This window comes from Phalacrocorax carbo, unplaced genomic scaffold (genome assembly GCF_963921805.1).
Source record: "Phalacrocorax carbo unplaced genomic scaffold, bPhaCar2.1 SCAFFOLD_36, whole genome shotgun sequence".
Taxonomy (NCBI): domain Eukaryota; kingdom Metazoa; phylum Chordata; class Aves; order Suliformes; family Phalacrocoracidae; genus Phalacrocorax; species Phalacrocorax carbo.
Genome location: NW_026990495.1, coordinates 1,807,469 through 1,947,859, shown reverse-complemented (window position 1 = coordinate 1,947,859; position 140,391 = coordinate 1,807,469). Strand labels below are relative to the sequence as shown.

The window sequence follows — 140,391 nt, the reverse complement described above, 5'->3', positions numbered from 1 at the left end:
CAATCCTGCTGGAGTCTCTGTAGGTCTCAAAGTAGTTGGCTGACGCTGTAGTAATTTGTGATCCTAAACGCATTGCCCATGTGCATCCCACGTTCGCCGTGCCGTTTTGCTGTTGGCTGCGCTTGGTGAAGGAGCGGAGGGATATTTCACCCCTGAGTCTCTGACAAGATGAGAGCAGGAGCTGGTAGGAGCTTACGCGGTTTCCCTGGAGGTATTTAAAAGACATGAGACGTGGTACTTTGGGACGTGGTTTAATGGTGGACTTGGCAGTATTAGGTTCACAGTTGGGCTCGATGATCTTAAGGGTCTTTTCCAACCTAAATGATTCTATGAGTCTTTGATCTGCCTGTCCATTTTGTCCTCTCTGTAGCTACTAGGTTCCTACACCTGCAAGGTCTCAAGGCAATAACTTTATCTTTCCTTGTCCGTATACACAGTTCAAACTCCTACGGTGTCTTTCATGATCTTGCAAGAATTAGATATGCGTCTCTGGCTTTACAGATTCGGTTATGCTCTGACCATATCTTTGAGCCTGCGGCAGTGATAATTTTCATAGCCTTTTGTTTGGGTGCGTCATTCACCTTCCCTCTCTTCTTGCTGGCCTTAACTTAGGTCTGGCGTTACAAAGAAGACACTTGCGTCACCTTTCTAGGCTCTTTCTGTTTATTAGCTTGACTTAGTCCTGAAGAGGCAACTTCCCCCTCTTTTGTGGTGCCATCCTCTATCAACAGCGTGTCAAAATCTAATAAGAGCACCTTTGGATTTTCTCCACTTGTGTCATGTTTCTGGAGAGCGTGCCTTCTAAAAACTTGTTAAAAACAAACAAACAATACCCTCCCCACCCCCCCAAAAAATAACCACCCAAAACCAAATTCCAAAAACAACAGCAAAAAAGCCCCTTTCTGTCTCCTTTTCATGAAGTGCGAGGCATGGAGAAATACCTGTCATTTTTCTGATGGTTTCTAATTAGCCTTTATTCAGAAACTATTCAAGTGCAAGGCACACGTGAGCTTCTGTTGGATGTGGACTGAGGTTAGCGATGAAGCCGGCTTCAGAATTATGACAAGAATTGATACCCTCAAAGGCAGCTTCAGTGGCTGACACAACCAAAAGGGCACAGACGTTCACAATGAAACATCCTAAAGCGTGGGAGGGTCCCTAAGCAGTAATGAAGAATTCAACAGAGAACAGAGAAACAGTTTGCCACATGAACTGTCTTCTTGTTCCTTCCTCTGTCAGGGTGAATGATGTGCCACGTACTTTGCTTACGTCTGGAGAAGGCATCCTCCTCAGAGAGACAGACCGTCCCCACTTCTTGAGAGAACTCGCGTATAACACTGCCAATGGTTTATGTTAACATCTTTATTCCGATTCCCCTGATGTAGACTCCTACATTCAAATTGGATGACCTGATGTCAGCTTCAGTTTTCTGGCAGCTGTTACAGTTCAGTAGCTGAATTTTGACTCTACCGTTCAGAGGCTTGTTAGGCATTTGAGCAGGGTTTTCTTTTGAATGTTAGTAAGACAAATTTGAGAATTAGGGACAAGAAGCTTCATTTGGAGTTTGGTTTGCCGATGCTTTTAGCCTCGCAGTACAGCTTTTGTAGCTGCTGGGTGCTCCCACTCCATCAGCATCCTTCTGCGCTTGTAGTCCTGTGGATTCTAGCATTGCTGTAAGCAGAAAGCTTCGCTCCCGTGCAGGAGTGCCTTCAGTCTACAAAAATACCACCCTGATGGCTGAAGGCTGCTTGTGATTTACTCCCGTGATCCTTCCCTTCAGAAAGAGCACTTTGTTTTCCCTAACCAGCCTCCCCAGCTCCGTGCCACCACAAGCCATGCAGGGATGCCACCTGCAAACAGGTTTCTGTTTGCCTTTGACATCAGCCACTGTGCGCCCCTGGAATAAACACAACAGTGAAAACGCATTCCTTCCCATCTCGCTCGCCGTATCAACATGGAAATGCAAAGCCCTCTTTGAAGCCAAGTCACTCCTGTTACAGACAGTTCTTGTTGCTTGGACAGGGGAAAAAATCACAGCATAGACTCATGGGATCAGAATGGTTTGGGTTGGAAGGGTCCTTGAGAGGGCATCTAGTGCACCCCCCCTGCAATGAGCAGGGACATCTTTAACTACTCATATCCTGGCTCTTTGCTTTCACTTTTCATTCTTAACCATAGGCTTACTCTAACAGAATAGGTTTCTTTTTGAAGTTAGTGTCCTCTCTGCCGCTCTCTCCCCCACTCCAGGAGCGGGGCTGGGCAGACCCGGGGAGGCGGCCGTGGGGCCTGCGGCGGGCGGCTGGCTGGGGCTGGGGGTACGTTGCCCGCGCAGGGTCAGGCAGCAGGAAGGCGCGGCCCGGGCCATGCTGGGAGCTGGAGCCCTGGGGCAGGGGCTGCCGGGCGGCCACGTCGGCTCCCAGGGCACGTTGGCGGGAGCTGCCATTCCCCACACTCCGCTTCCTGACAGCCACGCGGCGGTGAGGAGGCGCAGTCTCTGCTCCAGCTGCGGCCCCGCTGAGGTGAGGGCTGGGGCTGCCCGGGGGAGGTGGCCTTCTCTGGGGCCGGTGGAGGGCTCTTGGGCACAGTCCAACCGCGGGACTCCTCCCTTTGCCCTGCAGCTGTGTGAGGATTGCGCTAGCCCATTCAGGACCCCTCCTGAGGCCTTCCTTAAGACCCCAGACACCTCTGAGGACCTCTAGCACCCTAAGAAACCCCATGAGCCTGGGGCCTGGCCCCCGAGACTCTACAGTACCGCTTCAGTCCCCTCAGCACTCCTCCATAGGTGTTTGTTATGGCCAGGGCCTCCTATTGCTCGTCCAGCCTTCTTAGGAGCCCTCTGGTCCCCTGAGGACCCCTTTCTTTCTGAGGCCTTCATGGTGACCAAGGACCGCTCTTTCTCCTCTAGCCCCTCCAGGACCCCTGCAGTTGCCCTCTCGCCCCCTTAGCACCTCTGTGCTCTGCTTGGAAACCCTCCGGAGTCCATTGCGGTGCAGGGAAGTGGCGATGCAGCAACAGCAGATGCTGGGGCCTCGCTGGGATGGCTGGAGACCTGCAGGGAGGCTGGAGCTGACCACCCTTGAAAGGGGGAAGGGGCTTTTAGGATGCAAAACCAAAAGTTAACTGGTCTGTTGTTGAACGCTTATCTGGCTGCTGTGTAAAATGATTAGCAAGGAGGCCCGGAATCCCCCAGTGAAGGACAAGGTCTTGATAAGGACAGAAACTTGTCTCAAGAACCAGCTAAAACCGACTTTGCAGTTTGGACAAGAGACAAGAGTAACTGAGTCTGCATCAAAACAAGGGGTTACTAGCGGTGACGAGGAATCGTCAGCCTTCATCCCCAAGACCCCTAGCGACCACCAGTAGGAGGCACTGCGCAAGTGCCGTTGGGAAAGATTTATGGAAATAACTCTTTCAGGCTAATTTTAATGCAAAGCGGGGAAAGGTCATGCATATCTATAGGCGTGTTGGGAAATCTTATGTGTATGTAATGCTTTACTGTATCAATCCAAGACAAACTATCACGCGGGCACGCACAGCTTTGGTGGGACTATCCCCCGTGCTGCCCAGCACTGAATAAACATACCTACTTGACAATCTTATAGACTGTGGAGTCTGTTTTCCGCACGTCACCCTTCCTGTGCCCTACCCTCGCTGTGTGTCAGTTACGCACGTGAAAGGCACCAGGGGTTTGGGGTTTGTTGCTCCAGCTTTATTGAAACAAAGCCATTTTCCTGAGGAAGGTTGCGTCTCTGCCTGGCTTAGCAGCACCAGCAGCAGAGCGCTAGCAGGGTGCATCCTGCTCTCGGCTGCACCCTTGGAGCGCTCAGGATGAAGATGGTTTGAGTTGCCAGGGAACAGATGGAGAGTTTGCTGTCTTCCTTCAAGGACTGAAGGGCTGTGACAGAAACAGAGCCGAGATGAAGGGCTGTGTCTGCAGAGACTTTCAGGCATGCCCTCCAGACCATGGCAGCCCCACCCGCCACTTTCCCTGGCCAGGAGAAAGTTGCCGCTGCTGCACAGGAATGGCCCAAAAGCCCCTGCCACGCTCCCCTGGCCCTGAAGTGTTTCCCTGGAGCGGGTCAAGGCATGGCAGCACCCTGCCCAGGCTCTGTCCCCTGCCGCTCCAGCCCCGGCCAACACAGCACTGCCCCTACTCACCGCTGCACATCTCGGCCAGCTTATTGCTTCGGTCCCTCAGGTGCCGCGCGGCAAGCCCTAGACACAGAGCTTTGTCAGTCCCCCCTGCTCCCCAGTACGCTCCCAGCAGCACAGCCCCCCGCCCTGCCGGCTGGGCCGCACGCCCTCCTCCCCCTCATCAGGGCTGAGCCCAGGGAAGAGCAGCAGCTCAGCGGGGTTGGACTGAGCAAGGTGGCCACCAAGGCCACCTGCATGGGCAGGGGAGGGAGAGGGAGGCCAAGGCCCTGCGTGGGGGCAGCTGGGGCTCGGGCAGCCGCAGGGCTGTTCCTTGGCACCAGTGCAGCGGCGGGGACTGGGGCCAGGCTGCCCGAAGAGGGACTGTGGGGGCTGTGGCTCACCGATGAATCTCACGGCTGCCTCGCGCAAGGGGGCCTGAGCATTCTTCAGGTATGGCAGGCTCTGATGACAGTATTCTTCGGCCTTGCTCCTGTCCTGCTCCAGCTGGAGAGAGCAGAAGAGTATGGGCATGCCACAGTCCCTCCCCAGTGGGCTGGAGCCGTCCCTCCTGCTAGCACCTCCCTGCTCCCCCTCCCCCCACCCCGGCAATTCCTGTCTCCCAGCCAGGAGCCCTGTGGGACGGAGGCTGAGAGAGAGCCACAGGCAGAGGGGTCCCAGCGGCGCTGAGACCCTTCCCTCCTGCAGGGCACGGGGAGGGGGAAGGGGCGTGGAGAAGAGCCCTTGGGCGCTCTGTTCTTGAGGACAGGGAAGAAGGCTGCGGCTCACAGCTGTGGGCTCTGGGCTGCAGCAGGGCAGGTGAGGCACATGTGCAGAGCCCACAGCCCAGACACGGCGGGCAGCCCTCATCCGGCCTGGGCCCTGGGGCTCAGGGCTTGTCCTCACCAAACACTCTCCAATCCTCCACGTCTGCTCTGTCTGCATCAGGTGTTTGAGCCATTTCCACTTGAGGAGTTCTGCTCCAGCAAGGAGGGCTTCCCTGGAGGCCTGCAGAAAAGCAGAAGCTGGGAGATGGCACTACGGCCTGGGGAAGGAGAGCTGGCATCCCCTTTCCTTGTGGCTTTGTTCCTGGGGTGATCCTGGCCTTGGGAAGCTGGGACATGCTCTGTCCCAAACTCTTGGCACAGTCTCTTGGTCTCTTGGGCACAGTGCTGTGGGAGAGGGACTGAGGCTCAAAGCCCTGGCCTTCCACACCTGTGGGGGCAGCAGGGAAGACCATAGGGACGCACGTATTCATGCCTTGGGCCATGGGCTGCTGCTGAGCCCTGCTGGAGCAAGCAAGGCTCCATGCCTTGGAAATGTCCGTGCCAGCTTCTCTGCCCCTGCTTGCACTGGGTGTGCAGGGACCCTCCCTATGGGCTGTGCTGGAGGAGGGCTGAGCGGTGGGAGCGTGGGTGGGAGGGGATCCCACCTCCCCTTCCAGCTCTGCAGCAAGAGGCACTGGGGGACGAGGAAGATAGTGGTGGGACCAGTGCAGGGACAGATGGGAGCTCTGCCCTGCCTGCAGTGCCTCAGGCAGCTGGACCCCAAGGTGACACACGCTCCCCAGAGTCCAACTGCCAGCAACTCTTGCCCCTGCGCCCAAGGGCTCATCACACCCTTCCCTGTGTCATGGGCCAGCTTTGAAATCTCTACCCTGGCCACGGTGTCTGCCTCATCATGCGTGTGAAAGAAGAGCAGGAGCAGGCATCCTTGCACTTCCTTCTTCATCCTCCGCTTGCCATTCCCCACCACAGTCTGCACCACGTCTCTGAAGAGGCTGATGGAGAGCTCTCTCATCTGGCTGGACTCCTGTTAGGGAGTAGGAGAGGGGGACTTGAGAAAGAGCCACTCCCAGCTTCCTGTGAGCATTAGCCCAAGGGCATGAGCATGGCAGGTGTGATGGGAGATGCTCTGGGGTCAGGCTCTGCACACAAGAGCTATAGGAATCTCTGGTCCTGCCTGGCGGCGCAGCTGGGGAGCCCTCGGGGCTCTGAGAGCAGCTCTTGGCCTGCAGGTGCTTTGCACAGGGGCCGGGCTGGGCCCTAGCACAGAGTGCTCGGGCTGCCCGGCGGCACCAAGCTCTCAGGGGAAGCTGTGCTGGGCTGCAATGCCCAGAAGCCATCCCACGAGAGCCCAGGGGAGCGAGGAGGGCAGAAGGCTCTGCCCGCGGGGCTGCCCGCAGGTCTGGGCTGAAGGGCAGCTCTCATTGCCCAGTGCCCCTCTGCGGGGCTCAGTCTCCCACATCAGCCTTACATTGTCAAAGAGGGGTGGGAGCTTCTCCGCCAACTCCAGAGCGAAGGTGCTGGCCTGCCTCCTCTTCAGGTGAGGCATCATGTTTCTGAAGACCAGCAGGGCCTTCATCTTGATTTCCGTGTTGCCATCACTGAGCATCTTCATGAGGTGTGGCATGAGGGCCTGCATTTTTCTTGCCTGTATGAAAGACAGAGTGCCCTTTTTGTGAAACGGTCAAAGAGCACCCTGGCAAAAACGCTCTGGTCACTGAGCAGCAGCCTCCTGCCCGGCTTGCAGGCAGGTGGTGGCACAGGCATCTCTGCGGCAGCCCCCTGGTACGCTGGCACGCTGACCCCCGGGGACGTGGGAGAGCAGGGGTAGGGCAGGAAAGCAAAGACTCCTTGTTCCCTGCTGAGCCCCCCCTTTTTGCACAGGCCCGCAGGGGCAGATGGCTCAGTAGCCCTGCGTGCCTGGAAAGCTCCCCAGGCAGCCACCAGGCCCCACTGTGGCAGGGAGGGCATTTGGAGCACTCACCCCACCGCCTGACTCCCAGGCAAGGCCAAGCCACCACCCTACCCAGCGCCCCAGCCCCCGGCTGCCAGCACGGCTCCCCTCGATGACGTCCTGCTCACCATGTCAGGTCCTTGTGACAGCATGATGAGGCCTCCGAGAAACAGGGAGACCGTCACCAGGCTTGGGTGCCTCTGATAGGTCTCGTCATGGGACTGGTCACCAAAATCCTCTGACTGAAACTCGCTGGAGGCCTTTGGCTGAAGGAAACACAGCAGTGAGATACTGGCAGAATCTGCAGGGCTCGCTGGAGGGGATCAAGGCCTTCTCTGGTAACTCACAAGCAGGGTGGAGCTGTAGGCATCCTCTGTGGCCGAGGTGGACAGGCTGTGTAATGTCATGCTCCGGAGATTGCTGAGGAGCTCCTTTAAGATGGTCTCCAAAGCCTGGGGGATGGAATGCATCACCTCCCACAGGGCCATGCCCGTGCTGCAAGCGAGAGCGCTGGGTGAGCAGGGCTGCCGCAGCCTCAGCAGCGTGGCCTGGGAGGGTCCCGCAGGAGGCAGAGCCTGCCCCTTGCTTGGGATGCCCCGGGCAGCAGGAGAGGGCTGAGGGGGTGCTCCCCGCGGGGCTGGGAGGAGCGTGGTGGCAGGGCTCGGGGCTGCCTGGGCCAGCTTTGGCTGCTGCAGGCCTGGCGGAGCCAGCAGGGCTGGAAAGCGTGCTGGGGTGGAGGGCCCTGCTCCTCGGGGGTGTCCCTGCAGCATTCCTTGGGTCTGGCAGCCAGAGGGGCTCCGTGTCCCTCCCCCCTCAGGGAACCAGCCCTCATGGCTGTTGGGGCCGGTACCTGTGTCCTGGTGGAGAGAATGTCACCAGGCTGATGGCCACTTGTGCGGGGTAGCGGTTGGTCAGCAGGAGAAGCAGTGACTTCATGCTCTGCTGCTCTGACTCCCGGTTGATGCCTTCCAGGTTTTCCTGGAGGCACTTCATGATCTTTGGCACCTGGAGGGGACACAGGGGAGGATGGTGCTGCCACTGGAGCACAGCCAGTTCCTCAGCTGCCCTTCCCATCCCTCCCTGCTGGCTTAAGGTGGCTTCAGGTGCTGGAGACACCTACACCTGGGTTTGGGAGGGAGGGATGGAGGGAGGAGCAAGGCCTGACAGGGCTGAAGGGCAGGGCAATCTAGCCATGGGCCACCTACATCTGCCAGCCAGAAGTCAGGGTTTCTCATGATGACATTCAGTATGTTTCTTGCCTCCCCCTTGTCAAAGATGCTGGAGTCTCTCATCGCCTCGATGGCCACAAGGACAATATCTGTCCTTTCAGAAGGTAGGAGGTATTTTGCAAAGGTCTGTGGGAGGAAGGAAGGGAGGGAAGCCGTGTCACACCGAGTGCCCTGGGGGTGCTGCTTCGCGGGGCAGTGCGAGCAGCCCTGGCCAGAGATGCCCGGCAGTGGTGGCGGCAGCGCCTGCAGGAGAGCTGGCAGCAGGGGTTGCAGTCACTGCACGGGGGAGGATGAGAAGCGAGGGTCCTCAGGGTGAGGGAGGAGGGCTGGGCTCATGGGCAGAGTGTGCTGTCCCTACAGAGAAGCGGGGCTCGCTGGTGGCCAGGAGGGCTGGAGCTGCTGCTGGGACGCTGGAGAGCAGCCCTCGCATCGTCCCTGCATGGGGACAGCAGGAACCCTCTCACCAGGGAGGGTGAGGCCGCACCAGCCCCACTGATTCTGGATGCCTTTTGCTTACACAAGTCCCCTGCTGATGCCACGGGCAAGGGTCCCAGCAAGGGGGGAGCTCATTACCATGGTAAATTCTTCAGCCGATCGAGGTGAGAAAGGTATCTTAGTTCCCCTGAGGAGCTGTTCTGCTTCATCCTTGAGCATTGCCCTGCCTAAGCAGCGGGGGAAACACGAAAGGGTCAATAAGACACAATAGCTTTGCCAGCAAGCTTAACCAAACGGCCCTGAGATCTGCTTGTGAGATGGCAGGACACAAGCAGTCCGGGAGGTTTGTGGAGGGCATCAGGAATAGCTTCTTGCTGCAAGCACTGGAGGGACCATCCAGGGTGATGCACAGATGGATCTGCTCTTCACTAACTGGGAAGACATGGCAGTGGTAGCTTTGGCTGTGGGCTCCACAAAAGAGCGCGGTTCAAGGTTCTGAAAGGAGGGTGGAAGGAGAGCAGCAGAGAACAGATCCTGGACTTCAGGAAAGCATTCAGCTTCTGCAGCAAAATGACAGCATGGGTGCTATGGGAAGCAGCTGTGAGGGGCAAAGGAGGTCAGGGAGAGAAGTAGACCTATCAGGAGATGTGTGTTTGCGGAGCGATGAAGCCCACCACAACTTCTCTTACCTTCTTGCTTCTTGATGAACTGAAGGAGGCAATAAAGAACACCGAAAGCTGTCTCTTGCTTGGAATATTGGAAAAGCAAGACACGTCCCAGCAGCTGTCCCAGGATTGGGATCTGGATGTCTCCATAGTTGTCAGGGGCGTACATGCCTCTTCCAAAGCGGCTCCAGCCCTGGGCGAGGGAGGCAGACCAGCAGAAGGGTAGAGGGCAGGCAGCAGGCGCCAAAGCCCTGAACCCAAGAGTGCGTCCAGGGCTGGATCCCTGGTGCGTCAGGGCTTTGCAGGGCCGTGCCGGCCGTGGCTCCCAGAGCAGCTGTGTGGGCAGCAGCCCCGCGCGGGGAGAGCTGCAGGCTGCTCTGGTGCACAGGGAGGGGGACATGGCCTGGCTGGAGGGTGCCTGGCTCCTTACCTTCAGTGTGTGATGTTTGGCCAGCACACCGCTCAGCACCTTAATCCTCCCCAGGGCTCTCTCCCGCACAACTGCTCTCTCAGACGTGGTGTAGTTGAGCAGCACCTGGGAAGAGAGAAGCTGCTGGTGTGCCCTGGGAGCAGACACCTGCTCCAGCAGAAGCAGCACTGCTGACCTCCGGGGCAGGACTCTGCCCTCGTGCAGTCCATTGAGGCTTCCTGTGATGTCGAGCAAAGCCTGCAGTGGGGTTCCTGCCCTAGGAGTCTCGCAGGCTTGCAGGCTTGGGACAAACACCGCTGGCCAACCTTGTGGCCAGGCAGGAGGGCAAATGCCACCCTCTGCCGCCACTGTGCTCTGGAAGAGCCTGGTGGACAGCCCCTGGTTACCCTGGGGAGGTGGGCAGCCTCCCTGCAGCGTGCTGTCTCTGCATGGCACTGGGGTGGGGGCCATGCACTCAAGAGTGGACAGTCCCTTCCCCCCAGCGGGAGGAACAGCCCCTGTGAAGCCCCTTCTTTGCACATGCCAGACCTGAAAGATGTTCTGCAGCTCCTCACTGACTCGGGAGGCAGCAAAGCTGAGCACCACCCTCTCTAGCATCTTGTCCATGGCTCTCAGGGTCTGCAATGAGGACAAAGAGTTGTGGCAGTGTTTCCTGCTGTCCCCCTCACCCCCAGGAGCTTGGTCTGAACTCCTGGAGTCAAGGGAGGACTCCCGTGCTGCCTCGTGGTTCCCAGGAGAGACCCCAGGGGCAGACAATGTGCTGCGGGCAGAGCAGCCTGCGCCACTGGATGTGGCCAGGCCCACGGGAAGGGCGCGAAGGGATAAAGGTGGGAGAGCAAAGCTGAGATGCTTCACTGCCTTGGAACTCTGGACATAGCGCAGCACAGGGTGGCCCGGGAGCAGCCCAGAGGGACTGGGGGCTCCTGTAGCTCACCCAGCACTTACCAGAAGATAGTAGTAAAGGTCGTGGAGGGTGCTCCTTTCCTCTTTTGGAGGAAGCAGGAAGACACTTGAAAAGCAGGCTTCTAGAAGGCTTTTCTCTTTGCCTTCCAGCACAGTCTGTACTGAGCTGCAGAGAGAGAGCGCAGGGCCCATCAGAGACTGATGCTGGGAGCAGAGCCTTGCGGCCTCATGCAGGTGGACATGGACCTCTGGGGCAGAGGTCCCCAGGAGGGATGGGCAGGTACCTCAACTCGGCGATGGCACGCATGGCTTGCAGCTGCACTTCTGTTTGCAGTTGGTCCCTGGGCTCCTCTTGCAGCAGGTCCTGCAGAGCAGAAGCAGGATGGGACCTGGCAGCTGCCAGCACCCAGTGCCACCAGACCCTCGCCCTGCCCAAGACCCTCTTCTCACAGGGAGCCCAGGGAGCCATTGCCGGGCAGACTTGCCCCCTTCCCCAGAGCTGCCAGGTGTCCCCTCACCTTGATATTCTCTACCAGCTCGTAGCTGTGGCAGAAGACATCCAGTCCCTCTGGCAAGCCACGGCATCTGGCAGTTCTGCACAGGATGCAGATGCTCTCAAGAAACTTCAGCTTCTGGCCCTTCTCCTGGTAGCCGGGGGAACAGAGAGACAGACAGGGAGCGTGAGAGGGGGACACAAAGCCAGTGGGACTGGACCACTGCGGGTGCAGTGCCGTGCGGGCAACCTGGGAGCAGCACCTCTGCTCAGCCAGCACGCCTCCGGCAGCCCGGCAGCAGAGCTCCTGTCAGCAGACGCCGGCACAGCCGCGTTCAAAATGGTGACAGGTACCTTTTTTGTGCTGCTGACAAACGCCTGGATGAAGTCCACGGTTTCCTTTTTGTCTTGGTACAGAGGTAACCGTGAGGCATCTAATAGAGGAGGAGAGCAGGGAAGGCTGTAGGGGGGGTCCGGTGGCAGGAGAGAGCAGAAGAAGGAGCTCTGTCCTCTGTCCAGCCCTGTGCCTGCTCCCCTGGCGCGTTCGTCCCATGCACGGCAGGGCTGGAGGGTGCCCGGCAGACGGGCTGCCATGCTGGAGCACAGCACAGTGGACAAAGCCCCCAGTGCGTGGGCTGAGGAACTTGCTTGCAGATGGGTGGGAAAGGTCCCCGTCCCACAGCATCGCTGCCTCCTGCCAGCCCAGCTGCCCCTCGCTGCCCGTGCCCCGGAGCAGGAGCTGGGTCCCCTCTGCTCTCTCCCTCCTTGGGGGAGGCTGTGCCGGGGCCAGCTCCCAGCCCTGAGCATGCCCTGCATTCAGGCAGCATCATGGCCACCACCCATGGGCACCCCGCTGCCAGCGTGCCAGGGAAACGTGAGCCTGGCGTCGAGCAGGGTGCGCTGGCTGGCCCCAGCCGTGCCCAGACCAACAGGACCCCCCACTCACCAATCTGCAGTGGCTGCACCGTGCACACCTCGTAGGGTTCCGGTGGAGAGCTCCTCTCCTGGGGAGCCCTGTCCTCCTGCCAGGCCACCCTGGGGCGGCTGGGGGGTCTCTCTGCCATCCTGCGGGACGGAGGAAAGGGGTAGGAGTGGGGAAGGGGGAGGCTTTGGCAAAATGCCTTGGTGCCACGGGGCTGCCGGGGGTGGCAGGGAAAGATGTGGGCTGCGCTCGGGGGCTCCTCGCCGGCTCCGTGCTCCTGCCCTGTCCCGTCACTGTCCTGCTGGACACTGCGGGCTGGGGGCCGCAGCCGCATTTATCACATGCAGCGCAGTGGGGTGTCACAAAGGGCCCCACTGTGACCCGCCACCTGGGCGGGCAGGGGGGGGCAGGGCGTCCCCTGGGGAGGCACGGGACCGGCTCATCCCTGGGCACGGGGGTGCTCTCATGGTGCCTCCAGGCCCCACTTTGCCCTCATGTCTGCGTGGGACCTCGCTGTCACCCTCCGGTGTGTGCCCATGTTCAGACACCCCGGCACGCCCCCAGGACTTCCCTGTCCTTTTGGCACACTGCAGAGCGCTGCCCCTGCCCCTCCATGACATTAAATGTGTAAGATTCACCCAAGCTTTACAGAAAGTCACCTCAACTCTTGTCTACCTCCCAGCAAAGAGGAAGACCTCGTGCAGAAAAGAGGAAAAAGGAAATGAAACGTCTTCCACCCAGATTGCCCTGTTAGGATTTGGAAGCTCCCAGAAATGAAGATTCCGGTCTCCCTGGTTTTCTTCTTCGTCTATTTTGTGACCGTGATGGAGAAGACCTTCTTACACTTACAGCCTTTCCCCCACTCTGAAAATCTCTTCCAGCACTGGCCCACTCGGGACTCCCTGGGAGCCCTTCCTTGCACCACAGACCCCTCCGCGGGACCTTGAGCTGCCCCCAGGGGATGGCTGTGTGGTATCGCCGGGGCACAGGAGCCCTGGGCTGGTGCGGCAGGGCTGGTATAGTGCTCTGTATGGTGCTGTGCTTTGGACTTGGTATGAATATAATGCTGATAACACACCGATGTTTTGGTTGTTGCTGGGTAGTGCTTGTACTAGTCAAGGGCTTGTCTAGCTTCCCATGCTCTGCCGGGTGCACAAGCGGCCGGGAGGGGAGGGGGCACAGCCAAGAGAGCGGATTCAAACTGGCTAAAGGGATATTCCATATCATGTGACGTCATGCCGAGTATATTAACTGGGGGAGCTGGCCGGGGGAGGGAAGGGGCAATCGCGGCTCGGAGACCAATGGCACTGGTTGGCAGGTGGTGAGCGGTTGCATCACCTGTTGTTTGGCTTTTTGTTTTTTCCTCCTCCCGAGGGTTCATCTCTCTCTTTCTCTCTCTTTCTCTCTGTGTCGTTAGTTTCATTTTCATGCTATTACTACTATTATTATTATTGTTATTACTGTTTTATTGTAATTATTAAACTGTTCTTATCTCAACCCACAAGTTTTCTTACTTTGGCCCTTCTGATTCTCTCCCCCATCTCACAGGGGTGGGGGGAGTGAGCGAGTGGCTGTGTGGTATTTAGTGCTGACAGGGCTAAACCACAAGAGCACCTCTCAAGAGTCCACTTGCTGCTTTCAGTACCAGGGAGATAAAAGCCTGACTATCTCTCCGTAGTCTGTCTAAATCTGTCTTTAGTCAAATCTTTAATTCTGTTTACTTTATCAGCTCCTTTCTGTTTAAAAGATTTCCTGCATGATTATGCCTTGTAGAAGGTGAACCTCATCGGTGGCAGCTTGTACTTGGCATACAGTGGAGGAGAGTGTTTTATTTTAATGGTGAACCTTATCGGTTTTATTTTGTTTGTTCAAAAAAAAAAGAAAAATCCCTCTTTGTGTGTGTGCAGCCAGTTCTCAAGGGAAAGCAGGTGGGAGCTGGTACAAAGGAGCTGTAACATCCAGCTGCAGACTGCAGAGGAGAAGTCTCCTCTGATGTAAGGAAGAGGGATGCAAGGGATGAGAGACGTGATGGCTCTGGGGAGGTGCGGTGGGAGGTTGTCCATACTGTGTCAGACCTCAAGGGACACCTTCTCTGACCAGTCCAGATCACCTTAGGAGAGACCCTGGATCAATACCTATTGGAGAATGCTGCCATCACCTCTTCTTTAAAATGAAAAACAATAAAATGCACCCTTGAAAATAAAACCTCATATTTATTAGGAGCTCTTTCAATCTTTTCTCCATAAGTGTAGTAGGAAACTTCTCTAATTAACTCTACACGACTAGAAGAAAATTAGAGGAAGAGACAGAGCTCATTAGGGCTTGCTTTATTTTCATGAGACCCATGGTGTATTTGGCACCGGTTCCTTGAACCTCACGTACTGAGAGGAGATTGAACAAACCTTTCCATAAATCAAAGTCAGAAGAAGAAAACTGACGTACCTTGAAGCATTAGTGTGTCCCACTGAGGAGGGCCGTTACTGAGAAAGGCTCCCCAGGGACTCGTTAGGGCAGATAATTGGAAGCTGTGATTGCAGGGAGGCCAAGGTAATGTGCCGGCAGCTCAGATGCTAAGAAAAGCCTGCGTTTGATTCATGAAGCAGAAGGGCCAAGCCCTGAGCCCCAGCCCGGGGAAGGCAGATCCTGTCCCTCACACAGCGCTCAGGGCCCTTCCTGGGGCAGGGGGCTGTGGGGTGTGTGATGGTGAGTGACAGTGCCCAGCCTTACTGGGGTGTGCAAGGGGACAGGAGGCCCCAGTGCCTCAGGACAGCACGTCTCCTCATAGGCAGAGACGATTGCCAGAGCCACGGGGATAAAGCTTGGGTTCTCTTGGCGACTTCCAGCCTTGCCAGAGCTCTTTGCCAACTCTGCCGTAGGTTGTCCTATGCTGTCCCACAGCTGCTTCTTTTTCCCTGCAAGCTGGAGACACCCACCTCGCTTCCCCACCTTGCTCTCACCTGCCATTGCCATACGGTCACTGACGTCTGCCCATCCTCACGCTCCGTCCCTTGAAACAGAAAGAGACGGGCTGATCTCATCCTCCTTCGGGAGGACTTCATGTACCACAGCGCAAGCCTCTGAGGGACATTTCTTCCTCCTCGTGGCAACTCTCCACCTCCCAAGCTGCACTGCGTGGCAGTGCTTCTCTCTCCAGCTGTTTCCTCCCTCCAAGGAAAGCTCCACCACCTGGGGAATAACCCTTCAAGCAGGCGTCCCAGCGCGGCAGCCTTCCTGTGGCCTTTCACCTGAGCACACAGAAGCAACCTCACCGTCATCCCCGCAGGCTGCAGCCTTTCAGCTTCTCGCATAGACACGGCCAAGCTGCGTGCCTGCTGCTGCCCCATCAGGCCCCCGCGCAGCAGAGTCGTGTCAACCGCAATAGAAGCCCCCCCCTTCCTGGCGTGAGCCCGGCTCCTTCGGCAGAGGGGATCTCACAGTCGCTGTGCCAGCCAGGTGCCTCCTGCCGGCCTCTCGGAGACGCTGGCAGGTGTCGGCTTAAAAGCCCGTATCCCAGCCATGAGTCAAGGGCTGGCCCATCAGCTCTTTCAGAAAGACGTGACCTCACCGTCCCGTTCCCAGCCACGGTCCTGCTCTTGGCATGTCACCTCCAGAGGCAGAAGTGACCTCGCAGGTGAGTGCAGAGGCAGTGGGATGGGCTCTGTGAGCGCTGACAGGGAAAAGACATGGGACAAACACCTCTGAGGAAGAAAAGGTCCAGGCAGCAAGGGGTGGTCAGGGAATGAGGGGAAATTAAAACCAGAAAAGCTGTGGTAAAGAGGGCAATGCTGATGTCTGGGAGCTGGCGTGCACAGCTGGGGAAGGCTAACACTTTCATGGGTACTCGGTTGTCTCTGCCGTTGCCTCTCTCAGCCAGACCCTCTCTGCATTTGTCCTTGTTTCTCCACTAGCCTGTGATATTGTTCTTGTTCTCTTGTTCTTGCTGTCAGGCTCTCTGGGGATGGGAGTTGCAGCAGCCAAGTCAGGCACTGATCTTGTGATTCCTCCCATGCAAGTGTCTCCATGGGAATGAAGTGTCCGAGCTCTCCCCTAACTGTGGGGCTGTGGGCAAAGCAGTCTGTGTGGCTGGGGAATGAGCTCTGTGTACCTTACCAAGCTGCCCTCCAGCATGCAAAGCTTTCCTATAGCATCCTGGTGTTGTCTGAATCCCCCACGGAGAAGCAGAGAGCTGCTCCAGCTGAAGAAATGCTTTTGGGTTTGTGAAATGAACCATGTGTGTCCTTGGTGAGAAGAGGGGTGCTGAGACCTTGCTCAGATAGGTTAAGAAAGGGTGAGACATTTAGTGATCCCTCTGCTCTCAGCAGTGTCTGGTTTATTTTCAGGCTAACATGGGAGTGTGATTCTCCTCTGATACCCAAAGATGTTAGTGCAGGACACTTGGGAACAAGGTCGTCCAGCGACCCTCACTTTACCCTAAGCCACAGTGAATCCCTTTGCCTCTCGGCAGGTCTCGCAGTCACTAACTCCAAGTGCAGCAGAAATGCAGGGGAGTTCTGACGTCAGAGAAACAGGCAGGGTCTGTGGGAAGGAAAAAAATCTCTAAAACTCCTTCCTGCCACTCTCATTCCTTAGCACTGGGAGTGTAGGTGCAAACAATTCTTCTGCAATAGGAGTGCTGAGACCTCACAAATTCTGCATATCTAGCCTACTCCCCCTGCCACATTCCCATGTCCCCTCTGCAGCAGGGCAGGGATGACTCCTTGAGAGGCCACACACACAGCCTGGCAGTGCACAGAACACTCAGCCAGCACACAATGAAGATCAAGTCCAGGATCTGAATGAAGTTTTCCCCCAGAGAAGAAAAAGGGTGGATTTGTCACAGTGGGAAAGCCTACATGAAATGGTGTAGGTTTGGATCAGAGAAGCCTGTCCTAACTTGTCACTGTCTTTTCCGCTCAGACCCATGCCAAGAGACAGCAGATGCCCAACAACAGCTCCATCACCCACTTCCTCCTCCTGGCGTTCACAGAGATGCGGGAGCTGCAGCTCCTGCACTTCTGGCTCTCCCTGGCCACCTACCTGGCTGCCCTCCTGGGCAACGGGCTCATCATCACCGCCATCGCCTGCAACCACCGCCTCCACACCCCCATGTACTTCTTCCTCCTCAACCTCTCCCTCCTCGACCTGGGCTCCATCTCCACCACTCTCCCCAAATCCATGGCCAGTTCCCTCTGGGACACCAGGGGCATCTCCTACGTGGGATGTGCTGCGCAAGCCTTTCTGCTTGCCTTTCTCATGTTAGCAGATTTTTACCTCCTCACCATCGTGGCCTACGACCGCTACGTGGCCATCTGCAAACCCCTGCACTACGGGACCCTCCTGGGCAGGGTCCTTGCCAGGCAAACCCAACACTCAGGAAGAAGACACAGGACAGGGAAACACATCCCAGGGTGAAAATCTCCAGGCAGTAGGGGCATGAGAGGAAACCAAACCCCGAAATGTGGTGGGAGGGAGAATTCAGAAAACTCCATATTGTCCCCCGCCAAGGCAGAGACTTTCCTCTGAGAAAGCCCACTTGCCTCCTCTGCCACCCAGCAAAGCCTCTGCCCTCAGGGCTGTGGGGTCCAAGGCACGAACGACCTCATCTGCATCCAGAGCTCCAGCAAAGCATTGGTGCAGCTCTCCAGTCACATGCCCATTGCACTCTGGAGGGCACAGGGGCTGACAGCAACTGCTTGGCTATGTGATGCCTGGGCACTGGCGTGCACAGCTGGGTGAGGCTGTCCCGAGCGCTCGGCTGTCTCTCCGCTTGCCTCTTTCACCTACGCCACCACTGCATTTCTCCTTGTTTGTCCACTAGCCTTCGATATTGTTCTTGATATCTTGTTTTTGCTGTCGGGCTCTCTGCAGATGGGAGTTGCAGCTGCAGAGTCAAATGCTGATCTTGTGGGCCCTTTCATGCAGGTGCGTCCGTAGGAACAAGGTAACCAGTGTCCCAGCTTCCCTCTAAGCTGTGGAGCTGTGGGCAATGTGGTCTGTGTCATTCCCTGGCAAAGGAGCTGACTCTCCCTTACTGAGAGACCATCATTAGGACACTTGGGGATCTCCTTGCTAAGTCCTTCCAAGCTCTGAGCTGCCCCCCATGTTGCAAATCTGTCCCATGGCATCCTGGTGGTACCTGAATGCCCTGTGGAGAAGCGCAGAGATGCTCCAGCCGAGGAAATGCTGTTGGGTGTGTGACATGAACCATGTGTGTCCTTGGTGAGAAGTGGGGTGCTGAGACCTCGGCAGTGGGTCCCTCTGCTCTCAGCAGTGCCCGGTGTCTTTTCAGGGTAACATGTGAGTGTGATTATTCTCTGTGTCAGAAAGGCACGAGCTCAGGGCAATCGGGAAAAAGGCAGAGGGACAGAAAATGTCCCCTCTCTCTGCGCTAAGCCACAGGCAATCCTCTTGCCTTGCAGGACTCGCTCTGTAAAACACCCCCTCTCTCTCACTTTTGTGAGTGTGGTTTCTTAGCACAGGGAGTGCAGGTACTGACAAGCCCGTTTCCATTAGGAGCACTTTTATCTGACATATTTGAACACCAGGACTGAACTCGGCCCCCACAGTTCCCATGAACCCACTGCTGCAGTGCAGGGCTGACTCCTTGGGAGCCAGCGGGCTGAGGTCCCGCTCCTCACGTCACACTGAGCCAGCACCAACCAGAGCTCCAGCCGCAGAGCTGGACAGAGGTCGCATAGAAATAGAGAAGGGGTGGGGAGCGTGTAGTATGAGAAATGGCTTGGATTTCACTCGGAGAATTCTGCCCTAACTTGTCCTGTCCTCCTCGTTCAGTGCTCCACACCCAGAGGCAGCAGATGCCCAATGGCAGCTCCATCACTGAATTCCTCCTCCTGGCACTTGCAGACACGTGGGAGCTGCAGCTCCTGCACTTCTGGCTCTTCCTGGCCATCTACCTGGCTGCCCTCCTAGTTGAAGATGCCCGTGCTCGCTGCAGGGGGGTTGGACTAGATGACCATTAAAGGTCCCTTCCAACCCAAACTATTCTATGATTCTACAATACGCACATCTGGCCAGCGGGCATACGCGCGCGCACACGCACAGAGCGGGCACACACACACAAAACGCACACACAGAGGCAGTGCATGCATGCCCTACAGCACGCCTGCCTGCGGAGTGCACCCACCCCCACACACCGCATGCACGCACGGAGTGTGCACCCACCCGTCTGCCCACACGCACACTCACAGCGTACACCCAGTGATGCAGGCGCACACAGAACGCCCCTCAGATCCGTTCCCTTCTTCCAGCCGCCAGGGGCTTCACCTGACTGCCTTGACTTTTCAGCTATCATGGAGAGTAGCTTGGCAGCTACAGCAGCCAGTTCCTCAGGCCTCTGGGATGCATCTGGCCAGGTCCCTCAGACTTATGGGTGTTCAGGTTCTTCAGGTGGTCGCGAACTCGAGCTTCTCTTCCAGTGGGAGGGACTTTGCTTGCCCAGTCCCTGTCTTGCGGTGCCTGCACTCTAGAGGTGTGGGAAGAGAGGTTGCCAGTGAAGACTGAGGCAACAAAGTGGTTGAGTACCTCAGCCTTCTCCTCGCCTGTTGTTGCCCATTGCCAGCCTTGTTGATCAAGGGGGGTACGCTTTCTTTGACATCCACTGGCTGCAGCGTGTGGCCATCCACAGTGCATGGGGGGCTGCTCTGGGAAAGAAGGGGTCTGATGGTGATTTGGTTAACAAATCATTCAAGGCACACCTTCCCTGAAGGGCCGTACGCTGCTGCCTTCCCCGTTGCTCTTCGCCCACCATTTCTGTGCTTCAGCCCGAGTAACTGCCAAACAGAGGAGGTGGGAAATTTGCTATCTGTGCAGAGCGGCGATGGATGGTGGGAAGAGGGCTGGGTTTAATGGGGAGAGCATAGCTTTAGAGGAATCCAGCAGGTTTTGTGGGGGCCTCTTGATTTTTGCACGAAGCATGCATCACACCGCAAAGTTGCTGACTTAAAGCAAAGTGCTTGATTTCCTCCCTAATAAACTGTGACTCCCGGTTAGGAGAAAGAAGTGTGGCATCCGTCTCTCAGGTCTAACACTTGCTTCCTGATCGTGTTTGGTAGAATGATGGGAAATGTAGGGGCTTAATTCTGCGGGGACGGCTGAACCCTGTTTGGGGCGTATGGCTGAACGCGGTGGTTCAAGTGCCGGCTTATGCCCGCCAGTCTGGGTGATTGTATCGGCCTTGGCTGGCAGCTGTCACCTGCGTTTGGGCACACAGTGCTGTGTCCTGCTCTGCTGAGGGCGGCTCCTCGTTCGCTTCCTGCATCAACTCGTTTTCCTGCATCCATTTGCCTGGGGTTTGCTCTTTTAAGACAGTGAAATGAACTTAATCAGGCTTCCCCTGACTTTGTGTCTTCTACCTAGTGAGCTGTCGGACAGAGCTTTGGAGAAAGAAAGGTGACAAGCTTTTGCTGGTGTGGTATTGTTATACTTGTGTGGTGGAGAGAATACTTAAATTGGTAGGAGAGAGTCAGCAAAAGCCCGGGCCTGTTGCATGTGCTGCCAACGTTTCTGCAGTTCCCCTTGTCAGGCGGCTCTTTAAAAAGTGTGTTTGAGCGCTAGATGTTCAGCAGCCGCCGGGCCCTGGCCCCAGGGCCAGTCAGCCTGCTCTGGGTGACAGTGCCTGAGCAGGGGGTTGGCCCAGATGCCTCCAGTGATTCCAGACGGCCTTTCTCTCCCTTGTGGCTCTGGAACTGGTGCTGCGAGGGGCCAGCGCTGTGGGTGCGCCGGGAACGTTGTCTTAACTAGGGTCTGCCTCTGTCAGGAAGGCTGCGTGTGTGCTCTGCACTGAGACACTCAGCGCCTGCGCCCCTCTGTCCAGGTACGCCAAGCAAGTGTAAAAAAGAGCGTAATTTCAGACAGAACGGACTTGAGGAACTTTTGCTAGCTTAACCACGTTAGACAGGGACTGCAACTCCTGAATGCAAGAATAGTCGTGTTGGAGAATAACCCTAGGAGGTAGCTGGGTAAAGCGGCTCTAGTGTCAAATGCTGATGCGTGTTGGTTTTGTCTGTTTTTCATGTAAAGGGTAATGAAATCTATGGTGTGCATCAGATACTACATTTAATATCTTCCTTCTGAGACTCCGTGAAGAAAGCGGTGCTATTTGAACAAGGTAATTAAATCTGCCCTGATGAGTGCTCTTGAGTACAAGCATGCTTGGTCTGTTGCTTTCATGTTGCTTCCTATCATTTTGCTGTTCTGAGATGAGTTAGAGCAGCACAGACAGGGCACAGGTATTGCTCGTTGGGCTGTTAACTTCCAAGTGGTGAGTGGGAGTAAGGGTAAGCAAACTCAGGTAGATAAATCTGGCACTTGGCCACTGCCCATATGTTTTGAATTTATTCTGTAACTCCTCCTTCCACATTTATACATTACCTAATATAGGTTTTTAATCTGCCTGAGCGTTTCTCTGATTTTCACACTGATTCTTTTTAAAAGTAAAATGCAGATCGAATCTTAACCCCACTCTGCAGTTTTTGTCACTCCTGTTTTAAGGCTTTAATGAGCACCTTAATTTCTGGACTGTTTTCCATGTGGGTCTGTTGTCTGTGGGCAACTAAGTTGTACAGGTGTCGTGGTTTAGCCGGCAGCTCAACCCCACACAGTCGCTCGCTCCCTCCCCCACCGGTAGATGGGGGAGAGAATCAGAGGGGTAACGCTCGTGGGGCGGGATAAGAACAGTTTAATAATTAAAATTAAAAGAAACAACAACAGAAATGCAATGTAAAGGAGAACAACGAGAGGCACAAAGCCCCGGGGGAGGGGGGAAGGGAGGGGAGAGGGGGAACGAACCGCCGAAATGAACCGCACGCGCTGCAGCCGCCCGCCGACCCGACGCCGCGCTGCTCCCGCGCTGCCGCTGCCCCCCCTCAATATACTGGTCATGGTGTCACGTGGTATGGAATGAACCTGCCATTGGCCAGTCGGGGTCAGCCGCCCCCACCACGGCCCCGACCCTCCCAGCCCCCCCACACACGTGGCAGAGCGCGGGAAGCTGGAAAGGTAGGCGACCCCCACAGTGAGGAGAATTAACCCCTTCTCAGCCAAAACCAGCACAACAGGTTAGGACTACTTAGAGGAACTCTGGTGCAAGGTGTCAAGCCGTTGGTGGATTAATACAGGGTATTTATCATGGCTGTCTGACTGCCTTTTAGTGTACAAGTAGATGCGTAGTCATTCAGAGAGTAAAGGAATGAGATTAAAAATGCCAAATTCAGGCTTAGAAAGAATTGGGGGGCGGGGATTGTGTTGTTCTTCTTGGTTTGTGGGGTTTTTTTTGGTGGAAGCATCTCTGATTGCCCTCTGGATATGCATGTGACACGCAGCAGGAAACTGTTAATGGAGTATCATTTGTAATGGATTCTTGTAAAAGCAAATCTGAATTGAAAACATTAATGGTATTAAATTGGTTTATAATGGATGGTTGCATGTTTCAGAACTCTGGAACGGTATTTTCACGGACCTTCCTGGTTTGTATGAGGCAGAAGGGTAGCATCCCGATTCAGTGAGCTGAGACAGGTTTCCTGTGTTCATTCCCAGAATGAGTGGGCAGTGGCCTAGGAGAATATGCAAAGCCAGTGCCGAGCGTCGTGGGAAAATAGGCGGTTTCAGGAGCTTCTACAGGGAAAACTGAAGCATGAAAACCAGGAAACCTTTTTGGAAGATGGTATGCAAAAATGGAAAAGGTTGATTTGGAGCCAGTTGTACAACAAAAAGTAAATCTTAAAAGGAAGTTTGAGCAACACTTGAACTGTGGCTAATTCTGCAGCACGGTATGGGCAGTATTTCTGCTTTGCTCGTAAGGGTCATCCAGACTTGGAGCAGCAAGAATTTGAATAATCAAAACGCTTTTGGTAGCACTTTGAGTAGCAGAGAAGGTTGGAAATTTAATTTGATTTCCAGGCAGTCGGAAACAATATAAAGTTGTCTAGGTTACTGTGGGCACTTCTAAGATGAGAGCTCTTGTAGCCAAGAGGAAAGGTAAATTCTGTAGTAGACTGCCAGGCAGCGCAGTCACAGCAAGTGCTTGATATGGGAGAGGAGAAAACTTTGGGGCTTAGGGGTTTGGTTATTTTCCCCACCTCTGGGGGGAAAAAAACAATGTAGGAAAAAAGGGATACCTTGTGATGCTCCCTTCTCTGTTTTATTGTTGTGTAAAACTTTGTTGTTGCTGTAAAGCTCCCTGTTGTCCCTGTGTTGCATTTTGCACGGAGGCTGAAGGACAGCCTGTGTTCTTTTGTTGTAGAGCTTTAGTACAGGCGTCCCCATGTGCCTGTACCTCTGCCCTCGCAGTCGGGGTTGTCCTGGGAGGGGTTGCAGGTGCTGAAAGGTCTGTCTTGCTAAAGACCTTGTAATAAAGCTGCACGCAGACGGCTTTGCGTGTTCCAGAGCAGCGTGCGCTTCTCCTCAGCAGGAGTTAGTTTTTTGTCGAACAGGCTGCTGTTGTTTTTGGGTGGCTTTTAAAATTTGTGTTCGCATTCACGGAAGTGCTGGTGTGCATTTAAAACTTTTTTGCTCTCCCTGGTTGCTATTTTGATTCTAAATGAGGACTGGTGACTTTTACTTTTACTTTTACTAAGCTAGTATCTCCCTTCAACACTTTCTAAAAGCCTGTCCCACTGCTGATGGGCTGTGAGCAGTGGGAGGACAAGACTGAGTTTTGTCTTTTGTACGTAAGTCCAGGAAGTTTCTTGCATATAACTGATTTTCTATGTTTTCTTTGAGTTAATGGCTTCTACATAGGAAATGGCAATTGGTACGCTGGAATATTAGAATGCACCATTGCAGTTGAAGTGAACTCAGGTCAATAACTGTAGGAAATACAATAAACGCAGTGGCTACAGATGTTGGTCATCTACTTCTGGTGGACCTTTGTTTGGATGACCTACCTTGCAACCAGAGGGAAAATGAAGCATGGGGTAAGCTTGCAGGTTTTAAACTTGAATTGAAAAGTAAAAAAACTTGTGTCTTTTAAACAAACAATATGCATCCCACTTTGAAGATACTAGTGTGCAGAGATTTATGACTAGTGATTACAGATGGTGGTTTGACATCGTATAGTCCTGAAGAGATTAAAAATGGGAGTGGTTTAATACTCCTTCTAATGTCACAAATACCCCCCTCCCACCAGGATCCCTCTGTCACTGTGATTCTTGCTGGGGAGGTGTGGGAATTTTACCCTCTGGGTCAGTGCAGCAGCCTGAAAGGGAGATGTGATCGATGTGCCCTATTTCTTGGGAATGATCTCCTGGTTCCGTCAATTCTCTTGGGGCAAAGTTTAGGCTTGCCTTTTAAAGGAAATCTGACTTATCAATCCCCACATTTTTCCTAATCATTTTTGAGACATCTCTGTTAGCTCATGGCGAGACGCTAGTTAGAAATGTAACACAGACATGCCAGGGAACACGCGAGGCTAAAAGAGTGTTAACTTTATTGATGAACATGCGATTTGTGTTTATACAGATGCGAGTAAACAAAGAGAACAATAGCCATGCAATTGCCCGTATTCCAGAAATGGCTCTAACTTGGCTGATAAGGCACTCCCCTTCTATCCTCCCAACTAGCAACTACTCGCTGCAGGACAGCATCAAAACACCCTCATCCTTTCAAGAGGAAGGTGTTTTAACACTGCCTGACTTTGGCTAGTCCTCCTTTGCCTTTTTCGCAGGAGGTTCCAGTTGAGGAGATTTGTCACGACCCGTGTCCACCTTCTCGTTGGAACCTTCAGCTGGTTTTACTGTATTGTCCGTCTTAGGAGGAAGAGCCACTTCTACTTTCCGCTTGGCCTTGTCAGTCTTTGCTTTTGGCTTATCCTTCTCTTCTTCCTCCTTTTCAGACCCCAGTCTGAAAGCACTAGACTCTGTTTCCATAGGCTCATTTCTCACAGGGGTGGCATCGTCTCTGCTTGGGAGCCTGAAGACAGACTCCGCTGTAACACCTTCTGCTGCAGCTGCCTCTCTTGGTTTTCTCGCACCTTCCAACAACTCAGCATTTGGAAATCCTTCATTCCGGTGCTTTTTATCTTTATTGCCTTTCTTGTCTCCCAGTGGTTTTTCCACCTCTTTCTTTTTTGATGTTTCAGGATCTTTGATGCCACGGCTCTCCCTTCCACATGGTTTTTCAGGGTAATTTCCAGCTGTATGATGGTTTCTGTGCCTCTGCCCAGCAGGATAATCCTGCCTACGTCCCTGAGCACATGGCAAATTCTCTTGTGTGGTGCCAGGTGGACCAAACCTACCTGGAGAAAAGTCCTCTCTGTTTTGTGGAGGTGGAGGTTGACCGCCAACAGCATAGCCCTTGTAAAACTTCTCACTCCGGTGCCTAGAGTTCCCTCGCCGTTCTCTGTATCTTTCCTTTTCAAATGGATCACTCCAGTCACGGGATCTGCCCTCGTAAGCTTTCCTATCATATGGTGGAACCTCTCTGGACCTGTTAAAACACTCCCTTTCTCCTTCCCCTTGAGGTAGAGTCCGTTTAGTTGGAGACTGGCCCCTAAACACCGGAGACCTTGACCGTGAATGGTATCTTCTGTGCGGGGGTGACCTTAGCCTTGAATGGTGAGAGCCGCGTGACCTTGACCTGGAGCGATAGTTACGACTCTTCCCTTTGCCTCTTCTTGGATACGGCGGCGATCGCGGGGAGGAACGAGACTGGGAACGACTGAATGATCGAGAGTAGGAGTGAGTGGGGGAAGAACTGGATCTTGACTTGGTGTAGGTATACGAACTTCTACAGTAAGATGAAGCACTGCAGGGAGACTTGGACCTGAAAAAAAACCACACAGAAAAAGAAAGAAAAAAGGGTCACACTCCCCAACTTTTTTCCTCTCAAATTTGGTTTGCTTTGTTTGGTTTGGTTTGGTTTTTTTTTATCCTCTCTCCATGTGTTTATGTAATGATGCTGCTGCAAATTGAAGAACTTGTTAGCATGTAAAGTTTCTGCTTCCAAGTTTCTAGCCTGGCTTTCCACTTGATCCTATAATTATATTTAATTTTCGTATGTGATTACGGTTTCCCGAGAAAGTGTTGGTTTTTGGCAGTCCCCTTGTCAGTCCTGTGCTGATGTTTTATTTTAAATAATCTTAGTGCAAGCACAGATCCCTTTGTTAAAGGCAATTCAAAGTAAGCCATTTCAAAATTAATTACCGCTAGTGTTCCCCACAACTACCTGTGCGTACTTATTCATTGCAAATCAGCAGTTGCAGGAGTTACGTGTTACGGCCTCCTTTAACCAGTAGTAGTAGTACAGTTACCGGTAGTAATGCATTGAATTTCTGTGGGACACTTACAGTTCGCAGCCTGATCCGCCACCTGCTGAGCGAATTGTAGTGGCTCTCACTGGATGACCTGTTGCAGTGGGGAGGGAAAAAGAAAAAAATCCCATTCAGTTTATCTGAAGATAAGACTTTTAAAGGAATTCTAAAGTTAGCGTTACTTACCCGTTGTGGGTATTGATTGTCCTTGGGGGCCCAGACGACTCGGCAGTGCTGCTTGTCTTAGTAGCGGAACCTGACGGCCCTTGGCAAAAAACGGTTGGAAAGAGTTGGAAACGAAGCTCTGCTAAAAGACAAGGATCAGTGCCTATGCTGAAATCAAACTAACCTTCTCCTCCAACAACCCGCCGATTGGCTGAGAGGAAGGTTTAGAAAGGTTAGCGGCCGTCACCAGCGCGGCGGGAGGCCCGACAGTCAGGAGTGGTGGTGGAGGTGGTGGCGGTGGCGGCTGCTGCGGCTGCTGCTGCCGAGGGTAGCCAGTTCCATTTTGGAAGTTGTTCACAGCCTAGAGGCAGAAAAACACGGACAAAAAGGGGATAGGAAACTTCAGGAGGCACACAAACAAAAGGCTCCACAGAGGAACATCACTCGCCTGTTCCTGTAAATGCTATCAATCCTAAAATAAATCAGCAGGCAGGGGTAGGAACACATCGCATTAAGCGCCGGCATTAATGACTGGTAACTCAGGGTGTCTGTATTTAAAGCACTTCAGTGTCAACACCGAATTTGAAAGGGAGGCAATCACGTTAAAACTGTGACCTGAATTTGCCAGACTGTCTCTAAGGAGTTGTAAGCTTCTGTAACAAGGGATCATGCACTGGAGGAGTAAATGTAGCCTTGTCCAATTTAGCCCTGCTTCAGGAGCTGTCGATTCATGTTTTCTTCCCTTTCAGCTTTTCAGGAATAGACTTCTCTTACAAGCAGTTCATGGAAAAGCCATCACGTTACCTGGCGTAGGATCTTGTTGGCAGCTAAAGCATCAGGAGAAACATCGCTCTGATGACACGTTGGGCAGGTATGATCCTCAGAATCCAGTAACGCTGTTCTAATACCTGTGTGCAATTAGAGGCATCAAAATAGATTTTAGCCAAACTAAGGACATTTTTGGGGTTCTCATCAGTTAGAAAACCATGTATATGATTAATGGGTGAAGATGATCTTGAATTGGGAACATGAAGCTCAAGTTCAGTAGCCTAATAATTTTCTAGTATGCAGCCAATAACGGTACAGCTCTGATGTTTCACTCCTGTAACATCTGGAGGTGTGGAGTAGGCGGTGTCTTGATGTCTTGACTCAGCTTTTTTCCACTCTCTAGTACAGTGAGAAGTCACCAACCTCAGGGCTAGTGAATAAAAGAGACCTCAAAAACCCGTTAGCGGGTTTGAGTTCTGAAGGTTTCAGCCAACTCTCCCGTGGAGGAGAATGTGCATTAAATGCCCAAGTACCCGATTGCTGCAGACCACAGGAAGTCACCAGCGTTGGCTCTGTAATTTTGTAGGAGGGAAAGGGCTGTGGACAAACGAAATGCATTCGCTATCTAATAGTGTCATCACCGGCGCAGTTACGCCCTCTTCTCATACTCGTCCTTCCACGTGCGAAGGGGATTTAACGAGATACATAAAAAGGAGGAAAAAGCTTTCGGCCTTTCTTTTGCCCTTTATAGGAGAAGAGTCCTTTCCTATTCAGGCTGGGCTTAAGTACTACATAGAACCGGTGAGACAGTAATTTCCTGATCTCCTGTTTCTGCTTTCAGAGGATCAGAGGTGATGTTTTGAATTAACAGCCATGGGGTCACACTTACATTCGTCACAATAACTGTTTCCACAGCAGGGAATAACAGCTGCGTCGGTCATTATATCTTTACAAAGGGGACACAGGAGCTCATCTGGAATAGGCTCATCGGAGGGGGAGGAGGAGGCCGGCTCTTCCGGTAGAAAGGGAGGCTTTTCCTTCTTTCCTCTGGCATAAGCTTCCCTGGAGCGGGGTGGGGAAGGAGAGAGCAAAAAGTTAAAGGTGGGTCAAGGAGAACTTTTCCAAGCTTTGGCTTTTCTCAGGGGAAGAGAACAGGTGGAATTCTTCTCACTCCACATTAGCCTTCTAAAACGTAGGCCGCTAGTTGAAACTCCTTTTCTACAGCCACAGGATGAGAAGAGGGAGGGGGAACAATTTTCCTGCTGCAGACCTCTCCCATTCATTGGGTCAATGGAGAAATCAGCTCAGACTAGGCAAATAATTTTTTGACAGCTAGAAATCGTGTGAAATGAATCCCACCTCTCCTCTGTTGCCAGAGGGTAAAAGTAAATGGCAGGCTGAGGATCAAGTCAGTCTCCGAGTAATGAAGTTTTGGAAATGGAAGAAGTCTATGTTAGAGCTTCTACAAAAGGAGGTCCATGGCAGAACACCAGAAGTGCCACCGAGTGCATTTTAGAGCAGCCGCTCTTGTCAGCACACAGTAGTATTTTCTTAGTTTGTAGCAACAGGAGAACTGCAGCCTCTTTCACACAGGGGAGGTGATAAAAGTCAGAGGGGGAGGAAACCTCACTCCCACAGCAACTTGTTAACTTTTGCAAGGAGCCTTTGCAGCATCGGACAGAAGCAAAACGCGCTTTCAAAGAGAACGACTCCACTGCAAACACCTCGGAAACCTTTTGCAGAAATACTGATTCTTAGCACGCCACAAGTTTAACCAGCTTCCAGGGGCATGAACAGGAGGAGCGTCCTATTTTAGGGCCTTGGGATTAGAAAGTATCACAGGTGTTAAGGTTAAGATGCAATGCCAGTGCTTCCTCCCCCGTAACTAGAGGTGCTGGCCCACTCGGCTGCATTGCCGCCCAGGCATTGACGCACGGTTCCTCTCCTTCGCTCCTGGGTCAGTCCCGTTAGTCCCATACTTACGCATTAATAATTGGTATGGCATATTTTCCCGTGCTGGTCAGCATAGCACCCTTTGTGTTGGGATCTTTCACCTCCACCATGAAACTCCTTGGAATGCCCGTGCTCCTCCTAATTCTGGGAACAGGCTCAAAAGACTTGTCCTGGCAGGAAAAGAAATGCAGGCGTATCTCAAGACCCACACTTAAAACGACATCTCCGTGACTGTTGTTAAATGGCAGGGACGCTCAGCCAGAGGCTTGTGTCATTACACCAGGCAGATATCCAATAGATGGGGCCAGCAGAAACATCCTGGTTTTGTACGAAATACTAAAAGCTGTGAAGTGTCTTTAGAAAGGGTTCAAACCCAAAATAAATTTCCAGTCATATTGAAATACAGAAAAATATGCATGAAAGTTGACAGAGAAAGATCTCTGGCTATGTTTGTTGTGATGGCCTGGAAAAAAGAAAATTTTGCCTTGATAATTGCAGGTGTCCCTTGAATTTTGAAGGGCTTTGCAACTTTGCCATGTAACCTCTCTATTTCACCCCAAGAGAAACACGTCTTAATATGCGTGTTCATGTGTCTGTTACCTCACTGCCAAGGTAAAAAACAAAACCGAAGTAACACCAGAAGTCCCCCCCCAACCTTACCCCGTTTGTTGGGCAGTTCTTTATATAGTGGCCAGGTTTTCCACAACGAAAGCAAGTATATGATGGCGGAGGTAGACCCAGGCTGTTCTTCATGTAACTAGAAGGTTTTTGGGAGAAAAAGAAAAAGGGGTGCATGTATCTCTCTTGTTAAAACAACCATCTCTAGCATTCCTCCGTAATCGTTGGGGAACAGATCTGGCGTTATCAACACTTACTTGATTGGATCATATGCACGGCAAGACTGTATCATCATCGCTTTTATTTTGTCTTCTTCGGAAGCGCTGGCTTCAGCCAGACTGGCAGTCTGTGTAACAGGCCGTTAGTCGACACACACGTTAGAAACACTTTAGAGCCCCTGCTAACTTCTTCGTGTTAAGTGAGCTAACTACGGTAAGCAAAACCTGCAGGTTTCTCCAGCTGGCCGTGTCCTTTTACCATGCAAATTGTAATACAAGCCTTACGCAGAACTAGATCTTCATATGAAGGAAACCAGCTGATTTCTTGGTTTTTGAAGTACTATTTGTTCAAACGTTTTAATTACACACTAGTGCAGATACCAGCAGGGTCTAAGGGAGGGACTGTACATTCTTTGGACCGTCCAGCACCAAGCCTTCAGATCAGCCACTCCTGTCTTTGCTTTTAGGTGCATTCCTTCGCAAGAGCAACCAACTACTTTCAGCATTTTATTAAATGGTTGTTTCCTATACACAGTTTTTCCTCAACTGTAACATAATGCAGATCGACACCTATGAAATCATTTCCATTAACCGTGACAGAAAACTTCACAGACACTTGACTGATTTGCTTGAACCCAAGAGATGTACAAGACACATCCAAAACCCACAAAACATTTCTAGGGATAGGCGAAAGTTCAAATATGGCATTTCGTACATAGCAGTAATAAACCAGAGGACTTTTTACAACACATTGACTCCCTGCTGAGCCAGTCTGCGCTAAAGAGGGTAGAGTAAGTCACAGTTTTGAGCTGCTCTGAGGTGTTGTTCCTGTATTGTTCTGAAATACTTCAATGTTCTCAAAAGCTTCAATGTGTGCACCTCTTGGACGGCTTCTCACATTTTAGAGTAAAACTTCACCTAAGTTTACAGAACCAAGGACACGTTTAGGGACAGCACGAATGCAGACCAGTTTCTTCTGGTGGCTACCTTCCAAATGAATTATTTTTTCCAATATTTTTGCCACGTGTCCACAATTTCATGTCTGTGGTGAGAGAGGGAAGAAGTGGCTAGTGGGGAGAGCTTTCTCTGTCTTGGGAATGAACTCCAGCCTTTCTTTACAGAAGAAAGAACAAGCTCCTCTGCCTTAGGCCCTGCCTTCTCTGAGCTTTGTAACTTTAAAGCCCAGGCACTGAATTGGCTAGCACTACGCCTTCTCACAAGGCGCAATGACTAGTGCTTTCCCAGCCAAAGTTACACATTCCCGGGCAAAAACCGCCAGCAGCTCCACAGCAAAACGCGGCGTGGCAGGAGTTCCAGAAGGTCACCTCCGCCAGCATGCCACACACACGCGTGGGTGTGTTCCTAGACACGGTTAGGGACATAATCACAGCGTACACAGTCTGCGTTCAAGGAAATCAGATTGTGTTGCCCACTGTATCTATACGACAGCTGATGAAATTGTGCAGCGGTCAAAGAATGGATCTGCAGCTCTGAGGACTAGAAATTCAGAAATAGCCCTGCAATTGTCCGTGTTCCAGGCACGCCTCTAATTTGGCTGCTCCACACCCCCTGGAATGTCCGTCCCTTACAGCCAGTGACATGCTTCTGTAAAAATAGCGCTCCTCCCCAAAGCAGAACTAACGGAATGTATGAAACAGGGCAAACAGCCTCTGAAGTGCTTCTCCTTTGTGTCTTGAAGATGAGCACTAGTGCAACGTGACGTTGGTGCTGGTAAGGTTCTCCCCTTCTATCTCCCCAAAGTGGCAACTGCTCTTTACAGGAGAGGATCAAAGCATACACACATTTTAAGGTTAACATAAATACTTGACATTATTAAGAATTAAAGTAAAGCATTGTTCGCATTACAACAGTTATACAGCTCTGGATCACAGTGCAAGATTTAAAAATATGAAGCAAACACTTCTTTTTTTTTTTTTTTTTTGAAGTATTTGGTAAGAATATAGATATACCTGAATAAGCTGGGACAGAGAAGCAGATGCAGAGGAGTCATCCATCTGTTCACAAAAAATTAAACACATATTCAAGTTGTACAGTCCAAACATAGCAATAGTTAACCTCTACCGTAGTCTGAAAGTCTGCACGATGCGCTCCGAGTGTGACTGCAAGAGGCATTTCCGACCTCGTGTCATTTGCATTTGCTCAAGGCAAAGTCCAAAGCTACGCCAGCTTAAGAGTGCCCGTGCGGTTAATGAGAAGAAACTAGACTAACCAGACCCGCTTGAGATCAGCTTGTTGCTCCAGAGTATCTCAGAGAGGGAACCTTGTCAAATGGGTCAGGAAGGGTAACTGATGTACTGTTCAGCACGTTTGCCCAACGGCCACCTTCCACGGCCCTCCAGCCCTGGGTCTTTTTTTGTTTCCTTTATATTTCTACTGAAGTATTTCCTGCCAGTCCCTCCAACCAGTCAGTTAGAACCAACATCTCCATGAAACTTGTTTGCCACCCTAAGGCAATACTGCAGAAGAACTGGGGAGGGGCGGGGACACGACTCGACAACCAACAACCCCCAAATAATCCAAAATCCAGAATCGACAGTCAATGTATGAACTGCCATTTCAAACGGAAGACTAATCAGAAACTAAAGAGAACTAAAGAAACTGAACAGAAGACTAAATCAAAATCCAGGCTATTACCAGTCAAGCATTTCCTTCTGTTACTTATTTATATTTCAGCAGCAGAAGGACAGTGTTTTCCAGCCTGATGAAAAATGCCCCACAAAGGCCCCAGGCTCTAACCTTGCGCCAAAATTTGCACACTGGGTTTCAGGTATTTTCATTTGCAGACAAGCTATTAGATGAAGCTGCTGCATCAGAGAAAGCGGGAAGAGCAAATGCAGAACTTTAGAATACCACTTTGTGTAGCAACGATATTTACATTCAGGGCAATCTGTTAAAGACATTCATGTACTTGGAGGAGCCCAAACAATATCACTGCAAATAAACAGTTCCAGGAACAAATACCCAGGTATTCAAAGGCACGGAAAGGACTCGTTTAGATGCCCAGAACTGTCCTCAGAACGTAGGGCGTATGTCAGTTTTAGTTTTTGTTTGAACCCCCACGTCAAAGCCAGAAACAGTACCAAGTTTAACAACAATGGTTTCTCGGTGTTTTTTATGAACGTTTTCAAAAACCGTTGGGCAAAGCAAGCAAAAACCGAAGCTAAGTGGTACAAGGTGAAAATGGCAAAAATACACTCCGGAGCATTTTCATTGCAAGAAACACAAAGCGCACAAGCAGCTACGCCAACAGACACGTTACTAGCTGTAGACAGACAGATGGAGAGCACGGCACCACGTCCAGTTGTGCAAACCTTGAACCTACATCGCCTATAACCAATCGTACCTTATCTGTACAACACAAAGCCATTCAGGAAATAGCCTCGCATATTCAGGATGAAATACAATGCGTGACTGGGCACAAATACCAATAGTCCCATTAGAACTGTGCAAATGATGGCATTACGCAGTTCTTACTATGCTGAATCAAATCCATTGTCTTTGCAGCATAGGCTATGTTTTACTGGAAGAAATTATATGAAGCTACTGTTTGGAAAATTTCATACAAGGCTACGTTGTTCAGAATTCAGTGCAGTGTGCAGAAAAAGGTGTGACCCTGTGCTTTTACATACTGCTTTTGGTGTTCCGCTCACTGGCTCCATTCGACTTCTGGAAGGAGAAAGAAAGGAAGGTGATCAGAGCTTAAAATAGAGCACTTGTGCCCCACATCAAGCAGTGAAACAGGTTATAAAACCTGCCCATCAGGACATTGTTCGGATAATCTAGTGAATGTGGCCATCTATTCATACACATAAACTGTTCTCATTCTCAAATTCTCACATTCAGTGCAACTAAAAAAAAAATACCCAAATCCCAAAATGACCACAACAATCCTGTAGGCAGGATCACGTTTGAGTAGCTGTAATCTCAACCAATACACCCCAGATCTGGGGCCTCAGAGTACCTGCCATACCCTGCCTCCTCCCGCAAATGCGGGAAATAGCCAAACACTGACAATCGGGCTCCTCTGGGATGGGAACAAATTCTAAGCGTACACTACGGTGCGTATCTGTCTTTACTCTGAAAGCAATACAAGCAAGCCCATAGCATAAGGCATCTCTCCACCTGGAGGAACCAGCATCTACAGCTCGGGTCTCAGAACAATCAAGCCCAAGAACAAACCCAACAGAATCATCTTAGAAGTTACCGTTGTTGGAGCCTGAAGCCCATGTCCCAGCAGGCCTAAAAAGGTCAGTCTGCTTTGGGACAGGTCCATTGAAACCTACCCCAGGACAACAAAAACTAACAGCCGCTTTAACAAGGGAGATGCAGTTGGAACGCCACTGGTAAACTAATATCCATTAAACCAGTGACCTCACTGAACCCCCTAGCAAAGACTACACCGCTTTACGGATACTCACGTAACAGAGGTTCTGCTGGTAGCTTTAACTCCTCCAGCAGGGATCCTTCTGACAATTACCGAGGAGTTCCTCGGAATCAGGGCGTCATCATCTGTGTATTCTGAAAACAACATCAGTACAGAAAAAAGCAGTAGTCAGTTTGTAAGAACGTATATCAGTATGTCATTACACAGCACTTCAGAGAATCCCTTTACAGAGAGAAAAGCAACCTTTTATAGGTAACACCGACTTTTATCGTCTCAACACACTCAACAAATGCAGATCAAATTAAAAGGAGGCACAGGCTTTTTGAAGGCACTTCTGCCTTTGCAGAACATGACTCCATGGGCAGATATTCCACTGATATTTAAAATCCTGTTTTCTTTTCGCTTAGGTTAGCATTGCTTCTGTTACTAGATCTCCATTATGGAAAGTTACAGTCCCAGAACTGTAAAAGGTTAGAGTGCTCAGAAAATCTGAGCAAGTCGGCCATCTTCACTCAAGCTCCACTTTGTTCTTTCCAAGATCAGGTCAACATTTAGTCAGGGCTCCTGCACGGGCAAGGTTATAAAAGAACAGTACTCTGTGTGCACGTGTAAGGATTCCAGAGATGGGAAGCACAAAAACACCCCCCAAAAGTGCCCCATCCCCCCTCACTGGGGCAGGATGGGGCAGCTCACACACTGGCATCGCAGGGCCACCCATACTGGCTGCATCCCTTCCCCTTGGGCAGGAAATTCAGCTCCCTGCAAAAACAATGCTTGGGAAGGGAAATTGTGGGCATGGGAAACCATTGGGATAGGAAACCATCACGGGTCTGAGAAATCACCGTGGGGATGGGAAAACCTCACCGGGTTGAGAAATGAGCATTGAGGACAGGAAACCATCAGCAGGATGGGACGTCATTGAGACGGGCAGTTGCTGTGGCATGAGAAATGAAACCCTGGCAGGGCTGGCTGAGGCAGGTGCTGGTGGAATGATCGCCATGGGGACAGAACCCCAGAACACTCTTTGCCCCAGACAAACCCCACACTGACCCGCCGCCATGGCAGGTACAGCAGCAGGCTCCTGCTCCTCGTGGTGCTCCTGCCCTCCGGGTAACCCCCCAAGGGGCTCTGCCCACCAGTAGCTCACCCCACCACCCCGCTTTGCTTCCCCCAACAGAGAGGTTCCCTCTGCAGCTGCCGACGGCATCGGAGGTGTCCGACATGCGCTTCACCACCACGGCCATGCCGCCACCGGTCAGTGCCTGTGTGCTGCCCTCTGCCCCAGGGCTGCCGGTGTCCGGTGAGCCTGCCCGGCTCCACACCGTCACCTACCAGCGGGGCCAGCCCACCGTCTGGCAGGTGGTGCCAGGGCCCCTGGGGGCGCCGGGGCAGGTGGTGCAGGGCCCCTGCGGGTTGTCGCTTTCCGCAGTGGTGCAGGTCCCCGCTGGGGTGCAACTCCCTACTGGGGTGCTGCTCCCCCCTGCAATGCAGCTCCCCGCCGGGGTGCAGCTCCGCACTGGTCCCCGAGGCCCCGCGCCCGCCGCCCCCACGCACCTTCTTTGGTCTGGGCGTTGGAGATCTGCAGGTCGCTCCTGGTCGCCTTCAGCTTCTCGCGGCCCATGATCTGGCGCTTGAGGTCGCGCAGGGTGATGTGGAGGCCGCTGAAGGTGACCGTATCATAGTTCAGCCTGGAGAAGAACTTGTAGTGGACACAGGACATGGTCGGGGCCAGGCGGTGCCTGCTCTGGGATGGCGTCTACTGCAGCACGCGGTGTCATGGTCCTCTTATATGCTCAGCACATTATGAAGAAAGACCTGCATCATGTGGGTGTGGCAGCCCCGCCCTCGTTGCCCTAATGCCGAGTGGCCCTTAGGGGAGGGGGTTCCAGCAGCCCCGCTGTCCTGTCACCCCCCAGGTCTGTCGCTGCCCGGTGTCCTGTCACACCCCGAGGTCTGCGCTGTCCCTCCCGCCACCCCCTGGGCCTTCGCCACCCAGCGTCACCTCCCATCAGCCCCGGGGCCCGCGCTGGCTCTCCCAACAGCCCTGGGCCCATCACCGCCCCATGTCCTCTCACCCCCACGCCTCTCACCGCCCGCTCTCCCTCCTGTCACCCCCCCAGGCTGACACCACCCACTGCTCCCTCCTGTCGGCAGAGAGCCAGGGCAAGACAGCCTGGGGAAGAGGCAGCGGTTTGAGTGTATCTTGTTGCATTTATGGAAGGTTCCGCCAAAGAAGGCAATGACCATTTACGGTTATTGCCATAACCCAACGTAATTCCCCACAGTGGCACATCCGCACTTGCTTGAACTCTGGAGGGGAGGACAAGGAAGTAAGGAATGAACCCTTAGCCTTAGGAGGTGCCCCAGGACACTATTTCTTGCTTTCTCCACCACCACAGCTGCTGCTGCAACAGCCTCAGTCCATGAAATCAGGCCCTGAGTTACGAGGTCTAGTTCTCCTGAGGAACATGCTGCGCCTTGCTGACCTTTTGGGGCCAACCGGCTGTCCCTCCTGTTCAGGGAAATCTGATAGAAACTGATTGTTGTAGCCTGGCAGGGCTAACGCGGGAGCTTCCACGACTTCTTGCTCTAGATCTTTCAGTGCCTTCTGGGTTTCCAGAGCCAGGAAACCCTTCTGAGTTCAGGGCTGCCCTCTATATCCAAGGGATGGTTATTGTTGCTCTTGGTGTCTCTTTGCTTCTCCTGTTAATGGTGCGTGGGAAGCGTAGGTTTTAATACGGTAGCCTTGCTTATAAGCCTGTGGTGGAATAGGGATTATACATATTCAGCCCATAATCTGGCCATCGCCACAGGGCAAACTACAGCAGCAGGGGCAAACAAGCCCCACTGTTGGCTATGCACTCAAAGCCCACCCGCTACCTGAAACCAACTCTCCCGGGTGTCTGTCGTGTTGAATTCTCAGTGGTACAAGGACAGGCATCTACGTGATGAGTTTTCACTGAAGAAAGGAAGGATACCGCCCTTGCACCAAGAAGGGTTTGTCGCTAGTCTGAAGGGAGAGCCCTGCCTGTGCTTGGAGAGCAAAGCTGTTGACAAGCTTACTCACTCTGTAGGGGCTGGGAACTGGAAATGCCAATAGAGCCTTCAAATTAATAGGATGGGTGGACGTGGACCATTCAGCCCTTAGGACCATACAGACAAAAAGGGGAGCCTTATGCCTGGAACGTTCCATAGATCTTTTCCTAGGCCTAAAGGCAGTGGGTATTCCTCCACAGATTCTTTCTAAGCCTTGCTATATACCACATCTGCTGAATGTGGAAGGGAGATTTTCCAGAAGACCTTACATAGGACCTACTCCAATAAGCCATCACGCTGTAGATTTCTTCCTGGATGGAGTCTATTGGGATCAGCAGACTCTGAGGCAATTCACAGATAGATTAACTTGATAGGCTGCAGGAAGGCATAATCAGGCTAAAGCTAATGTTAAAAGTTTGGTTGCCACTATGGGCCTAGAACCTGTGTATCTGTTGCTTTAATAAACTGCACTATTCATTAATCTAGCCGTGATCGTTCTCATTGAATGTGACTGGCCCTAGAACACGACATTGGGCATCTGCCAAATCAGTTACTAACAACAAATACTCTGATGAGCGGTTACTTCTACAACCCTTGGAAAATAAACCATTGACCAAGTTGGAGACTAAGACTGGATATAGCCACACCTAGATTCCTCTCGGAGAAGGAGTTTAGAAAGCAAGGGGGTCCTGTCTGAACCACGTGACCCAACGGTAGGATCTCCCCCTAGCCACTCCTCAGACTCTTACCTTTAACCCAATGCAGGGGCACCCCAAATGGGCCTTTACACAGGGTTCTTACACCCTTCAGCTGGTCAGGTGCAAGGTGACGTGACCAGTCACTAGCACCCACGCTACCGATTACTAATCATAGTCAAACTTTGCAGAGCAACCCCAATGTCCCTGCAGTCAGTCTTCCTCGACTTACTGATCTGTGCTGCCAGACAATGCTGGGAGGGTTTCAAAGATGTGTCAGAGGGGCTAGGACGCTGGCATTATCTTGGGTGACCTGGGGTATCCTTATCCTTCATGGACAGCTCTAAGCTGCCCAGATGCAAAGCCCTTCTTCCCAGGGCCAGGCTGTTTAGTTGGTTGGTTTTGGTTTGTTTGTTGTTTGTTGTGTTTTTTAATACTGGGCTCCCTTGATTTACTTCAGCGTCAAGAATAGCAAAGCGTCCAGGGAAACTCCACTCCCTCATCACAGTACAGCGTATCATGTGAACTCATCATATTGACATCTACAAAGCTAATAGACTTTCCTACAATAAAGACTGGTTGATTCACTAGTTAGGGAAGGGAATTTTCATAACGTGCCCTATGGGTCCCACCAGCCAGGGCCCCATCAAGCCAGTGACAGGCTGGCGGAGAGCCTGCAGGGATGCCATCGGGGGAGGACTGGTCTCCTTTAGTGGTGAGATTTGCTGCTGCAAATCAGAAATCCCCTGCAGCACTCAGGGCATGTCAGCGTCCCTGACACAACCGTCCGTGGCATTTCATTTCATTTGATCCCTGCCATTCCTGAGACTGACACGGCCACCTGGCAGCCCCCAGCCCCAGGACTACAGCCCCTGGCATGCTCTGCGGTGCTCCTGCCCTGCTGTCTGAACCTGCGGGGTCACCGTCCCCCAGCCCCGCTCTGCCCCACCGCCAGGCCCCATGGCCGCCTCTGTGGGGCTGCCCAGATCCTGGAGCCCCCGTGGAGCAGGGGGGAGGAGGAGGAGGAGGAGGAGAGAGGGACAGAGCAGCGGAGAGGGGTGGGACGGGGCAGTGGGGGGGCCAGAGAGGGATCGCAGATGGACAGAGGGATGAGGAGAACGAGGGAGGAGCTGGGCAGAGAGCGGAGAAAGGAAACCCCTGGTAAGGAGCAGGCACAGGGACAGGGAGAAGGGGCTGGAGGGGAAGGGGCAGGGGGCAGCCAGGACCATGGTGGTGAGCAGCGGGACGAGGGACAGAGAGAGCAGAGGAGGGCAGGAGGAAGGGCAGGAGGAAGGGCAGGAGGAAGGGCAGGAGGAAGGGACCAACACAGGCAGGGCGAAGGAGCGGGACAGAGGGTAAAAGGTGAGAGGAAAAAGGAAGGAGAGAGGGAAAGGGAGAGGCAGGGACCAAGAGCAGGACACAGAGAAAAGAAGCAAAACTCTGCAGTCAGTCCTATAATCTAGCAGCTAACTGCCTCTTCTCTGAAAAGATGCAAAAACTGCTTTCAGTGATGGCGCAAGCAGCTGCACAAAGCACTTGCCTTGTCCTGCCCTATCACCTACTCCACAATCCTGCCTCCCTTCTGCTGTTAAATCCTGTTCCTGCAAGAGAAGTGACAACCAGTTGGTGTCCCCTCTGTGGCATCTTACCTGCATCTTCCCGAGCTGGACAGCTGGTGGGAACTGCCACCCTCAGCCCCGGCTGAGCTTGAAGTCTTCTCCTGGCACAGGCACAGCTCTGGGTGTGCATGGTGCGTACCATGCTTCCTGAAGGAGAAGAGCAAGACTCAGACTTATTCCTGGGCAACGTCCAGCTGGGAAGACCCGATATGAAGGCAGGTTTGCCGCAGGTCCTGCGGCTGCTCCAGGGGTCCTCCCTGTCCCCAGCTCAGCCACAGCTCCCACATCTGGCTCTTTTCTAGCAGGATTTTGGAAAGCCCGTTCCCAGCTGTGAGCGCCAGGCCAAGGGCACAGGGCAGAAACAGCCCCCTCCCACAAAGGCCCCAGCCCCCAACTGGCCCCTGCCCCAAACTACTAAAACCTCCAAGCAGGCTCTCCCTGTAACTACACTATCTTCAGTTTTAAGAAAAGAAACCACACGCTGCCAGATCCAGCAGTCCAGCTAAGACTGTTAGAGGGTGATTGGGGATTCAGCTCCACAACAGAAGAATTTCCATAAGAGAGTCTCAGCCACCGTGATGGTCATCACTGACCCACAAAAGCTGCATTGTCAAAAATCTTACAGCTAATTAAAATTACCCTCTCCTCCCCAAGTCTTGCTTCTTCTCGTACCCTCAGACTACCACAATAATAATCATGTAATTATTCTGTAATTACCACCGATCTGAACCCCCTCCAAAGCATTATTCCCTGAACTGATTGACAGCACTGGTGGTAAGGGAGAATCATAGAACCATAGAATTGTTAAGGTTGGAAAAGACCCTTTGGACCGAGGCCAACCGCTAACCTATCACTGCCAAGTCCACCACTAAACCATGTCATCAAGCACCACGTCTACCTTTGTTTTGAATACCTCCAGGGATGGAGACTCAGCCACTTCCCTGGGCAGCCTGTTCCAATGTTTGACAACCCTTTTGGTGAAGAAGTTTTTTCTAATGTCCAACCTAAACTTCCCCTGGTGCAGCTTGAGGCCATTTCCTCTTGTCCTATTGCTTGTTACTAGGTAGAAGAGTCCAACCCCCACCTCACTACAAGCTCCTTTCAGGTAGTTGTAGAGAGCAATAAGGTCTCCCCTCAGCCTCCTCTTCTCCAGCGTAAACAACCCCAGCTCCTTCACTCCAAGTTCTGGCTCTGCCACAGATTACCTGATTACAGGCCCTGAGAGCAGCTTCCACCGACGGTCACCTGCTACGCACCAACAGGAACAGCACTGGCTTCTCCCCTGCCCACCTCCGTGCTCGCGAGGAGGTGTTCACACACGCCTGGCAGCTGGCCTTGCTGCCTGAAAACCCTTGCTGTGCTGCCTAAGGCCATGAAAACTGTCACGCTACAGCTGTACGCACACCACTGTTCCTCATCCCGAGTGACACTGCCCACTCCTGTGTACTCCCACCTGCCCACAGCCGTCTGTCGTTTTCAATCCTGTAAGCATTTTGGAAAAGCACACTTTTGTTTTTGTAATACCTGCTTTGAGCTCACTACAGGACAGGCCCGGAGTCCATGGCTATGGCTGGTAAAGTCCGTAGCAATACAGAACTGCACCGGGATGAAGAATACCCAGTAGTTGAGCTCATTTCAGTTGTTTAAGCCAAGGCTTTTGGCTAGAACGCAGTCAAGAATGCTTAAAACCAGAACTACCCTCCACTCCCTCCTTGACTGGCACCTCTCTCTTCGTCAGTTCTTTGCATTTCTTTAGTTCCTGGGCAGCACATATCAAGATTCTCCTGTTTAAAAGAAACAAGAAAGATCGGTCACAAATATGCAGAAAACCTGCCAATCACATACAGGGTACCCACAGAGTAGCGTTATCAAGGCCCTGCATACAGACAAAAGACTAAGTTAAGGCACTGGGGAGGAGAGAGCAGGAACAGCCCTCTGGCACCCACGTGGGGTAACAAGGGTGTCACTTAATCCCAGCTGCCGCATACACTGTACCTGCTTCCATCGCCCCCCGCCCATGAATTGCTTTCCAGGCTCTTCCCTCTCAGCGCAGCTTGGATGTCTGCACTCTGGCTCAGGGCTGACTGGGTGACCTTCTCAGTGCTTTCCCTTTGCTTCAGGCTTGGTATGGGCACGAGGCCTCATCCCTTTGGCTTGGCCCCCCAGCAGCAGGTGGGCAAGTGGCAGGTTTGCGAGTGGTTTGATGGAACTGCGCTTGTACACCTAGCAGAGATTAACCACCAGCCAAAGAGAAAGCCCACAGAAACTGCCAGAGAGTAGCAGAAAGAAACATCAGGGCTGGTCACTGTTCGATACACAGGTTTTGGAACTTTGGAGACTGGAGCTCCCAACAGGCTCGGCTCTTTGAATGGAAACGTCCTTCAGCTTTTGATCCTGAAAGAAATATTACAGACTGCCCCATCCCTCCTTTGCCAGTGCCTGAAGCCTCTGCCTGTCCATGCCCACTTCTCTTCCGTGCTTACAAAGTAGGTTTAAGCTGCAAACCAGTCAGTACTACAAACTGGCAGCCAAATGCCTGCGCTCTCACAGGTGTGGAAACTGCAGTTAAAGACAACTCAGGTACCATGACAAGCCTTCTGGTCTGGCTTAGGTTTTAAAACGCAAGGTCTTCTGACCCCCTCTCCTGCCATTGCGCTGACTGCAGCATTGCACATCCCCTGGCTTCTCAAGCTCTTCCCCAGCAGTCTCCTCCTGGCCACTCTGCTACACGCTGCTATATGGTCTCAGGGAACCAGATTCTCGATCTACTCTAGCATCTCCCAGTAATGAGAAAACAGACATGCTCTCCCAGCACACTGTGCTCCTCTCACCTGTTCTGCTCTCTCTGCATTGCCCTCTCCTCATCTCCAGACACCAGTTTTGACCTTCAGCCAGATCTCCACTGCTTGTAAAATTCCCCCGTTTCAAGGAACTCAACAAGATGACCACCTCCTCCTGATCCTTGTCTCTCAAGGGAACTTTGCTCTGGCAACCAATACAGAGAACAGCAGAGCGATCACAAAAGCATCAAGGCTTGCCCCAGAGGTAGGTGGGATGAGGTTTGCTGCTCTTCTGCAGGGAAGCACAGCACAAAGAAAACCTTGTGAGGTTTAAGCATTAACAACCTCACTGGGCTTCCACTGCCTTCTGCAGGCCTCTCGCTGTTAACATGGCAAACTTCCCAGCCCCCTGGGTTTCCAGAAGGCTTATTTTGGCTTGGCCTAGACTATCCGCTAACACCTGCACTGCCAAACCCTTGTACACCTGAGTGTGCTCCTCACAGCTCCATCCCGCTGTACCCTGTGGGATGTGAGGCTCAGGGTGAGCAGGGCTGCACAGATATGTGCTGGAAGGCAGCACAACAGGAATATATATATATGAGGCTGGTGGAGGAAATGTTGAGTATCGACACTGGGAAATGTGATTGACGCCAGTTCAGTCTCTGCAGCAGGATCCAGGACGCCTCAGTACTGAGCAGCGACTCTCTTTGGAGACCATGAGGCAACGGGTACCCTCGCTCCCGCAACCTGCTCTAGCTGACATCTCATTTCTCGCACCCCTGCCCTCTCCTTCCCCTCCAGCTTTCCAGACTCTGGCAGTCGTCCTCTGAGGGTAAGACAAGAGAAAGTGCCCCTTGCTGAAACAACACCATTTCCTCCACTGCAGCCACCCTAGGCCTGCACACATATGGCAGCGGCAGCACTTCACTCCCATTCTGCTCCCTACCTGCCCCCAGGATGACCTGAAGGAAGCCTGCTCCCAGCATCTTCCTCGTGCCCACAGCAGCCTCCCCAAAGAAGGCGACTATTGGCCGCTTCTGTTTGCGCAGGAGGTTATGCGGCGTGACAAGATCCTGGGGTGCACACAGAAGGGGGTGCCACCCTTCCCCCAGGGCCGGCGGCTCTCTGGTGATGAGCACGGGAAAGCTCAGAAAACACCCCGAGAGCGCCCTTACCCAGAGTCAATGTGCCAGGAGGTGTGACACCATCGGGGGTGAAGCAGCCTAACGCTCCAAAACTGTTCTTCTCTCTCCTCTTCCCTGTCTTCTCAGGGCTTCCCTCAGCAGGGTTTGCTCCTGACTTCTTGCAGATGCAAACAGAAACCCTTCTGTTACGGCCGAGGAACTGACTCACCCATGAGCTATTTTTCAGAAAGGGCTACGGTTACTTGTCTGACATAAGCAATGCCCAAACAGAGTTTCTGATGCACCTCCTGAGCACAGGGTTGCCAACAAGGGATTGCCAAGACTCAGAGTAACTCACATCACTTAACAACCCACAAGAGGCAATTGCATGTGAGAACAAACACAAAGAAAGGAGTCTTTTCAGAATCACTATCCACTTCTTTTTCATGTCCATATTTTCCTCACCATGGGAAGGAAACACAGACTCTGCAGCCCCTGCAGCCAAACACAGTTCTGCGGGCAGGACAGGGGGAGAAGAAAGTAGACAGATCTGAAGAGGGAATTTTCAACTCTGTGAAGAGTCAAGTAGAAACAGGTGCAAAGCGCAGCATCAATTTACAGAAATTCAAACCTGATGGAGCTGAGGGGTAGAAGTGACTGTTACACAGAACTAGCGGGGAGCACTGCAGTCAAAAGGGGAAGGAAGACAGACAGCTCTAACCACACATTCTCACCTGGTTGCCTTAAACAAAACAGGCTTGAGATCCCGATTGTTCACTTCACCCTGGAATAGTGCCATTCCTCGCCTGAAAGCTATTGTGTGCCTGGCTGAGGACAGATGCAGTCCACACAAGGAGCAATCAGAGCTAAACACTGCGCTTTCCTTGGAGAAGTTTCCTTGGAAGTAATATATTAAAAAGAAAAACCCAAACAACTTGTTATTTCAAGAACCAGGAACAAAACCTCCCTGACAGGTTGACTGGAAGTTGCCAGCTGTGCGAAAACCATCCACCCTCCGTCCCCCCATTTCCCAAAAGCCGGCGGCAGAGCTTGGGCAGGGGGAAAGGCACATATCAGACCTTGGGGCCGAGAGACGAGCTCAAGCATCTGCCGAGGGAGCTGCATCCAACCAGGAGCGCTCCCCGCTTGCTTCTCTGACAACAAAGCCCCGGTGCGTGCTCTCAGCAGGAGGGAGGAACAACTTCCATGTCTGGAAATCCCCATGTCTGAAAGGCTGTCAACAGACAGGAGCTTGTCCCTGAGCATGAGACCCACCTGAAGGCCTGGGCACAGCCAAGGCACCTGGCCTGTCCCCACCAGAGCATGCCTGCTCCAAAGCCTGGGGCCACCTTTTGGCAAGGAGGCTGCTCAAACTTCCCCTGCCCTGCGGGCATGAAACACTGACCTCCAGCTGTGCGGGCTGGGGCTGGCGACCCTCGGGGCAGCAGCAGGAACCGCTCTGCCCCTGGCTGTGGGGCCGTCCCTGGGGCTGAGCGCTCAGGCCCAGGGCTGGTGGCCTGGGCCACGGCAGGGCCCGTGGGCAAGGTCTCCAGGTCCCTCCCCACAGACCCACCCGCACCCGCAGATCCCTGCTCCTGCAGCTCCCCCGGCACCCCCCTCAGCCCGGCTGCCCCCGGACCCCCTCACCCATTTCTCCTCAGGCCTCTCGGCCTCTGCCCCCTCCGGCCCCGCCCCAGCCCGGCTGGGACTGACTGGCCGCCTCCGGCCCCGCTGATTGGCTCAGCCGTGGCCAATGGTGTGGCTGTTGCCGGGCGGGCACAGGCAGCCGGGGCCTCTCCTCACAGGGCTGCCCTGCGCCCGCTGCCCCCGCAGCTCGCTCCTCAGCCCCCCGGGACACTGGGCTGTGCAGAGACGGCCTTCGGGAAGGGCCATGGCACCGGGCGCTGCTCTCTCAGCGGTATCGCGGTGTGCGCAGCTCTGCATCCCTCGGGCCGCTCGTGGGGGCTGGGCCTGCCAGGGAGGGAGGGCAGGGGGCAGGAGCGTCGGGGAGCTGCCCTGCCGCGAGGGGAGCTGCCCCGGGTGTGCTCTGCATCAGCAAGTCTTTCCCAAGATGCGGGTCGGTCTGTGCTCCAGCCACAGCCCTGGGCGGGAGGAGCCGCGTGACGGGAGCTGCTGGCATCGGCCAGGCCGGCACCTGGCAGGAGACAGGGCCCTGCCCCGGCTCCCAGTGCCCGTGCTGAGCCCAGCGCCCAGGGCCTTCCTCAGGCCTCGCCTTCCCCTGAGCGTGGCGGGGAGAGACGCCCTGTCCTGGCGTGGCCCAGGGCATCCTCCTGTGTCCAGAAGGAAGGATAGGACCCCCATCGCTCTCCCCACGTGGCCTGACTACTGTCCTTTGCGTCTGTCCCCAGGGCTCCCCAGCGCTGGCAGGCCCCGCGGGGCTTCAGGGCCAAGCAAATGCTGGGGCACCAGGGGCTCCTGGGGCTCAGGGCAGCTTCGGGCATCTCCAAAGCCAAGGCGCAGCTACCCCTTTGCTTCTGCAGATGCAATTGTTTGCTACCTGCTTCGTGGTCAAAAAGGTATCTCTTCATGGCACATGGCCTGGACAGAAGCCACTTCCCGGTTAGTCTGGGAGGACTTCAGGGAAACGAGGAAGTCACAGCATGCACACAGGTATGAGGACAGTGAAAAGGAGCCCTATCAAGGCTTTTGCCCTTTTTAGCTCTGAACTCTGACGTTCGTGTGCTTTCCAGCACCCAAGTCAGCTTTTTTTCCTCTGAGCTGCACAGCTTTACCCCAGCAAAATGAGTTGGGCTGAGCTGGCCTTCGAAATAACTTGGTTTCTTTCCAAGTTATTTCCGAAAAGCGGGATCTGCCTTTCCAGGCTAGATAGATATGGGCTATGGGTAGAGTTACTGTTTGCCAGTTATCATTTCTTTTGGGGTCCTGTGACAGTGATGGTCAGGTTGTCAGCCTGCAGCTCTGCAGCAATTAAAGCTACCACTGAAAGAGCTTTGGTGGTGGATGCTGTTCTGTGTGTTTCATTTTCAAGAATAATTTCATGGAGCTAGAATTATTTGTATGCGATTAGGTGATGAGGATCTTATTGCACTGGTCTTCTGTTTCTGGAGCATGTCCTGACAGCCTTTGTCATGCAGAGCTTTCCTGTCTGTTCCCAAGAGGAGTGATGGCTATGGCGTGGAAGGACTGCTGTGAGTAATGGCTTCACCAGTAGGCTTGGACTGAGTGAATCCCCATGGACAAAGAGATGTAGCAGGTGCTCCATTCCATATTTCTGATGTGCTGGGGCTAATGGTTTTAAACTAAACGAGGGTAGATTTAGACCAGATCTAAGGAAGAAATGTTGTACGACGAGGGTGGTGGAACACTGGCAGAGGTTGCCCAGAGAGGTGGTAGATGCCCCATGCCTGGAAACATTCAAGGTCAGGCTGGACGGGGCTCTGAGCAACCTGGTCTAGTTGAAGATGCCCGTGCTCGCTGCAGGGGGGTTGGACTAGATGACCATTAAAGGTCCCTTCCAACCCAAACTATTCTATGATTCTACAATACGCACATCTGGCCAGCGGGCATACGCGCGCGCACACGCACAGAGCGGGCACACACACACAAAACGCACACACAGAGGCAGTGCATGCATGCCCTACAGCACGCCTGCCTGCGGAGTGCACCCACCCCCACACACCGCATGCACGCACGGAGTGTGCACCCACCCGTCTGCCCACACGCACACTCACAGCGTACACCCAGTGATGCAGGCGCACACAGAACGCCCCTCAGATCCGTTCCCTTCTTCCAGCCGCCAGGGGCTTCACCTGACTGCCTTGACTTTTCAGCTATCATGGAGAGTAGCTTGGCAGCTACAGCAGCCAGTTCCTCAGGCCTCTGGGATGCATCTGGCCAGGTCCCTCAGACTTATGGGTGTTCAGGTTCTTCAGGTGGTCGCGAACTCGAGCTTCTCTTCCAGTGGGAGGGACTTTGCTTGCCCAGTCCCTGTCTTGCGGTGCATGCACTCTAGAGGTGTGGGAAGAGAGGTTGCCAGTGAAGACTGAGGCAACAAAGTGGTTGAGTACCTCAGCCTTCTCCTCGCCTGTTGTTGCCCATTGCCAGCCTTGTTGATCAAGGGGGGTACGCTTTCTTTGACATCCACTGGCTGCAGCGTGTGGTCATCCACAGTGCATGGGGGGCTGCTCTGGGAAAGAAGGGGTCTGATGGTGATTTGGTTAACAAATCATTCAAGGCACACCTTCCCTGAAGGGCCATACGCTGCTGCCTTCCCCGTTGCTCTTCGCCCACCATTTCTGTGCTTCAGCCCGAGTAACTGCCAAACAGAGGAGGTGGGAAATTTGCTATCTGTGCAGAGCGGCGATGGATGGTGGGAAGAGGGCTGGGTTTAATGGGGAGAGCATAGCTTTAGAGGAATCCAGCAGGTTTTGTGGGGGCCTCTTGATTTTTGCACGAAGCATGCATCACACCGCAAAGTTGCTGACTTAAAGCAAAGTGCTTGATTTCCTCCCTAATAAACTGTGACTCCCGGTTAGGAGAAAGAAGTGTGGCATCCGTCTCTCAGGTCTAACACTTGCTTCCTGATCATGTTTGGTAGAATGATGGGAAATGTAGGGGCTTATTTCTGCGGGGACGGCTGAACCCTGTTTGGGGCGTATGGCTGAACGCGGTGGTTCAAGTGCCGGCTTATGCCCGCCAGTCTGGGTGATTGTATCGGCCTTGGCTGGCAGCTGTCACCTGCGTTTGGGCACACAGTGCTGTGTCCTGCTCTGCTGAGGGCGGCTCCTCGTTCGCTTCCTGCATCAACTCGTTTTCCTGCATCCATTTGCCTGGGGTTTGCTCTTTTAAGACAGTGAAATGAACTTAATCAGGCTTCCCCTGACTTTGTGTCTTCTACCTAGTGAGCTGTCGGACAGAGTTTTGGAGAAAGAAAGGTGACAAGCTTTTGCTGGTGTGGTATTGTTATACTTGTGTGGTGGAGAGAATACTTAAATTGGTAGGAGAGAGTCAGCAAAAGCCCGGGCCTGTTGCATGTGCTGCCAACGTTTCTGCAGTTCCCCTTGTCAGGCGGCTCTTTAAAAAGTGTGTTTGAGCACTAGATGTTCAGCAGCCGCCGGGCCCTGGCCCCAGGGCCAGTCAGCCTGCTCTGGGTGACAGTGCCTGAGCAGGGGGTTGGCCCAGATGCCTCCAGTGATTCCAGACGGCCTTTCTCTCCCTTGTGGCTCTGGAACTGGTGCTGCGAGGGGCCAGCGCTGTGGGTGCGCCGGGAACGTTGTCTTAACTGGGGTCTGCCTCTGTCAGGAAGGCTGCGTGTGTGCTCTGCACTGAGACACTCAGCGCCTGCGCCCCTCTGTCCAGGTACGCCAAGCAAGTGTAAAAAAGAGCGTAATTTCAGACAGAACGGACTTGAGGAACTTTTGCTAGCTTAGCCACGTTAGACAGGGACTGCAACTCCTGAATGCAAGAATAGTCGTGTTGGAGAATAACCCTAGGAGGTAGCTGGGTAAAGCGGCTCTAGTGTCAAATGCTGATGCGTGTTGGTTTTGTCTGTTTTTCATGTAAAGGGTAATGAAATCTATGGTGTGCATCAGATACTACATTTAATATCTTCCTTCTGAGACTCCGTGAAGAAAGCGGTGCTATTTGAACAAGGTAATTAAATCTGCCCTGATGAGTGCTCTTGAGTACAAGCATGCTTGGTCTGTTGCTTTCATGTTGCTTCCTATCATTTTGCTGTTCTGAGATGAGTTAGAGCAGCACAGACAGGGCACAGGTATTGCTCGTTGGGCTGTTAACTTCCAAGTGGTGAGTGGGAGTAAGGGTAAGCAAACTCAGGTAGATAAATCTGGCACTTGGCCACTGCCCATATGTTTTGAATTTATTCTGTAACTCCTCCTTCCACATTTATACATTACCTAATATAGGTTTTTAATCTGCCTGAGTGTTTCTCTGATTTTCACACTGATTCTTTTTAAAAGTAAAATGCAGATCGAATCTTAACCCCACTCTGCAGTTTTTGTCACTCCTGTTTTAAGGCTTTAATGAGCACCTTAATTTCTGGACTGTTTTCCATGTGGGTCTGTTGTCTGTGGGCAACTAAGTTGTACAGGTGTCGTGGTTTAGCCGGCAGCTCAACCCCACACAGTCGCTCGCTCCCTCCCCCACCGGTAGATGGGGGAGAGAATCAGAGGGGTAATGCTTGTGGGTTGGGATAAGAACAGTTTAATAACTAAAATTCAAAGAAACAACAACAGAAATGCAATGTAAAGGAGAACAACGAGAGGCGCAAAGCCCCGCGGGAGGGGGGAAGGGAGGGGAGAGGGGGAACAAACCGCCGAAATGAACCGCACGCGCTGCAGCCGCCCGCCGACCCGACGCCGCGCTGCTCCCGCGCTGCCGCTGCCCCCCCTCAATATACTGGTCATGGTGTCACGTGGTATGGAATGAACCTGCCATTGGCCAGTCGGGGTCAGCCGCCCCCGCCACGGCCCCGACCCTCCCAGCCCCCCCCCCCACACACGTGGCCGAGCGCGGGAAGCTGGAAAGGTAGGCGACCCCCACAGTGAGGAGAATTAACCCCTTCTCAGCCAAAACCAGCACAACAGGTTAGGACTGACTTAGAGGAACTCTGGTGCAAGGTGTCAAGCCGTTGGTGGATTAATACAGGGTATTTATCATGGCTGTCTGACTGCCTTTTAGTGTACAAGTAGATGCGTAGTCATTCAGAGAGTAAAGGAATGAGATTAAAAATGCCAAATTCAGGCTTAGAAAGAATTGGGGGGCCGGGATTGTGTTGTTCTTCTTGGTTTGTGGGGGTTTTTTTGGTGGAAGCATCTCTGATTGCCCTCTGGATATGCATGTGACACGCAGCAGGAAACTGAAACTGTTAATGGAGTATCATTTGTAATGGATTCTTGTAAAAGCAAATCTGAATTGAAAACATTAATGGTATTAAATTGGTTTATAATGGATGGTTGCATGTTTCAGAACTCTGGAACGGTATTTTCACGGACCTTCCTGGTTTGTATGAGGCAGAAGGGTAGCATCCCGATTCAGTGAGCTGAGACAGGTTTCCTGTGTTCATTCCCAGAATGAGTGGGCAGTGGCCTAGGAGAATACGCAAAGCCAGTGCCGAGCGTCGTGGGAAAATAGGCGGTTTCAGGAGCTTCTACAGGGAAAACTGAAGCATGAAAACCAGGAAACCTTTTTGGAAGATGGTATGCAAAAATGGAAAAGGTTGATTTGGAGCCAGTTGTACAACAAAAAGTAAATCTTAAAAGGAAGTTTGAGCAACACTTGAACTGTGGCTAATTCTGCAGCACGGTATGGGCAGTATTTCTGCTTTGCTCGTAAGGGTCATCCAGACTTGGAGCAGCAAGAATTTGAATAATCAAAACGCTTTTGGTAGCACTTTGAGTAGCAGAGAAGGTTGGAAATTTAATTTGATTTCCAGGCAGTCGGAAACAATATAAAGTTGTCTAGGTTACTGTGGGCACTTCTAAGATGAGAGCTCTTGTAGCCAAGAGGAAAGGTAAATTCTGTAGTAGACTGCCAGGCAGCGCAGTTACAGCAAGTGCTTGATATGGGAGAGGAGAAAACTTTGGGGCTTAGGGGTTTGGGTATTTTCCCCACCTCTGGGGGGAAAAAAACAATGTAGGAAAAAAGGGATACCTTGTGATGCTCCCTTCTCTGTTTTATTGTTGTGTAAAACTTTGTTGTTGCTGTAAAGCTCCCTGTTGTCCCTGTGTTGCATTTTGCACGGAGGCTGAAGGACAGCCTGTGTTCTTTTGTTGTAGAGCTTTAGTACAGGCGTCCCCATGTGCCTGTACCTCTGCCCTCGCAGTCGGGGTTGTCCTGGGAGGGGTTGCAGGTGCTGAAAGGTCTGTCTTGCTAAAGACCTTGTAATAAAGCTGCACGCAGACGGCTTTGCGTGTTCCAGAGCAGCGTGCGCTTCTCCTCAGCAGGAGTTAGTTTTTTGTCGAACAGGCTGCTGTTGTTTTCGGGTGGCTTTTAAAATTTGTGTTCGCATTCACGGAAGTGCTGGTGTGCATTTAAAACTTTTTTGCTCTCCCTGGTTGCTATTTTGATTCTAAATGAGGACTGGTGACTTTTACTTTTACTTTTACTAAGCTACTATCTCCCTTCAACACTTTCTAAAAGCCTGTCCCACTGCTGATGGGCTGTGAGCAGTGGGAGGACAAGACTGAGTTTTGTCTTTTGTACGTAAGTCCAGGAAGTTTCTTGCATATAACTGATTTTCTATGTTTTCTTTGAGTTAATGGCTTCTACATAGGAAATGGCAATTGGTACGCTGGAATATTAGAATGCACCATTGCAGTTGAAGTGAACTCAGGTCAATAACTGTAGGAAATACAATAAACGCAGTGGCTACAGGTGTTGGTCATCTACTTCTGGTGGGCCTTTGTTTGGATGACCTACCTTGCAACCAGAGGGAAAATGAAGCATGGGGTAAGCTTGCAGGTTTTAAACTTGAATTGAAAAGTAAAAAAACTTGTGTCTTTTAAACAAACAATATGCATCCCACTTTGAAGATACTAGTGTGCAGAGATTTATGACTAGTGATTACAGATGGTGGTTTGACATCGTATAGTCCTGAAGAGATTAAAAATGGGAGTGGTTTAATACTCCTTCTAATGTCACAAATACCCCCCTCCCACCAGGATCCCTCTGTCACTGTGATTCTTGCTGGGGAGGTGTAGGAATTTTACCCTCTGGGTCAGTGCAGCAGCCTGAAAGGGAGATGTGATCAATGTGCCCTATTTCTTGGGAATGATCTCCTGCTTCCGTCAATTCTCTTGGGGCAAAGTTTAGGCTTGCCTTTTAAATGAAATCTGACTTATCAATCCCCACATTTTTCCTAATCATTTTTGAGACATCTCTGTGAGCTCATGGTGAGACGCTAGTTAGAAATGTAACACAGACATGCCAGGGAACACACGAGGCTAAAAGAGTGTTAACTTTATTGATGAACATGCGATTTGTGTTTATACAGGTGCGAGTAAACAAAGAGAACAATAGCCATGCAATTGCCCGTATTCCAGAGATGGCTCTAACTTGGCTGATAAGGCACTCCCCTTCTATCCTCCCAACTAGCAACTACTCGCTGCAGGACAGCATCAAAACACCCTCATCCTTTCAAGAGGAAGGTGTTTTAACACTGCCTGACTTTGGCTAGTCCTCCTTTGCCTTTTTCGCAGGAGGTTCCAGTCGAGGAGATTTGTCACGACCCGTGTCCACCTTCTCATTGGAACCTTCAGCTGGTTTTACTGTATTGTCCGTCTTAGGAGGAAGAGCCACTTCTACTTTCCGCTTGGCCTTGTCAGTCTTTGCTTTTGGCTTATCCTTCTCTTCTTCCTCCTTTTCAGACCCCAGTCTGAAAGCACTAGACTCTGTTTCCATAGGCTCATTTCTCACAGGGGTGGCATCGTCTCTGCTTGGGAGCCTGAAGACAGACTCCGCTGTAACACCTTCTGCTGCAGCTGCCTCTCTTGGTTTTCTCGCACCTTCCAACAACTCAGCATTTGGAAATCCTTCATTCCGGTGCTTTTTATCTTTATTGCCTTTGTTGTCTCCCAGTGGTTTTTCCACCTCTTTCTTTTTTGATGTTTCAGGATCTTTGATGCCACGGCTCTCCCACATGGTTTTTCAGGGCAATTTCCAGCTCTATGATGGTTTCTGTGCCTCTGCCCAGCAGGATAATCCTGCCTACGTCCCTGAGCACATGGCAAATTCTCTCGTCTGGTGCCAGGTGGACCAAACCTACCTGGAGAAAAGTCCTCTCTGTTTTGTGGAGGTGGAGGTTGACAGCCAACAGCATAGCCCTTGTAAAACTTCTCACTCCGGTGCCTAGAGTTCCCTCGCCGTTCTCTGTATCTTTCCTTTTCAAATGGATCCCTCCAGTCACGGGATCTGCCCTCGTAAGCTTTCCTATCATATGGTGGAACCTCTCTGGACCTGTTAAAACACTCCCTTTCTCCTTCCCCTTGAGGTAGAGTCCGTTTAGTTGGAGACTGGCCCCTAAACACCGGAGACCTTGACCGTGAATGGTATCTTCTGTGCGGGGGTGACCTTAGCCTTGAATGGTGAGAGCCACGTGACCTTGACCTGGAGCGATAGTTACGACTCTTCCCTTTGCCTCTTCTTGGATACGGCGGTGATCGCGGGGAGGAACGAGACTGGGAACGATTGAATGATCGAGAGTAGGAGTGAGTGGGGGAAGAACTGGATCTTGACTTGGTGTAGGTATACGAACTTCTACAGTAAGATGAAGCACTGCAGGGAGACTTGGACCTGAACAAAAACCACACAGAAAAAGAAAGAAAAACGGGTCACACTCCCCAACTTTTTTCCTCTCAAATTTGGTTTGCTTTGTTTGGTTTGGTTTGGTTTTTTTTATCCTCTCTCCATGTGTTTATGTAATGATGCTACTGCAAATTGAAGAACTTGTTAGCATGTAAAGTTTCTGCTTCCAAGTTTCTAGCCTGGCTTTCCACTTGATCCTATAATTATATTTAATTTTCGTATGTGATTACGGTTTCCCGAGAAAGTGTTGGTTTTTGGCAGTCCCCTTGTCAGTCCTGTGCTGATGTTTTATTTTAAATAATCTTAGTGCAAGCACAGATCCCTTTGTTAAAGGCCATTCAAAGTAAGCCATTTCAAAATTAATTACCGCTTGTGTTCTCCACAACTACCTGTGCGTACTTATTCATTGCAAATCAGCTGTTGCAGGAGTTACGTGTTACGGCCTCCTTTAACCAGGAGTAGTAGTACAGTTACCGGTAGTAATGCATTGAATTTCTGTGGGACACTTACAGTTCGCAGCCTGATCCGCCACCTGCTGAGCGAATTGTAGTGGCTCTCACTGGATGACCTGTTGCAGTGGGGAGGGAAAAAGAAAAAAATCCCATTCAGTTTATCTGAAGATAAGACTTTTAAAGGAATTCTAAAGTTAGCGTTACTTACCCGTTGTGGGTATTGATTGTCCTCGGGGGCCCAGACGACTCGGCAGTGCTGCTTGTCTTAGTAGCGGAACCTGACGGCCCTTGGCAAAAAACGGTTGGAAAGAGTTGGAAACGAAGCTCTGCTAAAAGACAAGGATCAGTGCCTATGCTGAAATCAAACTAACCTTCTCCTCCAACAACCCGCTGATTGGCTGAGAGGAAGGTTTAGAAAGGTTAGCGGCCGTCACCAGCGCGGCGGGAGGCCCGACAGTCAGGAGTGGTGGTGGAGGTGGTGGCGGTGGCGGCTGCTGCGGCTGCTGCTGCCGAGGGTAGCCAGTTCCATTTTCGAAGTTGTTCACAGCCTAGAGGCAGAAAAACACGGACAAAAAGGGGATAGGAAACTTCAGGAGGCACACAAACAAAAGGCTCCACAGAGGAACATCACTCGCCTATTCCTGTAAATGCTATCAATCCTAAAATAAATCAGCAGGCAGGGGTAGGAACACATCGCATTAAGCGCCGGCATTAATGACTGGTAACTCAGGGTGTCTGTATTTAAAGCACTTCAGTGTCAACACCGAATTTGAAAGGGAGGCAATCATGTTAAAACTGTGACCTGAATTTGCCAGACTGTCTCTAAGGAGTTGTAAGCTTCTGTAACAAGGGATCATGCACTGGAGGAGTAAATAAATGTAGCCTTGTCCAATTTAGCCCTGCTTCAGCAGCCGCCGATTCATGTTTTCTTCCCTTTCAGCTTTTCAGGAATAGACTTCTCTTACAAGCAGTTCACGGAAAAGCCATCACGTTACCTGGCGTAGGATCTTGTTGGCAGCTAAAGCATCAGGAGAAACATCGCTCTGATGACACGTTGGGCAGGTATGATCCTCAGAATCCAGTAACGCTGTTCTAATACCTGTGTGCAATTAGAGTCGTCAAAATAGATTTTAGCCAAACTAAGGACATTTTTGGGGTTCTCATCAGTTAGAAAACCATGTATATGATTAATGGGTGAAGATGATCTTGAATTGGGAACATGAAGCTCAAGTTCAGTAACCTAATAATTTTCTAGTATGCAGCCAATAACGGTACAGCCCTGATGTTTCACTCCTGTAACATCTGGAGGTGTGGAGTAGGCGGTGTCTTGATGTCTTGACTCAGCTTTTTTCCACTCTCTAGTACAGTGAGAAGTCACCAACCTCAGGGCTAGTGAATAAAAGAGACCTCAAAAACCCGTTAGCGGGTTTGAGTTCTGAAGGTTTCAGCCAACTCTCCCGTGGAGGAGAATGTGCATTAAATGCCCAAGTACCCGATTGCTGCAGACCACAGGAAGTCACCAGCGTTGGCTCTGTAATTTTGTAGGAGGGAAAGGGCTGTGGACAAACGAAATGCATTCGCTATCTAATAGTGTCATCACCGGCGCAGTTACGCCCTCTTCTCATACTCGTCCTTCCACGTGCGAAGGGGATTTAACGAGATACATAAAAAGGAGGAAAAAGCTTTCTGCCTTTCTTTTGCCCTTTATAGGAGAAGAGTCCTTTCCTATTCAGGCTGGGCTTAAGTACTACATAGAACCGGTGACACAGTAATTTCCTGATCTCCTGTTTCTGCTTTCAGAGGATCAGAGGTGATGTTTTGAATTAACAGCCATGGGGTCACACTTACATTCGTCACAATAACTGTTTCCACAGCAGGGAATAACAGCTGCGTCGGTCATTATATCTTTACAAAGGGGACACAGGAGCTCATCTGGAATAGGCTCATCGGAGGGGGAGGAGGAGGCCGGCTCTTCCGGTAGAAAGGGAGGCTTTTCCTTCTTTCCTCTGGCATAAGCTTCCCTGGAGGGGGGTGGGGAAGGAGAGAGCAAAAAGTTAAAGGTGGGTCAAGGAGAACTTTTCCAAGCTTTGGCTTTTCTCAGGGGAAGAGAACAGGTGGAATTCTTCTCACTCCACATTAGCCTTCTAAAACGTAGGCCGCTAGTTGAAACTCCTTTTCTACAGCCACAGGATGAGAAGAGGGAGGGGGAACAATTTTCCTGCTGCAGACCTCTCCCATTCATTGGGTCAATGGAGAAATCAGCTCAGACTAGGCAAATAATTCTTTGACAGCTAGAAATCGTGTGAAATGAATCCCACCTCTCCTCTGTTGCCAGAGGGTAAAAGTAAATGGCAGGCTGAGGATCAAGTCAGTCTCCGAGTAATGAAGTTTTGGAAATGGAAGAAGTCTATGTTAGAGCTTCTACAAAAGGAGGTCCATGGCAGAACACCAGAAGTGCCACCGAGTGCATTTTAGAGCAGCCGCTCTTGTCAGCACACAGTAGTATTTTCTTAGTTTATAGCAACAGGAAAACTGCAGCCTCTTTCACACAGGGGAGGTGATAAAAGTCAGAGGGGGAGGAAACCTCACTCCCACAGCAACTTGTTAACTTTTGCAAGGAGCCTTTGCAGCATCGGACAGAAGCAAAATGCGCTTTCAAAGAGAACGACTCCACTGCAAACACCTCGGAAACCTTTTGCAGAAATACTGATTCTTAGCACGCCACAAGTTTAAGCAGCTTCCAGGGGCATGAACAGGAGGAGCGTCCTATTTTAGGGCCTTGGGATTAGAAAGTATCACGGGTGTTAAGGTTAAGATGCAAAGCCAGTGCTTCCTCCCCCGTAACTAGAGGTGCTGGCCCACTCGGCTGCATTGCCGCCCAGGCATCGACGCACGGTTCCTCTCCTTCGCTCCTGGGTCAGTCCCGTTAGTCCCATACTTACGCATTAATAATTGGTATGGCATATTTTCCCGTGCTGGTCAGCATAGCACCCTTTGTGTTGGGATCTTTCACCTCCACCATGAAACTCCTTGGAATGCCTGTGCTCCTCCTAATTCTGGGAACAGGCTCAAAAGTCTTGTCCTGGCAGGAAAAGAAATGCAGGCGTATCTCAAGACCCACACTTAAAACGACATCTCCGTGACTGTTGTTAAATGGCAGGGACGCTCAGCCAGAGGCTTGTGTCGTTACACCAGGCAGATATCCAATAGATGGGGCCAGCAGAAACATCCTGGTTTTGTACAAAATACTAAAAACTGTGAAGTGTCTTTAGGAAGGGTTAAAACCCAAAATAAATTTCCAGTCATATTGAAATACAGAAAAATATGCATGAAAGTTGACAGAGAAAGGTCTCTGGCTATGTTTGTTGTGGTGGCCTGGAAAAAAGAAAATTTTGCCTTGATAATTGCAGGTGTCCCTTGAATTTTGAAGGGCTTTGCAACTTTGCCATGTAACCTCTCTATTTCACCCCAAGAGAAACACGTCTTAATATGCGTGTTCATGTGTCTGTTACCTCACTGCCAAGGTAAAAAACAAAAACGAAGTAACACCAGAAGTCCCCCCCCAACCTTACCCCGTTTGTTGGGCAGTTCTTTATATAGTGGCCAGGTTTTCCACAACGAAAGCAAGTATATGATGGCGGAGGTAGACCCAGGCTGTTCTTCATGTAACTAGAAGGTTTTTGGGAGAAAAAGAAAAAGGGGTGCATGTATCTCTCTTGTTAAAGCAACCATCTCTAGCATTCCTCCGTAATCGTTGGGGAACAGATCTGGCGTTATCAACACTTACTTGATTGGATCATATGCACGGCAAGACTGTATCATCATCGCTTTTATTTTGTCTTCTTCGGAAGCGCTGGCTTCAGCCAGACTGGCAGTCTGTGTAACAGGCCGTTAGTCGACACACACGTTAGAAACACTTTAGAGCCCCTGCTAACTTCTTCGTGTTAAGTGAGCTAACTACGGTAAGCAAAACCTGCAGGTTTCTCCAGCTGGCCGTGTCCTTTTACCATGCAAATTGTAATACAAGCCTTACGCAGAACTAGATCTTCATATGAAGGAAACCAGCTGATTTCTTGGTTTTTGAAGTACTATTTGTTCAAACGTTTTAATTACACACTAGTGCAGATACCAGCAGGGTCTAAGGGAGGGACTGTACATTCTTTGGACCGTCCAGCACCAAGCCTTCAGATCAGCCACTCCTGTCTTTGCTTATAGGTGCATTCCTTCGCAAGAGCAACCAACTACTTTCAGCATTTTATTAAATGGTTGTTTCCTATACACAGTTTTTCCTCAACTGTAACATAATGCAGATCGACACCTATGAAATCATTTCCATTAACCGTGACAGAAAACTTCACAGACACTTGACTGATTTGCTTGAACCCAAGAGATGTACAAGACACGTCCAAAACCCACAAAACATTTCTAGGGATAGGCGAAAGTTCAAATATGGCATTTCGTACATAGCAGTAATAAACCAGAGGACTTTTTACAACACATTGACTCCCTGCTGAGCCAGTCTGCGCTAAAGAGGGTAGAGTAAGTCACAGTTTTGAGCTGCTCTGAGGTGTTGTTCCTGTATTGTTCTGAAATACTTCAATGTTCTCAAAAGCTTCAATGTGTGCACCTCTTGGACGGCTTCTCACATTTTAGAGTAAAACTTCACCTAAGTTTACAGAACCAAGGACACGTTTAGGGACAGCACTAATGCAGACCAGTTTCTTCTGGTGGCTACCTTCCAAATGAATTATTTTTTCCAATATTTTTGCCACGTGTCCACAATTTCATGTCTGTGGTGAGAGAGGGAAGAAGTGGCTAGTGGGGAGAGGTTTCTCTGTCTTGGGAATGAACTCCAGCCTTTCTTTTCAGAAGAAAGAACCAGCTCCTCTGCCTTAGGCCCTGCCTTCTCTGATCTTTGTAACTTTAAAGCCCAGGCACTGAATTGGCTAGCACTACGCCTTCTCACAAGGCGCAATGACTAGTGCTTTCCCAGCCAAAGTTACACATTCCCGGGCAAAAACCGCCAGCAGCTCCACAGCAAAACGCGGCGTGGCAGGAGTTCCAGAAGGTCACCTCCGCCAGCATGCCACACACAGGCGTGGGTGTGTTCCTAGACACGGTTAGGGACATAATCGCAGCGTACACAGTCTGCGTTCAAGGAAATCAGATTGTGTTGCCCACTGTATCTATACGACAGCTGATGAAATTGTGCAGCGGTCAAAGAATGGATCTGCAGCTCTGAGGACTAGAAATTCAGAAATAGCCCTGCAATTGTCCGTGTTCCAGGCACGCCTCTAATTTGGCTGCTCCACACCCCCTGGAATGTCCGTCCCTTACAGCCAGTGACATGCTTCTGTAAAAATAGCGCTCCTCCCCAAAGCAGAACTAACGGAATGTATGAAAAAGGGCAAACAGCCTCTGAAGTGCTTCTCCTTTGTGTCTTGAAGATGAGCACTAGTGCAACGTGACGTTGGTGCTGGTAAGGTTCTCCCCTTCTATCTCCCCAAAGTGGCAACTGCTCTTTACAGGAGAGGATCAAAGCATACACACATTTTAAGGTTAACATAAATACTTGACATTATTAAGAATTAAAGTAAAGCATTGTTCACATTACAACAGTTATACAGCTCTGGATCACAGTGCAAGATTTAAAAATATGAAGCAAACACTTTTTTTTTTTTTTTTTTTGAAGTATTTGGTAAGAATATAGATATACCTGAATAAGCTGGGACAGAGAAGCAGATGCAGAGGAGTCATCCATCTGTTCACAAAAAATTAAACACATATTCAAGTTGTACAGTCCAAACATAGCAATAGTTAACCTCTACCGTAGTCTGAAAGTCTGCACGATGCGCTCCGAGTGTGACTGCAAGAGGCATTTCCGACCTCGTGTCATTTGCATTAGCTCAAGGCAAAGTCCAAAGCTACGCCAGCTTAAGAGTGCCCGTGCGGTTAATGAGAAGAAACTAGACTAACCAGACCCGCTTGAGATCAGCTTGTTGCTCCAGAGTATCTCAGAGAGGGAACCTTGTCAAATGGGTCGGGAAGGGTAACTGATGTACTGTTCAGCACGTTTGCCCAACGGCCACCTTCCACGGCCCTCCAGCCCTGGGTCTTTTTTTGTTCCCTTTATATTTCTACTGAAGTATTTCCTGCCAGTCCCTCCAACCAGTCAGTTAGAACCAACATCTCCATGAAACTTGTTTGCCACCCTAAGGCAATACTGCAGAAGAACTGGGGAGGGGCGGGGACACGACTCGACACCCCCCAACCCCCAAATAATCCAAAATCCAGAATCGACAGTCAATGTATGAACTGCCATTTCAAACGGAAGACTAATCAGAAACTAAAGAGAACTAAAGCAACTGAACAGAAGACTAAATCAAAATCCAGGCTATTACCAGTCAAGCATTTCCTTCTGTTACTTATTTATATTTCAGCAGCAGAAGGACAGTGTTTTCCAACCTGATGAAAAATGCCCCACAAAGGCCCCAGGCTCTAACCTTGCGCCAAAATTTGTACACTGGGTTTCAGGTATTTTCATTTGCGGACAAGCTATTAGATGAAGCTGCTGCATCAGAGAAAGCGGGAAGAGCAAATGCAGAACTTTAGAATACCACTTTGTGTAGCAACGATATTTACATTCAGGGCAATCTGTTAAAGACATTCATGTACTTGGAGGAGCCCAAACAATATCACTGCAAATAAACAGTTCCAGGAACAAATACCCAGGTATTCAAAGGCACGGAAAGGACTCGTTTAGCTGCCCAGAACTGTCCTCAGAACGTAGGGCGTATGTCAGTTTTAGTTTTTGTTTGAACCCCCACGTCAAAGCCAGAAACAGTACCAAGTTTAACAACAATGGTTTCTCGGTGTTTTTTATGAACGTTTTCAAAAACCGTTGGGCAAAGCAAGCAAAAACAGAAGCTAAGTGATACAAGGTGAAAATGGCAAAAATACACTCCGGAGCATTTTCATTGCAAGAAACACAAAGCGCACAAGCAGCTACGCCAACAGACACGTTACTAGCTGTAGACAGACAGATGGAGAGCACGGCACCACGTCCAGTTGTGCAAACCTTGAACCTACATCGCCTATAACCAATCGTACCTTATCTGTACAACACAAAGCCATTCAGGAAATAGCCTCGCATATTCAGGATGAAATACAATGCGTGACTGGGCACAAATACCAATAGTCCCATTAGAACTGTGCAAATGATGGCATTACGCAGTTCTTACTATGCTGAATCAAATCCATTGTCTTTGCAGCATAGGCTATGTTTTACTGGAAGAAATTATATGAAGCTAGTGTTTGGAAAATTTCATACAAGGCTACGTTGTTCAGAATTCAGTGCAGTGTGCAGAAAAAGGTGTGACCCTGTGCTTTTACATACTGCTTTTGGTGTTCCGCTCACTGGCTCCGTTCGACTTCTGGAAGGAGAAAGAAAGGAAGGTGATCAGAGCTTAAAATAGAGCACTTGTGCCCCACATCAAGCAGTGAAACAGGTTATAAAACCTGCCCATCAGGACATTGTTCGGATAATCTAGTGAATGTGGCCATCTATTCATACACATAAACTGTTCTCATTCTCAAATTCTCACATTCAGTGCAACTAAAAAAAAACCCCAAATCCCAAAATGACCACAACAATCCTGTAGGCAGGATCACGTTTGAGTAGCTGTAATCTCAACCAATACACCCCAGATCTGGGGCCTCAGAGTACCTGCCATATCCTGCCTCCTCCCGCAAATGCAGGAAATAGCCAAACACTGACAATCGGGCTCCTCTGGGATGGGAACTAATTCTAAGCGTACACTACGGTGCGTATCTGTCTTTACTCTGAAAGCAATACAAGCAAGCCCATAGCATAAGGCATCTCTCCACCTGGAGGAAACAGCATCTACAGCTCGGGTCTCAGAACAATCAAGCCCAAGAACAAACCCAACAGAATCATCTTAGAAGTTACTGTTGTTGGAGCCTGAAGCCCATGTCCCAGCAGGCCTAAAAAGGTCAGTCTGCTTTGGGACAGGTCCATTGAAACCTACCCCAGGACAACAAAAACTAACAGCCGCTTTAACAAGGGAGATGCAGTTGGAACGCCACTGGTAAACTAATATCCATTAAACCAGTGACCTCACTGAACCCCCTAGCAAAGACTACACCGCTTTACGGATACTCACGTAACAGAGGTTCTGCTGGTAGCTTTAACTCCTCCAGCAGGGATCCTTCTGACAATTACCGAGGAGTTCCTCGGAATCAGGGCGTCATCATCTGTGTATTCTGAAAACAACATCAGTACAGAAAAAAGCAGTAGTCAGTTTGTAAGAACGTATATCAGTATGTCATTACACAGCACTTCAGAGAATCCCTTTACAGAGAGAAAAGCAACCTTTTATAGGTAACACCGACTTTTATCGTCTCAACACACTCAACAAATGCAGATCAAATTAAAAGGAGGCACAGGCTTTTTGAAGGGACTTCTGCCTTTGCAGAACATGACTCCATGGGCAGATATTCCACTGATATTTAAAATCCTGTTTTCTTTTCGCTTAGGTTAGCATTGCGTCTGTTACTAGATCTCCATTATGGAAAGTTACAGTCCCGGAACTGTAAAAGGTTAGAGTGCTCAGAAAAATCTGAGCAAGTCGGCCATCTTCACTCAAGCTCCACTTTGTTCTTTCCAAGATCAGGTCAACATTTAGTCAGGGCTCCTGCACGGGCAAGGTTATAAAAGAACAGTACTCTGTGTGCACGTGTAAGGATTCCAGAGACGGGAAGCACAAAAACACCCCCCAAAAGTGCCCCATCCCCCCCCACTGGGGCAGGATGGGGCAGCTCACACGCTGGCATCGCAGGGCCACCCATACTGGCTGCATCCCTTCCCCTTGGGCAGGAAATTCAGCTCCCTGCAAAAACAATGCTTGGGAAGGGAAATGTGGGCATGGGAAACCGTTGGGATAGGAAACCATCACGGGTCTGAGAAATCACCGTGGGGATGGGAATCCATCGTGGGGATGGGAAACCCTCACCGGGATGAGAAATGAGCATTGCGGACAGGAAACCATCAGCAGGATGGGACGTCATTGAGACGGGCAGTTGCTGTGGCATGAGAAATGAAACCCTGGCAGGGCTGGCTGAGGCAGGTGCTGGTGGAATGATCGCCATGGGGACAGAACCCCAGAACACTCTTTGCCCCAGACAAACCCCACACTGACCCGCCGCCATGGCAGGTACAGCAGCAGCTCCTGCTCCTCGTGGTGCTCCTGCCCTCCGGGTAACCCCCCAAGGGGCTCTGCCCACCAGTAGCTCACCCCACCACCCCTCTTTGCTTCCCCCAACAGAGAGGTTCCCTCTGCAGCTGCCGACGGCATCGGAGGTGTCCGACATGCGCTTCACCACCACGGCCATGCCGCCACCGGTCAGTGCCTGTGTGCTGCCCTCTGCCCCAGGGCTGCCGGTGTCCGGTGAGCCTGCCCGGCTCCACACCGTCACCTACCAGCGGGGCCAGCCCACCGTCTGGCAGGTGGTGCCAGGGCCCCTGGGGGCGCCGGGGCAGGTGGTGCAGGGCCCCTGCGGGTTGTCGCTTTCCGCAGTGGTGCAGGTCCCCGCTGGGGTGCAACTCCCTACTGGGGTGCTGCTCCCCCCTGCAATGCAGCTCCCCGCCGGGGTGCAGCTCCGCACTGGTCCCCGAGGCCCCGCGCCTGCCGCCCCCACGCACCTTCTTTGGTCTGGGCGTTGGAGATCTGCAGGTCGCTCCTGGTCGCCTTCAGCTTCTCGCGGCCCATGATCTGGCGCTTGAGGTCGCGCAGGGTGATGTGGAGGCCGCTGAAGGTGACCGTATCATAGTTCAGCCTGGAGAAGAACTTGTAGTGGACACAGGACATGGTCGGGGCCAGGCGGTGCCTGCTCTGGGATGGCGCCTACTGCAGCACGCGGTGTCATGGTCCTCTTATATGCTCAGCACATTATGAAGAAAGACCTGCATCATGTGGGTGTGGCAGCCCCGCCCTCGCTGCCCTAATGCCGAGTGGCCCTTAGGGGAGGGGGTTCCAGCAGCCCCGGTGTCCTGTCACCCCCCAGGTCTGTCGCTGCCCGGTGTCCTGTCACACCCCGAGGTCTGCGCTGTCCCTCCCGCCACCCCCTGGGCCTTCGCCACCCAGCGTCACCTCCCTTCAGCCCCGGGGCCCGCGCTGGCTCTCCCAACAGCCCTGGGCCCATCACCGCCCCATGTCCTCTCACCCCCACGCCTCTCACCGCCCGCTCTCCCTCCTGCCACCCCCCCAGGCTGACACCACCCACTGCTCCCTCCTGTCGGCAGAGAGCCAGGGCAAGACAGCCTGGGGGAGAGGCAGCGGTTTGAGTGTATCTTGTTGCATTTATGGAAGGTTCCGCCAAAGAAGGCAATGACCATGTACGGTTATTGCCATAACCCAACGTAATTCCCCACAGTGGCACATCCGCACTTGCTTGAACTCTGGAGGGGAGGACAAGGAAGTAAGGAATGAACCCGTAGCCTTAGGAGGTGCCCCAGGACACTATTTCTTGCTTTCTCCACCACCACAGCTGCTGCTGCAACAGCCTCAGTCCATGAAATCGGGCCCTGAGTTACGAGGTCTAGTTCTCCTGAGGAACATGCTGCGCCTTGCTGACCTTTTGGGGCCAACCGGCTGTCCCTCCTGTTCAGGGAAACCTGATAGAAACTGATTGTTGTAGCCTGGCAGGGCTAACGCGGGAGCTTCCACGACTTCTTGCTCTAGATCTTTCAGTGCCTTCTGGGTTTCCAGAGCCAGGAAACCCTTCTGAGTTCAGGGCTGCCCTCTATATCCAAGGGATGGTTATTGTTGCTCTCGGTGTCTCTTTGCTTCTTCTGTTAATGGTGCGTGGGAAGCGTAGGTTTTAATACGGTAGCCTTGCTTATAAGCCTGTGGTGGAATAGGGATTATACATATTCAGCCCATAATCTGGCCATTGCCACAGGGCAAACTACAGCAGCAGGGGCAAACAAGCCCCACTGTTGGCTATGCACTCAAAGCCCACCCGCTACCTGAAACCAACTCTCCCGGGTGTCTGTCGTGTTGAATTCTCAGTGGTACAAGGACAGGCATCTACGTGATGAGTTTTCACTGAAGAAAGGAAGGATACCGCCCTTGCACCAAGAAGGGTTTGTCGCTAGTCTGAAGGGAGAGCCCTGCCTGTGCTTGGAGAGCAAAGCTGTTGACAAGCTTACTCACTCTGTAGGGGCCGGGAACTGGAAATGCCAATAGAGCCTTCAAATTAATAGGATGGATGGACGTGGACCATTCAGCCCTTAGGACCATACAGACAAAAAGGGGAGCCTTATGCCTGGAACGTTCCATAGATCTTTTCCTAGGCCTAAAGGCAGTGGGTATTCCTCCACAGATTCTTTCTAAGCCTTGCTATATACCACATCTGCTGAATGTGGAAGGGAGATTTTCCAGAAGACCTTACATAGGACCTACTCCAATAAGCCATCACGCTGTAGATTTCTTCCTGGATGGAGTCTATTGGGATCAGCAGACTCTGAGGCAATTCACAGATAGATTAACTTGATAGGCTGCAGGAAGGCATAATCAGACTAAAGCTAATGTTAAAAGTTTGGTTGCCACTATGGGCCTAGAACCTGTGTATCTGTTGCTTTAATAAACTGCACTATTCATTAATCTGGCTGTGATCGTTCTCATTGAATGTGACCGGCCCTAGAACACGACATTGGGCATCTGCCAAATCAGTTACTAACAACAAATACTCTGATGAGCGGTTACTTCTACAACCCTTGGAAAATAAACCATTGACCAAGTTGGAGACTAAGCCTGGATTTAGCCAAACCTAGATTCCTCTCGGAGAAGGAGTTTAGAAAGCAAGGGGGTCCTGTCGGAACCACGTGACCCAACGGTAGGATCTCCCCCTAGCCACTCCTCAGACTCTTACCTTTAACCCAATGCAGGGGCACCCCAAATGGGCCTTTACACAGGGTTCTTACACCCTTCAGCTGGTCAGGTGCAAGGTGACGTGACCAGTCACTAGCACCCACGCTACCGATTACTAATCATAGTCAAACTTTGCAGAGCAACCCCGATGTCCCTGCAGTCAGTCTTCCTCGACTTACTGATCTGTGCTGCCAGACAATGCTGGGAGGGTTTCAAAGATGTGTCAGAGGGGCTAGGACGCTGGCATTATCTTGGGTGACCTGGGGTATCCTTATCCTTCATGGACAGCTCTAAGCTGCCCAGATGAAAAGCCCTTCTTCCCAGGGCCAGGCTGTTTAGTTGGTTGGTTTTGGTTTGTTTGTTGTTTGTTTGTTTTTTTTTTTTAATACTGGGCTCCCTTGATTTACTTCAGCGTCAAGAATAGCAAAGCGTCCAGGGAAACTCCACTCCCTCATCACAGTACAGCGTATCATGTGAACTCATCATATTGACATCTACAAAGCTAATAGACTTTCCTACAATAAAGACTGGTTGATTCACTAGTTAGGGAAGGGAATTTTCATAACGTGCCCTATGGGTCCCACCAGCCAGGGCCCCATCAAGCCAGTGACAGGCTGACGGAGAGCCTGCAGGGATGCCATCGGGGGAGGACTGGTCTCCTTTAGTGGTGAGATTTGCTGCTGCAAATCAGAAATCCCCTGCAGCACTCAGGGCATGTCAGCGTCCCTGACACAACCGTCCGTGGCATTTCATTTCATTTGATCCCTGCCATTCCTGAGACTGACACGGCCACCTGGCAGCCCCCAGCCCCAGGACTACAGCCCCTGGCATGCTCTGCGGTGCTCCTGCCCTGCTGTCTGAACCTGCGGGGTCACCGTCCCCCAGCCCCGCTCTGCCCCACTGCCAGGCCCCATGGTCGCCTCTGTGGGGCTGCCCAGATCCTGGAGCCCCCGTGGAGCAGGGGGGAGGAGGAGGAGGAGGAGGAGAGAGGGACAGAGCAGCGGAGAGGGGTGGGACAGGGCAGTGGGGGGGCCAGAGAGGGATCGCAGATGGACAGAGGGACGAGGAGAACGAGGGAGGAGCTGGGCAGGGAGTGGAGAAAGGAAACCCCTGGTAAGGAGCAGGCACAGGGACAGGGAGAAGGGGCTGGAGGGGAAGGGGCAGGGGGAAGCCAGGACCATGGTGGTGAGCAGCGGGATGAGGGACAGAGAGAGCAGAGGAGGGCAGGAGGAAGGGCAGGAGGAAGGGCAGGAGGAAGGGCAGGAGGAAGGGCAGGAGGAAGGGACCAACACAGGCAGGGCGAAGGAGCGGGACAGAGGGTAAAAGGTGAGAGGAAAAAGGAAGGAGAGAGGGAAAGGGAGAGGCAGGGACCAAGAGCAGGACACAGAGAAAAGAAGCAAAACTCTGCAGTCAGTCCTATAATCTAGCAGCTAACTGCCTCTTCTCTGAAAAGATGCAAAAACTGCTTTCAGTGATGGCGCAAGCAGCTGCACAAAGCACTTGCCTTGTCCTGCCCTATCACCTACTCCACAATCCTGCCTCCCTTCTGCTGTTAAATCCTGTTCCTGCAAGAGAAGTGACAACCAGTTGGTGTCCCCTCTGTGGCATCTTACCTGCATCTTCCCGAGCTGGACAGCTGGTGGGAACTGCCACCCTCAGCCCCGGCTGAGCTTGAAGTCTTCTCCTGGCACAGGCACAGCTCTGGGTGTGCATGGTGCGTACCATGCTTCCTGAAGGAGAAGAGCAAGACTCAGACTTATTCCTGGGCAACGTCCAGCTGGGAAGACCCGATATGAAGGCAGGTTTGCCGCAGGTCCTGCGGCTGCTCCAGGGGTCCTCCCTGTCCCCAGCTCAGCCACAGCTCCCACATCTGGCTCTTTTCTAGCAGGATTTTGGAAAGCCCGTTCCCAGCTGTGAGCGCCAGGCCAAGGGCACAGGGCAGAAACAGCCCCCTCCCACGAAGGCCCCAGCCCCCAACTGGCCCCTGCCCCAAACTACTAAAACCTCCAAGCAGGCTCTCCCTGTAACTACACTATCTTCAGTTTTAAGAAAAGAAACCACACGCTGCCAGATCCAGCAGTCCAGCTAAGACTGTTAGAGGGTGATTGGGGATTCAGCTCCACAACCGAAGAATTTCCATAAGAGAGTCTCAGCCACCGTGATGGTCATCACTGACCCACAAAAGCTGCATTGTCAAAAATCTTACAGCTAATTAAAATTACCCTCTCCTCCCCAAGTCTTGCTTCTTCTCGTACCCTCAGACTACCACAATAATAATCATGTAATTATTCTGTAATTACCACCGATCTGAACCCCCTCCAAAGCATTATTCCCTGAACTGATTGACAGCACTGGTGGTAAGGGAGAATCATAGAACCATAGAATTGTTAAGGTTGGAAAAGACCCTTTGGACCGAGGCCAACCGCTAACCTATCACTGCCAAGTCCACCACTAAACCATGTCATCAAGCACCACGTCTACCTTTGTTTTGAATACCTCCAGGGATGGAGACTCAGCCACTTCCCTGGGCAGCCTGTTCCAATGTTTGACAACCCTTTTGGTGAAGAAGTTTTTTCTAATGTCCAACCTAAACTTCCCCTGGTGCAGCTTGAGGCCATTTCCTCTTGTCCTATTGCTTGTTACTAGGTAGAAGAGTCCAACCCCCACCTCACTACAAGCTCCTTTCAGGTAGTTGTAGAGAGCAATAAGGTCTCCCCTCAGCCTCCTCTTCTCCAGCGTAAACAACCCCAGCTCCTTCACTCCAAGTTCTGGCTCTGCCACAGATTACCTGATTACAGGCCCTGAGAGCAGCTTCCACCGACGGTCACCTGCTACGCACCAACAGGAACAGCACTGGCTTCTCCCCTGCCCACCTCCGTGCTCGCGAGGAGGTGTTCACACACGCCTGGCAGCTGGCCTTGCTGCCTGAAAAGCCTTGCTGTGCTGCCTAAGGCCATGAAAACTGTCACGCTACAGCTGTACGCACACCACTGTTCCTCATCCCGAGTGACACTGCCCACTCCTGTGTACTCCCACCTGCCCACAGCCGTCTGTCGTTTTCAATCCTGTAAGCATTTTGGAAAAGCACACTTTTGTTTTTGTAATACCTGCTTTGAGCTCACTACAGGACAGGCCCGGAGTCCATGGCTATGGCTGGTAAAGTCCGTAGCAATACAGAACTGCGCCGGGATGAAGAATACCCAGTAGTTGAGCTCATTTCAGTTGTTTAAGCCAAGGCTTTTGGCTAGAACGCAGTCAAGAATGCTTAAAACCAGAACTACCCTCCACTCCCTCCTTGACTGGCACCTCTCTCTTCGTCAGTTCTTTGCATTTCTTTAGTTCCTGGGCAGCACATATCAAGATTCTCCTGTTTAAAAGAAACAAGAAAGATCGGTCACAAATATGCAGAAAACCTGCCAATCACATACAGGGTGCCCACAGAGTAGCGTTATCAAGGCCCTGCATACAGACAAAAGACTAAGTTAAGGCACTGGGGAGGAGAGAGCAGGAACAGCCCTCTGGCACCCACGTGGGGTAACAAGGGTGTCACTTAATCCCAGCTGCCGCATACACTGTACCTGCTTCCATCGCCCCCCGCCCATGAATTGCTTTCCAGGCTCTTCCCTCTCAGCGCAGCTTGGATGTCTGCACTCTGGCTCAGGGCTGACTGGGTGACCTTCTCAGTGCTTTCACTTTGCTTCAGGCTTGGTATGGGCACGAGGCCTCATCCCTTTGGCTTGGCCCCCCAGCAGCAGGTGGGCAAGTGGCAGGTTTGCGAGTGGTTTGATGGAACTGCGCTTGTACACCTAGCAGAGATTAACCACCAGCCAAAGAGAAAGCCCACAGAAACTGCCAGAGAGTAGCAGAAAGAAACATCAGGGCTGGTCACTGTTCGATACACAGGTTTTGGAACTTTGGAGACTGGAGCTCCCAACAGGCTCGGCTCTTTGAATGGAAACGTCCTTCAGCTTTTGATCCTGAAAGAAATATTACAGACTGCCCCATCCCTCCTTTGCCGGTGCCTGAAGCCTCTGCCTGTCCATGCCCACTTCTCTTCCGTGCTTACAAAGTAGGTTTAAGCTGCAAACCAGTCAGTACTACAAACTGGCAGCCAAATGCCTGCGCTCTCACAGGTGCGGAAACTGCAGTTAAAGACAACACAGGTACCATGACAAGCCTTCTGGTCTGGCTTAGGTTTTAAAACGCAAGGTCTTCTGACCCCCTCTCCTGCCATTGCGCTGACTGCAGCATTGCACATCCCCTGGCTTCTCAAGCTCTTCCCCAGCAGTCTCCTCCTGGCCACTCTGCTACACGCTGCTATATGGTCTCAGGGAACCAGATTCTCGATCTACTCTAGCATCTCCCAGTAATGAGAAAACAGACATGCTCTCCCAGCACACTGTGCTCCTCTCACCTGTTCTGCTCTCTCTGCATTGCCCTCTCCTCATCTCCAGACACCAGTTTTGACCTTCAGCCAGATCTCCACTGCTTGTAAAATTCCCCCGTTTCAAGGAAATCAACAAGATGACCACCTCCTCCTGATCCTTGTCTCTCAAGGGAACTTTGCTCTGGCAACCAATGCAGAGAACAGCAGAGCGATCACAAAAGCATCAAGGCTTGCCCCAGAGGTAGGTGGGATGAGGTTTGCTGCTCTTCTGCAGGGAAGCACAGCACAAAGAAAACCTTGTGAGGTTTAAGCATTAACAACCTCACTGGGCTTCCACTGCCTTCTGCAGGCCTCTCGCCATTAACATGGCAAACTTCCCAGCCCCCTGGGTTTCCAGAAGGCTTATTTTGGCTTGGCCTAGACTATCCGCTAACATCTGCACTGCCAAACCCTTGTACACCTGAGTGTGCTCCTCACAGCTCCATCCCGCTGTACCCTGTGGGATGTGAGGCTCAGGGTGAGCAGGGCTGCACAGATACATGCTGGAAGGCAGCACAACAGGAATATATATATATGAGGCTGGTGGAGGAAATGTTGAGTATCGACACTGGGAAATGGGATTGACGCCAGTTCAGTCTCTGCAGCAGGATCCAGGACGCCTCAGTACTGAGCAGCGACTCTCTTTGGAGACCATGAGGCAACGGGTACCCTCGCTCCCGCAACCTGCTCTAGCTGACATCTCATTTCTCGCACCCCTGCCCTCTCCTTCCCCTCCAGCTTTCCAGACTCTGGCAGTCGTCCTCTGAGGGTAAGACAAGAGAAAGTGCCCCTTGCTGAAACAACACCATTTCCTCCACTGCAGCCACCCTAGGCCTGCACACATATGGCAGCGGCAGCACTTCACTCCCATTCTGCTCCCTACCTGCCCCCAGGATGACCTGAAGGAAGCCTGCTCCCAGCATCTTCCTCGTGCCCACAGCAGCCTCCCCAAAGAAGGCGACTATTGGCCGCTTCTGTTTGCGCAGGAGGTTATGCGGCGTGACAAGATCCTGGGGTGCACACAGAAGGGGGTGCCACCCTTCCCCCAGGGCCGGCGGCTCTCTGGTGATGAGCACGGGAAAGCTCAGAAAACACCCCGAGAGCGCCCTTACCCAGAGTCAATGTGCCAGGAGGTGTGACACCATCGGGGGTGAAGCAGCCTAACGCTCCAAAACTGTTCTTCTCTCTCCTCTTCCCTGTCTTCTCAGGGCTTCCCTCAGCAGGGTTTGCTCCTGACTTCTTGCAGATGCAAACAGAAACCCTTCTGTTACGGCCGAGGAACTGACTCACCCATGAGCTATTTTTCAGAAAGGGCTACGGTTACTTGTCTGACATAAGCAATGCCCAAACAGAGTTTCTGATGCACCTCCTGAGCACAGGGTTGCCAACAAGGGATTGCCAAGACTCAGAGTAACTCACATCACTTAACAACCCACAAGAGGCAATTGCATGTGAGAACAAACACAAAGAAAGGAGTCTTTTCAGAATTGCTATCCACTTCTTTTTCATGTCCATATTTTCCTCACCACGGGAAGGAAATACAGACTCTGCAGCCCCTGCAGCCAAACACAGTTCTGCGGGTAGGACAGGGGGAGAAGAAAGTAGACAGATCTGAAGAGGGAATTTTCAACTCTGTGAAGAGTCAAGTAGAAACAGGTGCAAAGCGCAGCATCAATTTACAGAAATTCAAACCTGATGCAGCTGAGGGGTAGAAGTGACTGTTACACAGAACTAGCGGGGAGCACTGCAGTCAAAAGGGGAAGGAAGACAGACAGCTCTAACCACACATTCTCACCTGGTTGCCTTAAACAAAACAGGCTTGAGATCCCGATTGTTCACTTCACCCTGGAATAGTCCCATTCCTCACCTGAAAGCTATTGTGTGCCTGGCTGAGGACAGATGCAGTCCCCACAAGGAGCAATCAGAGCTAAACACTGCGCTTTCCTTGGAGAGGTTTCCTTGGAAGTAATATATTAAAAAGAAAAACCCAAACAACTTGTTATTTCAAGAACCAGGAACAAAACCTCCCTGACAGGTTGACTGGAAGTTGCCAGCTGTGCAAAAACCATCCACCCTCCGTCCCCCCATTTCCCAAAAGCCGGCGGCAGAGCTTGGGCAGGGGGAAAGGCACGTATCAGACCTTGGGGCCGAGAGACGAGCTCAAGCATCTGCCGAGGGAGCTGCATCCAACCAGGAGCGCTCCCCGCTTGCTTCTCTGACAACAAAGCCCCGGTGCGTGCTCTCAGCAGGAGGGAGGAACAACTTCCATGTCTGGAAATCCCCATGTCTGAAAGGCTGTCAACAGAGAGGAGCTTGTCCCTGAGCATGAGACCCACCTGAAGGCCTGGGCACAGCCAAGGCACCTGGCCTGTCCCCACCAGAGCATGCCTGCTCCAAAGCCTGGGGCCACCTTTTGGCAAGGAGGCTGCTCAAACTTCCCCTGCCCTGCGGGCATGAAACACTGACCTCCAGCTGTGCGGGCTGGGGCTGGCGACCCTCGGGGCAGCAGCAGGAACCGCTCTGCCCCTGGCTGTGGGGCCGTCCCTGGGGCTGAGCGCTCAGGCCCAGGGCTGGTGGCCTGGGCCACGGCAGGGCCCGTGGGCAAGGTCTCCAGGTCCCTCCCCACAGACCCACCCGCACCCGCAGATCCCTGCTCCTGCAGCTCCCCCGGCACCCCCCTCAGCCCGGCTGCCCCCGGACCCCCTCACCCATTTCTCCTCAGGCCTCTCGGCCTCTGCCCCCTCCGGCCCCGCCCCAGCCCGGCTGGGACTGACTGGCCGCCTCCGGCCCCGCTGATTGGCTCAGCCGTGGCCAATGGTGTGGCTGTTGCCGGGCGGGCACAGGCAGCCGGGGCCTCTCCTCACAGGGCTGCCCTGCGCCCGCTGCCCCCGCAGCTCGCTCCTCAGCCCCCCGGGACACTGGGCTGTGCAGAGACGGCCTTCGGGAAGGGCCATGGCACCGGGCGCTGCTCTCTCAGCGGTATCGCGGTGTGCGCAGCTCTGCATCCCTCGGGCCGCTCGTGGGGGCTGGGCCTGCCAGGGAGGGAGGGCAGGGGGCAGGAGCGTCGGGGAGCTGCCCTGCCGCGAGGGGAGCTGCCCCGGGTGTGCTCTGCATCAGCAAGTCTTTCCCAAGATGCGGGTCGGTCTGTGCTCCAGCCACAGCCCTGGGCGGGAGGAGCCGCGTGACGGGAGCTGCTGGCATCGGCCAGGCCGGCACCTGGCAGGAGACAGGGCCCTGCCCCGGCTCCCAGTGCCCGTGCTGAGCCCAGCGCCCAGGGCCTTCCTCAGGCCTCGCCTTCCCCTGAGCGTGGCGGGGAGAGACGCCCTGTCCTGGCGTGGCCCAGGGCATCCTCCTGTGTCCAGAAGGAAGGATAGGACCCCCATCGCTCTCCCCACGTGGCCTGACTACTGTCCTTTGCGTCTGTCCCCAGGGCTCCCCAGCGCTGGCAGGCCCCGCGGGGCTTCAGGGCCAAGCAAATGCTGGGGCACCAGGGGCTCCTGGGGCTCAGGGCAGCTTCGGGCATCTCCAAAGCCAAGGCGCAGCTACCCCTTTGCTTCTGCAGATGCAATTGTTTGCTACCTGCTTCGTGGTCAAAAAGGTATCTCTTCATGGCACATGGCCTGGACAGAAGCCACTTCCCGGTTAGTCTGGGAGGACTTCAGGGAAACGAGGAAGTCACAGCATGCACACAGGTATGAGGACAGTGAAAAGGAGCCCTATCAAGGCTTTTGCCCTTTTTAGCTCTGAACTCTGACATTCGTGTGCTTTCCAGCACCCAAGTCAGCTTTTTTTCCTCTGAGCTGCACAGCTTTACCCCAGCAAAATGAGTTGGGCTGAGCTGGCCTTCGAAATAACTTGGTTTCTTTCCAAGTTATTTCCGAAAAGCGGGATCTGCCTTTCCAGGCTAGATAGATATGGGCTATGGGTAGAGTTACTGTTTGCCAGTTATCATTTCTTTTGGGGTCCTGTGACAGTGATGGTCAGGTTGTCAGCCTGCAGCTCTGCAGCAATTAAAGCTACCACTGAAAGAGCTTTGGTGGTGGATGCTGTTCTGTGTGTTTCATTTTCAAGAATAATTTCATGGAGCTAGAATTATTTGTATGCGATTAGGTGATGAGGATCTTATTGCACTGATCTTCTGTTTCTGGAGCATGTCCTGACAGCCTTTGTCATGCAGAGCTTTCCTGTCTGTTCCCAAGAGGAGTGATGGCTATGGCGTGGAAGGACTGCTGTGAGTAATGGCTTCACCAGTAGGCTTGGACTGAGTGAATCCCCATGGACAAAGAGATGTAGCAGGTGCTCCATTCCATATTTCTGATGTGCTGGGGCTAATGGTTTTAAACTAAACGAGGGTAGATTTAGACCAGATCTAAGGAAGAAATGTTGTACGACGAGGGTGGTGGAACACTGGCAGAGGTTGCCCAGAGAGGTGGTAGATGCCCCATGCCTGGAAACATTCAAGGTCAGGCTGGACGGGGCTCTGAGCAACCTGGTCTAGTTGAAGATGCCCGTGCTCGCTGCAGGGGGGTTGGACTAGATGACCATTAAAGGTCCCTTCCAACCCAAACTATTCTATGATTCTACAATACGCACATCTGGCCAGCGGGCATACGCGCGCGCACACGCACAGAGCGGGCACACACACACAAAACGCACACACAGAGGCAGTGCATGCATGCCCTACAGCACGCCTGCCTGCGGAGTGCACCCACCCCCACACACCGCATGCACGCACGGAGTGTGCACCCACCCGTCTGCCCACACGCACACTCACAGCGTACACCCAGTGATGCAGGCGCACACAGAACGCCCCTCAGATCCGTTCCCTTCTTCCAGCCGCCAGGGGCTTCACCTGACTGCCTTGACTTTTCAGCTATCATGGAGAGTAGCTTGGCAGCTACAGCAGCCAGTTCCTCAGGCCTCTGGGATGCATCTGGCCAGGTCCCTCAGACTTATGGGTGTTCAGGTTCTTCAGGTGGTCGCGAACTCGAGCTTCTCTTCCAGTGGGAGGGACTTTGCTTGCCCAGTCCCTGTCTTGCGGTGCATGCACTCTAGAGGTGTGGGAAGAGAGGTTGCCAGTGAAGACTGAGGCAACAAAGTGGTTGAGTACCTCAGCCTTCTCCTCGCCTGTTGTTGCGCGTTGCCAGCCTTGTTGATCAAGGGGGGTACGCTTTCTTTGACATCCACTGGCTGCAGCGTGTGGTCATCCACAGTGCATGGGGGGCTGCTCTGGGAAAGAAGGGGTCTGATGGTGATTTGGTTAACAAATAATTCAAGGCACACCTTCCCTGAAAGGCCATACGCTGCTGCCGTATGCTGCTGTGGGTGCGCCGGGAACGTTGTCTTAACTAGGGTCTGCCTCTGTCAGGAAGGCTGCGTGTGTGCTCTGCACTGAGACACTCAGCGCCTGCGCCCCTCTGTCCAGGTACGCCAAGCAAGTGTAAAAAAGAGCGTAATTTCAGACAGAACGGACTTGAGGAACTTTTGCTAGCTTAGCCACGTTAGACAGGGACTGCAACTCCTGAATGCAAGAATAGTCGTGTTGGAGAATAACCCTAGGAGGTAGCTGGGTAAAGCGGCTCTAGTGTCAAATGCTGATGCGTGTTGGTCTTGTCTGGTTTTCATGTAAAGGGTAATGAAATCTATGGTGTGCATCAGATACTACATTTAATATCTTCCTTCTGAGACTCCGTGAAGAAAGCAGTGCTATTTGAACAAGGTAATTAAATCTGCCCTGATGAGTGCTCTTGAGTACAAGCATGCTTGGTCTGTTGCTTTCATGTTGCTTCCTATCATTTTGCTGTTCTGAGATGAGTTAGAGCAGCACAGACAGGGCACAGGTATTGCTCGTTGGGCTGTTAACTTCCAAGTGGTGAGTGGGAGTAAGGGTAAGCAAACTCAGGTAAATAAATCTGGCACTTGGCCACTGCCCATATGTTTTGAATTTATTCTGTAACTCCTCCTTCCACATTTATACATTACCTAATATAGGTTTTTAATCTGCCTGAGTGTTTCTCTGATTTTCACACTGATTCTTTTTAAAAGTAAAATGCAGATCGAATCTTAACTCCACTCTGCAGTTTTTGTCACTCCTGTTTTAAGGCTTTAATGAGCACCTTAATTTCTGGACTGTTTTCCATGTGGGTCTGTTGTCTGTGGGCAACTAAGTTGTACAGGTGTCGTGGTTTAGCCGGCAGCTCAACCCCACACAGTCGCTCGCTCCCTCCCCCACCGGTAGATGGGGGAGAGAATCAGAGGGGTAACGCTCGTGGGGCGGGATAAGAACAGTTTAATAATTAAAATTAAAAGAAACAACAACAGAAATGCAATGTAAAGGAGAACAACGAGAGGCGCAAAGCCCCGGGGGAGGGGGGAAGGGAGGGGAGAGGGGGAACGAACCGCCGAAATGAACCGCACGCGCTGCAGCCGCCCGCCGACCCGACGCCGCGCTGCTCCCGCGCTGCCGCTGCCCCCCCTCAATATACTGGTCATGGTGTCATGTGGTATGGAATGAACCTGCCATTGGCCAGTCGGGGTCAGCCGCCCCCACCACGGCCCCGACCCTCCCAGCCCCCCCACACACACGTGGCAGAGCGCGGGAAGCTGGAAAGGTAGGCGACCCCCACAGTGAGGAGAATTAACCCCTTCTCAGCCAAAACCAGCACAACAGGTTAGGACTGACTTAGAGGAACTCTGGTGCAAGGTGTCAAGCCGTTGGTGGATTAATACAGGGTATTTATCATGGCTGTCTGACTGCCTTTTAGTGTACAAGTAGATGCGTAGTCATTCAGAGAGTAAAGGAATGAGATTAAAAATGCCAAATTCAGGCTTAGAAAGAATTGGGGGGCCGGGATTTTGTTGTTCTTCTTGGTTTGTGTTTTTTTTTTTTGGTGGAAGCATCTCTGATTGCCCTCTGGATATGCATGTGACACGCAGCAGGAAACTGAAACTGTTAATGGAGTATCATTTGTAATGGATTCTTGTAAAAGCAAATCTGAATTGAAAACATTAATGGTATTAAATTGGTTTATAATGGATGGTTGCATGTTTCAGAACTCTGGAACGGTATTTTCACGGACCTTCCTGGTTTGTATGAGGCAGAAGGGTAGCATTCCGATTCAGTGAGCTGAGACAGGTTTCCTGTGTTCATTCCCAGAATGAGTGGGCAGTGGCCTAGGAGAATATGCAAAGCCAGTGCCGAGCGTCGTGGGAAAATAGGCGGTTTCAGGAGCTTCTACAGGGAAAACTGAAGCATGAAAACCAGGAAACCTTTTTGGAAGATGGTATGCAAAAATGGAAAAGGTTGATTTGGAGCCAGTTGTACAACAAAAAGTAAATCTTAAAAGGAAGTTTGAGCAACACTTGAACTGTGGCTAATTCTGCAGCACGGTATGGGCAGTATTTCTGCTTTGCTCGTAAGGGTCATCCAGACTTGGAGCAGCAAGAATTTGAATAATCAAAACGCTTTTGGTAGCACTTTGAGTAGCAGAGAAGGTTGGAAATTTAATTTGATTTCCAGGCAGTCGGAAACAATATAAAGTTGTCTAGGTTACTGTGGGCACTTCTAAGATGAGAGCTCCTGTAGCCAAGAGGAAAGGTAAATTCTGTAGTAGACTGCCAGGCAGCGCAGTCACAGCAAGTGCTTGATATGGGAGAGGAGAAAACTTTGGGGCTTAGGGGTTTGGGTATTTTCCCCACCTCTGGGGGGAAAAAAACAACGTAGGAAAAAAGGGATACCTTGTGATGCTCCCTTCTCTGTTTTATTGTTGTGTAAAACTTTGTTGTTGCTGTAAAGCTCCCTGTTGTCCCTGTGTTGCATTTTGCACGGAGGCTGAAGGACAGCCTGTGTTCTTTTGTTGTAGAGCTTTAGTACAGGCGTCCCCATGTGCCTGTACCTCTGCCCTCGCAGTCGGGGTTGTCCTGGGAGGGGTTGCAGGTGCTGAAAGGTCTGTCTTGTTAAAGACCTTGTAATAAAGCTGCACGCAGACGGCTTTGCGTGTTCCAGAGCAGCGTGCGCTTCTCCTCAGCAGGAGTTAGTTTTTTGTCGAACAGGCTGCTGTTGTTTTCGGGTGGCTTTTAAAATTTGTGTTCGCATTCACGGAAGTGCTGGTGTGCATTTAAAACTTTTTTGCTCTCCCTGGTTGCTATTTTGATTCTAAATGAGGACTGGTGACTTTTACTTTTACTTTTACTAAGCTAGTATCTCCCTTCAACACTTTCTAAAAGCCTGTCCCACTGCTGATGGGCTGTGAGCAGTGGGAGGACAAGACTGAGTTTTGTCTTTTGTACGTAAGTCCAGGAAGTTTCTTGCATATAACTGATTTTCTATGTTTTCTTTGAGTTAATGGCTTCTACATAGGAAATGGCAATTGGTACGCTGGAATATTAGAATGCACCATTGCAGTTGAAGTGAACTCAGGTCAATAACTGTAGGAAATACAATAAACGCAGTGGCTACAGATGTTGGTCATCTACTTCTGGTGGGCCTTTGTTTGGATGACCTACCTTGCAACCAGAGGGAAAATGAAGCATGGGGTAAGCTTGCAGGTTTTAAACTTGAATTGAAAAGTAAAAAAACTTGTGTCTTTTAAACAAACAATATGCATCCCACTTTGAAGATACTAGTGTGCAGAGATTTATGACTAGTGATTACAGATGGTGGTTTGACATCGTATAGTCCTGAAGAGATTAAAAATGGGAGTGGTTTAATACTCCTTCTAATGTCACAAATACCCCCCTCCCACCAGGATCCCTCTGTCACTGTGATTCTTGCTGGGGAGGTGTGGGAATTTTACCCTCTGGGTCAGTGCAGCAGCCTGAAAGGGAGATGTGATCGATGTGCCCTATTTCTTGGGAATGATCTCCTGCTTCCGTCAATTCTCTTGGGGCAAAGTTTAGGCTTGCCTTTTAAATGAAATCTGACTTATCAATCCCCACATTTTTCCTAATCATTTTTGAGACATCTCTGTTAGCTCATGGCGAGACGCTAGTTAGAAATGTAACACAGACATGCCAGGGAACACACGAGGCTAAAAGAGTGTTAACTTTATTGATGAACATGCGATTTGTGTTTATACAGATGCGAGTAAACAAAGAGAACAATAGCCATGCAATTGCCCGTATTCCAGAAATGGCTCTAACTTGGCTGATAAGGCACTCCCCTTCTATCCTCCCCAACTAGCAACTACTCGCTGCAGGACAGCATCAAAACACCCTCATCCTTTCAAGAGGAAGGTGTTTTAACACTGCCTGACTTTGGCTAGTCCTCCTTTGCCTTTTTCGCAGGAGGTTCCAGTCGAGGAGATTTGTCACGACCCGTGTCCACCTTCTCGTTGGAACCTTCAGCTGGTTTTACTGTATTGTCCGTCTTAGGAGGAAGAGCCACTTCTACTTTCCGCTTGGCCTTGTCAGTCTTTGCTTTTGGCTTATCCTTCTCTTCTTCCTCCTTTTCAGACCCCAGTCTGAAAGCACTAGACTCTGTTTCCATAGGCTCATTTCTCACAGGGGTGGCATCGTCTCTGCTTGGGAGCCTGAAGACAGAGTCCGCTGTAACACCTTCTGCTGCAGCTGCCTCTCTTGGTTTTCTCGCACCTTCCAACAACTCAGCATTTGGAAATCCTTCATTCCGGTGCTTTTTATCTTTATTGCCTTTCTTGTCTCCCAGTGGTTTTTCCACCTCTTTCTTTTTTGATGTTTCAGGATCTTTGATGCCACGGCTCTCCCTTCCACATGGTTTTTCAGGGCAATTTCCAGCTGTATGATGGTTTCTGTGCCTCTGCCCAGCAGGATAATCCTGCCTACGTTCCTGAGCACATGGCAAATTCTCTCGTCTGGTGCCAGGTGGACCAAACCTACCTGGAGAAAAGTCCTCTCTGTTTTGTGGAGGTGGAGGTTGACAGCCAACAGCATAGCCCTTGTAAAACTTCTCACTCCGGTGCCTAGAGTTCCCTCGCCGTTCTCTGTATCTTTCCTTTTCAAATGGATCCCTCCAGTCACGGGATCTGCCCTCGTAAGCTTTCCTATCATATGGTGGAACCTCTCTGGACCTGTTAAAACACTCCCTTTCTCCTTCCCCTTGAGGTAGAGTCCGTTTAGTTGGAGACTGGCCCCTAAACACCGGAGACCTTGACCGTGAATGGTATCTTCTGTGCGGGGGTGACCTTAGCCTTGAATGGTGAGAGCCGCGTGACCTTGACCTGGAGCGATAGTTACGACTCTTCCCTTTGCCTCTTCTTGGATACGGCGGCGATCGCGGGGAGGAACGAGACTGGGAACGATTGAATGATCGAGAGTAGGAGTGAGTGGGGGAAGAACTGGATCTTGACTTGGTGTAGGTATACGAACTTCTACAGTAAGATGAAGCACTGCAGGGAGACTTGGACCTGAACAAAAACCACACAGAAAAAGAAAGAAAAAAGGGTCACACTCCCCAACTTTTTTCCTCTCAAATTTGGTTTGCTTTGTTTGGTTTGGTTTGGTTTTTTTTTATCCTCTCTCCATGTGTTTATGTAATGATGCTACTGCAAATTGAAGAACTTGTTAGCATGTAAAGTTTCTGCTTCCAAGCTTCTAGCCTGGCTTTCCACTTGATCCTATAATTATATTTAATTTTCGTATGTGATTACGGTTTCCCCAGAAAGTGTTGGTTTTTGGCAGTCCCCTTGTCAGTCCTGTGCTGATGTTTTATTTTAAATAATCTTAGTGCAAGCACAGATCCCTTTGTTAAAGGCAATTCAAAGTAAGCCATTTCAAAATTAATTACCGCTTGTGTTCCCCACAACTACCTGTGCGTACTTATTCATTGCAAATCAGCTGTTGCAGGAGTTACGTGTTACGGCCTCCTTTAACCAGGAGTAGTAGTACAGTTACCGGTAGTAATGCATTGAATTTCTGTGGGACACTTACAGTTCGCAGCCTGATCCGCCACCTGCTGAGCGAATTGTAGTGGCTCTCACTGGATGACCTGTTGCAGTGGGGAGGGAAAAAGAAAAAAATCCCATTCAGTTTGTCTGAAGGTAAGACTTTTAAAGGAATTCTAAAGTTAGCGTTACTTACCCGTTGTGGGTATTGATTGTCCTTGGGGGCCCAGACGACTCGGCAGTGCTGCTTGTCTTAGTAGCGGAACCTGACGGCCCTTGGCAAAAAACGGTTGGAAAGAGTTGGAAACGAAGCTCTGCTAAAAGACAAGGATCAGTGCCTATGCTGAAATCAAACTAACCTTCTCCTCCAACAACCCGCCGATTGGCTGAGAGGAAGGTTTAGAAAGGTTAGCGGCCGTCACCAGCGCGGCGGGAGGCCCGACAGTCAGGAGTGGTGGTGGAGGTGGTGGCGGTGGCGGCTGCTGCGGCTGCTGCTGCCGAGGGTAGCCAGTTCCATTTTGGAAGTTGTTCACAGCCTAGAGGCAGAAAAACACGGACAAAAAGGGGATAGGAAACTTCAGGAGGCACACAAACAAAAGGCTCCACAGAGGAACATCACTCGCCTATTCCTGTAAATGCTATCAATCCTAAAATAAATCAGCAGGCAGGGGTAGGAACACATCGCATTAAGCGCCGGCATTAATGACTGGTAACTCAGGGTGTCTGTATTTAAAGCACTTCAGTGTCAACACCGAATTTGAAAGGGAGGCAATCATGTTAAAACTGTGACCTGAATTTGCCAGACTGTCTCTAAGGAGTTGTAAGCTTCTGTAACAAGGGATCATGCACTGGAGGAGTAAATAAATGTAGCCTTGTCCAATTTAGCCCTGCTTCAGGAGCTGCCGATTCATGTTTTCTTCCCTTTCAGCTTTTCAGGAATAGACTTCTCTTACAAGCAGTTCACGGAAAAGCCATCACGTTACCTGGCGTAGGATCTTGTTGGCAGCTAAAGCATCAGGAGAAACATCGCTCTGATGACACGTTGGGCAGGTATGATCCTCAGAATCCAGTAACGCTGTTCTAATACCTGTGTGCAATTAGAGGCATCAAAATAGATTTTAGCCAAACTAAGGACATTTTTGGGGTTCTCATCAGTTAGAAAACCATGTATATGATTAATGGGTGAAGATGATCTTGAATTGGGAACATGAAGCTCAAGTTCAGTAGCCTAATAATTTTCTAGTATGCAGCCAATAACGGTACAGCCCTGATGTTTCACTCCTGTAACATCTGGAGGTGTGGAGTAGGCGGTGTCTTGATGTCTTGACTCACCTTTTTTCCACTCTCTAGTACAGTGAGAAGTCACCAACCTCAGGGCTAGTGAATAAAAGAGACCTCAAAAACCCGTTAGCAGGTGTGAGTTCTGAAGGTTTCAGCCAACTCTCCCGTGGAGGAGAATGTGCATTAAATGCCCAAGTACCCGATTGCTGCAGACCACAGGAAGTCACCAGCGTTGGCTCTGTAATTTTGTAGGAGGGAAAGGGCTGTGGACAAACGAAATGCATTCGCTATCTAATAGCGTCATCGCCTGCGCAGTTACGCCCTCTTCTCATACTCGTCCTTCCACGTGCGAAGGGGATTTAACGAGATACATAAAAAGGAGGAAAAAGCTTTCGGCCTTTCTTTTGCCCTTTATAGGAGAAGAGTCCTTTCCTATTCAGGCTGGGCTTAAGTACTACATAGAACCGGTGAGACAGTAATTTCCTGATCTCCTGTTTCTGCTTTCAGAGGATCAGAGGTGATGTTTTGAATTAACAGCCATGGGGTCACACTTACATTCGTCACAATAACTGTTTCCACAGCAGGGAATAACAGCTGCGTCGGTCATTATATCTTTACAAAGGGGACACAGGAGCTCATCTGGAATAGGCTCATCGGAGGGGGAGGAGGAGGCCGGCTCTTCCGGTAGAAAGGGAGGCTTTTCCTTCTTTCCTCTGGCATAAGCTTCCCTGGAGGGGGGTGGGGAAGGAGAGAGCAAAAAGTTAAAGGTGGGTCAAGGAGAACTTTTCCAAGCTTTGGCTTTTCTCAGGGGAAGAGAACAGGTGGAATTCTTCTCACTCCACATTAGCCTTCTAAAACGTAGGCCGCTAGTTGAAAGTCCTTTTCTACAGCCACAGGATGAGAAGAGGGAGGGGGAACAATTTTCCTGCTGCAGACCTCTCCCATTCATTGGGTCAATGGAGAAATCAGCTCAGACTAGGCAAATAATTCTTTGACAGCTAGAAATCGTGTGAAATGAATCCCACCTCTCCTCTGTTGCCAGAGGGTAAAAGTAAATGGCAGGCTGAGGATCAAGTCAGTCTCCGAGTAATGAAGTTTTGGAAATGGAAGAAGTCTATGTTAGAGCTTCTACAAAAGGAGGTCCATGGCAGAACACCAGAAGTGCCACCGAGTGCATTTTAGAGCAGCCGCTCTTGTCAGCACACAGTAGTATTTTCTTAGTTTGTAGCAACAGGAGAACTGCAGCCTCTTTCACACAGGGGAGGTGATAAAAGTCAGAGGGGGAGAAAACCTCACTCCCACAGCAACTTGTTAACTTTTGCAAGGAGCCTTTGCAGCATCAGACAGAAGCAAAACGCGCTTTCAAAGAGAACGACTCCACTGCAAACACCTCGGAAACCTTTTGCAGAAATACTGATTCTTAGCCCGCCACAAGTTTAAGCAGCTTCCAGGGGCATGAACAGGAGGAGCGTCCTATTTTAGGGCCTTGGGATTAGAAAGTATCACAGGTGTTAAGGTTAAGATGCAAAGCCAGTGCTTCCTCCCCCGTAACTAGAGGTGCTGGCCCACTCGGCTGCATTGCCGCCCAGGCATCGACGCACGGTTCCTCTCCTTCGCTCCTGGGTCAGTCCCGTTAGTCCCATACTTACGCATTAATAATTGGTATGGCATATTTTCCCGTGCTGGTCAGCATAGCACCCTTTGTGTTGGGATCTTTCACCTCCACCATGAAACTCCTTGGAATGCCCGTGCTCCTCCTAATTCTGGGAACAGGCTCAAAACTCTTGTCCTGGCAGGAAAAGAAATGCAGGCGTATCTCAAGACCCACACTTAAAACGACATCTCCGTGACTGTTGTTAAATGGCAGGGACGCTCAGCCAGAGGCTTGTGTCATTACACCAGGCAGATATCCAATAGATGGGGCCAGCAGAAACATCCTGGTTTTGTACAAAATACTAAAAACTGTGAAGTGTCTTTAGAAAGGGTTCAAACCCAAAATAAATTTCCAGTCATATTGAAATACAGAAAAATATGCATGAAAGTTGACAGAGAAAGATCTCTGGCTATGTTTGTTGTGGTGGCCTGGAAAAAAGAAAATTTTGCCTTGATAATTGCAGGTGTCCCTTGAATTTTGAAGGGCTTTGCAACTTTGCCATGTAACCTCTCTATTTCACCCCAAGAGAAACACGTCTTAATATGCGTGTTCATGTATCTGTTACCTCACTGCCAAGGTAAAAAACAAAACCGAAGTAACACCAGAAGTCCCCCCCCAACCTTACCCCGTTTGTTGGGCAGTTCTTTATATAGTGGCCAGGTTTTCCACAACGAAAGCAAGTATATGATGGCGGAGGTAGACCCAGGCTGTTCTTCATGTAACTAGAAGGTTTTTTGGGAGAAAAAGAAAAAGGGGTGCATGTGTCTCTCTTGTCAAAGCAACCATCTCTAGCATTCCTCCGTAATCGTTGGGGAACAGATCTGGCGTTATCAACACTTACTTGATTGGATCATATGCACGGCAAGACTGTATCATCATCGCTTTTATTTTGTCTTCTTCGGAAGCGCTGGCTTCAGCCAGACTGGCAGTCTGTGTAACAGGCCGTTAGTTGACACACACGTTAGAAACACTTTAGAGCCCCTGCTAACTTCTTCGTGTTAAGTGAGCTAACTACGGTAAGCAAAACCTGCAGGTTTCTCCAGCTGGCCGTGTCCTTTTACCATGCAAATTGTAACACAAGCCTTACGCAGAACTAGATCTTCATATGAAGGAAACCAGCTGATTTCTTGGTTTTTGAAGTACTATTTGTTCAAACGTTTTAATTACACACTAGTGCAGATACCAGCAGGGTCTAAGGGAGGGACTGTACATTCTTTGGACCGTCCAGCACCAAGCCTTCAGATCAGCCACTCCTGTCTTTGCTTTTAGGTGCATTCCTTCGCAAGAGCAACCAACTACTTTCAGCATTTTATTAAATGGTTGTTTCCTATACACAGTTTTTCCTCAACTGTAACATAATGCAGATCGACACCTATGAAATCATTTCCATTAACCGTGACAGAAAACTTCACAGACACTTGACTGATTTGCTTGAACCCAAGAGATGTACAAGACACATCCAAAACCCACAAAACATTTCTAGGGATAGGCGAAAGTTCAAATATGGCATTTCGTACATAGCAGTAATAAACCAGAGGACTTTTTACAACACATTGACTCCCTGCTGAGCCAGTCTGCGCTAAAGAGGGTAGAGTAAGTCACAGTTTTGAGCTGCTCTGAGGTGTTGTTCCTGTATTGTTCTGAAATACTTCAATGTTCTCAAAAGCTTCAATGTGTGCACCTCTTGGACGGCTTCTCACATTTTAGAGTAAAACTTCACCTAAGTTTACAGAACCAAGGACACGTTTAGGGACAGCACTAATGCAGACCAGTTTCTTCTGGTGGCTACCTTCCAAATGAATTATTTTTTCCAATATTTTTGCCACGTGTCCACAATTTCATGTCTGTGGTGAGAGAGGGAAGAAGTGGCTAGTGGGGAGAGGTTTCTCTGTCTTGGGAATGAACTCCAGCCTTTCTTTTCAGAAGAAAGAACGAGCTCCTCTGCATTAGGCCCTGCCTTCGCTGATCTTTGTAACTTTAAAGCCCAGGCACTGAATTGGCTAGCACTACGCCTTCTCACAAGGCGCAATGACTAGTGCTTTCCCAGCCAAAGTTACACATTCCCGGGCAAAAACCGCCAGCAGCTCCACAGCAAAACGCGGCGTGGCAGGAGTTCCAGAAGGTCACCTCCGCCAGCATGCCACACACACGCGTGGGTGTGTTCCTAGACACGGTTAGGGACATAATCACAGCGTACGCAGTCTGCGTTCAAGGAAATCAGATTGTGTTGCCCACTGTATCTATATGACAGCTGATGAAATTGTGCAGCGTTCAAAGAATGGATCTGCAGCTCTGAGGACTAGAAATTCAGAAACAGCCCTGCAATTGTCCGTGTTCCAGGCACGCCTCTAATTTGGCTGCTCCACACCCCCTGGAATGTCCGTCCCTTACAGCCAGTGACATGCTTCTGTAAAAATAGCGCTCCTCCCCAAAGCAGAACTAACGGAATGTATGAAAAAGGGCAAACAGCCTCTGAAGTGCTTCTCCTTTGTGTCTTGAAGATGAGCACTAGTGCAACGTGACGTTGGTGCTGGTAAGGTTCTCCCCTTCTATCTCCCCAAAGTGGCAACTGCTCTTTACAGGAGAGGATCAAAGCATACACACATTTTAAGGTTAACATAAATACTTGACATTATTAAGAATTAAAGTAAAGCATTGTTTGCATTACAACAGTTATACAGCTCTGGATCACAGTGCAAGATTTAAAAATATGAAGCAAACACTTTTTTTTTTTTTTGAAGTATTTGGTAAGAATATAGATATACCTGAATAAGCTGGGACAGAGAAGCAGATGCAGAGGAGTCATCCATCTGTTCACAAAAAATTAAACACATATTCAAGTTGTACAGTCCAAACATAGCAATAGTTAACCTCTACCGTAGTCTGAAAGTCTGCACGATGCGCTCCGAGTGTGACTGCAAGAGGCATTTCCGACCTCGTGTCATTTGCATTAGCTCAAGGCAAAGTCCAAAGCTACGCCAGCTTAAGAGTGCCCGTGCGGTTAATGAGAAGAAACTAGACTAACCAGACCCGCTTGAGATCAGCTTGTTGCTCCAGAGTATCTCAGAGAGGGAACCTTGTCAAATGGGTCGGGAAGGGTAACTGATGTACTGTTCAGCACGTTTGCCCAACGGCCACCTTCCACGGCCCTCCAGCCCTGGGTCTTTTTTTGTTTCCTTTATATTTCTACTGAAGTATTTCCTGCCAGTCCCTCCAACCAGTCAGTTAGAACCAACACCTCCATGAAACTTGTTTGCCACCCTAAGGCAATACTGCAGAAGAACTGGGGAGGGGCGGGGACACGACTCGACAACCAACAACCCCCAAATAATCCAAAATCCAGAATCGACAGTCAATGTATGAACTGCCATTTCAAACGGAAGACTAAGCAGAAACTAAAGGGAACTAAAGAAACTGAACAGAAGACTAAATCAAAATCCAGGCTATTACCAGTCAAGCATTTCCTTCTGTTACTTATTTATATTTCAGCAGCAGAATGACAGTGTTTTCCAGCCTGATGAAAAATGCCCCACAAAGGCCCCAGGCTCTAACCTTGCGCCAAAATTTGTACACTGGGTTTCAGGTATTTTCATTTGCGGACAAGCTATTAGATGAAGCTGCTGCATCAGAGAAAGCGGGAAGAGCAAATGCAGAACTTTAGAATACCACTTTGTGTAGCAACGATATTTACATTCAGGGCAATCTGTTAAAGACATTCATGTACTTGGAGGAGCCCAAACAATATCACTGCAAATAAACAGTTCCAGGAACAAATACCCAGGTATTCAAAGGCACGGAAAGGACTCGTTTAGCTGCCCAGAACTGTCCTCAGAACGTAGGGCGTATGTCAGTTTTAGTTTTTGTTTGAACCCCCACGTCAAAGCCAGAAACAGTACCAAGTTTAACAACAATGGTTTCTCGGTGTTTTTTATGAACGTTTTCAAAAACCGTTGGGCAAAGCAAGCAAAAACAGAAGCTAAGTGATACAAGGTGAAAATGGCAAAAATACACTCCGGAGCATTTTCATTGCAAGAAACACAAAGTGCACAAGCAGCTACGCCAACAGACACGTTACTAGCTGTAGACAGACAGATGGAGAGCACGGCACCACGTCCAGTTGTGCAAACCTTGAACCTACATCGCCTATAACCAATCGTACCTTATCTGTACAACACAAAGCCATTCAGGAAATAGCCTCGCATATTCAGGATGAAATACAATGTGTGACTGGGCACAAATACCAATAGTCCCATTAGAAGTGTGCAAATGATGGCATTACGCAGTTCTTACTATGCTGAATCAAATCCATTGTCTTTGCAGCATAGGCTATGTTTTACTGGAAGAAATTATATGAAGCTACTGTTTGGAAAATTTCATACAAGGCTACGTTGGTCAGAATTCAGTGCAGTGTGCAGAAAAAGGTGTGACCCTGTGCTTTTACATACTGCTTTTGGTGTTCCGCTCACTGGCTCCGTTCGACTTCTGGAAGGAGAAAGAAAGGAAGGTGATCAGAGCTTAAAATAGAGCACTTGTGCCCCACATCAAGCAGTGAAACAGGTTATAAAACCTGCCCATCAGGACATTGTTCGGATAATCTAGTGAATGTGGACATCTATTCATACACATAACAACTAAAAAACCCCAAAATCCCAAAATGACCACAACAATCCTGTAGGCAGGATCACGTTTGAGTAGCTGTAATCTCAACCAATACACCCCAGATCTGGGGCCTCAGAGTACCTGCCATATCCTGCCTCCTCCCGCAAATGCAGGAAATAGCCAAACACTGACAATCGGGCTCCTCTGGGATGGGAACAAATTCTAAGCGTACACTACGGTGCGTATCTGTCTTTACTCTGAAAGCAATACAAGCAAGCCCATAGCATAAGGCATCTCTCCACCTGGAGGAAACAGCATCTACAGCTCGGGTCTCAGAACAATCAAGCCCAAGAACAAACCCAACAGAATCATCTTAGAAGTTACCGTTGTTGGAGCCTGAAGCCCATGTCCCAGCAGGCCTAAAAAGGTCAGTCTGCTTTGGGACAGGTCCATTGAAACCTACCCCAGGACAACAAAAACTAACAGCCGCTTTAACAAGGGAGATGCAGTTGGAACGCCACTGGTAAACTAATATCCATTAAACCAGTGACCTCACTGAACCCCCTAGCAAAGACTACACCGCTTTACGGATACTCACGTAACAGAGGTTCTGCTGGTAGCTTTAACTCCTCCAGCAGGGATCCTTCTGACAATTACCGAGGAGTTCCTCGGAATCAGGGCGTCATCATCTGTGTATTCTGAAAACAACATCAGTACAGAAAAAAGCAGTAGTCAGTTTGTAAGAACGTATATCAGTATGTCATTACACAGCACTTCAGAGAATCCCTTTACAGAGAGAAAAGCAACCTTTTATAGGTAACACCGACTTTTATCGTCTCAACACACTCAACAAATGCAGATCAAATTAAAAGGAGGCACAGGCTTTTTGAAGGGACTTCTGCCTTTGCAGAACATGACTCCATGGGCAGATATTCCACTGATATTTAAAATCCTGTTTTCTTTTCGCTTAGGTTAGCATTGCTTCTGTTACTAGATCTCCATTATGGAAAGTTACAGTCCCGGAACTGTAAAAGGTTAGAGTGCTCAGAAAAATCTGAGCAAGTCAGCCATCTTCACTCAAGCTCCACTTTGTTCTTGTCAAGATCAGGTCAACATTTAGTCAGGACTCCTGCACGGGCAAGGTTATAAAAGAACAGTACTCTGTGTGCACGTGTAAGGATTCCAGAGACGGGAAGCACAAAAACACCCCCCAAAAGTGCCCCATCCCCCCTCACTGGGGCAGGATGGGGCAGCTCACACGCTGGCATCGCAGGGCCACGCGTACTGGCTGCATCCCTTCCCCTTGGGCAGGAAATTCAGCTCCCTGCAAAAACAATGCTTGGGAAGGGAAATTGTGGGCATGGGAAACCGTTGGGATAGGAAACCATCACGGGTCTGAGAAATCACTGTGGGGATGGGAAACCCTCACCGGGTTGAGAAATGAGCATTGCGGACAGGCAACCATCAGCAGGATGGGACGTCATTGAGACGGGCAGTTGCTGTGGCATGAGAAATGAAACCCTGGCAGGGCTGGCTGAGGCAGGTGCTGGTGGAATGATCGCCATGGGGACAGAACCCCAGAACACTCTTTGCCCCAGACAAACCCCACACTGACCCGCCGCCATGGCAGGTACAGCAGCAGCTCCTGCTCCTCGTGGTGCTCCTGCCCTCCGGGTAACCCCCCAAGGGGCTCTGCCCACCAGTAGCTCACCCCACCACCCCTCTTTGCTTCCCCCAACAGAGAGGTTCCCTCTGCAGCTGCCGACGGCATCGGAGGTGTCCGACATGCGCTTCACCACCACGGCCATGCCGCCACCGGTCAGTGCCTGTGTGCTGCCCTCTGCCCCAGGGCTGCCGGTGTCCGGTGAGCCTGCCCGGCTCCACACCGTCACCTACCAGCGGGGCCAGCCCACCGTCTGGCAGGTGGTGCCAGGGCCCCTGGGGGCGCCGGGGCAGGTGGTGCAGGGCCCCTGCGGGTTGTCGCTTTCCACAGTGGTGCAGGTCCCCGCTGGGGTGCAACTCCCTACTGGGGTGCTGCTCCCCCCTGCAATGCAGCTCCCCGCCGGGGTGCAGCTCCGCACTGGTCCCCGAGGCCCCGCGCCCGCCGCCCCCACGCACCTTCTTTGGTCTGGGCGTTGGAGATCTGCAGGTCGCTCCTGGTCGCCTTCAGCTTCTCGCGGCCCATGATCTGGCGCTTGAGGTCGCGCAGGGTGATGTGGAGGCCGCTGAAGGTGACCGTATCATAGTTCAGCCTGGAGAAGAACTTGTAGTGGACACAGGACATGGTCGGGGCCAGGCGGTGCCTGCTCTGGGATGGCGCCTACTGCAGCACGCGGTGTCATGGTCCTCTTATATGCTCAGCACATTATGAAGAAAGACCTGCATCATGTGGGTGTGGCAGCCCCGCCCTCGTTGCCCTAATGCCGAGTGGCCCTTAGGGGAGGGGGTTCCAGCAGCCCCGGTGTCCTGTCACCCCCCAGGTCTGTCACTGCCCGGTGTCCTGTCACACCCCGAGGTCTGCGCTGTCCCTCCCGCCACCCCCTGGGCCTTCGCCACCCAGCGTCACCTCCCATCAGCCCCGGGGCCCGCGCTGGCTCTCCCAACAGCCCTGGGCCCATCACCGCCCCATGTCCTCTCACCCCCACGCCTCTCACCGCCCGCTCTCCCTCCTGCCACCCCCCCAGGCTGACACCACCCACTGCTCCCTCCTGTCGGCAGAGAGCCAGGGCAAGACAGCCTGGGGGAGAGGCAGCGGTTTGAGTGTATCTTGTTGCATTTATGGAAGGTTCCGCCAAAGAAGGCAATGACCATGTACGGTTATTGCCATAACCCAACGTAATTCCCCACAGTGGCACATCCGCACTTGCTTGAACTCTGGAGGGGAGGACAAGGAAGTAAGGAATGAACCCTTAGCCTTAGGAGGTGCCCCAGGACACTATTTCTTGCTTTCTCCACCACCACAGCTGCTGCTGCAACAGCCTCAGTCCATGAAATCGGGCCCTGAGTTACGAGGTCTAGTTCTCCTGAGGAACATGCTGCGCCTTGCTGACCTTTTGGGGCCAACCGGCTGTCCCTCCTGTTCAGGGAAATCTGATAGAAACTGATTGTTGTAGCCTGGCAGGGCTAACGCGGGAGCTTCCACGACTTCTTGCTCTAGATCTTTCAGTGCCTTCTGGGTTTCCAGAGCCAGGAAACCCTTCTGAGTTCAGGGCTGCCCTCTATATCCAAGGGATGGTTATTGTTGCTCTCGGTGTCTCTTTGCTTCTCCTGTTAATGGTGCGTGGGAAGCGTAGGTTTTAATACGGTAGCCTTGCTTATAAGCCTGTGGTGGAATAGGGATTATACATATTCAGCCCATAATTTGGCCATCGCCACAGGGCAAACTACAGCAGCAGGGGCAAACAAGCCCCACTGTTGGCTATGCACTCAAAGCCCACCCGCTACCTGAAACCAACTCTCCCGGGTGTCTGTCGTTTTGAATTCTCAGTGGTACAAGGACAGGCATCTACGTGATGAGTTTTCACTGAAGAAAGGAAGGGTACCGCCCTTGCACCAAGAAGGGTTTGTCGCTAGTCTGAAGGGAGAGCCCTGCCTGTGCTTGGAGAGCAAAGCTGTTGACAAGCTTACTCACTCTGTAGGGGCCGGGAACTGGAAATGCCAATAGAGCCTTCAAATTAATAGGATGGGTGGACGTGGACCATTCAGCCCTTAGGACCATACAGACAAAAAGGGGAGCCTTATGCCTGGAACGTTCCATGGCTCTGTGTGGAATAATTGCTGGAGGTGACTTAGAAATGAAACCAATGTTTTTAGAAATGGTGCAGCATTGAAGAAGCTGCCAGGGTGAAGTGCAGCTGCTATGTGAGGAATCCATTCCATGGCAGTTCCCTTGTAACCATAGATGTCGGCAATGCCAGGAGAACTTGGCGTACTGACTGTAAGAGGAGTTGTCCGGAGGGTGGAGCGGTGCGGGGCCATCGTGGCCAGGCTCAGTGATAAATGGGAACTGGAGGTACCCTGGAGCTGGCACGCTGCATATTTGCCACCCTGGGCCAACAGTCCATCATACTTTTGACAAAATGCTGTCCTTTTGGTGAACTTTGGTCATTCGGTATAATACCAAAACACACCTCCATCCCCAAAGTTACTCGCCTCTAAGGTGCAACCACCCCTCACTGGGCATGCACTTTGAATTTCTTCTAGTCTATCCTTTTAAAAGTAAAGTGAGGAAATTCTACACCAATCATGATAAAAGTATGCATGACTAGAGTCACTCAGCTCCACCTGAAAGGTAAAAAATAGTATAAAATGTGTGAAGAGGAAGAGGGTGTTGGGGAAGATACCATCGCATACCACTCTGACTTCTGGGACCTGTTGACGGGCTGAGCCTCCTCCCCCACCCCCGCAATGGGTCGCCTTTGGGTAAGACCAAAACATCTGGGTATGCCATCTGTTTCCCCGGGAAAACTTAGAAACCTCTCTATAGCTTCACTTTAAATCTCCAATGCTTCATACCTGCTTAAGCTGTCTGTAGCCTAGCAGCGTTACTCATCTTCTTAGTATTTGTGTGTGTCTTGTAACCAGCAATCCTATCACCGGTAACCCAAAGAACCTGTGTATCTGTTGCTTTAATAAATTGTACTGCTCATTAATCTAGCCATGATCGTTCTCATTGAACGCCACCGGCTGGGGCATCTGGCAAACTGGTTACTAACAACAAATACTCTGATGAGCGGTCACTTCCAGAACCCTTAGAAAATAAACCGTTGACCAAGTCTGAGACTAAGACTGGACTTAGCCGCACCTAGACTCCTCTCTGAGCAGGAGTTCAGAAAGCAAGGGGGTCCTGTCTGAACCTCGTGACTCAGCGGTAGGGTCTCCCCCTAGGCACTCCTCAGACTCTTACCATTCACACACCAGTGAGTTAAATGGAACATATCAGGTCGTAGGAGAATGTATTGTCTCATGCCAGTTCATTTTAGAGCTCTGAAAGTTTAGGAAAGTTGGGGAGAAAGAGGTGTTATCAATTTTTGCATTGTAGGGGAGACGATTTGACTGGCTGCTGTATTTGGAAAGACAGTATTTCAGTAAATGTGTACTTAGAAAATGGTGGTCTCGGAGGCTCAACACAATCCTGCTGGAGTCTCTGTAGGTCTCAAAGTAGCTGGCTGACGCTGTAGTAATTTGTGATCCTAAACGCATTGCCCATGTGCATCCCACGTTCGCCGTGCCGTTTTGCTGTTGGCTGCGCTTGGTGAAGGAGCGGAGGGATATTTCACCCCTGAGTCTCTGACAAGATGAGAGCAGGAGCTGGTAGGAGCTTACGCGGTTTCCCTGGAGGTATTTAAAAGACATGCAGACGTGGTACTTTGGGACGTGGTTTAATGGTGGACTTGGCAGTATTAGGTTCACAGTTGGGCTCGATGATCTTAAGGGTCTTTTCCAACCTAAATGATTCTATGAGCCTATGATCTGCCTGTCCATTTTGTCCTCTCTGTAGCTACTAGGTTCCTACACCTGCAAGGTCTCAAGGCAATAACTTTATCTTTCCTTGTCCGTATACACAGTTCAAACTCCTACGGTGTCTTTCATGATCTTGCAAGAATTAGATATGCATCTCTGGCTTTACAGATTCGGTTATGCTCTGACCATATCTTTGAGCCTGCGGCAGTGATAATTTTCATAGCCTTTTGTTTGGGTGCGTCATTCACCTTCCCTCTCTTCTTACTGGCCTTAACTTAGGTCTGGTGTTACAAAGAAGACACTTGCGTCACCTTTCTAGGCTCTTTCTGTTTATTAGCTTGACTTAGTCCTGAAGAGGCAACTTCCCCCTCTTTTGTGGTGCCATCCTCTATCAACAGCGTGTCAAAATCTAATAAGAGCACCTTTGGATTTTCTCCACTTGTGTCATGTTTCTGGAGAGCGTGCCTTCTAAAAACTTGTTAAAAACAAACAAACGATACCCTCCCCACCCCCCCAAAAAATAACCACCCAAAACCAAATTCCAAAAACAACAGCAAAAAAGCCCCTTTCTGTCTCCTTTTCATGAAGTGCGAGGCATGGAGAAATACCTGTCATTTTTCTGATGGTTTCTAATTAGCCTTTATTCAGAAACTATTCAAGTGCAAGGCACACGTGAGCTTCTGTTGGATGTGGATTGAGGTTAGCGATGAAGCCGGCTTCAGAATTATGACAAGAATTGATACCCTCAAAGGCAGCTTCAGTGGCTGACACAACCAAAAGGGCACAGACGTTCACAGTGAAACATCCTAAAGCGTGGGAGGGTCCCTAAGCAGTAATGAAGAATTCAACAGAGAACAGAGAAACATTTTGCCAAATGAACTGCCTTCTTGTTCCTTACTCTGTCAGGGTGAATGATGTGCCACGTACTTTGCTTACATCTGGAGAAGGCATCCTCCTCAGAGAGACAGACCATCCCCACTTCTTGAGAGAACTCGAGTATAACACTGCCAATGGTTTATGTTAACATCTTTATTCCGATTCCCCGTGGGTTGGGTTTGGGGATTTTTTATTCATTTTGTGTGATAATTGTGGTCTTTCATTCTGACTATGCTGGAAAGGAGCTATTCATAAAACTCGTAATTGCATCAAATCTGGCAATGAAGAATGCCAGCTGAGTGATACAAGTATATTCGACAAGTATTTGTATGCTTTCTAAAAGTAGCAATGTATGTGTTGCTAGCATATTTTTTTGCTAAACTATTTATCTAGCTAAAGGTCTTGATCCACTCTTACTGTGTGGAAAACCTGAGTAGCTGATAATTGTGTATTTGATTTGGCTTAGGACGGATACAATTTGAACTAGAAAAGGGGGCACTATGACTGAAACCTATCACAGAGATGTTAGCTATGGTGTAAATTTTTTTATTATTCTTAGTGTGTGTTGTGTTTCATGAGTGATGTAACAGAAGGAAGCCAAACTAGGAAGTGGTGTTTTAAAAACACCAGAGATCTTGTATTTTCTACCAATAAGAAACAACGTCTTGTCCTTTACAGTAATATCTCCTGACATCAGTGTATCAGTCTTCAGTTGGCAAGTGAATACACATGGTCAAGAAAACCATCTACTTGTGACAAAGTACGTACTACTGTGACACACATCTGACAGTGTGCTGAGTCTGGGGGCTTGGTGCTTCTGTAACGCAGCCCGTGAAGTGGTGATGGTTATCAAATGAAATGGCTCCGAACCGAAGCTCACAGCACAGCACCTTGATGTCGAGAGATGTACCTTTCCTAAGTGGGAAGGGGAGAGCAGTCTCTCCGTGCCCTCGTCTTCCCGTCTGCCGGATTCTTCACCAGATTTGTGGTTGTGTGTTAGAGCAAAGAGCACTTGTGCACAGTGTGGCAGCTAAACTGAATTTCTTAGCAAGGTGACCTAGCCCACAGCCTGTTTATTTTGCAAGCCTGATGTAGACTCTTACATTCAAATTGGATGACCTGATGTCAGCTTCAGTTTTCTGGCAGCTGTTACAGTTCAGTAGCTGAATTTTGACTCTACCGTTCAGAGGCTTGTTAGGCATTTGAGCAGGGTTTTCTTTTGAATGTTAGTAAGACAAACTTGAGATTTAGGGACAAGAAGCTTCATTTGGAGTTTGGTTTGCCGTCGTAGGTCGTGCTCGGTGAGTTTCCTTTTCTGAAATCAGTTTCTGAAATCAGTTGCCTGAAATCATTGCCCTTCTGAAGGATTGCCACTACATTAAAACACAGTGTTAGAAGTGCCTAGAATGGAAACCTATTAGAACTTGACTGTTTCACTTCTTTTCTGTCATTTTAGAAAACGACACCTTCACGTTTTGGGTGTCAGACCTTCTTCATGTCTTCATTGTCTGGAAAGCTGCTTGACCTTGGCTTCACTGCTTCCATGCAAACGTTGCCGAGTTCTGCTTGTTCTGTCCCCTTCGTGCATTCCTGATGGCAAACTTGTGTGCACAACATGCGTAACGGGTATTAGCAGAGGATGTTACTGAGAATAGCTAATTGGGCCTCAGTGAACTGAGACGGTAATGCAGAGGCACGCAAATAGAAGGATGCACATCTCCTTTTGCACATGCAAATAAAAGGTACGGAGCGCACCAGCGACGCATGGGAACTCATTGGCAGTGGTGTCCTGGAAAGGTGATGAGACACCAACGGTGGCGGAGGTGATGGGTAAACTCCGGGAGTATGAAGCAAATCTCTCTTCCTCGCTCATTGCTGCTGTTGAGAGACTGTCCCGAGAGGTCCAGCAACTCAAAGAAGGTATGACCTGCTCCCCACCAGTAGGGACTGGTATCTCAGCCATTAGGAGTAAGCGTCCCTTTGCTCAAGAGAAAGGATACACGCCACGGACCACCCTGTGGTTTTACCTGCGTGACCACGGAGAGGACATGAAGAAGTGGGATGGAAAACCTACCTCGACCCTAGAGGCACGGGTATGTGAGCTGCAAGGGAAAACAATCACTGAGCGGGGTTTCTCCAGGAAAACTGCTGCTCCAGTTTCCAGTGCGTAACCATGACACTCTGAAAATCAATCTATTATTAGTGTTTGGCTTATTTTTACAACAAATTTCTCATCTTTCCATAATTTCTGTCATTGCCCGGCTTATAACTATTTTCCAAAAATGCTTTACTCAAATTTCAGTTCCCCAATGTACGTTATTATGTTCATGCCTAGCAATTTCTTTCATTAATAAGGGCAGGATTACTACTTGCCCTGTGTGTGTGTTATAGCCCACCCGTCCGTTTGTTCCGGTGCCTGTCAGGTCTTTATTATTGGCATCTTTATTCTCATATTTAGGTGGTGTCTCAGGTAGAGTTATTTCTTTTTCTGGTAATAATGCCACGATGCCTGTTTCTGCAGCCTCCTTGGCAGCTTTATCTGCCAGTTGATTACCTGTTTCTGGTGGGGTCTTTCCTGTTCGGTGGGCTTTGCAATGCATTATTGCAACTGCCGGCGGGTTTTGGATGCTCTCTAGCAATCCTTGTATTTGCGCTGCATGCTCGATTTCAGTTCCTTGTGCTGATAAGAGCCCTCTTTCTTTCCAAACGGCTCTATGCACATACACAACTCCAAAAGCGTACTTAGAACCTGTCCAGAAAGTAACCTTTCTCCTTCACTCAGCTCGTGCCACTCCTTGCCGCTCACAAGTGACAAGTCAGGTCTGGCGGTGCCCGGGCGGGTGCTCTCATCAGAGCCCATTTCCATGGTCTGAACACAGCTCTGCTGTCACTTCTCCATTCAGGGCTCCCTCTTTGGGAGTTCTTTAGTAATTCCTATGGAGGTTTTACCACCAGTCCATAACTCACAATCCACAGGCGTCACCGTCCCACCATGCCAAGAAATGCTCGCAATTCTCTTGGTGTATGTGGCTCGGGGAGGCGGCAAATAGCTTCTTCTCATCCCATTCCTAGTTGCCTCTTCCCTGTTAGAATTTCAAAGCCCAGGCAGATGACTGTTTCTTGGACAATCGGTGCCTTTCCTTTTGATACACGGTATCCACTAATTCCCAAGAAATTAAAAAGGCTTATTGGCAGAGGAAAACATTGTTCTCGAGTCTCTGCTGCAATGTAAGGTGTCTTCTACATATTGTGGTACAGTTCCCTGTCCGATTTCTTTCCTCCAGATTTCCCGTTCTTTTGCTAGCTGATTTCCAAAAATGGTCGGGCTGTCCTCCAAACCTTGCGGTAGAACAGTCCAAGCCTATTGTGTCCTTTGCCCTGTTTCAGGATTTCCCCACTCAGAAGCACAAAGTTCCTGGCTTTCAGAGCCAAGGGGTATGCAGAAAAAGGCATCTTTTAAATCTAAAGCTGTAAACCTGCCTTATTCCCTAGCGAGGGTAGTTAGTGATGTGTGCAGGTTTGCAACCACTGGGTGTATGTCTTGTGCTGTCTGATTCATTGACTCACATCCTACCAGTAACTTGTATTTCCAAAACTTCTGAATTGTTGGTACTAGGCCAATTCTCTCTTCTAGTTTTAAAGGATATTCTTTAATTCTTCCTGGTGACAACCCTGGCTCAAGGTCTATCCTTACAGGTTCAGCTCTCTTTGATTTCCCCGGTACCTCTCCTGCCCAGGCAAGGGATATCACTGCATTTTTGACTTCAGCTGGGATTTTCTTTTCCACCTGTTCAATTTCCTGCAATAAAAATAGTGATGCTTGGACAAATTTAGACTCAGGTATTATTACTTCCACCTCCCCATTTTTAAATTTTATCTTGGCTTCTAATTTTTCTAGCATCTGCTCCCTGTGTCTTTCACAACCCTCTCTGAATATCATCAGCAGACAGCCCAGTAAACAAAGTCGCTAACTGGCCTCTCCCTTCTTCTGACTCGGGGTCAAGGGTCGTGTACTTCGGGCAGCTTCTTGCAATTTATTTAGGAAATCAGTCAGAGACTCTTTTCTACCTTGCTTGATTTCAGATCACTTTTAACCAATTTATAGCTTTTGGTGTAGTATTTCTGATACCAAACAAAACCAGCCTCTGATATAGCTTTAATAACAATTTATCTCCATTATCATTAGGGTCCCAGTCAGGATCTACTAAGGGAAAGTGTTGTTCTCCCCGTCCTTGCAATACCCTGATGCCACCTGACCCTCAACCTGCATTCTTGCCACTTTATGAATCATTTCCCTTTCTGTATTACCAAATAATACTTGCAGGATGGCTTCAGCATCCTTCCAGTCTGGGTCCTAAGGTTTAATCATCACCTTCAGAAGTGTTAGCCACACGATCAGGATCATCCCTACAGCTACCGGTGGCTGTTTTCCAGTTATATTCGTCTGCGATTGAAAAAGGCACTTTCACCACAACCTGACCCTCATTCCTGACCGCTTGCCTCAGCAGGGCTTGCCATGCAGCTCCCTGCCGGCTGCGAGTTTTCTCCACCAGCGCAGCTATTCTTGAAACACTTCCCTCTGACTCACTGTTAAAAAGGATTAATTAAAAATCAATTAAAGTATTATTGATATAGAATCATAGAATCATTCAGGTTGGAAAAGACCTCCAGGATCATCAAGTCCAACCGTCAACCCAACACTACCAAGTCTCCTAAACCGTGCCCTGAAGTGCCACGCCTACACGTCTTTTAAATACCTCCAGGGATGGTGACTCCCCCACCTCTCTGGGCAGCCTGTGCCAATGCCTGAGCGCTCCTTCAGTAGAGAAATTTTTCCTAATATCCAACCCAAACCTCCCCTGATGCAGCTTGAAGCCATTTCCTCTCGTTCTGTTGCTAGTGACCTGGGAGAAGAGACCAACCCCCACCTCGCTACAACCTCCTTTCAGGTAGTTGCAGAGAGCGATAAGGTCTGCCCTCAGCCTCCTCTCCTCCAGGCTAAACAACCTCAGTTCCCTCAGCCTCTCCTCATAAGACTTGCTCTCTAGACCCTTCACCAGCTTTGTTGCCTTCTCTGGACACGCTCCAGCACCTCGATGTCCCTCTTGCCCTGAGGGGCCCAAAACTGAACACAATATTCAAGGTGCAGCCCACCAGAATAATAGAGGATATAGTGTATTAATAGAATATTATTATGCAAAACACCTCTCTGATCCAAACATGCAACACCAAATCTGTACTTCTGATAACCAAACCAAAATTCAGAGACCGGTCAAGACAATTAACCAAAACGGGGACTCCAACCCCTTTCAGTGGGACCCTGACCCACACCTTAAACTCTGGGGACTCGCACCACGTTCCAAACCTGGGGGTTATCCAAACTTTTGTTTGGGATTACCAAACTGGGGACTCTAACACCGTAGGTACCTTTACAGCCAAACCTGCATAGCTTTTGCTGCGTCTTATGGGCAGGCAACCAAACCAAACCAAGTTGGAAGAGTGCCTTAAAACTGGCCCGGGGTCTTGCTTCGAGCTCTTCAGTCCAGGGCTCGGAGGTTCTCCCCGAGAATCCCTCGGTTCCGGCTGGAGGTCCTGCGATCCCACGGATCCGTCGAGACTCAGCAGCAGCGTCCCATCTGGGCTGCCAAAACTGACACGGTAAGTCAGCAAATAGAAGAACCCTCTAAAACGCCATTTGTAGTTTTAGAAAGCAGGCAGACTACCTTATTCGTCAAGGATTCCAAGTATTGCAAACTTAGCTATGTTGCTCCAATTAGAGGCGGCCGTAGCTTCTTTTGAAGCTGCTGTCAGGTATCAGGACAAAACGTGCTGCTTGGTTTTTTAAAATACCAAAGTACTGACTTCATTGCTTTCTTGGAAAATGATATTTTCACAGGACTGGGTGGCTCCATAAATTAGGAAGAAGTACAACCAAGGTCAAGGTTAACAGTGTGGTCATGCAAAGGGAAAGTGGTTAAGCTTTGCAGACTGCAACAAAGGGGACGAACACCTTTGGAAAACAGCTAAACTTGTTCTGGCTAAAGGCCATGGATCCGATCATTAAGGCCGATGTGGAGTCTGACTCATGAGGATCTTCTCAGAGCATGTCGGAGGACACCAAGGACAGAGCACAAAGCCGGGCTTATCACACCTCTGCTCTGCAGCTGCCACTGAAGGGTGCGGGAGCCAGGCAGCAAAGGCTTCCCCTGTATTCACAGGCTGCCTTGCTGGGCTTTACGAGCACCTCCTCCCAGCGTTCCTCCTCCTGTGCTGAGCACCCCGTATCACCCAGTCTGCCCAGTGGCTGACCCCAGCGCCTGTGCACTCCCACAGGAACCACTGCCTCCAAAGTTAGGGCCACCCTTCTCCACTTCTGCTCCCTCCACACGGCTGTAGAAGCAGGAACAGCAACACTTTGCAGACTCAGTAATTACTGGCAACGGCTCTGTGTGGCAGGGATACTGCGTTCGCAAGTGTTTTGTCCTGCACGAGAGGGAACTGCCCCGGTGTACGCAGGCAAAAGGCTGCCCTGCTGAGTGAAGCTGGGCTGGCTTTTTGTGAAAAAGGTTTTTTTTTCTGTCTTGTGACCCATTTGACAAAGCAGATCCACAACTCACAAAGAGGCGTAGCCAAGTCTGTCTGTTGTGGGAGTGATTAGGCCAGGAACCTTTCCAAGCCAAAAAGCAGTGTTTTCCACTTAGCCACATCAGGATGAGCCTGGGTTGGTGAATTTTGCTGCACTCGGACTCAGCGGGCGTCACAGCTGCTCCTCACAGCCCACGCGTGGGTCCCTGGGGCAGCGTGCCGCAGCAACGCTCCCACACCAGGGCAGCTCCCAAGAGAAGCCCCATGGCACAGGACCAGCGTTCCCCACGCTGGCACCGCCTGGCCTCGGCGTTGCCCCTCAGCCCCCACCTGCACCAGGAAACGCGGGTCCGGCACTGGAGAGGGCAGCTCCCGGCTGCGCCGCCGCCCCAGCGCTGCAGAGAGCCGGCCGCGATGCCCAGCCAGGGCCATGGGGTGAGGGGCCGCCGTGGCACACGGCCCTGCCAGGGGGGCAGGATGGGGCAGGCTCTGGGAGCCCCGCCCCCCGAGGTGACGTGTGGGGGTGGGGCATGCCAGGGGCGGTGCTTGGGGTGGAGGTGTCCCAGGGTGTGGCCATGGGGGTGTGGCCGTGCTGTGAGGTCACAGACCCGCCGTGTCACGCCATGGTGTGAAAATCTGTGCCGCAGGCACTGCTCCAGCAGTGCCAGCCGTGGCAGCAGCAGCAGCAGCAGCAGCGGCATGGTGCAGGCGCGGGGGGCTGCGGCCCCCGCCCACCTCCTCCTTATCCTGCTCCTGGTGACCCTGCAAGCCTGGCACGTCGGGACTGCTCCATGGAAAGTGCGGGGATTAGGTAGGTGGGCATCGAGCGGCAGCGGCAACTCAGGGGCCAGGCAATAGCCCAAGGGAGCGCTTCTCCAGGCTGGCCACAGTCGTGCCCAGGGCCGTGGCTCTGCCGCTCCCCAACCGCGTTCTGGCTTTCAGCCTCGGGGACGTTCGTCCTTGGGAGATGCCTGCTGAGGAAGACGGGAGCATTCCTGCTCCAGCCCTGCAGTGCTCTCCTTGGGTGAAGCCCTGTGGGACACACAGACCCAGCCCACAGCCCGGGGCATGACGCTCTTGAGTGGAAGGGAGAGACGAGTGCCGTGGAGCAATCCCACGTTTGAACTGCACTCACTGCCGGTCAGCTCTGAAGAAGGACATTGAAATATTTCATGGGAGCGTCTCTGTTCTGTGTTTACAGACGTGGCTGGAGGCGATGGAGATCCAGCTTCCTGGCTGGGTTCCCGGGCTGACGCGCTGGGAGATCGCATGGGTACGTCATGGCTTTTTACTTCCTTTGAGAGCTGCCAGCTCAAAGCCCAGATGTGAGCGAGGCATCTCTTGCAGGTGCAACAATACAGGCCGCGTGTGCCATGTCGTTATGCGATCCCCTTAAACGTTCTGCTATTCAGTTCCGACAGCGAATGTACCAATGTATGATGGCAACTTCTCGTGGGTGTTTGGTTGCAGGTGTGGGTACAGGGAGGGCTCTTCCAGCTTCTGGCCAGGATCCTGTGCTGGAGCTCACCTGGCATGGCTGGGGTGAATAGTCACTCTTGACCAGCTTCCCAGACTAAGCACTCCTTTTCAAGATTTTATTTGTGAGAAATTTAACTTTATACTTTCCGTTAAGGTCCTCAAAGAGCAGTGTATAAAGCTGAGACAAGCAAATCTTCCCAGCCGTCATCAGAAATCCTAAAAGAAATCCTGACGGAATGGGACAAGGCAGCACCTGGTGGGTATCTATCACTCCTAGCCAGAAGACTTGGGAAGCTGAGGTTTTGATGCCTCTATGGACCAGCCCCAGGATGTTCAGTGCTTCAGGGAAGCTAACAAAGAGAGAAGGAACATTTCCTGGCAACGCCAGGCCTCCTGTGAGATGAGCAGTAGTGTGCAGGACACACTAACACACAGAGTCATTCCTCCAGGCGTGGGTGGCAAGAGGAACACAAATGCTATGGATCCAGAAGATTTCTGGAAGTACTACACAGAAGGCGGCATGGCGGTCTTGGGCTCCATGCTGCTTGGGATGGTTTCCTGTTGCGCGATCCGTCTGTGGAGGAAGAGAAGACGGTGAGTTGGTGGCAGGGGGGAGGCGTTGCCAAACTTCCGTGTGAGATGGTTGCTATTAGACACGCAGCATTTCGAGGTAGGGTATTCTGGAGTGCCGAGTTAGTTACTGGCCAAAGTCTCCTGAGATTTCTGCTGTAAGATGTTTTAACTGTCCTCTCAACTCATGGGCGCTCTTTTCTGAAACCTGTCCTTACTGTTGCAAGCGTGGGTTAAAAGTGGCCCTGCCTCGACAAGCGCAGACCCAGCAACAGACGTAGGCAGAGCAGGGTCAGGAAGAAAACCAACGAGGGATGACATTGCCATGGAAAGCGAGAAGCGCCATAGTGTCATCTCCCTAGAACCTAGCAGCAGAAATCAGCCTGTGAGGTGATGCTGTAAATTCCAGATGTTCACCTTGGCCAAGGTGTCCCAGCAAGTGAGGAACCTTCCCAGCTCTCAGCCTTGCTTTGGAGAAAGAGAGTAACCCTGTCCCGCCTGCACCCCAACACTGCCAGCGTGCGTGTTCTCAGCACAGGCAGGTGCAGGGGTACGTAGCTCTTTGGATATATATTCTGAAGAGAGGATGGAGAGCACCTCACGGAACAGAGAGCCGAGGCTGCCGCCTTGTCTGGCCAGGGAAGCCGAGTGCTGGCCTCTGCCAGGCACGCTGAGAAAGGAGGACAGGAGGCTCTCCCGGCCCTGCAGTGCCCTGCCCAGCTTTGGTCCCCGCGGTCTGCCGGGGTCAGGTCTCCTTCCCGGCACGTGCAGAGCAGGCAGGTCAGGACGGTCAGGGCCGAGAGGGGACGAGCCATGGGCTCATGGGAGCAGAGCCCCAGCTGAGGGGTGTGGGGAGCCTCATTTTCTGCACAGAGCTCTCTGTGCCCACAGCTCCCACGTGCAGCCGGGTGCCCACACCCCATGGGGTGTGCAGCTCTGCCCCACACCCCTCCAGCTCCGCAGCCATGGCGGGGCCTCAGCAGCCTCCTCTCTCCGCAGGTGCCTCGCCGCAGCTTCGGGAGCCTCGCCCCCACCAGCCCCCACCAGCCTGGACAGACGCCCGGCCCGCCCGCCTCCGCCCCGGCCCACATGGCTGTCCAACTCGGCCAAGAAGGTGTTGCAGAAACGGCCCGGCACCCTCCAGGCCCTGGAGAAATGGAAACCACCCCCGCGCCCCACAAGCCCGTTGCTAAAGCCCTCCTGCAAAGGCCTGGAGCAGTCCCACGAGAGTATAGACTTGGAGACTGACGACAAATGGGAGCGACTGTTGGCGTTCAACAAAGAATATTATTGCCTTCTATGACAAGGTTACCCGCCTAGCTGACCAAGGGAAGCCTGTCGATGGCATCTTTTTGGATTTCAGTAAAGCTTTCGATACTGTCTCTCACAGTCTCCTCCTGGACAAAATGTCCAGCATAGAGCTGGATAAATGCGTAATGCAGTGGGCGAGCAATTGGCTGGGGGGTTGCGCTCAAAGGGTTATAGTAAATGGGGTTATATTGGGCTGGTGGCCAGTCACTAGCGGGGTTCCGCAGGGCTCCATCTTGGGGCCCGGCACTTCTTAATCTCTTTGGAAATGACTTGGATGCAGGACTGGAAGGAATAGTAACTTACTAACTCAGTCTGCTGAGGACACAGAATTGGGAGGAGCTGTTGACACTCTTGAGGGCAGAGAGGCCCTGCAGAGGGATCTGGTCAGACTGGAGAGCTGGGCAGTCACCAACTGTATGAAGGCGGCCTCACCTCGAGTGCTGTGGGCAGTGTTGGACGCCACAGGACATCAAGGATATAAAGCGACTGGAGAGCATCCAGAAGAGGGCCACAAACTTGGTGAAGGGTTTAGAGGGGAACCCGTACAAGGAGTGGCTGAAGTCCCTGGGTTTGTTTAGCCTGGAGAATAGGAGGCTGAGGGCAGCCCTCATGGCGGTCTGCTGCTTCCTCACAAGGGGAGGAGGAGGGGCAAGCGCTGATCTCTTCTCTCTGGTGACCAACGATAGGATCCAAGGGAATGGCAGGAAGATGTGCCAGGGGAGGGTTAGGCTGGACATTAGGAGACGGGTCTTCCCCCAGGGGATGGTGGAGCCCTGGAACAGGCTCCCCAGGGAGGCATCACAGCACCAGCCCGGCGATGTTCCAGAAGCACTTGAACAAGGCCCTCAGAGACACGGTGTGAATTTGGGGTGTCCTGTGCAGGGACAGGAGTTGGACTTGATGATCCTTGTGGGTCCCTTCCCACTCAGGACATTCTATGATTCTATGAGTAACAGCGTGAGGTTTGTCCTTGGGGCCGAGTGGTAGAGGACACGTCAGGGATGCCCAGCAGGCAGCTGTGCCCAGTGCATGGCCACGAAGGGCAGGGACAGAGCCCTGGGCCTCCTGGGTACACGGGTACTGCCTCAGGGCCAGCACCCCAAAAGCCTTCCTCCGAAGGAGGCTGGGCAGAGGGCTGGCGGCTGGGGCTGCGCATGGAGGGCCCCCGTGTCATCCCCATGTCGCAGGGCCACCACCCGGCAACGCAGCAGTCCCCACGCCCCGGGACAGGATAAAAGGCAGCAGCGTCCCATGGCCTGCTTTTCTTGCAAGCCCCTGAGACGACTCCATGGAGGGAGAATAGGCCTGGGCATCTCCCGGCAGGCACGACCAGCCTGTGGGACGAGGAGGCAGGTCTTGCCCACGTGCTCCGGGAACAGCCCATGCATCACCAGCACCGGGCTCCGGGAGGAATTTTCCCCCCGGGCAGACTGGCACTGCTCCCTGGGGTTTTTTGCCTTCCTCTGCAGCCTGGAGCAGGTCCACTTGTCAGGGCTCCTCTGGTCCCTTTGAGATGGGTTACTGCCTGCTGCGCATGCGCCACCGAGATGGCCTCTCGGGCCCTGCAGCTGCAGGGGGGAGGGAGGCTTTTTTCCCCTCACGGTGTGGGCTAGAGAGTGTCACCGCGGGTTTTTGCCTTCCTCTGCAGCGCTGAGCACGGGCCCTTGCCAGGGCTCCTTTGGGCCGCATGCCTGCTGCTCCTGCTCCACCAAAGTGGCCCTCATGCCCTGCGCCCGGGGGAGGAAGCTTTCTCGACTCCCAGGACAGGCCTCCAGGGTGGCCCCCGGGCCTTGCTTCTTGTCCGCTCGAGCACTGAGCACAGCCCCTTGTCAGGGCTCCTCTGGGCCTTTCCCCTGCTTCTTGCCTGCTGCTCTTGCACCTCCCAGGTGCCCCTCGTGCCCTGGCTCTCCCTGCCTCTCTTGCCCACGGCAAGTTTGGAGCAGAAGCCAGCTCTGCTCTTCCCTTGGCTCCGTTTCCCCAGGGCTTCTTGCTGGTGCAGAACAGCCTGTGCTTGGAGGGGCTCCAGCCTTGCTGCACCACCAGGAGCTGCCACTTTTGAGCTCTCCCTGCACGCCAGGCAAGCACTGGGCAGGCACGAGAGCGCTTTCCATGCATCACTGCCCAAGAAGGACAGCCTTCCCAGCATCTGAAAAAGAGAGTTCATCGCACCTTTTTTTCCCACTGATATGTAAAACCCTGTTTACTTTTAGCATAGATTCCTATTGCTTCTATGACTAGATTCCCATTACGAAAAGCAACAGTTAATGAACTGTCAAAGATTAGACAGCTCGCATATTCTGAACAAGTAGGCCATCTTCACTCAAGCTTCACTCAAATTTGGTGTTTAAGGAATGAGAACACTTCACAAGTCTTCTTCCAGAAAAGTCATATCCCAAACTCTTGAATCGTATTGAAACCTATCAAGACGGCAGATTATCAAACTGAAATATCACACTAAGGAATAAGAAGCCATTATCATCTCTGAGAATCAAGCACCATTTAGCAGATTTAAAAGAGACTTCTCCAAGAACAGTTCTTACGTATAGGCACCATAAATGTTCTGCCATCAAACTTCAGTACTGCCCTGACAGGGTCAACACGTAGGACCAGGAAAAACAGCACGGTTAGAAACGAACGATGAAATGATGCTCAGCCTTCGGTGTAGAAAAGAAATTATAGTCACAAGACATTCCAAAGTATAATTTAGACAGAGAGAACACTCCTGTGCAAGGTGGCTTCCAAGTGCCTGCACAGCTTCTCACTCACAGATACACCCTTGAGCCAAAACGTTGCTAGTGAGCAGTTTCTGCAACAGCCACACAACCCGTTTTCCAATGCAGTGGCGTAAAACAAGACAAAATTAAGGCACGAAACGCGGCCTCAGCCTGAGCTGAAAAGTGCATTCTAAGTGCACTAATACCCTCCGCTCAGGTTAGAACCAGTATCTCTTCTGCCTCTGTAGCTCCTAACTACTGATACCTGCAGGAAAATGTCTTACAGCCCTCGGGCAGAACGTGGCACTAAGTTCCACCTCTCTGTAACAGCTTTTATACCACGGTTACGGGGTTGCAAAACTAGAAAGAGCTATTGCAAATATGTCAAGAGAATTAGAAAAAGCCACTAATGAAAGCGCAGAGAGGATCACAGCCCTACACGAAGAAATCAAATTGTTATCACAAATGGTAAATATGGAACCGATTAGACCTAAACCAACTTTTACCAGCACAGGACAGAGTATGTGCATTACTGAACAACAGTGTTTATGCTTTATAGGGTTTTTATGTAAATCAGGAGCAGAAAAAATGAAACTGCTAGAAACTAGATAAAGACTCACCTAAAAAGATCACATTGACTAAGGCAGGGATTACCCCTCAATCTAGGTGGGTGTTAAGGAGTTTCAGCAGGCTGTCCGCACAAAGGCTCTTTCCATTATTCTCCAGTTTTCTCCTTCCCTTGCTCTTTGTTCATTCAGAGTCGCCTCACCTACGCTGCTGCTGTGAGGTTCAGGGGGCAAGTATTGCATGTCTTCCAACAGTCTAGTTGTCTCCTTAGATGACTCTTTAATTATATTTATATCTACCTTTTTGTACCTATCACTCTAAAACGTTCCTCATAAGACTATCCCTCGTAGAAACGTAACCTCATTGGACGCAGCTTCTACTTAGCGTATGGTCGCAGAGTGTTTTTTCTTGTTTATGAAACTTTACGATGTTTTACTGGATGCTGTGCCTGCATACAGCCAGTTCTCTAAGGAAGACGGGTTGGGAGTTGGTGCAAAGGAGCTGTGGCATACAGCTGCAAACTTCAGAGGAGAAGCGTGATGTACGGAAAAGCGACGCAAGTCACAGGTAGCTGATGAGAGAAATGCTGGCGCTGGGGAGGTGAGGAGCAAGGTTGTCCGTACAGTGTTGGACCTTAAGGGCCTGCTTTTCCTAACTGTCCAAGCCCCTTGAAGAAACACTCTGGATCAATATCAACGGAATATACATTTCTAAACTGAAAAGTCGTAAATATACCTTTTAAAATAATTTGTATTAGATGCTCTTTGTAATCTTCTTCCCCTACAAAACCTCTCCATTAGCTGCCTAAGTCTTGAGGATTTGAAAAAAATTAGAGGATGAGACATGGCTCATCAGTATTTTAAGGAGCCCCCCGGTGTATTGGGGCTGAGTCCATGAACCTCAGATACTGTCGGGACACTGAACAAACCTCTCAGGAAGTCAAAGTCAGAAGCAAAACCCAAAGTACCTTGAAGCATTAATGGGCCCCACTAAGGGCTGTTACCGACAAAGCCTCCCCATGGACTCGTTAGAGAAAGTAATTGGAGGCTGTGGTTATGGTTTGAAAACTGCAAAATGCAGGCGTCCCTGATGGGGAGAAAACCCTTAGCTAGTTTCATGAAGCAGAAAGGCCAAGCCCTGACCAGAGCCCTTGGGAAAGTAGAGCCTGAAAACCTCACAGTGCAGATTCTCCTCCTGAGCCTTGGTGGCAGAGGCAACTGCCATAGCCAAGGGGACAAAGACTTTGGTTGATAGCCAAGGGGCGAAGACCTTGGTTTCGCTGGGCCTTTTAGCCTTGCAAGAGCCCTGAGCCTGCAGCCTGTCCTGCTGTCATGGTTCAGCCTCAGTCGGCAACTAAACACGCAGCCGCTCGCTCACTGCCCCCACCCTGTGGGACGCGGGAGAGAATCGGAAGAGCAAGAGCAAATAACAAAGCTTGTGGGTTGAGGTAAGAACAGTTTAACAATTACAATAAAATAATTAGAATAAGATGAATGATTATGATAATAATAATAATAATGATAATATAACAGAGAGGAAAAGGGAAAAAGGGAAAAAAACAGAAACACAAACGATACAACCGCTCACCACCCGCCAACCGACGCTGCCTGTCCCCGAGCCGCGATTCCTGCTTCCATCCCCTGGCCAGCCCCTCCCAGTTAACATACTGGGCATGACGTCACATGATACGGAATGTCCCTTTGGTCACCACTTTGAATCCGCTCCCTTGGCTGTGCCCCCTCCCCTCCCGGCCGCTTGTGCACCCGGCAGAGCATGGGAAGCTAGACAAGCCCTTGACTAGTACAAGCACTACCCAGCAACAACCAAAACTTCGGTGTGTTACCAACATTGTTTTCATACCAAGTCCAAAGCACAGCACTGGGCCAGCTGCAGTGAAGAAAGTTAACTCTATCCCAGCTAAAACCATGACACTGGGAAACCATCACGGGGCTGAGGAATCATTGCTGGCATGGAAAGCCATCATCGGGATGAGAAATCACCGTGGGGATGGGAATCCATCGTGGGGATGGGAAACCCTCACCGGCATGAGAAATCAGCACTGAGGACAGGAAATCAGCAGCAAGATGGGAAATCATTGAGACGGGCAGTTGCTGTGGCGTGACGGGCACAACAGCAGCGACGGCCTCATTCACCGTCGCCCGCAGCGACAGCCTCATTCAACACCTTCCATCTGGCTGCCCTGCGAGGTCTTTTGAACTATCGTGATCAAGACAGTCTTATCGTGCTCTACCTCATTTGCCCATAAGGATAGTAAAGGAAGAAGCAGCTCCCAGAAGCTTCAGCAAAGAATTTGGCAAGGTCTTCTGGCCTGCTTCCATGGTCTCAGGACCCAGCCGCCCTGAAAAACCGGGCAATTGCTGAAGCACTGTCACTGGGGGAAAGGTAATCCTGGCAGGGGGAGACTGCGACCACCAACTCAATTGGGGGATGAAAGGACTACCCCGCCACTCCTCCTGAGCACGCGCAGTGAATGAAAATCACATTGTACCTTTAAACTGAAGCAGAGACTATATTGACCAATGGAAGAAGGGGATGCCCAGCCAGGTCAGTGGTTATGTATTAGGTAGGCGTGGTGTGTTAACTTTCATGTGTAAATGTGAAAAAGGAATTATGGTAGGTGTGCACGCCAGGAGGAATTCTCCCCCGCGCACCCGGTGCCGAATAAAGCAGTGCCAGCGCTTTAATACTCCCGGAGTTGAGGAGTTTTATTCCCGGCTTGAAACGCAATAAACCTGCCTGGATTCACAGACCTGTGTGCACCTTGTTGGTATAAATGGATAGCGACATGAGCTCTGGAAAATGTACCCCAGCGTCTGCACCCACCGATGCCACTTAACCCTTGGGTGCAAAGGGGTGGCAGCTTGGGCTGCTGCCCAGGCACCCTGGCACTGATCTCTGAACCCATGTTTCACTTCAGCCTCAGGTGAGCTCGTAACGGTCCCTTGGGCAGGAGGAGCAGCTCGTTACAGCACTGCGGCGCTGCAACGCTCAGCCTGGCTCACAAGTCAGCTAACAAGGCCTGGTGCTGCAGGAAACAGTTGGCAATATTTATTGTGTGCTCCTAAACGGATCCTACTCAGAGGCTCACGTGACCACATCTCTGATCAAACTTGCCCCGAGTATGAAAACTCCCACTGAAGCTTTTCCTGCTTCATCGCTTTGCTCCAGCTCAGTATTGAGTCAGGAGTCGCTTTCTGCCTGCTAAGGGAGCAAGTTGTGTGCGGATGCACTGAGGGGGATGTATGGGGGTTCCAGTCCCCACTATCATTTTTGCAAGACCCTCACTCAGCCCAGCACCGCATCAGCTAAGAGTCGCTCCTGTGCTTGGCTGCCTGCTTTGCTAAATACGACAGCTCAGATGTGCAGGCGAGTGGCTTGTACCAGCACGCAGGAGAGACTGCAGGGGGGAAGGGAAGCGGCTCGTGCCACCACAGCCCGTCTCCTGGCATGCTCTCCTCCAGCAATGTCCCCCAGTGGGAGTCGCGAGGGGCCTCGGCCCCAAGGGCCTTCGGACAGGCATTTCACAGCCTGTCCTGTCCCCATCTCCCCATAGAGAGGCAGAAGGGTCTGCTCAAAGCATTCACGCCTGCGGCCAACTTTGCTGGCAGCAGCCTGCATTTATCTTATTTTAAGACTATCACCAGGCTGCACTTTCAGAGAGAGAGAGGTTAGCAGCCTCCCTGCCAGGCAGGGCTTTGGAGAGGCAGTGACGGGAGAGAGTGGTTTTGGCCATGCCAACGCCCCCAGGGGCTGTGAGGACCCCCAGTCTCTACCCAGGACAGCTGGGTACTCGAAGCAGGCTGCAGGCTGGCGGCTTTGCCTCGGGGTACGCTGTGGCAGCCCTGCCGGGGCAGGGGGTGCTGCCCATGAGCCCTGTGAGTCCTGAGGCTGAGGCAGAGCTTTGCCTGCAGCTCCTGGGCTGCCCCCGCCCCACGGAGCCCTTCAGCCCGCTCCCGCCGCCTCCTTGCAGAACACGCGCTTCCAGGGCCAGGAAAAGGAACCGCCCGGGTGTCTTTCGCGACGCTCGATGCCCCCCGGAGCCGCCGTGGGAGCGCGGCCGGGGGGTTCTGAGGCAGCTTTGCTCTCCTGGGGATGGGAGAGGGCGCCTGCTTCACCCCGGCACTTGGCGGGGGCCGCGGCCCCCCCTGAGCGGCACCAGCCGCCCCCTTCCCCCTCCCGGCGGAGCCCTGCCCCCCTGCCCCAGCCCCCCCGCGCAGCCCCGGGGCCGGGCGCGGAGCGGAGCGGGCGGCGGCGGCGGGGCGGGCCGGGGCGGGCGGCCGGGCCCGGCGGGGCCATGGGGGCCGCCCCGCGCCGAGCAGCCGCAGGAGCGCCGCGGAGGGGCCCGGCCCGGCCCGGCCCGGCCCGGCGGGGCCATCGGGGCCGCTCCGCGCCGCGGCGGCGGCTCCCGCTGCTGCTGCCGCTCGTGCCGTGCCGGAGGCGTGCGGGCGGCCTGGGGCTCCGCCTGGGGCCCGGGGCTGGCGGCGGGGGGCGGCGGGGCGGCGGCGGAGAGGAGCGGCGGGCAGCCGGCAGGTAGGGCTGCGCGGCCGCGCACACGTGCTCCGCGCTGGGGCGGCGGGACGGGGGGCGGCGGCGGCGGGGGATGGGGTGAGGGCTCAGGGCCGCGAGCCCCCCCCTCTCGGAGAGCGGCAGCGGGGCGGGCGGAGACCGCCGGAGCCGCCTGCGGAGCGGGGCTGGGAACGCGGCACCGCGCCGCGGGTGACCCTGCCCTCGGCAGCGGGGAAGAGCCGCTCCCGAGGCGGTCGCTGTCCCCCGGGAGCCCTCTCCCAGCCGGGGCAGCGCATGCAGCAGCCGGGATTCCGCCCGTGCCTGCGGCGGGGAAGGAGAGACGCCTCCGCCCGTGCGTGGGGCGCGTCGTGGGCTGCATCAGAAACGGGGCGGCTGCGGGTGCGGGTGGGAGAAGGGAGGGGGGTCGTTTCTAGCCGCATCTTGGGCGCAGAAGTGGAGTTGGGCGAGCTCTGGGTGCGCACGTGCGGGCTCACAGCGTAATCACCGTGGCTGTGCTTGGAAGGGAGCAGCGTTTTCCTGGGTAAAAAAGTGGCTGTCGGCCGAGCCCAGAGAGTGGTGGTGACCGGAGCTAAACCCAGTTGGCGGCCGGTTGCGGTCAGGTTTCCCAGGGCTCAGTTTTGGGGCCCCTCCTGTTTAGTGGCTTTGTCGGTGATGCGGCTGAGGGGCTCGAGTGCACCCTCAGTAAGTTTGCAGGCGACAGCAAGTTGGGTGGGGGTGTAGGTCTGCTCAAGGGCAGGAAGGCTCTGCAGAGGGACCTGGGCAGGCTGGATCGATGGGCTGAGGCCAACTGTGTGAGGTTTAACAAGGCCAAGTGCCGGGTCCTGCCCTTGGGTCACACCAACCCCAGGCATCACCCCGGGCCTGGGGCAGAGGGGCTGGGAAGTGCCCGGCGGAGAAGGCCCTGGGGGTGCTGGCTGACAGCCGGCTGGGCATGAGCCAGCAGTGCCCGGGTGGCCAAGGAGGCCACCAGCCCCCGGGCTTGTGTCAGCACTGGTGTGGCCAGCAGGAGCCGGGCAGGGATGGGGCCCCTGTGCTCGGCACTGGTGGGGCACTGAATGTTATGTTCAGTTTTGGGCCCCTCGGGACAAGCAGGACCTTGAGGTGCTGGAGCATGTCCAGAGAAGGGCCACGGAGCTGGGGCAGGGTCTGGAGAACAAGTGTGCTGGGGAATGTCTGAGGGAGCTGGTGGGTTTAGCCTGGAGAAGAGGGGGCTGAGGGGAGCCCTTCTCGCTCTCTGCAACTGCCTGAGAGGGGGTGGAGTGAGGGGGGGGTTGGTCTCTGTTCCCAGGGAAGAAGCGATGGGATGAGAGGAAATGGCTTCAAGCTTTGTCAGGGGATGTTTAGATTGTATATGAGGGAAAATGTCTTTACTGCAAGCGTGCTCAGGCATTGGCACAGGCTGCCCAGAGAGGTGGGGGAGTCACCATCCCTGGAGGTATTTAAAAGACGTGTAGGCGTGGCACTTCAGGGCATGGTTTAGGAGACTTGGTAGTGTTGGGTTGACGGTTGGACTTGATGATCCTAGAGGTCTTTTCCAACCTTAACAGTTCCGTGATTCTATATTCAAGTATCACTCACCATGTTTTAAGTAGCTTGCAGTAAAATGGATGTTCTGGATTTGGGGATTTTTTGTAATGAATCTTCTTGACAATTGAAAAGTAAGCTGTTCAGGTGACCTAGTTGAAAAGAAAGCGATTAAGTAGAAAGGGAAAGGCTGAGCTGGTAATTTTTGCCTCTGAAAGGTCATGGTCATAAGGATGACTTTTGTGATGAGGCAGGTGCCACGGAAACACTGGTGGTCTTGTACCTAATCTTAGGGCTTTTCAAGGCTTCGGTGTCAAATACTACCATGTCATGCCATAGCAAAAAATATCAACTGTGAGAAATAACGATTAATTCTTGCATTGGTGAACTCTGAAGGCTGCACTTGGAAGCAGCTCAGAAAAGTCTGGCTGCAAAAGCAATTCCCTAAAGCGCGGTGGTAGTTCCTCACTCAGTGCTGGTGCTGGCACACCAACATCTATTTAGAAGGTGAGATTTGATCTCCAGACGTAAGGTCTTACTTCATTTTTCTCCCTCAGGCAAGTGAAACAAGCAGCGCCTGTGAGGACGAATGGCCCTCTTCCATCTCTAACCAAATGGGCAATATTGCCCTGGCTCTCTGGGAGAATTTTGTTTAACCTTGACCACCACAGTTCCTGTCTGTGAGCAACAGCTGTGTCTTGTTCTCTTAGTCACACCAAGCACACATAAAACACGCGGCGCGACAGAACGTCAGCTGTGCCCAGTGCAAACATAGAAGAGAACCCATGAGCCTAATCTGAGAAAGAAATTCTGTATTTGCTTGTATCCTGCTGACTTCTAAATGCCTGCAAAGTGTTTCTTGGATGGGATTGCCTCTCTGGAGTAGGGCCTTCTGCCAGAGAGATCTAAAGGTAACGGATTTAACTAACTCCTCCGTTTTTCCCTTCTTTTTCTCCCTTCCTTTCTGTCTTTCCTGTGTGCCACTGAACTGTTTTCTCCTCTGTTCATGTAAAACCTAGGTCTCATCTAATACTTTGCAGCTGTCGAGTCCTGAGCCAGTAAAGCACTGTGGGAAGTCAGCACGCTTCCAGCTGGCAGAGGGAAAGCTATACCCATTAGTGTCACAACAGGAAGGTGAGTGTATCTTTTCCCCCCCAAAGAGTATGAGTTGTGTAAGGTTTGCTCTAGTACCAAATTTAGTAATTCCAGAACATAAATCGGTAAATAACGGGATAGTAAGAGAATTAGGCAGTGGCAATGGCCCCAGGGCCCTAGCTTTTCTTTATACGCCTGTTAGTGTGCATAGTTAATGTGCATTCTGCTTTCACGGGGAGAAGGAGAGAGAGAGGACTCGTCAAGAGAGATGCAAGGCTTCCACCCTGCCTATGCCTACCCACAACCCAAAGCAGGTACAGTCAGAGCAAACAAGAAGGGAATGGCTGTGCTTTGTCTTTCATTGACTTTAATTAGTTCTAACTAACACTGAGTCTCCCCTCCTACTCCAGGAGTATTATTTTTCTTATTTCCTACTTATTTTTGAGACATCTCTGTTAGCTCATGGCGAGACGCTAGTTAGAAATGTAACACAGACATGCCAGGGAACACACGAGGCTAAAAGAGTGTTAACTTTATTGATGAACATGCGATTTGTGTTTATACAGGTGCGAGTAAACAAAGAGAACAATAGCCATGCAATTGCCCGTATTCCAGAAATGGCTCTAACTTGGCTGATAAGGCACTCCCCTTCTATCCTCCCAACTAGCAACTACTCGCTGCAGGACAGCATCAAAACACCCTCATCCTTTCAAGAGGAAGGTGTTTCAACACTGCCTGACTTTGGCTAGTCCTCCTTTGCCTTTTTCGCAGGAGGTTCCAGTCGAGGAGATTTGTCACGACCCGTGTCCACCTTCTCGTTGGAACCTTCAGCTGGTTTTACTGTATTGTCCGTCTTAGGAGGAAGAGCCACTTCTACTTTCCGCTTGGCCTTGTCAGTCTTTGCTTTTGGCTTATCCTTCTCTTCTTCCTCCTTTTCAGACCCCAGTCTGAAAGCACTAGACTCTGTTTCCATAGGCTCATTTCTCACAGGGGTGGCATCGTCTCTGCTTGGGAGCCTGAAGACAGAGTCCGCTGTAACACCTTCTGCTGCAGCTGCCTCTCTTGGTTTTCTCGCACCTTCCAACAACTCAGCATTTGGAAATCCTTCATTCCGGTGCTTTTTATCTTTATTGCCTTTCTTGTCTCCCAGTGGTTTTTCCACCTCTTTCTTTTTTGATGTTTCAGGATCTTTGATGCCACGGCTCTCCCTTCCACATGGTTTTTCAGGGCAATTTCCAGCTCTATGATGGTTTCTGTGCCTCTGCCCAGCAGGATAATCCTGCCTACGTCCCTGAGCACATGGCAAATTCTCTCGTCTGGTGCCAGGTGGACCAAACCTACCTGGAGAAAAGTCCTCTCTGTTTTGTGGAGGTGGAGGTTGACAGCCAACAGCATAGCCCTTGTAAAACTTCTCACTCCGGTGCCTAGAGTTCCCTCGCTGTTCTCTGTATCTTTCCTTTTCAAATGGATCCCTCCAGTCACGGGATCTGCCCTCGTAAGCTTTCCTATCATATGGTGGAACCTCTCTGGACCTGTTAAAACACTCCCTTTCTCCTTCCCCTTGAGGTAGAGTCCGTTTAGTTGGAGACTGGCCCCTAAACACCGGAGACCTTGACCGTGAATGGTATCTTCTGTGCGGGGGTGACCTTAGCCTTGAATGGTGAGAGCCGCGTGACCTTGACCTGGAGCGATAGTTACGACTCTTCCCTTTGCCTCTTCTTGGATACGGCGGCGATCGCGGGGAGGAACGAGACTGGGAACGATTGAATGATCGAGAGTAGGAGTGAGTGGGGGAAGAACTGGATCTTGACTTGGTGTAGGTATACGAACTTCTACAGTAAGATGAAGCACTGCAGGGAGACTTGGACCTGAAAAAAAACACACACAGAAAAAGAAAGAAAAAAGGGTCACACTCCCCAATTTTTTTCCTCTCAAATTTGGTTTGCTTTGTTTGGTTTGGTTTGGTTTTTTTTTATCCTCTCTCCATGTGTTTATGTAATGATGCTACTGCAAATTGAAGAACTTGTTAGCATGTAAAGTTTCTGCTTCCAAGCTTCTAGCCTGGCTTTCCACTTGACCCTATAATTATATTTAATTTGTCTATGTCATTATGGTTTCCCCAGAAAGTGTTCGTTTTCAGCAGTCCCCTTGTCAGTCCTGTGCTGATGTTTTATTTTAAATAATCTTAGTGCAAGCACAGATCCCTTTGTTAAAGGCAATTCAAAGTAAGCCATTTCAAAATTAATTACCGCTAGTGTTCCCCACAACTACCTGTGCGTACTTATTCATTGCAAATCAGCTGTTGCAGGAGTTACGTGTTACGGCCTCCTTTAACCAGGAGTAGTAGTACAGTTACCGGTAGTAATGCATTGAATTTCTGTGGGACACTTACAGTTCGCAGCCTGATCCGCCACCTGCTGAGCGAATTGTAGTGGCTCTCACTGGATGACCTGTTGCAGTGGGGAGGGAAAAAGAAAAAAATCCCATTCAGTTTATCTGAAGATAAGACTTTTAAAGGAATTCTAAAGTTAGCGTTACTTACCCGTTGTGGGTATTGATTGTCCTTGGGGGCCCAGACGACTCGGGAGTGCTGCTTGTCTTAGTAGCGGAACCTGACGGCCCTTGGCAAAAAACGGTTGGAAAGAGTTGGAAACGAAGCTCTGCTAAAAGACAAGGATCAGTGCCTATGCTGAAATGAAACTAACCTTCTCCTCCAACAACCCGCCGATTGGCTGAGAGGAAGGTTTAGAAAGGTTAGCGGCCGTCACCAGCGCGGCGGGAGGCCCGACAGTCAGGAGTGGTGGTGGAGGTGGTGGCGGTGGCGGCTGCTGCGGCTGCTGCTGCCGAGGGTAGCCAGTTCCATTTTCGAAGTTGTTCACAGCCTAGAGGCAGAAAAACACGGACAAAAAGGGGATAGGAAACTTCAGGAGGCACACAAACAAAAGGCTCCACAGAGGAACATCACTCGCCTATTCCTGTAAATGCTATCAATCCTAAAATAAATCAGCAGGCAGGGGTAGGAACACATCGCATTAAGCGCCGGCATTAATGACTGGTAACTCAGGGTGTCTGTATTTAAAGCACTTCAGTGCCAACACCGAATTTGAAAGGGAGGCAATCACGTTAAAACTGTGACCTGAATTTGCCAGACTGTCTCTAAGGAGTTGTAAGCTTCTGTAACAAGGGATCATGCACTGGAGGAGTAAATAAATGTAGCCTTGTCCAATTTAGCCCTGCTTCAGGAGCTGCCGATTCATGTTTTCTTCCCTTTCAGCTTTTCAGGAATAGACTTCTCTTACAAGCAGTTCACGGAAAAGCCATCACGTTACCTGGCGTAGGATCTTGTTGGCAGCTAAAGCATCAGGAGAAACATCGCTCTGATGACACGTTGGGCAGGTATGATCCTCAGAATCCAGTAACGCTGTTCTAATACCTGTGTGCAATTAGAGGCATCAAAATAGATTTTAGCCAAACTAAGGACATTTTTGGGGTTCTCATCAGTTAGAAAACCATGTATATGATTAATGGGTGAAGATGATCTTGAATTGGGAACATGAAGCTCAAGTTCAGTAGCCTAATAATTTTCTAGTATGCAGCCAATAACGGTACAGCCCTGATGTTTCACTCCTGTAACATCTGGAGGTGTGGAGTAGGCGGTGTCTTGATGTCTTGACTCACCTTTTTTCCACTCTCTAGTACAGTGAGAAGTCACCAACCTCAGGGCTAGTGAATAAAAGAGACCTCAAAAACCCGTTAGCAGGTGTGAGTTCTGAAGGTTTCAGCCAACTCTCCCGTGGAGGAGAATGTGCATTAAATGCCCAAGTACCCGATTGCTGCAGACCACAGGAAGTCACCAGCGTTGGCTCTGTAATTTTGTAGGAGGGAAAGGGCTGTGGACAAACGAAATGCATTTGCTATCTAATAGTGTCATCACCGGCGCAGTTACGCCCTCTTCTCATACTCGTCCTTCCACGTGCGAAGGGGATTTAACGAGATACATAAAAAGGAGGAAAAAGCTTTCGGCCTTTCTTTTGCCCTTTATAGGAGAAGAGTCCTTTCCTATTCAGGCTGGGCTTAAGTACTACATAGAACCGGTGACACAGTAATTTCCTGATCTCCTGTTTCTGCTTTCAGAGGATCAGAGGTGATGTTTTGAATTAACAGCCATGGGGTCACACTTACATTCGTCACAATAACTGTTTCCACAGCAGGGAATAACAGCTGCGTCGGTCATTATATCTTTACAAAGGGGACACAGGAGCTCATCTGGAATAGGCTCATCGGAGGGGGAGGAGGAGGCCGGCTCTTCCGGTAGAAAGGGAGGCTTTTCCTTCTTTCCTCTGGCATAAGCTTCCCTGGAGGGGGGTGGGGAAGGAGAGAGCAAAAAGTTAAAGGTGGGTCAAGGAGAACTTTTCCAAGCTTTGGCTTTTCTCAGGGGAAGAGAACAGGTGGAATTCTTCTCACTCCACATTAGCCTTCTAAAACGTAGGCCGCTAGTTGAAACTCCTTTTCTACAGCCACAGGATGAGAAGAGGGAGGGGGAACAATTTTCCTGCTGCAGACCTCTCCCATTCATTGGGTCAATGGAGAAATCAGCTCAGACTAGGCAAATAATTTTTTGACAGCTAGAAATCGTGTGAAATGAATCCCACCTCTCCTCTGTTGCCAGAGGGTAAAAGTAAATGGCAGGCTGAGGATCAAGTCAGTCGCCGAGTAATTAAGTTTTGGAAATGGAAGAAGTCTATGTTAGAGCTTCTACCAAAGGAGGTCCATGGCAGAACACCAGAAGTGCCACCGAGTGCATTTTAGAGCAGCCGCTCTTGTCAGCACACAGTAGTATTTTCTTAGTTTATAGCAACAGGAAAACTGCAGCCTCTTTCACACAGGGGAGGTGATAAAAGTCAGAGGGGGAGGAAACCTCACTCCCACGGCAACTTGTTAACTTTTGCAAGGAGCCTTTGCAGCATCAGACAGAAGCAAAACGCGCTTTCAAAGAGAACGACTCCACTGCAAACACCTCGGAAACCTTTTGCAGAAATACTGATTCTTAGCCCGCCACAAGTTTAAGCAGCTTCCAGGGGCATGAACAGGAGGAGCGTCCTATTTTAGGGCCTTGGGATTAGAAAGTATCACGGGTGTTAAGGTTAAGATGCAATGCCAGTGCTTCCTCCCCCGTAACTAGAGGTGCTGGCCCACTCGGCTGCATTGCCGCCCAGGCATCGACGCACGGTTCCTCTCCTTCGCTCCTGGGTCAGTCCCGTTAGTCCCATACTTACGCATTAATAATTGGTATGGCATATTTTCCCGTGCTGGTCAGCATAGCACCCTTTGTGTTGGGATCTTTCACCTCCACCATGAAACTCCTTGGAATGCCTGTGCTCCTCCTAATTCTGGGAACAGGCTCAAAAGTCTTGTCCTGGCAGGAAAAGAAATGCAGGCGTATCTCAAGACCCACACTTAAAACGACATCTCCGTGATTGTTGTTAAATGGCAGGGACGCTCAGCCAGAGGCTTGTGTCATTACACCAGGCAGATATCCAATAGATGGGGCCAGCAGAAACATCCTGGTTTTGTACAAAATACTAAAAACTGTGAAGTGTCTTTAGAAAGGGTTCAAACCCAAAATAAATTTCCAGTCATATTGAAATACAGAAAAATATGCATGAAAGTTGACAGAGAAAGGTCTCTGGCTATGTTTGTTGTGGTGGCCTGGAAAAAAGAAAATTTTGCCTTGGTAATTGCAGGTGTCCCTTGAATTTTGAAGGGCTTTGCAACTTTGCCATGTAACCTCTCTATTTCACCCCAAGAGAAACACGTCTTAATATGCGTGTTCATGTATCTGTTACCTCACTGCCAAGGTAAAAAACAAAACCGAAGTAACACCAGAAGTCCCCCCCCAACCTTACCCCGTTTGTTGGGCAGTTCTTTATATAGTGGCCAGGTTTTCCACAACGAAAGCAAGTATATGATGGCGGAGGTAGACCCAGGCTGTTCTTCATGTAACTAGAAGGTTTTTGGGAGAAAAAGAAAAAGGGGTGCATGTATCTCTCTTGTTAAAGCAACCATCTCTAGCATTCCTCCGTAATCGTTGGGGAACAGATCTGGCGTTATCAACACTTACTTGATTGGATCATATGCACGGCAAGACTGTATCATCATCGCTTTTATTTTGTCTTCTTCGGAAGCGCTGGCTTCAGCCAGACTGGCAGTCTGTGTAACAGGCCGTTAGTCGACACACACGTTAGAAACACTTTAGAGCCCCTGCTAACTTCTTCGTGTTAAGTGAGCTAACTACGGTAAGCAAAACCTGCAGGTTTCTCCAGCTGGCCGTGTCCTTTTACCATGCAAATTGTAATGGAAGCCTTACGCAGAACTAGATCTTCATATGAAGGAAACCAGCTGATTTCTTGGTTTTTGAAGTACTATTTGTTCAAACGTTTTAATTACACACTAGTGCAGATACCAGCAGGGTCTAAGGGAGGGACTGTACATTCTTTGGACCGTCCAGCACCAAGCCTTCAGATCAGCCACTCCTGTCTTTGCTTTTAGGTGCATTCCTTCGCAAGAGCAGCCAACTACTTTCAGCATTTTATTAAATGGTTGTTTCCTATACACAGTTTTTCCTCAACTGTAACATAATGCAGATCGACACCTATGAAATCATTTCCATTAACCGTGACAGAAAACTTCACAGACACTTGACTGATTTGCTTGAACCCAAGAGATGTACAAGACACATCCAAAACCCACAAAACATTTCTAGGGATAGGCGAAAGTTCAAATATGGCATTTCGTACATAGCAGTAATAAACCAGAGGACTTTTTACAACACATTGACTCCCTGCTGAGCCAGTCTGCGCTAAAGAGGGTAGAGTAAGTCACAGTTTTGAGCTGCTCTGAGGTGTTGTTCCTGTATTGTTCTGAAATACTTCAATGTTCTCAAAAGCTTCAATGTGTGCACCTCTTGGACGGCTTCTCACATTTTAGAGTAAAACTTCACCTAAGTTTACAGAACCAAGGACACGTTTAGGGACAGCACTAATGCAGACCAGTTTCTTCTGGTGGCTACCTTCCAAATGAATTATTTTTTCCAATATTTTTGCCACGTGTCCACAATTTCATGTCTGTGGTGAGAGAGGGAAGAAGTGGCTAGTGGGGAGAGGTTTCTCTGTCTTGGGAATGAACTCCAGCCTTTCTTTACAGAAGAAAGAACGAGCTCCTTTGCCTTAGGCCCTGCCTTCTCTGAGCTTTGTAACTTTAAAGCCCAGGCACTGAATTGGCTAGCACTACGCCTTCTCACAAGGCGCAATGACTAGTGCTTTCCCAGCCAAAGTTACACATTCCCGGGCAAAAACCGCCAGCAGCTCCACAGCAAAACGCGGCGTGGCAGGAGTTCCAGAAGGTCACCTCCGCCAGCATGCCACACACACGCGTGGGTGTGTTCCTAGACACGGTTAGGGACATAATCACAGCGTACACAGTCTGCGTTCAAGGAAATCAGATTGTGTTGCCCACTGTATCTATGCGACAGCTGATGAAATTGTGCAGCGGTCAAAGAATGGATCTGCAGCTCTGAGGACTAGAAATTCAGAAATAGCCCTGCAATTGTCCGTGTTCCAGGCACGCCTCTAATTTGGCTGCTCCACACCCCCTGGAATGTCCGTCCCTTACAGCCAGTGACATGCTTCTGTAAAAATAGCGCTCCTCCCCAAAGCAGAACTAACGGAATGTATGAAAAAGGGCAAACAGCCTCTGAAGTGCTTCTCCTTTGTGTCTTGAAGATGAGCACTAGTGCAACGTGACGTTGGTGCTGGTAAGGTTCTCCCCTTCTATCTCCCCAAAGCGGCAACTGCTCTTTACAGGAGAGGATCAAAGCATACACACATTTTAAGGTTAACATAAATACTTGACATTATTAAGAATTAAAGTAAAGCATTGTTCGCATTACAACAGTTATACAGCTCTGGATCACAGTGCAAGATTTAAAAATATGAAGCAAACACTTTTTTTTTTTTTTTTTTGAAGTATTTGGTAAGAATATAGATATACCTGAATAAGCTGGGACAGAGAAGCAGATGCAGAGGAGTCATCCATCTGTTCACAAAAAATTAAACACATATTCAAGTTGTACAGTCCAAACATAGCAATAGTTAACCTCTACCGTAGTCTGAAAGTCTGCACGATGCGCTCCGAGTGTGACTGCAAGAGGCATTTCCGACCTCGTGTCATTTGCATTTGCTCAAGGCAAAGTCCAAAGCTACGCCAGCTTAAGAGTGCCCGTGCGGTTAATGAGAAGAAACTAGACTAACCAGACCCGCTTGAGATCAGCTTGTTGCTCCAGAGTATCTCAGAGAGGGAACCTTGTCAAATGGGTCGGGAAGGGTAACTGATGTACTGTTCAGCACGTTTGCCCAACGGCCACCTTCCACGGCCCTCCAGCCCTGGGTCTTTTTTTGTTTCCTTTATATTTCTACTGAAGTATTTCCTGCCAGTCCCTCCAACCAGTCAGTTAGAACCAACACCTCCATGAAACTTGTTTGCCACCCTAAGGCAATACTGCAGAAGAACTGGGGAGGGGCGGGGACGCGACTCGACAACCAACAACCCCCAAACCCCAAACAATCCAAAATCCAGAATCGACAGTCAATGTATGAACTGCCATTTCAAACGGAAGACTAATCAGAAACTAAAGAGAACTAAAGCAACTGAACAGAAGACTAAATCAAAATCCAGGCTATTACCAGTCAAGCATTTCCTTCTGTTACTTATTTATATTTCAGCAGCAGAAGGACAGTGTTTTCCAGCCTGATGAAAAATGCCCCACAAAGGCCCCAGGCTCTAACCTTGCGCCAAAATTTGTACACTGGCTTTCAGGTATTTTCATTTGCAGACAAGCTATTAGATGAAGCTGCTGCATCAGAGACAGCGGGAAGAGCAAATGCAGAACTTTAGAATACCACTTTGTGTAGCAACGATATTTACATTCAGGGCAATCTGTTAAAGACATTCATGTACTTGGAGGAGCCCAAACAATATCACTGCAAATAAACAGTTTCAGGAACAAATACCCAGGTATTCAAAGGCACAGGAAGGACTCGTTTAGCTGCCCAGAACTGTCCTCAGAACGTAGGGCGTATGTCAGTTTTAGTTTTTGTTTGAACCCCCACGTCAAAGCCAGAAACAGTACCAAGTTTAACAACGATGGTTTCTCGGTGTTTTTTATGAACGTTTTCAAAAACTGTTGGGCAAAGCAAGCAAAAACCGAAGCTAAGTGATACAAGGTGAAAATGGCAAAAATACACTCCGGAGCATTTTCATTGCAAGAAACACAAAGCGCACAAGCAGCTACGCCAACAGACACGTTACTAGCTGTAGACAGACAGATGGAGAGCACGGCACCACGTCCAGTTGTGCAAACCTGGAACCTACATCGCCTATAACCAATCGTACCTTATCTGTACAACACAAAGCCATTCAGGAAATAGCCTCGCATATTCAGGATGAAATACAATGCGTGACTGGGCACAAATACCAATAGTCCCATTAGAACTGTGCAAATGATGGCATTACGCAGTTCTTACTATGCTGAATCAAATCCATTGTCTTTGCAGGATAGGCTATGTTTTACTGGAAGAAATTATATGAAGCTAGTGTTTGGAAAATTTCATACAAGGCTACGTTGTTCAGAATTCAGTGCAGTGTGGAGAAAAAGGTGTGACCCTGTGCTTTTACATACTGCTTTTGGTGTTCCGCTCACTGGCTCCGTTCGACTTCTGGAAGGAGAAAGAAAGGAAGGTGATCAGAGCTTAAAATAGAGCACTTGTGCCCCACATCAAGCAGTGAAACAGGTTATAAAACCTGCCCATCAGGACATTGTTCGGATAATCTAGTGAATGTGGCCATCTATTCATACACATAAACTGTTCTCATTCTCAAATTCTCACATTCAGTGCAACTAAAAAAAAACCCCAAATCCCAAAATGACCACAACAATCCTGTAGGCAGGATCACGTTTGAGTAGCTGTAATCTCAACCAATACACCCCAGATCTGGGGCCTCAGAGTACCTGCCATATCCTGCCTCCTCCCGCAAATGCAGGAAATAGCCAAACACTGACAATCGGGCTCCTCTGGGATGGGAACAAATTCTAAGCGTACACTACGGTGCGTATCTGTCTTTACTCTGAAAGCAATACAAGCAAGCCCATAGCATAAGGCATCTCTCCACCTGGAGGAAACAGCATCTACAGCTCGGGTCTCAGAACAATCAAGCCCAAGAACAAACCCAACAGAATCATCTTAGAAGTTACCGTTGTTGGAGCCTGAAGCCCATGTCCCAGCAGGCCTAAAAAGGTCAGTCTGCTTTGGGACAGGTCCATTGAAACCTACCCCAGGACAACAAAAACTAACAGCCGCTTTAACAAGGGAGATGCAGTTGGAACGCCACTGGTAAACTAATATCCATTAAACCAGTGACCTCACTGAACCCCCTAGCAAAGACTACACCGCTTTACGGATACTCACGTAACAGAGGTTCTGCTGGTAGCTTTAACTCCTCCAGCAGGGATCCTTCTGACAATTACCGAGGAGTTCCTCGGAATCAGGGCGTCATCATCTGTGTATTCTGAAAACAACATCAGTACAGAAAAAAGCAGTAGTCAGTTTGTAAGAACGTATATCAGTATGTCATTACACAGCACTTCAGAGAATCCCTTTACAGAGAGAAAAGCAACCTTTTATAGGTAACACCGACTTTTATCGTCTCAACACACTCAACAAATGCAGATCAAATTAAAAGGAGGCACAGGCTTTTTGAAGGGACTTCTGCCTTTGCAGAACATGACTCCATGGGCAGATATTCCACTGATATTTAAAATCCTGTTTTCTTTTCGCTTAGGTTAGCATTGCTTCTGTTACTAGATCTCCATTATGGAAAGTTACAGTCCCGGAACTGTAAAAGGTTAGAGTGCTCAGAAAAATCTGAGCAAGTCGGCCATCTTCACCCAAGCTCCACTTTGTTCTTTCCAAGATCAGGTCAACATTTAGTCAGGACTCCTGCACGGGCAAGGTTATAAAAGAACAGTACTCTGTGTGCACGTGTAAGGATTCCAGAGACGGGAAGCACAAAAACACCCGCCACAAGTGCCCCATCCCCCCCCACTGGGGCAGGATGGGGCAGCTCACACGCTGGCATCGCAGGGCCACCCGTACTGGCTGCATCCCTTCCCCTTGGGCAGGAAATTCAGCTCCCTGCAAAAACAATGCTTGGGAAGGGAAATGTGGGCATGGGAAACCGTTGGGATAGGAAACCATCACGGGTCTGAGAAATCACCGTGGGGATGGGAAACCCTCACCGGGATGAGAAATGAGCATTGAGGACAGGCAACCATCAGCAGGATGGGACGTCATTGAGACGGGCAGTTGCTGTGGCATGAGAAATGAAACCCTGGCAGGGCTGGCTGAGGCAGGTGCTGGTGGAATGATCGCCATGGGGACAGAACCCCAGAACACTCTTTGCCCCAGACAAACCCCACACTGACCCGCCGCCGTGGCGGGTACAGCAGCAGGCTCCTGCTCCTCGTGGTGCTCCTGCCCTCCGGGTAACCCCCCAAGGGGCTCTGCCCACCAGTAGCTCACCCCACCACCCCTCTTTGCTTCCCCCAACAGAGAGGTTCCCTCTGCAGCTGCCGACGGCATCGGAGGTGTCCGACATGCGCTTCACCACCACGGCCATGCCGCCACCGGTCAGTGCCTGTGTGCTGCCCTCTGCCCCAGGGCTGCCGGTGTCCGGTGAGCCTGCCCGGCTCCACACCGTCACCTACCAGCGGGGCCAGCCCACCGTCTGGCAGGTGGTGCCAGGGCCCCTGGGGGCGCCGGGGCAGGTGGTGCAGGGCCCCTGCGGGTTGTCGCTTTCCACAGTGGTGCAGGTCCCCGCTGGGGTGCAACTCCCTACTGGGGTGCTGCTCCCCCCTGCAATGCAGCTCCCCGCCGGGGTGCAGCTCCGCACTGGTCCCCGAGGCCCCGCGCCCGCCGCCCCCACGCACCTTCTTTGGTCTGGGCGTTGGAGATCTGCAGGTCGCTCCTGGTCGCCTTCAGCTTCTCGCGGCCCATGATCTGGCGCTTGAGGTCGCGCAGGGTGATGTGGAGGCCGCTGAAGGTGACCGTATCATAGTTCAGCCTGGAGAAGAACTTGTAGTGGACACAGGACATGGTCGGGGCCAGGCGGTGCCTGCTCTGGGATGGCGCCTACTGCAGCACGCGGTGTCATGGTCCTCTTATATGCTCAGCACATTATGAAGAAAGACCTGCATCATGTGGGTGTGGCAGCCCCGCCCTCTTTGCCCTAATGCCGAGTGGCCCTTAGGGGAGGGGGTTCCAGCAGCCTGCTGTCCTGTCACCCCCCAGGTCTGTCGCTGCCCGGTGTCCTGTCACACCCCGAGGTCTGCGCTGTCCCTCCCGCCACCCCCTGGGCCTTCGCCACCCAGCGTCACCTCCCATCAGCCCCGGGGCCCGCGCTGGCTCTCCCAACAGCCCTGGGCCCATCACCGCCCCATGTCCTCTCACCCCCACGCCTCTCACCGCCCACTCTCCCTCCTGTCACCCCCCCAGGCTGACACCACCCACTGCTCCCTCCTGTCGGCAGAGAGACAGGGCAAGACAGCCTGGGGGAGAGGCAGCGGTTTGAGTGTATCTTGTTGCATTTATGGAAGGTTCCGCCAAAGAAGGCAATGACCATGTACGGTTATTGCCATAACCCAACGTAATTCCCCACAGTGGCACATCCGCACTTGCTTGAACTCCGGAGGGGAGGACAAGGAAGTAAGGAATGAACCCTTAGCCTTAGGAGGTGCCCCAGGACACTATTTCTTGCTTTCTCCACCACCACAGCTGCTGCTGCAACAGCCTCAGTCCATGAAATCGGGCCCTGAGTTACGAGGTCTAGTTCTCCTGAGGAACATGCTGCGCCTTGCTGACCTTTTGGGGCCAACCGGCTGTCCCTCCTGTTCAGGGAAATCTGATAGAAACTGATTGTTGTAGCCTGGCAGGGCTAACGCGGGAGCTTCCACGACTTCTTGCTCTAGATCTTTCAGTGCCTTCTGGGTTTCCAGAGCCAGGAAACCCTTCTGAGTTCAGGGCTGTCCTCTATATCCAAGGGATGGTTATTGTTGCTCTCGGTGTCTCTTTGCTTCTCCTGTTAATGGTGCGTGGGAAGCGTAGGTTTTAATACGGTAGCCTTGCTTATAAGCCTGTGGTGGAATAGGGATTATACATATTCAGCCCATAATTTGTCCATCGCCACGGGGCAAACTACAGCAGCAGGGGCAAACAAGCCCCACTGTTGGCTATGCACTCAAAGCCCACCCGCTACCTGAAACCAACTCTCCCGGGTGTCTGTCGTGTTGAATTCTCAGTGGTACAAGGACAGGCATCTACGTGATGAGTTTTCACTGAAGAAAGGAAGGGTACCGCCCTTGCACCAAGAAGGGTTTGTCGCTAGTCTGAAGGGAGAGCCCTGCCTGTGCTTGGAGAGCAAAGCTGTTGACAAGCTTACTCACTCTGTAGGGGCTGGGAACTGGAAATGCCAATAGAGCCTTCAAATTAATAGGATGGGTGGACGTGGACCATTCAGCCCTTAGGACCATACAGACAAAAAGGGGAGCCTTATGCCTGGAACGTTCCATGGCTCTGTGTGGAATAATTGCTGGAGGTGACTTAGAAATTAAACCAATGTTTTTAGAGATGGTGCAGCATTGAAGAAGCTGCCAGGGTGAAGTGCAGCTGCTATGTGAGGAATCCATTCCATGGCAGTTCCCTTGTAACCATAGATGTCGGCAATGCCAGGAGAACTTGGCGTACTGACTGTAAGAGGAGTTGGCCGGAGGGTGGAGCGGTGCGGGGCCATCGTGGCCAGGCTCAGTGATAAATGGGAACTGGAGGTACCCTGGAGCTGGCACGCTGCATATTTGCCACCCTGGGCCAACAGTCCATCATACTTTTGACAAAATGCTGTCCTTTTGGTGAACTTTGGTCATTCGGTATAATACCAAAACACACCTCCATCCCCAAAGTTACTCGCCTCTAAGGTGCAACCACCCCTCACTGGGCATGCACTTTGAATTTCTTCTAGTCTATCCTTTTAAAAGTAAAGCGAGGAAATTCTAGACCAATCATGATAAAGGTATGCATGACTAGAGTCACTCAGCTCCACCTGAAAGGTAAAAAATAGTATAAAATGTGTGAAGAGGAAGAGGGTGTTGGGGAAGATACCATCGCGTACCACTCTGACTTCTGGGACCAGTTGACGGGCTGAGCCTCCTTCCCCCCCTACTGGATCGCCTTTGGGTAAGACCAAAACATCTGGGTATCCCATCTGTTTCCCCGGGAAAACTTAGAAACCTCTCTATAGCTTCACTTTAAATCTCCAATGCTTCATACCTGCTTAAGCCGTTTGTAGCCTAGCAGCGTTACTCATCTTCTTAGTATTTGTGTGTGTCTTGTAACCAGCAATCCTATCACCGGTAACCCAAAGAACCTGTGTATCTGTTGCTTTAATAAATTGTACTGCTCATTAATCTAGCCGTGATCGTTCTCATTGAACGCCACCGGCTGGGGCATCTGGCAAACAGGTTACTAACAACAAATACTCTGATGAGCGGTCACTTCTACAACCCTTAGAAAATAAACCGTTGACCAAGTCTGAGACTAACACTGGACTTAGCCGCACCTAGACTCCTCTCTGAGCAGGAGTTCAGAAAGCAAGGGGGTCCTGTCTGAACCTCGTGACTCAGCGGTAGGGTCTCCCCCTAGGCACTCCTCAGACTCTTACCATTAACGCACCAGTGAGTTAAATGGAACATATCAGGTTGTATGAGAATGTATTGTCTCACGCCAGTTCATTGTAGAGCTCTGAAAGTTTAGGAGAGTTGGGGAGAAAGAGGTGTTATCAATTTTTGCATTGTAGGGGAGACGATTTGACTGGCTGCTGTATTTGGAAAGACAGTATTTCAGTAAATGTGTACTTAGAAAATGGTGGTCTCGGAGGCTCAACACAATCCTGCTGGAGTCTCTGTAGGTCTCAAAGTAGTTGGCTGACGCTGTAGTAATTTGTGATCCTAAACGCATTGCCCATGTGCATCCCACGTTCGCCGTGCCGTTTTGCTGTTGGCTGCGCTTGGTGAAGGAGCGGAGGGATATTTCACCCCTGAGTCTCTGACAAGATGAGAGCAGGAGCTGGTAGGAGCTTACGCGGTTTCCCTGGAGGTATTTAAAAGACATGAGACGTGGTACTTTGGGACGTGGTTTAATGGTGGACTTGGCAGTATTAGGTTCACAGTTGGGCTCGATGATCTTAAGGGTCTTTTCCAACCTAAATGATTCTATGAGCCTATGATCTGCCTGTCCATTTTGTCCTCTCTGTAGCTACTAGGTTCCTACACCTGCAAGGTCTCAAGGCAATAACTTTATCTTTCCTTGTCCGTATACACAGTTCAAACTCCTACGGTGTCTTTCATGATCTTGCAAGAATTAGATATGCAGCTCTGGCTTTACAGATTCGGTTATGCTCTGACCATATCTTTGAGCCTGCGGCAGTGATAATTTTCATAGCCTTTTGTTTGGGTGCGTCATTCACCTTCCCTCTCTTCTTGCTGGCCTTAACTTAGGTCTGGTGTTACAAAGAAGACACTTGCGTCACCTTTCTAGGCTCTTTCTGTTTATTAGCTTGACTTAGTCCTGAAGAGGCAACTTCCCCCTCTTTTGTGGTGCCATCCTCTATCAACAGCGTGTCAAAATCTAATAAGAGCACCTTTGGATTTTCTCCACTTGTGTCATGTTTCTGAAGAGCGTGCCTTCTAAAAACTTGTTAAAAACAAACAAACAATACCCTCCCCACCCCCCCAAAAAATAACCACCCAAAACCAAATTCCAAAAACAACAGCAAAAAAGCCCCTTTCTGTCTCCTTTTCATGAAGTGTGAGGCATGGAGAAATACCTGTCATTTTTCTGATAGTTTCTAATTAGCCTTTATTCAGAAACTGTTCAAGTGCAAGGCACACGTGAGCTTCTGTTGGATGTGGATTGAGGTTAGCGATGAAGCCGGCTTCAGAATTATGACAAGAATTGATACCCTCAAAGGCAGCTTCAGTGGCTGACACAACCAAAAGGGCACAGACGTTCACAATGAAACATACTAAAGCGTGGGAGGGTCCCTAAGCAGTAATGAAGAATTCAACAGAGAACAGAGAAACATTTTGCCAAATGAACTGTCTTCTTGTTCCTTCCTCTGTCAGGGTGAATGATGTGCCACGTACTTTGCTTACGTCTGGAGAAGGCATCCTCCTCTGAGAGACAGACCGTCCCCACTTCTTGAGAGAACTCGCGTATAACACTGCCAATGGTTTATGTTAACATCTTTATTCCAATTCCCCGTGGGTTGGGTTTGGGGATTTTTTATTCATTTTGTGTGATAATTGTGGTCTTTCATTCTGACTATGCTGGAAAGGAGCTATTCGTAAAACTCGTAATTGCATCAAATCTGGCAATGAAGAATGCCAGCTGAGTGATACAAGTATATTCGACAAGTATTTGTATGCTTTCTAAGAGTAGCAATGTATGTGTTGCTAGCATATTTTTTGGCTAAACTATTTATCTAGCTAAAGGTCTTGATCCACTCTTACTGTGTGGAAAACCTGAGTAGATGATAATTGTGTATTTGATTTGGCTTAGGACGGATACAATTTGAACTAGAAAAGGGGGCACTATGACTGAAACCTATCACAGAGATGTTAGCTATGGTGTAAATTTTTTTATTATTCTTAGTGTGTGTTGTGTTTCATGAGTGATGTAACAGAAGGAAGCCAAACTAGGAAGTGGTGTTTTAAAAACACCAGAGATCTTGTATTTTCTACCAATAAGAAACAACGTCTTGTCCTTTACAGTAATATCTCCTGACATCAGTGTATCAGTCTTCAGTTGGCAAGTGAATACACATGGTCAAGAAAACCATCTACTTGTGACAAGGTACGTACTACTGTGACACACATCTGACAGTGTGCTGAGTCTGGGGGCTTGGTGCTTCTGTAACGCAGCCCGTGAAGTGGTGATGGTTATCAAATGAAATGGCTCCGAACCGAAGCTCACAGCACAGCACCTTGATGTCGAGAGATGTACCTTTCCTAAGTGGGAAGGGGAGAGCAGTCTCTCCGTGCCCTCGTCTTCCCGTCTGCCGGATTCTTCACCAGATTTGTGGTTGTGTGTTAGAGCAAAGAGCACTTGTGCACAGTGTGGCAGCTAAACTGAATTTCTTAGCAAGGTGACCTAGCCCACAGCCTGTTTATTTTGCAAGCCTGATGTAGACTCCTACATTCAAATTGGATGACCTGATGTCAGCTTCAGTTTTCTGGCAGCTGTTACAGTTCAGTAGCTGAATTTTGACTCTACCGTTCAGAGGCTTGTTAGGCATTTGAGCAGGGTTTTCTTTTGAATGTTAGTAAGACAAACTTGAGATTTAGGGACAAGAAGCTGCATTTGGAGTTTGGTTTGCCGTCGTAGGTCGTGCTCGGTGAGTTTCCTTTTCTGAAATCAGTTTCTGAAATCAGTTGCCTGAAATCATTGCCCTTCTGAAGGATTGCCACTACATTAAAACACAGTGTTAGAAGTGCCTAGAATGGAAACCTATTAGAACTTGACTGTTTCACTTCTTTTCTGTCATTTTAGAAAACGACACCTTCATGTTTTGGGTGTCAGACCTTCTTCATGTCTTCATTGTCTAGAAAGCTGCTTGACCTTGGCTTCACTGCTTCCATGCAAACGTTGCCGAGTTCTGCTTGTTCTGTCCCCTTCGTGCATTCCTGATGGCAAACTTGTGTGCACAACATGCGTAACGGGTATTAGCAGAGGATGTTACTGAGAATAGCTAATTGGGCCTCAGTGAACTGAGACGGTAATGCAGAGGCACGCAAATAGAAGGATGCACATCTCCTTTTGCACATGCAAATAAAAGGTACGGAGCGCACCAGCGACGCATGGGAACTCATTGGCAGTGGTGTCCTGGAAAGGTGATGAGACACCAACGGTGGCGGAGGTGATGGGTAAACTCCGGGAGTATGAAGCAAATCTCTCTTCCTCGCTCATCGCTGCTGTTGAGAGACTGTCCCGAGAGGTCCAGCAACTCAAAGAAGATATGACCTGCTCCCCACCAGTAGGGACCGGTATCTCAGCCATTAGGAGTAAGCGTCCCTTTGCTCAAGAGAAAGGATACACGCCACGGACCACCCTGTGGTTTTACCTGCGTGACCACGGAGAGGACATGAAGAAGTGGGATGGAAAACCTACCTCGACCCTAGAGGCACGGGTATGTGAGCTGCAAGGGAAAACAATCACTGAGCGGGGTTTCTCCAGGAAAACTGCTGCTCCAGTTTCCAGTGCGTAACCACGACACTCTGAAAATCAATCTATTATTAGTGTTTGGCTTATTTTTACAACAAATTTCTCATCTTTCCATAATTTCTGTCATTGCCCGGCTTATAACTATTTTCCAGAAATGCTTTACTCAAATTTCAGTTCCCCAATGTACGTTATTATGTTCATGCCTAGCAATTTCTTTCATTAATAAGGGCAGGATTACTACTTGCCCTGTGTGTGTGTTATAGCCCACCCGTCCATTTGTTCCGGTGCCTGTCAGGTCTTTATTATTGGCATCTTTATTCTCATATTTAGGTGGTGTCTCAGGCAGAGTTATTTCTTTTTCTGGTAATAATGCCACAATGCCTGTTTCTGCAGCCTCCTTGGCAGCTTTATCTGCCAGTTGATTACCTGTTTCTGGTGGGGTCTTTCCTGTTCGGTGGGCTTTGCAATGCATTATTGCAACTGCCGGCGGGTTTTGGATGCTCTCTAGCAATCCTTGTATTTGCGCTGCATGCTTGATTTCAGTTCCTTGTGCTGATAAGAGCCCTCTTTCTTTCCAAACGGCTCTATGCACATACACAACTCCAAAAGCGTACTTAGAACCTGTCCAGAAAGTAACCTTTCTCCTTCACTCAGCTCGTGCCACTCCTTGCCGCTCACAAGTGACAAGTCAGGTCTGGCGGTGCCCGGGCGGGTGCTCTCATCAGAGCCCATTTCAATGGTCTGAACACAGCTCTGCTGTCACTTCTCCATTCAGGGCTCCCTCTTTGGGAGTTCTTTAGTAATTCCTATGGAGGTTTTACCACCAGTCCATAACTCACAATCCACGGGTGTCACCGTCCCACCATGCCAAGAAATGCTCGCAATTCTCTTGGTGTATGTGGCTCGGGGAGGCAGCAAATAGCTTCTTCTCATCCCATTCCTAGTTGCCTCTTCCCTGTTAGAATTTCAAAGCCCAGGCAGATGACTGTTTCTTGGACAATCGGTGCCTTTCCTTTTGATACACGGTATCCACTAATTCCCAAGAAATTAAAAAGGCTTATTGGCAGAGGAAAACATTGTTCTTGAGTCTCTGCTGCAATGTAAGGTGTCTTCTACATATTGTGGTACAGTTCCCTGTCCGATTTCTTTCCTCCAGATTTCCCGTTCTTTTGCTAGCTGATTTCCAAAAATGGTTGGGCTGTCCTCCAAACCTTGTGGTAGAACAGTCCAAGCCTATTGTGTCCTTTGCCCTGTTTCAGGATTTCCCCACTCAGAAGCACAAAGTTCCTGGCTTTCAGAGCCAAGGGGTATGCAGAAAAAGGCATCTTTTAAATCTAAAGCTGTAAACCTGCCTTATTCCCTAGCGAGGGTAGTTAGTGATGTGTGCAGGTTTGCAACCACTGGGTGTATGTCTTGTGCTGTCTGATTCATTGACTCACATTCTACCAGTAACTTGTATTTCCAAAATTTCTGAATTGTTGGTACTAGGCCAATTCTCTCTTCTAGTTTTAAAGGATATTCTTTAATTCTTCCTGGTGACAACCCTGGCTCAAGGTCTATCCTTACAGGTTCAGCTCTCTTTGATTTCCCCGGTACCTCTCCTGCCCAGGCAAGGGATATCACTGCATTTTTGACTTCAGCTGGGATTTTCTTTTCCACCTGTTCAATTTCCTGCAATAAAAATAGTGATGCTTGGACAAATTTAGACTCAGGTATTATTACTTCCACCTCCCCATTTTTAAATTTTATCTTGGCTTCTAATTTTTCTAGCATCTGCTCCCTGTGTCTTTCACAACCCTCTCTGAATATCATCAGCAGACAGCCCAGTAAACAAAGTCGCTAACTGGCCTCTCCCTTCTTCTGACTCGGGGTCAAGGGTCGTGTACTTCGGGCAGCTTCTTGCAATTTATTTAGGAAATCAGTCAGAGACTCTTTTCTACCTTGCTTGATTTCAGATCACTTTTAACCAATTTATAGCTTTTGGTGTAGTATTTCTGATACCAAACAAAACCAGCCTCTGATATAGCTTTAATAACAATTTATCTCCATTATCATTAGGGTCCCAGTCAGGATCTACTAAGGGAAAGTGTTGTTCTCCCCGTCCTTGCAATACCCTGATGCCACCTGACCCTCAACCTGCATTCTTGCCACTTTATGAATCATTTCCCTTTCTGTATTACCAAATAATACTTGCAGGATGGCTTCAGCATCCTTCCAGTCTGGGTCCTAAGGTTTAATCATCACCTTCAGAAGTGTTAGCCACACGATCAGGATCATCCCTACAGCTACCGGTGGCTATTTTCCAGTTATATTCGTCTGCGATTGAAAAAGGCACTTTCACCACAACCTGACCCTCATTCCTGACCGCTTGCCTCAGCAGGGCTTGCCATGCAGCTCCCTGCCGGCTGCGAGTTTTCTCCACCAGCGGAGCTATTCTTGAAACATTTCCCTCTGACTCACTGTTAAAAAGGATTAATTAAAAATCAATTAAAGTATTATTGATATAGAATCATAGAATCATTCAGGTTGGAAAAGACCTCTAGGATCATCAAGTCCAACCGCCAACCCAACACTACCAAGTCTCCTAAACCATGCCCTGAAGTGCCACGCCTACACGTCTTTTAAATACCTCCAGGGATGGTGACTCGCCCACCTCTCTGGGCAGCCTGTGCCAATGCCTGAGCGCTCCTTCGGTAGAGAAATTTTTCCTAATATCCAACCCAAACCTCCCCTGATGCGGCTTGAAGCCATTTCCTCTCGTTCTGTTGCTAGTGACCTGGGAGAAGAGACCAACCCCCACCTCGCTACAACCTCCTTTCAGGTAGTTGCAGAGAGCGATAAGGTCTGCCCTCAGCCTCCTCTCCTCCAGGCTAAACAACCTCAGTTCCCTCAGCCTCTCCTCATAAGACTTGCTCTCTAGACCCTTCACCAGCTTTGTTGCCTTCTCTGGACACGCTCCAGCACCTCGATGTCCCTCTTGCCCTGAGGGGCCCAAAACTGAACACAATATTCAAGGTGCAGCCCACCAGAATAAGAGAGGATATAGTGTATTAATAGAATATTATTATGCAAAACACCTCTCTGATCCAAACATGCAACACCAAATCTGTACTTCTGATAACCAAACCAAAATTCAGAGACCGGTCAAGACAATTAACCAAAACGGGGACTCCAACCCCTTTCAGTGGGACCCTGACCCACACCTTAAACTCTGGGGACTCGCACCACGTTCCAAACCTGGGGGTTATCCAAACTTTTGTTTGGGATTACCAAACTGGGGACTCTAACACCGTAGGTACCTTTACAGCCAAACCTGCGTAGCTTTTGCTGCGTCTTATGGGCAGGCAACCAAACCAAACCAAGTTGGAAGAGTGCCTTAAAACTGGCCCGGGGTCTTGCTTCGAGCTCTTCAGTCCAGGGCTCGGAGGTTCTCCCCGAGAATCCCTCGGTTCCGGCTGGAGGTCCTGCGATCCCACGGATCCGTCGAGACTCAGAAGCAGCGTCCCATCTGGGCTGCCAAAACTGACACGGTAAGTCAGCAAATAGAAGAACCCTCTAAAACGCCATTTGTAGTTTTAGAAAGCAGGCAGACTACCTTATTCGTCAAGGATTCCAAGTATTGCAAACTTAGCTATGTTGCTCCAATTAGAGGCGGCCGTAGCTTCTTTTGAAGCTGCTGTCAGGTACCAGGACAAAACGTGCTGCTTGTTTTTTTAAAATACCAAAGTACTGACTTCATTGCTTTCTTGGAAAATGATATTTTCAAAGGACTGGGTGGCTCCATAAATTAGGAAGAAGTACATCCAAGGTCAAGGTTAACAGTGTGGTCATGTAAAGGGAAAGTGGTTAAGCTTTGCAGACTGCAACAAAGGGGACGAACACCTTTGGAAAACAGCTAAACTTGTTCTGGCTAAAGGCCATGGACCCGATCATTAAGGCCGATGTGGAGTCTGACTCATGAGGATCTTCTCAGAGCATGTCGGAGGACACCAAGGACAGAGCACAAAGCCGGGCTTATCACACCTCTGCTCTGCAGCTGCCACTGAAGGGTGCGGGAGCCAGGCAGCAAAGGCTTCCCCTGTATTCACAGGCTGCCTTGCTGGGCTTTACGAGCACCTCCTCCCAGCGTTCCTCCTCCTGTGCTGAGCACCCCGTATCACCCAGTCTGCCCAGCGGCTGACCCCAGCGCCTGTGCACTCCCACAGGAACCACTGCCTCCAAAGTTAGGGCCACCCTTCTCCACTTCTGCTCCCTCCACACGGCTGTAGAAGCAGGAACAGCAACAGTTTGCAGACTCAGTAATTACTGGCAACGGCTCTGTGTGGCAGGGATGCTGTGTTCGCAAGTGTTTTGCCCTGCGCAAGAGGGAACTGCCCCGGTGTACGCAGGCAAAAGGCTGCCCTGCTGAGTGAAGCTGGGCTGGCTTTTTGTGAAAAGGGTTTTTTTTTCTGTCTTGTGACCCATTTGACAAAGCAGATCCACAACTCACAAAGAGGCATAGCCAAGTCTGTCTGTTGTGGGAGTGATTAGGCCAGGAACCTTTCCAAGCCAAAAAGCAGTGTTTTCCACTTAGCCACATCAGGATGAGCCTGGGTTGGTGAATTTTGCTGCACTCGGACTCAGCGGGCGTCACAGCTGCTCCTCACAGCCCACGCGTGGGTCCCTGGGGCAGCGTGCCGCAGCAACGCTCCCACACCAGGGCAGCTCCCAAGAGAAGCCCCACGGCACAGGACCAGCGTTCCCCACGCTGGCACCGCCTGGCCTCGGCATTGCCCCTCGGCCCCCACCTGCACCAGGAAACGCGGGTCCGGCACTGGAGAGGGCAGCTCCCGGCTGCACCGCCGCCCCAGCGCTGCAGAGAGCCGGCCGCGATGCCCAGCCAGGGCCATGGGGTGAGGGGCCGCCGTGGCACACGGCCCTGCCAGGGGGGCAGGATGGGGCAGGCTCTGGGAGCCCCGCCCCCCGAGGTGACATGTGGATGTGGGGCATGCCGGGGGCGGTGCTTGGGGGGGAGGTGTCCCAGGGTGTGTCCATGGGGGTGTGGCCGTGCTGTGAGGTCACAGACCCGCCGTGTCACGCCATGGTGTGAAAATCTGTGCCGCAGGCACTGCTCCAGCAGTGCCAGCCGTGGCAGCAGCAGCAGCAGCAGCAGCGGCATGGTGCAGGCGCGGGGGGCTGCGGCCCCCGCCCACCTCCTCCTTATCCTGCTCCTGGTGACCCTGCAAGCCTGGCACGTCGGGACTGCTCCATGGAAAGTGCGGGGATTAGGTAGGTGGGCATCGAGGCCGGAGCGGCAACTCAGGGGCCAGGCAATAGCCCAAGGGAGCGCTTCTCCAGGCTGGCCACAGTCGTGCCCAGGGCCGTGGCTCTGCCGCTCCCCAACCGCGTTCTGGCTTTCAGCCTCGGGGACGTTCGTCCTTGGGAGATGCCTGCTGAGGAAGACGGGAGCATTCCTGCCCCAGCCCTGCAGTGCTCTCCTTGGGTGAAGCCCTGTGGGACACACAGACCCAGCCCACAGCCCGGGGCATGACGCTCTTGAGTGGAAGGGAGAGACGAGTGCCGTGGAGCAATCCCACGTTTGAACTGCACTCACTGCCGGTCAGCTCTGAAGAAGGACATTGAAATATTTCATGGGAGCGTCTCTGTTCTGTGTTTACAGACGTGGCTGGAGGCGATGGAGATCCAGCTTCCTGGCTGGGGTCCCGGGCTGACGCGCTGGGAGATCGCATGGGTACGTCATGGCTTTTTACTTCCTTTGAGAGCTGCCAGCTCAAAGCCCAGATGTGAGCGAGGCATCTCTTGCAGGTGCAACAATACAGGCCGCGTGTGCCATGTCGTTATGCGATCCCCTTAAACGTTCTGCTATTCAGTTCCGACAGCGAATGTACCAATGTATGATGGCAACTTCTCGTGGGTGTTTGGTTGCAGGTGTGGGTACAGGGAGGGCTCTTCCAGCTTCTGGCCAGGATCCTGTGCTGGAGCTCACCTGGCATGGCTGGGGTGAGTAGTCACTCTTGACCGGCTTCCCAGACTAAGCACTCCTTTTCAAGATTTTATTTGTGAGGAATTTAACTTTATACTTTCCGTTAAGGTCCTCAAAGAGCAGTGTATAAAGCTGAGACAAGCAAATCTTCCCAGCCGTCATCAGAAAT

General features: G+C 50.9%; 4 protein-coding genes and 2 pseudogenes across 4 annotated transcripts; all 6 read right to left on the bottom strand.

The window, feature by feature from the left end:
* Positions 1–24,603: 24,603 nt before the first annotated feature.
* LOC135311337 (E3 ubiquitin-protein ligase RBBP6-like) lies at positions 24,604–36,083 on the bottom strand. The gene is made up of 12 exons (XM_064440462.1): positions 35,895–36,083; positions 34,375–34,474; positions 33,586–33,622; positions 31,906–31,950; positions 29,975–30,063; positions 29,760–29,856; positions 29,130–29,269; positions 28,036–28,208; positions 27,183–27,286; positions 26,563–26,739; positions 26,300–26,307; positions 24,604–25,726 (listed from the first exon to the last, which is right to left on the bottom strand). The coding sequence occupies exons 1-12, from the start codon at positions 36,058–36,060 to the stop codon at positions 24,604–24,606; spliced, it is 2,259 nt and encodes a 752-aa protein (XP_064296532.1). The 5' UTR covers positions 36,061–36,083.
* Positions 36,084–52,768: 16,685 nt separating this feature from the next.
* Positions 52,769–64,238, bottom strand: LOC135311336 (E3 ubiquitin-protein ligase RBBP6-like). The gene is given in 13 exon segments (XM_064440461.1): positions 52,769–53,238; positions 53,241–53,887; positions 54,460–54,467; positions 54,723–54,899; positions 55,347–55,450; positions 56,200–56,372; positions 57,294–57,433; positions 57,924–58,020; positions 58,139–58,227; positions 60,068–60,112; positions 61,748–61,784; positions 62,535–62,634; positions 64,073–64,238. Coding segments are annotated over 13 exon segments (2,253 nt in total).
* A 15,674-nt stretch (positions 64,239–79,912) lies between these two features.
* On the bottom strand, positions 79,913–81,611 carry LOC135311335 (E3 ubiquitin-protein ligase RBBP6-like; annotated as a pseudogene).
* Positions 81,612–81,679: 68 nt separating this feature from the next.
* On the bottom strand, positions 81,680–91,648 carry LOC135311334 (E3 ubiquitin-protein ligase RBBP6-like). The gene is made up of 11 exons (XM_064440460.1): positions 91,240–91,648; positions 89,720–89,819; positions 88,968–89,004; positions 87,288–87,332; positions 85,364–85,452; positions 85,148–85,244; positions 84,518–84,657; positions 83,424–83,596; positions 82,571–82,674; positions 81,947–82,123; positions 81,680–81,691 (listed from the first exon to the last, which is right to left on the bottom strand). Exons 1-11 carry the CDS (start codon positions 91,403–91,405, stop codon positions 81,680–81,682), a joined length of 1,140 nt encoding a protein of 379 aa, XP_064296530.1. The 5' UTR covers positions 91,406–91,648.
* Positions 91,649–116,523: 24,875 nt separating this feature from the next.
* Positions 116,524–118,223, bottom strand: LOC135311333 (E3 ubiquitin-protein ligase RBBP6-like; annotated as a pseudogene).
* Positions 118,224–118,291: 68 nt separating this feature from the next.
* Positions 118,292–128,085, bottom strand: LOC135311332 (E3 ubiquitin-protein ligase RBBP6-like). The gene is made up of 11 exons (XM_064440459.1): positions 127,897–128,085; positions 126,377–126,476; positions 125,590–125,626; positions 123,903–123,947; positions 121,975–122,063; positions 121,760–121,856; positions 121,130–121,269; positions 120,036–120,208; positions 119,183–119,286; positions 118,559–118,735; positions 118,292–118,303 (listed from the first exon to the last, which is right to left on the bottom strand). The coding sequence occupies exons 1-11, from the start codon at positions 128,060–128,062 to the stop codon at positions 118,292–118,294; spliced, it is 1,140 nt and encodes a 379-aa protein (XP_064296529.1). The 5' UTR covers positions 128,063–128,085.
* Between the last annotated feature and the right edge of the window lie 12,306 nt (positions 128,086–140,391).

Coding starts and splice junctions, on each gene's coding strand:
- LOC135311337 (XM_064440462.1), bottom strand. CDS start 36,060: ATGTCCTGTGTCCACTACAAGTTCTTCTCCAGGCTGAACTATGATACG. Junction 33,623..34,374: donor ACCAGCAGAACCTCTGTTAC/GTGAGTATCCGT, acceptor TTCTCCTTCCAG/AAGTCGAATGGAGCCAGTGA. Junction 29,270..29,759: donor AGAACTGCCCAACAAACGGG/GTAAGGTTGGGG, acceptor TTTTCCTGCCAG/GACAAGTCTTTTGAGCCTGT.
- LOC135311334 (XM_064440460.1), bottom strand. CDS start 91,405: ATGTCCTGTGTCCACTACAAGTTCTTCTCCAGGCTGAACTATGATACG. Junction 89,005..89,719: donor ACCAGCAGAACCTCTGTTAC/GTGAGTATCCGT, acceptor TTCTCCTTCCAG/AAGTCGAACGGAGCCAGTGA. Junction 85,453..87,287: donor CTCTGTCCCAGCTTATTCAG/GTATATCTATAT, acceptor CCTGTTACACAG/ACTGCCAGTCTGGCTGAAGC.
- LOC135311332 (XM_064440459.1), bottom strand. CDS start 128,062: ATGTCCTGTGTCCACTACAAGTTCTTCTCCAGGCTGAACTATGATACG. Junction 125,627..126,376: donor ACCAGCAGAACCTCTGTTAC/GTGAGTATCCGT, acceptor TTCTCCTTCCAG/AAGTCGAACGGAGCCAGTGA. Junction 121,857..121,974: donor CGTGCATATGATCCAATCAA/GTAAGTGTTGAT, acceptor AAAACCTTCTAG/TTACATGAAGAACAGCCTGG.